General features: G+C 47.7%; 2 protein-coding genes across 4 annotated transcripts; one reads left to right on the top strand and one right to left on the bottom strand.

Moving 5' to 3' along the window:
* Positions 1-5857: 5857 nt before the first annotated feature.
* On the top strand, positions 5858-58808 carry LOC144128147 (phosphatidylinositol 4-phosphate 3-kinase C2 domain-containing subunit alpha-like). 3 transcript variants are annotated; one of them, XM_077661250.1, is made up of 4 exons: positions 5858-6202; positions 10599-10854; positions 52836-53008; positions 53456-58808. In XM_077661250.1, the coding sequence occupies exons 3-4, from the start codon at positions 52877-52879 to the stop codon at positions 56840-56842; spliced, it is 3519 nt and encodes a 1172-aa protein (XP_077517376.1). In that variant the 5' UTR covers positions 5858-6202; positions 10599-10854; positions 52836-52876; the 3' UTR covers positions 56843-58808. The 3 variants fall into 3 exon arrangements, with proteins under 3 accessions (XP_077517376.1, XP_077517375.1, XP_077517374.1); XM_077661249.1 differs by lacking the exon at positions 5858-6202 and having other exon boundaries at positions 9817-10854; XM_077661248.1 differs by lacking the exons at positions 5858-6202; positions 10599-10854 and adding an exon at positions 16360-16567.
* A 15702-nt stretch (positions 58809-74510) lies between these two features.
* On the bottom strand, positions 74511-143018 carry pic (DNA damage-binding protein pic). Its single transcript, XM_077661247.1, has 22 exons — positions 142880-143018; positions 142144-142292; positions 140721-140837; positions 139816-139961; positions 138916-139231; positions 135786-136025; positions 128262-128575; positions 119690-119798; positions 107740-107918; positions 104844-105007; positions 103373-103503; positions 102421-102605; positions 101488-101583; positions 98388-98516; positions 97965-98077; positions 91903-92067; positions 91148-91413; positions 88159-88268; positions 84620-84789; positions 84127-84229; positions 78187-78310; positions 74511-76991 (listed from the first exon to the last, which is right to left on the bottom strand). Exons 1-22 carry the CDS (start codon positions 142938-142940, stop codon positions 76908-76910), a joined length of 3471 nt encoding a protein of 1156 aa, XP_077517373.1. The 5' UTR covers positions 142941-143018; the 3' UTR covers positions 74511-76907.
* Between the last annotated feature and the right edge of the window lie 1161 nt (positions 143019-144179).

Here is a 144179-nt window from a genome sequence, read left to right as displayed (position 1 = left end):
TAGCCCATACTATATTATGGAATATGTGTCATACGTGCCCACATATGCGATACGTGCCCTGATGTCATGCGTGTCATATGCGTATCGTATGTAAGTATATTGGGACAGAGCAACGCTGGGCTGGAATTGAAAATATGGGAACGATAAAATATCTGTCATACTGTTCAGGAAGCTAAAAAGTAACAAAAGTACTGGGCGAAAAAAAACACCATGCGCAACAGGATTCCAACCACCATGCTCCACATCCGCAGCGCACAACGCTAACCACTACTCCCCGACTGCCACAGGAACTGCTGCGTTATTTTTGCATGACAAAACGCACGCTCTCCTTTCCATTTGTTTGGAACTGGATTGTAAGACGTGAAATGAAGTGGCTATTTGCTTGGTTTAAGGAATGGAACTTGATGTCTTGATGTGCACTGCAATAAGCATTGAAACATGTTTTTCACACTGCCCAAGTATTTTTTGCTACACCCCGAGCTCTGCCAAGTAAATACCCCAGTCATTCGTTGAGTAGCTTTACAGTGGCTCAAAAAAGCAGGAAATTCTATATTTACTTGCCAACTAAACTTGTATCCAAGCACATTGAAAACGCCGAACGACAGACAGCTTGGGAAACCTGTGTTCAAAGCAAGATAGAGGGCACAAACAGAGAAACAAGGAGACAATTGTGTGAAACAGGCCAAGAGTTCTTTTTTTGTCTTTTTCATGCTCTGGTTCGCATTTGTTGCTTGCCTTTTGGTCGCTTCATTTCCGCACGTTTCACGAAGCACGCGTGACTGTATACGAGGCACTCACGAACGACAATGTTTCCAGGAGGTAGATATAGGCTGATAACATGCACATCGAAGCTCCTGTCTGCGCACGAGTGCCGCGTACCAGTGTTAAGCTGAGACAGGTTAACCCGAGACATTTGTGTTCACCCTAGATATCCGCAACGCGTATGAACTAGTATTGAGCCTTTATCAGTTGATACGAGGCACATCTCTGACACATATGAACTCGTATGAAACATGTTCGTACGAGGCACGTTTATCAACATATAGCTCGTACACTGCCCACTGAGTTCATGCGAGACACATTTGTGACACAGGTGACCTCGAATAAAGCATGTATATGCTCATACGAGGCACATATGCTGGCAGATATAATTCATATTCTGCCCATATGAGCTCATACGAGGGACATTTGTGGCACGTATAGCTCGTATGTAACACATATGAATTCATACGAGATACATGTGAAATCATACGAGATTTTTCGATAGGGTTAGCGCTTCACCTCCACCGAAACGCGGCCGCTGTGCGGTCGGGTTCGAACCCGGGTACTCTAAATCAGTAGCCGAGCGCCCTAACCCCTGAGCCACCGCGACAGCTGTCTACTTTCCTCAAAAACCTCAAAACCGAAATGTGCTTCGATGCTCGCCAGAGGCAGCCGGCGAGATATGGGAGCCCAGTGGTTGCAGTTCTCGCCAGTCCAGGCAAGGTCCGCCCACCTGCCGAGGATCGGCAAAAGCGAGTGCGTCGCGCCGAGTCCAGGTGCTGCGCTGATTCAGAGGCACGCGAACGACGTCAAAAGATGCACCTCATTTTTTGTTTTTGTAAGATGTATCTGTCTATACCATATGTCAGAGAACAGCTGCCGCTGCCATTCGCATTACACTTTCAATAAGTATGTGAAATTTCTATAGATGCACTCCTTAACGCCAAGCTGCGAAGCTGCATGCGCGCATTTGGCTTCTTTTTTCGTACAGGCCTTTTCTCAGTTTATAAATCAAAGCAGCACGACTGGACGGCTGTACCACTGAAGAGTTCTGGTTTTTTTCTAGGCCAATTGGTAACAAACTCTGTCGCGGCTGGATTTTACCTGTGGCAGATATCCGTTCCGAAAAGAGAAAGTAAACAATTTATTTCCTCGGTTCCTCAAGTAAGCATTCGTTTAAACTTTATGGCATGTGCCTGTAACGCGTAAGTGAAAGCAATCGTTGTGTTGCGTGTAGTTAAGCACTTCTGCAACTGCGATCTGTTACTGAATGCCCGTCCGGAAATTCGCCCTCGTGTTTATCTAATTACGCAAAGTTGAAGCCTGACTCAAGGTCCCTTTTTCGGTTTGGCTGACACGCGAGACCGACCCGCTTACTATTTTTATTTTCATGGCAGCCGTGGGCGTACACACAAACCCAGCCATCAGCTCGGACGCGTCGCAATGCACATCGCATCCCCTTCATTAGCAAGTTGCACTTCGCCACGCCGCCGGCTCCAGGGCATCAGACGGGCCTGGCTCTCCGTAATTAGGCACGCTCAGACGACGGGAGAATCATCTCCCAACACGCGTATGTCGCATGCGCCTTACAAAATGCGCTTGCATTTAGGCGATAAATGTACGGCCTGGTGTCGGCCCTTTTATGTAAGTCGGCTCTTTGATGCAAGTAACCACGGGACAGCGCGTATGTTGTGCTGCGCTTTTTTTTTACTAGTTTCTCCACGGTCTGCGCTTGAGTACTACGAAAACATATTCCGACTCACCGAATCAGATTCAGGGAAACAGGCAGTTAGGTATATGTAAACTGTAGCAACTGGAATGCGCTGAAGTCTTTCTTTCAATCAAACGTCACTCCGTCGCCTGCCAAGGTTAACCGGCTGTGAAAATATTTTATAGCTCAGGGGCTTCAGTATCGATGGCAGATGCCGGGGCAAGCAAAAATCTTTTCCTTCCTTTTTTATTACTATTTTAATAAAACCACTTACTACTACTACAACTACTAGTAGCCGCTTTTCCTTGATTTCACTTCTGACGTGGATTCAACCTCGTAACGCACAGCGTATCAAATCTGATACAGAGCATACAAACGGGAATAATTTTCATTTCTGTTCGTGTCTGTACGTGAACTGCTATACCATATTTGTTGAACAGTCCTCTGCAACTTATCAACGCAGGGCTCCGGAATGACTTCGACCACTTTGCGTTTTTAACGTGCACTGAGATCGCACAATACACGGGCATTATAGAATTTCGCTTCCATCGAAATTTGGCCACCGCGGCCGGGGTCGAACCCGCGTCTTTGGGGTCAGCAGGCGAGCGCCATAATCACTGAGCTACCGCGGCAGCTGCAAATGTGTAAACTGCTATAGATACAAAAGGTCTGGTGAGAGAAAAAATTCGTGCAGAAGCTCACCCTAACGGCAGAACAACTCGAAATTTGTGGTCGTAATGCTGTACTGGCAGGGGACGGAGAATTTTCGAATTTTTCTCCCGATTTACTGTAGCATTTGGGTTGCACGCAGTTTTATTGACCTACGGCTTTCGAAAATGATCAAAATTACCTAATTTTAATTATGCTGTAATCACCCTTCTTTGATTAACCTAAGTTATTCTGCATTGAAGCGACCTTATAGTGATGAAATCTCGAAAATTCTCAACTTTTATCCAAGCTTTTCAATGTCTGGGCGTTACAGGTTTAAAATATGTGAGCGAAAATGTATGCGTGCCAACGTTCCTGCAATAATGACGATGGTAGAAACGTTCACAGCACAAGGCGGGCACTGTGGTCTAATAGGTGAGCTAAGAAAAAAGGTGAGGGGGGGGGGGGGCGCTCCTGCAAATTAATCAGTGTATTTCAACGCTTTAGCGCTCCTGTTTATATATCGCTGTTTTTCTTTTGTTTATACCTTCACCGCATAGGCCCCGAGGGTTAGGCAGTAACACCAGGTACTCTGGCTTATATATCAGCTCGACCAAGCACTATCGTGAAGTCTGGCACAGCACGACATATGCCAAAAATACAGCCGCATGATGTTAATTCTGCAAACCAAGCAGTCTGGTAGGCAAGGACGGGGAAATCACTTTATTGTAAGCATGAATTAAATTCCCCCGTTGATTACGTCCAGGGGGCGGCAGGAAATTAGTTTGGTACATGAGATTTGGAAGTTTGCGGTATTGGCAGCTTCAGCTGGCACATGACAGAGTTGATCAGAGGTCAGTGGCAGCTTCCTTTGTCCTGAAGAGGACGGAGTAGTTTTGATGATATTGCCACGAATCTTTGTTCTGTTTGCCGATTCATGCTCAAAGACGCCGACACGCGGCTTTAATCATTCTGCATGTGACACGAGATGCGACCAGGCTTATCTTGATTGATCGCGGCCACGCGCAAATGCTTCCATATTTTTCGCAGTCAAACTTAAACGCTTGTGCCCTTCCGAGACTATACAACATTAGAAATTTCCTCATACTGCCATGATTGGATACGAATAATGTGAAAGCAGCCGCGCAGCCGCGATCAATCGAGATCGGCCTCGTCGCATCTCGCATCACAAACAGAATGACAAAGCCGAACGGACAAACATATTCGCGGTAATATTTAAGATTATACCGAGGGCCTCACGGATCAAGAACATTTGGTCTTCCGGCGATCTCAGCAAAGTCAGACGATCGGCGGCTGTCTGTAAAACTTGTTAATTTGGAAACGATGCACTGTTGTTACGCACGGCGGTAAGCAGTGCAAAGACCGCTGTAGTCTGTCCAATCATCGCGTACCTTAACTTTTGTGTTTCTGCGCGCACTGCAAGAAATGATGTGTTTATGCGTTTTCTAATATCAAAGCGAACCTTCACAGCTCTTCGAGCATGGGAACATATGCGCCATTTCACCCCTTGTGCAATCATGCGTTGTGTAAATGATCGTATGCGTTGAGGACTGCAGCTAGTATGCCTGAGCGAAAGCGAGGCTTATCACGCTTTCGGTTGGTGTACGTCCGGGCTGAAACACCCGTCGTAGTGCACTAGCGTCAAACCATGCGTTCTCCTTCAAACCTCGTAAACTTGTTTTCAGCGCCGGTCAGGACTCAGGACGATATATGCGTGATAGTTTTGCGTGCCCACATATCCAAGCAGCTTACATCGCAGCGTCACGTAAACTTTCGATCGAAGAGTTCAACATCTAAGCTCTATATTAATTTGTGTAAGCTTATACTTTTCCAATATATTATTTTTAAAAAGTACGCAATAAATGATCTCGTACTGTATATACCTCCGAGACAACTCTTTAGCCTGGACATTTTTTTTTTTTTTTGATTGACGCTCAGAGGATGAATTCTATTTCTTTTTCGAACACATTTAAAGCACCAAAACATGAAAGCAAAGGCTGGGCTATTAAAAGCACCTTTTCCGGGGCAGTGGCAAGCACGTCCACTACATCAAACAATCCTTCTCCTGATCGAGGGCCAGCGTAAGTGGGTGGGGGGGAACAGAATAGAAAATGTTACGCAGGCCATGGCCTCACTATAAACAGAGTGGCAATCGGCGCACGCGTCTTTTATCACGACGCACCCATGCGCAGCCCCGATTTGAAGAACGGGTCATAAAGAAGTCAGAAAGTGCGATCCTGAACGGGCAATAATGCAGAAAGGAAAACGCCCGGCTTGTAGCAGCGGGCCAGCTTCGGACCGACGTAGGCAGAGCTCCCCGCGCCCCACTGGCCGAGCTCGTAAAGCGCGCAAGCAGCTGACGGGGCCCAGACGGGAGGAAATTTTAAAAGCATAAAAGAAAAACGCAAGCGGGCTGCAAAGGGGTCTCCGCTGTAAACATCACACGAGCCACGGCCGCCCGCCACACAACGAGCGGATCCGCTTTCAAACGGCGCCCGCGTCGTGGTGGCAGGCATCCAAACAGCGCACAGAATGGAGCCGGTGGAAATACATCACACGTAGAGGGCGCTGGCGAGGTTGAGGAGAGGAGCTGCCGCTGTCTTGAATGCCTCCGAATGAATGCAATTTCCTGCGTGGCGCAACAAGTCAACCGCGAAGGCGGTGGCCGCCATGCCTCCTCGAGTTTGAAAGAAGGGAGACCGCCGCCGCTGGTTCGGCTTGGCTTGGCTGATTCCGCGAAAGCGTCAGCATGGCCCTTTGCCGGACGCGGTCCGGCACGATGCCTGTCACTTTTGCACGTGCGCGAGCGCGCGCGACAGCGCACGGTGGGCATCGAAGCCTTTGCGCCACGCTGTGGTGGCCCCGTCCCGTGCGTCCGCGCAGTCCGGTGCGCGTACACCGTGAACCGGCGGCGGAAGCACGGTGTCCGCGCAGGGACAACCGCATCGGCGGCCCGAGACGCTGTGCCAGGGAGGGCGGAGATCCGGTGAATGCGGCGTTTGTTGTTGCTCAGCGCTTCGGACGGTGGCCTCCTCACACAAGGCTGTCATGGACCTCGCGGTGAGAAGTACGGCAGGTTGCGAGGTGTCTTGCTCCTTTCGGATGATTCATAAGGAACGAAAGATTAAACGCGCTTCGTTCAGTGGTTGTTGAATCTCCAGTCCCGACGACGCTGAAAGAAGTAACTGGATTAGGAAGACACTTGTTGATGACATCAGCGTATGCGATTCGCTGATAGCACTGCCTTGCTGAGTCACTCGGGAGATGAACTGCAAATCACGATCAATGAGTTAGACAGGCAAAGCAGAACGGTGGTTCTAAAATATAGCATGCAGAAAACCAAAGTAATGTTCAACTGTCTGGCAACGAAACAGCAGTGCACAGTTGGTAGCGAGGTGCCAGAAGGTTTAAGGGAATACATCTACTTAAGGCAGTTACGGCTGATCCGGATCATGAGAGGGAAATAACTAGAAGAATTAGAATGTAGTGGAGCGCATACGGCCGGTTCTCTCAGATCGCGAATGGCACTTTAGCAATATCCCTGAAGAGAAGGGTATATAACAGCACTAACTCATCGGTACTCACTTATGGGGCAGAAACCCTGAGGCCAACGAAAAGGGTTGAGATTAAATTAAGGACAACGCAGCGAGCTATAGAAAGAAAAATGATAGGTGTAATGTTAAGAAACCGGAAGCGGGCAGAGTGGGCGAGGGAACAAACGCGGGTTAATGATATCCTAGTCGAAACCGAAAGGAAGAAATGGGCTGTGGCAGGGCATGTGATGCGAAGGCAAAATAACCGCTTATCCTTAAGGGTAACGGAATGGATTCCAAGAGAAGGCAAGCGTAGCAGGGGGCGTGCAGAAAGTTAGGTGAACGGATGACATTGAGAAGTTTTCAGAGATGCGGTGGCCGCAGCTGGCAAGGGACAGGGTTAATTGGAAAGACATGGGAAAGGCCTTTGCCATACAGTGGGCGTAGGCAGGCTGATGACGATGATGCTGTAACTCCTGTTGGCAGAAATAAATGGGCGTCTCTTGATTTCCATGCAAAATGCAGGATTGGAGGATGACATTCGCTGAAAAAAGTGAAATTCAAACGGTTTGTACCAGTCCAACCTTTTGGTAAGCCGCACTAATCTACCTTACTCGCACGAAATATTCAGGGCTTCATGTTCTGACAGCTGGAGGGTCTGACCGCTTTCGCACGGGCCGGGCCAGCTGGGCACAGATCTGCATTTGCTTCGGCCATATTGAGGATCAAGGACGCTTTAAGTTTCCGCTTATTGTGGAGTGCCAACACCTTTATGCGCTCGAAAATGTTGCTCAGGAGGAACTCAAAGCAATACTGAGCGCCCGGTATAACCTGTAGGCCGTACTGCCTCTATCAGTACAACCGATGCAACTTTGAGTATGCTCACGGATCACCCCGGTGTGTGCCTTTATCCTTCCTGTTACTCATCAGACGGCAAGTGAGCCTTCCTTCAGAATGACTGCTTCAGTTTCGACGACTTCTCATTTGAAGCCTGCAGTGTGTTGCGTGTCCCCCCAGAAACATCCCACCGGATTGGCACTTCCCGTTGATTGCTGCTTTTTTTTTTCTTTGCTGCAATCTCTTTGTCGACAATTTTTTTTTTTGCTCCACAGAAGAGATGCGCTGTATTTATGTCCTTGCTCTGCACTCACTAGGTACTCCATTCTTGGGAGCTGCGTTTCACGGGGTGATGATGAGTTCAGGTTAATTTATACAATTTCTGCAGTGATTTCTCGACCCTCACACTTGATTCCGTGTTGTTTTTTGCTGGTTTTACAATAACGCTTGGACACGGAATTTCTGTAAAACCATTTTTTTACATTATGCGACATACGCAACAGGCACATACCATCTGGAAAGGGGGGACCCCTCGGTTCCTTCCCCCCCCCCCCCCCATCTTCGTAATATGCCAAGTTACTCCACATCCAGCGATGTCTACTCTTAGTGCAGCCACTGTACTGCACATTCTTCATCCCTTTCTCACGTTATACATCGCAGCTTTAATCGCATAAATCCTTTCCGCGACGCAATAAATGCACACTCAGGTGATTCCGAGCCCCCAGGCAGTGCGCCGTGCTTTAAAGCGACTCCGTCGGCTTTGACATGTAAAAACCAACGTTATTAAGAGCTTTCTATTTCTTCTGCATGTAGCAAATGTGTTCCAGACGCTTAACATTTATGTAGTCTCAGAGAGTGGCACCCATTGAGGAAACTAGCATGAGCATTTAGGTACAAAGAAGTATATAGTCTTAGCTAAATAACACGAAATATGTACTGAAATGAAAAAAAAAATGAAGATTGATTTGCGTAGTTAAGCAAAGTGCCAGTTAGGTGCGCCAGCACTCTGTGGTATTGTTTTGCACTGTTTATGATATTACAGCCGTTTTTTTGCATGCATATCACTAACAGCTCTCGTTCGGCAGGCAACACGGTGTCGTCGACGTTGTCCTCGTAGTCATTGGCGATGTTGTGAGCAGCGAAGCAGATGGCCCGCCTGCCACCTAGGTCACGTGGCCTTGTGAGGTCATCACAACCTGTAGAGGTATCTGTATACATCTGAACAGGTGGGCCAGCCGCCAGAAGCACGCCTCAGTCAAAGGTCGGCGAGGTCGGTGAGTGGGGGTCTTAGTGCTGTCGCGCCAAAAATTGCGGACGAGCTAGCATGGTTATGCCAGATGCGAATTAGATGCGCTAACGCTTCGTTTTTCGCTTCGTTTCGATTTCAGCTCAAAGCTAGGTTTTCAAGGTCAAGCAGCTTCAGCAAAGATTGGCGAAATCGGACTTGAGCTCCGCCTTAAGGGTATAAGGAGGTAACGTTAATGGGTTAATGCACATATATGCAGAATTGGCCATTCTCTGTTTTGCGTTCACATATTGCTGAAAGTCCTCATACCGCGCAGCAGTGCTGCAGTTAAGCGATGCGCAACTGCCCTGCGATTGCAGGTGCTGCCACAAGTGGGGCTTATGCGACCATTGAATAATTTAACTGTACCTGCCAACGTGTGCAGCGTGCTCACAACCCGGTGGGTAGGTTCTGATGACGTCACAAGGTCAAGAGACGTAGGTAGCCCCCTAGGTTGCTTCAAGGTCAAGGAGGCTTCAGACAATCATCGGCGAAATCGCTGAGGGCGGGCTTAAGTTCTAACGCACCAAAAATTATCAGCTGCTAGATCTATCGTGCGAAGTGGCGCATGGGCTGTGAGAGATTGCGGCATCGCTCATAGTTCACGTGCAGCTTCGGAGTGATAAACTCCACAATTTACAATTTTTTATTTTTCTTGCAGCATCACCAGGATAGCATTTTATTTTACCGGTGGTACTAGACATCAGAAAAAATGTCAAGGTTGTCCTCACAAATTCTTGATATTTAAAATAACTAAACTTTTAGTGCCAATAACCATGCCGTCCGATAAAAGTGCGGTTAGTTCTCTTAGCGAAAGCGCCAGCCAACCGCGCGCTCGCGAAAGAAGCACCCGCCGGCAACGACGCCACGCCAAGACGTCCTCACCCTCCAAGCGTATCACCTCGCAGTTCTTTCCCTCCTCTCCCACTTCCTCTCACACCACAACCCCCTCAACCTCCGCACCACTGCTTCCGTTTCCGCTTCCTCGGGAGAGAACGTGCGCGCGACTGCGCGAGGCCAGACGCGGATAAGCTCCGGCTGCTGACGCCGCTCGTAACGCGAGCAGAGAAGTTCGTGCGTGTGACCGTTGGTGCTGCGTTGTAGCCCGCGGTTTCAAGTCCGCCTGCACGGGATGTTTACCTTGCCGGCGGCGCGTCCCGCTCTAAAAGAGCGCGCTTGCAGCAGCTGCTCCGCGTTACGCACGATCGAAGCCGTCCGCACGCGGCGTGGTTGCAGCCCGCAGTCCGGTCGTCGCCAGCGTTGGGACCGTTCCTTATACAAGTTCCATGACAAGCGGACCGAGCGGACGCCCGAACCTCTGACTGGGCGGAGGTGTTGAAGTAGGGCCCTGGTTGCTCGCTGCTTTCGGATACCCTGCCGTGCCCAGAGTGTTGATGAGAGCCGCTCCGGACGAAGCACTTCAAGTGAATGTGTTTTCGATGCCTTCACAGCCAATGTGCTGAAAGGAGAAGAAACAGGTTGAAAGCGTCAGCTGTAGAAGCCGCCTTGGCAGGGACAAAGTGCGGAATCGCACGTATCACTGCAGGCTCCATACTTTTTCTTAGTTTCCCTCTACGTTGAAGTTTGCATTCCTCGTTCTCGTCCAAGACTTATTCGGTGTTAATGCTCCCGTGCGCTCGCTCTTTCGATGTGAGCTCGAAGCTGTGCGTTCTAGACATCATTGTGGGCGCGCTGCAAAGAATCTACCAGCCGCGGCAATTGTGAAGTTTTGTTCCTGTTAATTCAAATGTCTGTATTAAACTTTTTCCGAGTTTCCTTAATTTCATTTTTTTTTTGTCAGACGTCTGCCGCAACCTTCAACACCAAGAAGCCAAGTAGCGGTGTGCGGTCTTCCCGCGACTACTGTTCAGCGTGAAAGCGTCGGCGGATACATCATCATATAAATATGTACGCCATGTGCAACTCCTACAAGAACGTTCCCTACTCTGCACGGGACTGCGCAAGCATCAGGATGTGAAGGCAGCGAAGCAGCCTCTCCATTGCAAGAACGTCATGCACTACACCGCAGGAAACGGCAGCAAAACGCCCTGAGCGAGGTAAGCATCTTTTCCTGCTGACAGCGCTGCTCGCGGCCTCTGTGGGAGGTATGTATACGTGCGGCTATCATGTCCGGGATGGCTGCCGTTTAAGAACAAGCAGAGTACACGCGTCCGGCCCCCGAGTGAAATCATAGTATATGAATGCCACCGTTTCGTTTCCCTCTTGCTTGTTGTGCATGCATGTAGTATGTTGACTATGTGAGGGTGAAAATTAATTGCGCAATTATTATTTTACGCACGGAACTATTCCTGTAGTCGTCTGTGATTGAAACTACGGAAGACTCCATCTCAGGTACGCAAAAATATTGGAGGAAGCATTACGCACCGCTTTCTTTTTTTTTCTAAATTTTGTTTTTCTTAACTCAAGCGATAGAGCAGTGGCATGTTCATACATCCAGCGCTTGTTTAGCTTTCAACAATATGACGCGGTAAAACCAACCACGACTCCACACACTAGCAACATGAAGCTTCAAGCGATCCTCCGCGGTACAGCCACGCCCATCAGCTTTCTGGCTCGGTTGTAGCTTGGGTAGACTTCCTCCGGTGCGAGGTTCCAATTATTCAACGGGAAATGATCGAGATGAAATGCAAAAATGAACGCGTAAAAACAGAACACATCCTGCTGGCAGCAGAGCCTGCACGTTTTAATTCATTAGTTACTGATTCACCGCAGTTGCAGTTGAAACAGGATATGTCCGAGAAAGAGAGCGAAAAACCATCCGCCGACACAGTTGACTGCCCAACGGTTTCCTCATTCCTCTGCGCACTTGCGCGTAAGTCCTGAGTGACATGTGGCTCCCCCTCATCAAAATGACACTCATGTTGTAAATACTATCTTGTGTTTTTGTTTTTGTTCTGATTTATCATTCAGCGTCCTGTATCTTGTTTGCTGATTTTGCTGTTTCTGAATTTGTTGATTTGTGTTGTCCACTCCTGCCTAAGGCCTGATAATAAGGCTGGCAGTACCTGTAAAATAAATAAATAAATAAATATGCCATGTGCACACGTGGTCAGAGGAACACAATGAAATCAATGCATCAGCATATATATATAGTAATGCAATACACCTAAATTCAGTGCCCTACTTACTATGCACCAGCAATCTGTTTTGCTTCAGTCCATCTTCACTCAGCGCATCACTACATCCACATAAATACATTTATGTACACTTACACATATGCATGGAAATACACATGCGTATTTTTGTTTGTATATGATTTGTCTGTGTCCTGAAAAAGCGTTCAGGTTGAGGCTTGCAGTATGTTGTAAATAAATGAATAAATAAATAAAAAGCAGTGGGCTCAAATAAAGTGCCCCTAAAGCGAATTCAGGAAAAAAGAAAACTTCCAGCTCAACCCGTGAAAAAGGGCCGCCGCGGTGGCTGAGTGGTTACGGCGCTCGGCTGCCGTCCCGAAAGACGCGGGTTCGATCCTGGCCGTGGCGGTCGAATTTCGACGGAGGCGAAATTCTAGAGGCCCGTGTACTGTGCGATGTCAGTGCAAGTTAAAGAACCCCAGGGGGTCGATATTCCCGGAGTCCTTCACTACGGCGTCTCTCATAGCCTGTGTGGCTTTGGGACGTTAAACCCCCATAAACCAAACCAAACCAACCCGGGAAAAAACTTAGTTATTATAGACAGCAGGTTCCTTTCAGAAGTGGGCCGCGCTTTGTGCTAGAGATGAAGCATAGCACCAAGCGTTCTCGGCAGACGGCCACCAATAGCAAGATGACGTAGAACCGTGACTAAACCGGTGTTTTCCAACTAAACTGCAACTCAACGTGCTTACGAAATAACAAGTGACGCATTCTGTCAACGTAAAAAAGATCCGCGCAGGGTGCAACATTACCGCTGTCTGCTGTTTCGCAGGGCAAGCAAAACGAAAACTGGAGCTCGTGTATATGGGCGTGTGCTTTCTCGGCATCGCTTGCACAGGGCGCTGCGCAAGCGTTTGGGGGGAAGTTGAGGCAGCTTGGATAAACGGGCACGTCTAGTAAATGTACCACAAATGCACAGCCAAACCACACGCTCCTTCCGAGAGGCATTGGTTTGTTATTCCTGTAAAGATATCATTTCCAGACGTGTATAGTGCGTCCACACACAATCAACAGAGGAACCACGAAAACTACCTTGTTATACAAACAAAGAGAAACTATAAATAAGATCTTGTTTCACAGTCTCCAGGCGGTCGGCTGGTTGTGTTTAAAAGACCCGGGAGTTGCTTACAAACTTGGGAGATAGCTTGCCGACGTTTTTATAAACGTTTTGTGTCTATTTACGGGTTCCTTTCTCTGGTTTTATTTTTCGCACGCCTTCTTCCCTGCGCCTGTCTTTCAGTTTGGTGTCAGCGCCCGGGCTACGGCTCAGCGACTGAAGAGTTCTGCCATACTAAACGCGAAGCTGAGGGCGGATCCGATATGCGGCTAAGGCGGCCGCCTTTCACTAGATGCACAGTGCAAATAACTGCCGTGTACAATGATTTCAATCCTGGTTAAATAGCCGAGAGTTCTCGCAATTCCTCTGGAGCCATCCACCACGACGTTTTACAGGTGACGTTTCTGTTGGTTCTGCGTGTGAAGGGTTTGTTATTATTGCCTGTTTTTAAGCATAATACGCATTTAGGTCCCATTCTCAGCAAACACAGGAGAACGTCGTACGGAAATCGCGGTGAACCTGTCGCCGAACATTCCCAAATTTTCCTTCCGGATGACAACATATCAAAAAAGTTTGCCACACCGTAGTCCTGAGAGACATTTAGAACCAGTGCAAGCGCAGACAGATGTTTAAAGAGAAGTGTCGCTGATCTGTCAGTGGCCGCGGTGTGTGTATCTAGGTATGTACGGATTACTCTTGATTCCCGTTTTTATTTTCCTGTTCTCCCCCTACATGTTTTAAGTGGGAGCCTCTTTCGCTATGTTGTTGTTGTCCTCTGTTGGAGTGGCACATGTCATGCCGCAGTGGGAGATTGGCCATGTGTTTTAATGCTGGGCGGCAGCCGTGCTGTCGAGCCGGATGAATGAAGAAATATTGATCTTTGTCTATGTTCGCCAAGTGCAATCCTGTGTGCCCACACAAGGATGTGAGAATGCAGCCAGTGTTGCCTGATACTTTACTAAGACCAAAGGGGAGTGAAAACAGCGATCGACGCTGTACCCGCCGCGGTGGCTCAGTGGCCTCCTGGCCTCCTGATCCGGAGTTCCCAGGTTCGAACCCGACCGCGGCGGCTGCGTTTTTATGGAGGAAAAACGCTAAGGCGCCCGTGTGCTGTGCGATGTCAGTGCACGTTAAAGATCCCCAGGTGGTTGAAATTATTCCGTAGCCCGCCACTACGGCACCTCTTTCTTCCTTTCTTCTTTCACTCCCTCTTTTATCCCTTCCCTTACGGTGCGGTTCAGGTGTTCAACGATATATGAGACAGATACTGCGCCATTTCCTTTACCCCAAAACCAATTATTAAATTATTATTGATCGACGCTGAGCGTTCTTCCCAGAGCGAAGAAAATATGCCTCTGGACGCAGCGGGACGTAAAGCATAAAATGCGGCGAAGAACGCCATGCGCGCTGTTCAACCAAAATAGAAACGGCTGATGGAGGCGGCTCCTCAAACTGCGAAGGCAGCCAGGAAGACCATGCATGCTTCACATGGAGAAGAAGCTTGCGAAGGCGGCGGCACCTTAAGCATCTATAGGGCGTGCCCAATACTAGGCTGCGAATATAGCACCATCTATGAGCCGTCATAGAAAGCAGTACACCTTCTTGCAATGCATTTCATGCTTAGATCAGCTCTCGACGAATATGAGATAGACTACAACTTTTATGATCAAGCCGGGTGGACAGCGCGTGCTTGCAGTCAACGTGCATTTGGACAGGGAATCCGAACCCCACGTGGTTTTACCTTAGTTTAAGAGAGAACTGTTCATTAAACTGCTTGTTTTAAGCGGATTTTGTGGTCTATTTCACAGCGCGCGAGCAAATACGGTCTCACTGTTCTACACTTCGGCGCACTTATTAACTTGTGACGCCAATACTGATCTTCGCGATAGAAGCTAATTTTAAACTAAGCTCACTGTTGGAGCGTTTTGTTTATTTTGTTCTTTTTTCCTGTTCCTCACCGACGTATTGATTGCACAAGAGCGACCCCTCGGGACTGAAAGCTTCACTTAATTGCTTCATGGCGAGACGAAGTCTAATCGCAGCATTCATTCATTGTGTACTCTGTTGCCCCACACTGATTTTTTTTTTTATAATACCTCTTTCTCTCTTTATTTTGTTTGTGGGAAGATAGCATATGAAGGAACTAGAAGAATAAAAGTTCAGTACTTTGACGTAGACGGAATAGTCTGAACCCACACTTTATTGTGCTTGTAATAAGGCACGCACTGTTCTTTGCTAGTTCCTCAAGGTGCAGTTCTATTCCATAGATAAAATATGGAATTAATTGCAGCGCCTTAGTTTCACTTTAAATTATAATTTGTATTCCTGCTGCTGAGGCATTGATTCAGAAAAAAAGCGATGAATGTTTTTAGAAAACTGAATGCTATAGCGATAAGCGATTGCCACGCCCTGAATGACAAACCACTGCCACAGGCCAGATCTTCAAGGTGCCCTCAGTGGTGCGAGAGAGCCGTGTGATATAACATTGCACATTTAATTCCTTTTCTTGTTCTCTCGCATGCAGCGAGTATTCCTTAATAGTAGGTCTCTATATTCAGCGTACGCTCCGCTGCATGTCATACCATAAATTAAGGATGTGTGAAAAATGAGTTTTTCTCGCTTGTTTTCAGGCGTGTTGTGAGTGGAAACGAAGGGCGTATGCGCGACATCATTCGCGCAGAAAATCGCGTTCGCGCAGAAAACGTTTCGTTTCTACAGACTGAACAATACATAAAATAATAAATCAGTTCCTTAATTTAAAACCTAAAGAAAAAATCAGTTTCTCGCTGTTCATGTAGCGTAAAATTTCAGAGTCGGCTATATGCCTAGAAGGCGTGTTTTCACGTAAGCAAAATTCACATATGATCGTGCTCATGCGCCAGCTTCTGTTATTCAGAGCAGTACGTACAGTCTTTGTCAAAACTACACAACCCAAGAGGACTGCTTCTGAGCCTTGCAGCGCGGCTGGACCCTAATCTCACGATGGCGGTACGAACTTAAGTCCTCAGCCCTCCCAAGCTTAGAACTGTCAGATGTGCTTAAGAGCCGCGCTACACCGCATGGAAGCAGACCCCTTGGGCTGTATATTTTTGACAAAGACTGTACGTGCGCACCGCTTGCCGCTAAGCGCGGTGCGCTGGAACACATTCCTGCCGGCGGTAACCGTTACCAGACCCCTTTCCCCTCTCCCTTTCTCTCTCGCCGGCAGGCCGTCCGTCCGTCCGTCGAGAGCCGTGTCCACCGTTTACTACGCGCGGCTTATCTCTAAGAGGCGAGAAAGGCTCGAGCAGGCGCGGATAACGGAGGGCCGTTCTCCCTATCTGCGCACATTGTCCGCATAATACAGTTGCGGCCCCGTCTCCGCCGCTGACGACGACGCTGACGACCGAAGGGGAGGAATCCGCGAGCCGCGAGAGGAGTCGCTCTTCAGTTTGAGGCGCCGATGCACATCTTCGGCGCTCGAAGAGCACCGCAGCGCCCAAGGCGCCCGCCGTGTTTTCTGTGAGAAGTGCCGACAAATGTTCAAGACGGCGACGGGAGGCATGACTCGACGCAACGGTAAATTCTCGCACTCTTCGTCGTTTTCGTTGACGCCATACACACCCGCATTCCTAATATAAGTCCCTTGTGATATATGTTCCGGCAGCACCTTCGGTGAAATAGTGCCGACTTTTATGAGGAATGTACGGAACAACAAGCAGCATTTAACAAGGCAACCCCTGTATTCGCACTCGGCGTGTTTGGCGGCAGCGTTATATGCTGCTCAAACTAGAGAATACTGAAAGGCCACGCATCTTCAGATGTCAATGCCCTTGGCTCCTGTCTACCACTGCATGCCTCTTGACAAGTTGCTTATACTGCTGTCTCAAGGTGCACCGTACACTGAAGTCCTGAACCGACTCGTTGCGAGAGTACTGCCAAAAGAGCGACTGTGTAAAGTTGCAGGACTTAGATAACAACTTCAGCTGCGGTTTGCAATGCTGCTGACCATGCACCTCATTTGGCATTTAAGCGCTGAACAATGTGCGCAGTTATCGGTCGCCGCTTTTGTAGCCTTTAATCGAAGCAGCAAAGAACCGGCTTGTACCCGCTCTCGCAGCACTGACTCTATAGCGTTCTCGTTAAGCTTGGCCTGCTCCTAAATATTTGACTGCTCGTATGTTCGTAGCGTAAAAAAAAACTTTTTGGCGCGAAATGCACTACGTGTTGAACAACAAAACGGTTCACGCACAACCACCTTTTTTAAAAAAAAAGCTGAAAAATCATACATGAATGGGAAGTGAGGATAATGCATACCCATGCAGGAAAAAGCATTTCGTAAAGTACTCTGTAAAAGTGCACCAGTTCGGAGGAAAAAAATATTTCGCTCACGAACGCTAACTATCCCTTCTACAGGGCACCTTTCACGTCTGTCGGGAAAAAGAGGCATGCTTTTACTAAAGTGGCTATTCCATCACGGCAAAATCCCGCGTAAAGTGCAATGCACATCTGTCTTTTCCTGCGTTAAAGAAAATAAAAACGAGCCACTTATGTGGCCTAAATACCAGTGCAAGGTGGAGAGTATTTCTTTTGCTTTACGGGGTCACCTTTTCAAGAATTGCATAGCAATAAAGGTGATTTCTCCTTTCATTCCGTCCTTTATTCCTTCCCTTACGGCGCGGTTCAGGTGTCCAACGAAATATGAGACAAATACTGCGCCATTTCCTTTGCCCCAAAACCAATTATTATTATTATTATTATTATTATTATTAATATTATTATTATTATTATTATTATTATTATTATTATTATTATTATTATTATTATTATTATTATTATTATTATTATTATTATTATTATTATTATTATTATTATTATTATTATTATTATTATTATTATTATTATTATTATCAGCCCGTCAAGTTGGCTGCTTTCTCTAAATCAGGTTCCTTCTCTTAGCGACAGAATAACATTTATGTTCCTCGCAATTTCCATGAGTGTATCTGTAATTTACATTTGGATATGTATATTGATGCATATGTACTGTAGCGAACAGAATAATTTGGAACATACATCCGTATTCAAACTCTTCTGTCACATTCCATAACGTAAATAGGAATGCTTTCTGCCTTGATGTGCAAGGGTAAAAGTAGATACTATGTGCAGAAGCATCAAACACGCACTGCTTTTCTCTAGTTAACGAGCCAGAAGACTTTGATCAACGAGGTGTGGTCTATTTACTTTTGTCCGCGACTGTACATAGCTAAATGTTCCAGATCATAAATTGTTGCACGAAAACCAATGGACCGGTAGCAAACAGCATGGAGAAAGATCACAGTGAAGGAATGGTTGTACCTGCGGTTGCGCAATTTTTTTTGTGCACATTCACTGAAATACCAAGATATGAGAAACGTATTTTGACTGACTCTGGCAAGAACTTTACCTCGGCCGGGTCTGAACACAATATTACAACCACGCTGAAAAGTCTACCTACGTTGTGCAACGAATTCAAAATAAACCGGCAATAATTACGCCAAGCGCATCACAGCTAGATAAAGTGCGTTGTTGTATGTGTGTTTCGTTTCATCAGTACATGTTTCGCCTTATTACTTAAGGTACATTCTAAACGCACGAGACCCAGGCTGATAATAACCTGCGTATGTGATCTCGGCACACACTACAGAGATAGCTGTGTGGGGCACATCGTTTGTCGACCCAATACGTCACACACAAAATCTTCCGGGAAACTTCTGGGCAGCCTCTAAGGAAATTTCCCGAAAAGCTTTCAAGTTCTAGTACGCAAGAAGAATACTGCAAATGGCTGAGTCTGAACCAAAAGGGACACTTCAGTTAGGGATGGGGTGCTCCAGAGATTACAGCAGCCGTTGTGGTCATTCCATTCAAATAGACCGGGAAGGGGTCATACTTAAAGGAGGGAGATGGGTTGTGCGTGTGCTGTAAGGCATCGCTATGATTTAACAGTTGGGAATGGTGAAAGGTATTGGAGTGCTGTCATCGGTCATCTTGCAGATTCATACATATATATTGTTTCCATAAACAAATTCTTCATACGCACACAAACCTCTGCGTGCTACTCCTATAGAAATAAATTCCCACCAACCACGTCGAAGCCCACGCATTCTACCGATACTTCTTAGCAGGGGCGGATTGTTGGGGAACTTTTCTTGAAGGCCGCACTATTTCAAAAAGAGCATTTGTGAAATTTTCCCCGTGCAAAATATTTGTGCTGCATACCCAACCTATCTCGTCGTGTAAAATAGGACGCCGCGGTGGCTCAGTGGTTATGGCACTCGGCTGCTGACCAGAATGACGCGGGTTCGATTCCAGTCACGGCGGTTGAATTTCGATAGAGGTGAAATTCTAGAGGCCCGTGTACTGTGCGATGTCAGTGCACGTTAAAGAATTATTTGCGTTAATAAAAATTTGCCACTTGGAGCAACACTCGCCTAACGTGTTAAGGAAACCAGAAAGAGCAGAATGGTCGTTATGACTTAATTTTTTATATATCACACAATAATCAGCGAAAAGTTTAACTTTGCACCCTATATTATTGGTTATACCGTTAATAAAAATACGAAACAGCCTTGTGGTACTCCAGGTATGGCAGGTACGATATCAGATGGCGTATGACCGATCAAAACAAGCTAGGAGCGGTTTGTTAGAAAATCTGTTATCCAATCGGAAACTTCTCCCTTCCCAATAGCTTGTTCCAGTTTTGCAATGAGCTTGGCGTGACTCGCCCAATCAAAAGCTTTACAAAAATCAACTAAAATCATGTCAATTTGAGAACGATTATCAACACTAAAAGCAAGGTCATGAACTAACTCTGTTAGTTGAGTGATGATTGATAAACCTGATCGAAAACCATGCTGGTGGGGCGAGAGTATTTTTCCTCCTTCTAGAAAGATTGTTATGTGTTTTAAAATGATATGCTCTAGTATTTTGCATGAAGTGCTGGTGAGCGATATAGGTATGAAATTAGCAATATTATTTTTGTCTCCTGTCTTGTGGATCGGTACTATTTTAGCCTTTTTCCAATCACGTGGCAGATTAGTTTTGATGTTTTTGAATTTGTTTATTTGTGTTGTCCACTCCTGCCTAAGGCCTGATAATAAGGCTGGCAGTACCTGTAAAATAAATAAAAGATAAATAAATTAGCATCTGATAGTGACTTACGAAAAATCTGTCCTAGATATTTACTGCACCACTCAGCGTATGTTTTTAGGAATTCACTTGGAATTTCGTCAGGACCGTTTGCTTTTTTGGGGTCAACGTTGAGGAGAAGAATGTGGATTCCGGTGTCTGTTATTTTTAAGGGATCAAGCACCGAGGAACGGGGTGGCGGAAGAGGGGGAAGGGGGAAGTGAACCGTTGTCTTTCGTGAAGACTGACTGGAAGAAATTGTTGTACTGATTAGCCTTCGGTTAATTCTTGTATGGTGTTATGCATACCTAACTCTGCCAGGCGTTCGTTTTTGGAGGTTTTGGGCAAGCATAGCGCTGCCTTAGTAGCTTGTCTGATTATAGAGTTTATTATTTGTGCTTCGGTTACATTGAGGTCGAGGTATGGGGTAGAACACGAGCACAGTACTCTACTCATTATGTAGGCTTGTACCACTCGGGATTACCCGCTTCCCTTAGTCCGTGAGCTTTACCTGTGACTCTACCTATCAGCTGAGTAGTTGCTGCTAGCGTGCTCTTTAACCGTTTGATGATTTCAGTATTTTTCCCATCTTCTTGGAGGTAGCGGCCTAGGATGTGAATGGTTCGCACCTGTGGGACCTCTCTACCGTGCACCCAGATTCTGATGGGAGTGTGGTACGTTCTGCCATGTGGCGGGTTCAAGAGAAGTTCAGATATTTCTGGTGAGCAATTGAAGCCTACCTTCGTGACATCCTCCTGCATTATCGATGCGGCTGTTAGCAGTGTCGTTTCGATTTGGGCGTCTGATGCATATGTAGTCCACAGGCTCATATCATCCGCGTACAAGGTATGGTCAAAATGGAGAATGTGCTGCAGCTTCTGCGCAAGCGTATTAAGTACTGCGTTAAAAAGGAAAGCTGACAGCACGAAGCCTTGCGATGTGCCTATGTTCGCTAGTGTGTAGCGCGTGTTGAAAGGTCGCCTACGCATATGCTTGCCGTTCGGTTCTGCAGGAAAGCCCTTATGTAATTGTAAGTTCGCTGGCCAACTCCTAGGTCGGTTATGGCTTTTAGGATGGCCTTGTGCTTGACATTATCGAAGGCCTCCTTGAGGTCAACTGCCAGTACTGCTTTGGTGTGTAGGTATGAGGGTGTCCAGAATATCCGTGGCAAGCTGAAGCATATAGCAGCTTGCGCGGATAGGCCAGATGAGAACCCAATCATTGAGTGTGGGTATTGACCGCTATCTTCCATGTGGGTGTGCAGTCTAGCCAATATGACGTGCTCAAATAATTAAGAGGGGCCGTAGTGGAGGGCTCCGGAACAATTTCGACCACCTGGGGATCTTTAACGTGCACTGACATCGCACAGCACACGGGCGCCTTCTGCGTTTCGCCTCCATTGAAACGCGGCAGCCACGGTTGGGTTCGAACCCGGGTACTCCGACTCAGTAGCCGAGCGCCCTAACCACTGAGCCAACGCGGCGGGTCCGTCTCGTTCTTGTTTTTAGGCGGAACTGGCGCTGAAGGTTTAACCCCTGCGCCATATAGTACTGCCTCTTATGTTCTCTTTGTGATATGCCTGCCCCCAGAATCCTTTTATGGTAATCCGGTGTCCTCATGTAATTTTTGTTGACCCGCTTCACTTAGCTTAAAGAGAAAAAAAAAGGCCGGTGGCTCGTGAACTTAGCGCACTTCGGGCTTCAAGTATGGCGATGGTTAAGCGTGAAAGAAGAAAGCTTTACCCATACATGCCGAAACTTAAGGAATTTAAAAACTAAATTTTTTATACAAAATGTCAATTTCACTTCATAATTCATTATCATCATTTTATTGATGCTGTAAAGAAGACGCACATCTGTGCTAAAGACGAAGGCTATCCTGCGCTTCATAGGCATTGCCATCGCCTCGTGTGTGTTGTGAGGACACGGTGGGACAGACTTCGCCGTTGCGTATCAAAGTTGGCTAAGGCTTTGGTGTAAGGTCAGCTGGTTCTAAGGGGATAAGCCCGAAATCCAAGCCAAAATTCAATCCTGTGCTCGACCTCGGACTTTTTTCGCCGCTGCTCCTGTCGTCCCAGTTCCTTTAAATAAACCTCCGTCTTACATTTGGTGGACGTGCCGGGTGACAGCCCTGGAAGTCCGCAGCCATGCTCTCGCGACAGCTGCGATGCCTGAGGACGTTCAACATGAAGCCGTACAAGTGGGCCGTGCTGCTGTCGGAGTCGGCTCCCTTCGCCAACGGGACCCGCGCGCCCATCTTCAGCGGGACAGATGAGCATGATTTAGAAGATTGGCTCATATCTTACGAACGGGTGAGACTTTACAACAAATGGGACAATGTGATCAAACCCATTACCATTATCTTATATCATTAAAGTTACTAGCCTGTGGTATCGGAACCACGAGGTGGACATCCGTAGTAGGTTTGCGTTCAAGACGAATTTCTGGGAAGTCTTTGGTCGTCCGGCAGTCACGAAGCTCCGCCCCGCACAACGCTTGCACGAAAGGTCGCAGCAGGTAGGCGAAACCTTTGCAAGGTACATCGAAGAGGTCATCGACTTACGCGAACGTGTAAACCTCCACGTGTCGGAAGCTGACAAGCTAAAACACATCTTGAAAGGCATTGACGACGGCGCCTTTCAAATTCTGTTAGAGCGCGACTTGCGCACCGTTGCTGAAGTCGTCACTCTGTGCCACAACTTTGGGGAGCTGCGCAAGCAGCGGATTTTGACTCGTTAGCACCCAGGCAGGTCGAGTCGCTTGCTGCGCTGATGCCTCCTCGCTGCTGCAAGAGATAAGACTTTGTTCGAGAAGAAGAATCTGTCCCTTCTACCGAGTCCTTCCAAGCCACCACCATTTTTGGCTCCAGCTCTACGACATGCTATGAAGAGCAGGTTGCTGAGGCTCTTCCGCCCGCCCTCCATTGTTTCCCCTCTGTCTTCGACTCTCACTATAGTTCCTTGGGCCGAACAGTTATCCACCACATCGACACTGCTGCCCACGCGCCACAGCGCCAGCGCCCCTATTGTGTGTCTGCGACCGAACGCCAGATTAATGAAGAGCAAGTTAAATGCTTCAGAACGGTGTCATCCAGCCCTCAAGCAGCCCTTGGGCGTCGCCTGTGGTACTTGTGAAATAGAAAGATCGTTCCATACACTTCTGTGCGGATTAGCGCGCGCCTTAAGATTACGAGCAAGGACGTCTATCCCCTCCCGCGCGTAGACGACGCTCTGGAATGTTTGCAAGGGGCCGAACTGTTTTCATCCCTCTATTTACGTTCCGGGTACAGGCAAGTCCCTATGGAAAAAACCGATCGCCCCAAACCAGTGCTTTTGACCCCCAACGGCTTGTATGAATTTACCGTGATGCCGCTCGACTTTTGTAATGCCCCTGCGACTTTCGAAAGCATGATGGATATTATTCTACGTGGACTGAAGTCGAAGATGTGCCTATGCTACCTCGACGACACTGTCGTCTTTTCTCCCGACCATCTCGCCCGCCTGAAGCACGTCTTGACCCGTCTCTCTGATTCCAGATGGCAGCGAACTTAAAAAAAAACTGTCGGTTTGCTGCACTTCAACTGACCATTTTACGCCACGTTGGCTCAAAGGAAGGCGTTTTTCCCGCCCAGCCAATCTTCCCAAACCTACCTCCATCAAAGATTTAGGGAGCTTCCTAGGTCTGCGCTCGTACTTTCGCCGGCTTGTTCGCAACTTTGCTGCCATTGCTGCGCCTTTAACATAGCTTCTATCCGGAAGTTCCGATTTATCGATATGGTATCGAGAGTGCGAAGACGCCTACAACAATCGCACCGCCTCCTCTCCGCTCCGCCCATACTGCGCCGTTTCGACTTGACCGTTCCCACCAAGGTCCACACGGACGCCAGTGGTGTTGGCCTTTGTGCCGTGCTCGCCCAGCGCGTATCTGGCTTCGATGACTACGTCGTTGCCAATGCCAGTCGCACACTCACCAAGTAGAAGTGGTTTATTTAGTCAAAATAATAAAGAAGGAAAAGATTTTTGCTAGCCCCGGCATCTGCTACCGCTACAGAAGCACCTAAGCTGAGGCAGCGGAAATAAAGTATAGCAGACAGAGTGGAGATATGAAATGAAAGGGGTGAGGGGACAGGCAGAAAGGATAGCAGGAGGGATACTATACACAAGTACTCTATTTACAGGATAATATACATACAGGTCGAGCGCGTGTGATGTAACACTCACCAAGGCTGAATCCAATTATTCTAACTGAAAAAGAGTGTTTGGCCATTGTCCGGGCCCTTGCCAAATTCCGCCGTTACCTCTATGGCCGCCCTCTTGCCGTTGTTACGGACCATCGTGCACTTTGTTGACTGTCCTTCTTAAACCTTTGCGGCATGGCGCCCCCATCTGTGCTCGCGACTTGTGAACCTTATTTTCGATTAGTCTTGAGCTGTTTTCACAAAGTTCGTGATGGCAGCCGCATTTGAAATCCCTGTTGGACGCATTTGTAGAGCCATTTCATGCCTAGAAAAAGTATTGCTTTTCAAAAACAAGAAATAAAGATGGACGTCGCAGAGTTCTACGATGCACCTAGGAAATAGTGTCAGGTGCTGTAACTGCCATCGTTTTTGAGGCAACAGCAACAACTTTTTTCTTTTCCCACGCAGGGAATGCTTTACAATTGGGAACTATAGCGGAGTTTTTGTTGCGAAGACAGCTTCGGATGATAAAAAATGTATTTATTTGTACATAAATATGCTTTATTTTTAAGAATAGGTCTGAAATTTCATGAGCGTGCAAGTGTGCACCTTGCGTGAATTCCTGAAGTTTTTCAGCCATTCATGTTATTTTTTGAAAATAAGTGATGCCATTTTACACGAAGAGATTTTCTTGTTTCTCTCGATAGTGGGACATAATGCGTCTCTGCAAGGGTTAAAAGATCCATCCGGCCGTCTTGCCAGGTGGGCTCTTCGTCTGCAGGGGTATGATATCCACGTGGTCTATCGTACCGGCCGTGAGGGTCGAGACGCTAATGTCTTTTCGCGCTGCCTACTTCCCGCCGACTTTGCCAGCCTTTCCGCCTCTGACGCCTCCCCGCCGTCGCTTCACATAAGCGACATGCCCTCAGCGCAACGTGCCGACCCTGGATCGCTTCTCTTCTCGACTTTCCAACCCCACGGCTGCTTCTCCATCCCGTGCTCTCCGCTGACATGCTTCAGACTTCGTGATTCGCGATAATCTCCTCTTTTGCCGGAACTACAGCACCGACGGCCGCAAGTGGTTACTCGGTATACCTAGCCCCTTACGCTCGCAAATATGCGCCTATTTCCACGCTGACGCGCGATGCGGTCACGCGGAAGTTTTGAAGACTTGCACCCCAATCCGGCTGTATACTAGCGCGGCATGTACCACCGTCAGCACGCTTAACAAGAACGCTCGACTGCGCGTCCTGCACTGATATTACAGCCCCTGAGCGCTCCATGGGCGTTGAGTCCGATACCATGCTGCACGGTGTGTTTGCGGCGGTTAGAGACAGCTCGTGGCCTGCTTCCACCCTAATATTGTCTCAAACCCAGCAGCCGACGCCCAGCTGCGCTAATGTCAATGGGAGACACGCGCACGAGCGTTCGTGTCAAGCGTGCTGACGGCGGTACACCTTCGTCCTCAAATACGTCCATCCATGCCTTACCTGTCAGCGTCGCAAGACATCTCCTCATCGTTCTGCTGACGAGTTGCAACCGCGCCCTTGCCCGCATCGGCATTTCGACCGCATCGGCATTCGATCGACTGCGGCCGACAACCGTTGGAATATATCGTTGCGGTTGACCATCTGACGCGGCATGCCGAAACCGCCGCTCTTCCGGCTGTCACAGCGGCAGACGTCGCCTCCTTCCTTCTGCAGCGCTTCGCCCCTCGTCACGGTGCACTTCGTGAACTATTTAGTGACCGTGGCCGCGTATTCTTGTCCGATGTTAATTGTCAAAGCTCTGCTCACCCAATGCAACATCATTCATCTAATTACCTCCGCCTGCCATCCGCAGACCAACATGCTATCTATGTGCATCGCTTCTAACCACTCTAACTGGGATCTCGTTCTTCCTTATGTGACTTAATCATACAATACCGTTACGCAGTGCCACTACCGGCTTCTCTGCTTTATTCATTACGGCCGTCATCCGTCTGCTACCATGATACCATTCTCCCTTACCAACCTGAAATCTCCGAATGTACCCCTGTTTCTAAAACCGCGCCATGCAGAAGCTGTAGCCAAACCGCCCGCTCCCTCACGACTGACACCCAGTATCGCCAGAAATCCCACCACAACAGCTGTCGCCCCGCCCCGCTCTTCTCTACTGGCACACTTGTGTGGTTCTGGATACCCTCAAGTACCCCTGGACTGTCCTCAAAATTTCTTGCCAAACACAACAGCCTTTATCGCGCCTTGCAGCGGAGATCTCCTTTTAACTACGCCGTGGAACTCCTCACGCCGTCTCCCGATCTGTGCCGCCGCGGACACGAGGCAGTTCATATCTAGCGCCTCAAGCCTATACTACGACCCCGGCATTTTGCCGTCACCCTAAGTCGCTACGATGGCTCCTCTTCTCCCCGGGGGCTGATTGTGAAGAAGAAGACGCACATCTGTGGGAAAGACGAAGATGAACCTGCGCTTCAGCGGCATTGCCGTCGCCGCGTGTGTCTGTGGTGCTCGACCAGGCTGACCTCCGACTGTTCTCGCCGCTGCTTCCATCGTCTCTGTTCCTTTAATTAAACCCCCGTCTTACAATGCGAATATTTTTTTCAACGCCGACATTTCAGCCGTCCTAGAATGCAGGACATTAGGAAACAGCGCTACCTATTTCAAGTGGTAAAGCTTCAAACATTTTGCGTCGACTTTAAAATAATATCTTTCAGCACGTGTGGCAGTTTTCTTACGACAATGCGCAAATCGTATTATCTTTTCTTGAGGAATCACAATGTGGTCGATGCGGTCTAATCTACTCTGCTTTCAGAGAAGTCCTGGGGCTATTTCGGTAAGCACACAACGCAACGCTTGCAAGGGAAACGTTTAGAGCCTCTTCAATCTATACTAGTCAACGCAAGTTTTTACGCGATAAACTACTACGCAAAAAAGCGATGACCTACGTGTATAGGCGGAATATATAGAACAGTAAAATCAGCGAATACCAGCGGAGCGACAACGAGCATTTCAGCTAATTCAGGGAGTAAAATAATGGATGAAATTAAACTCAGTCAGCCTTGCCAGACCGGCGGCAGTAGAAACTGCAGGCTTTAAGAAGTTGCTCAATGTGTACATTGAAACGTCGACGACCGTGCGACAGCGTTCAGTCCCCTAAGAGTAAGTGGAGTGATTCTCGTTCAGCTGATTTGGGAACGTGTGCAAACATGGGGCTATCGCGAATACGTAAACAACTGTGAACAGATATGTGTTCTTGGGAACACAGTGCCACAAAAGGTGCAGCTGATTACTTGTGTTCGAGCCAACAAAAGTTTCGGCTCTTGGCAAATGAAAGTAGGCCAGGGCAATCAGTGAAGCGTTCTACATCGCCGACAACGACGATGTTCACATCGGATCACCATTGCTGTCGCACAGCAATCGAGATATCGCGTTCATCGCCGACGATCGCAGGCAAATGAATGCAGCGGATGGACACTTGCCCAACAACTCTGGACAAAGGCATTTCTGAGCGGGAAACCGTTTATGAACGCAATTTTTTCATATAATTCAAAATTTCACTATAGCGATCAGTATATCCGCATATCACCCGACGCCAATCTTGCATCTTTTTGTCTAGTGAGGTTTCTGCTATCGTCGAAGCCGTTCCTTATTCATTTTCTATGGATTGTTAACTGTTCGATTCGATCGATGGAAACACTTTAAACGAAACATTTTGCTACATATCAGAACACTGGAGCATTGCCCTCAGTTTTTTCATGGCAGTATCTGACAATTTCCCAATTTTGAAAATTTTCGTCCGAGAATGTTGGACATGAGCTCGTGAACATGCAGGACATCACCCTTGCGTGGGGCTTTGAGAATGTCTCAAGCAAGTTTGTGCACTCGTCCCGAAAAGCGTCGCTGAACAACTGTTCGCCGCTGATGAAGCAGCCTGCGTGAATCAGGGGCGAGCCCATTTTGGATGCAACGGAAAATACGGAATCGGACGCTGAATCGGGAAGCATTGACAGCTGCGTCGTCAAGAATTAGGCCATCGTAAAGCCTGCCATCACGAGGCGAGGCGCTTGAACACACTGAAAATTTTTCCGACTAGGATAATGCGGTTCGAGTTGCCTAGTTTTCGTCTAATTTGGACTAGACTGGACACCACCATGCGGGGGAAGCAGACTTAAAGCACTCAGTATTTCAATGTATAAATGCGTTTTTTTTTCTTTTCTGCTCCGGAACCAGAGTTTTACTATTAACGAACAACGACTGTACCCTAGATACAAAGCATAACGCGAAACATAGCAGCGGCGGCCGGCTGCTTTGAAGCCTCAGAAAGAGAAGCTGCTGTTTTGATGTAATACAGCGCGGCCCTGTCTCTCAGTGAGACCCGTCTCTGCCGCGCCGTATCACATTGCTACGTCACACCAGGCTGCCCTAAAGCGCCGACTTACTGATTCACACCGCCGTTAGTCTGAGTGCCGCTCGGGGCGTTTTTGATTCGGGTTGAGACTTCGGAAAGTTTCGCATAGTTTCGACTTCAGTTTCGGCGTCCGGTTCATCATGGTTTCGGAACGATGTGCGTCCCAGTTTGTAAAGGCCGATTCCCCGCTTTCCTTTACTACCACGTACTTTGTCCTACGTAGTTCTACTTTTGCCTGCAGGATAATTTTTTTCTTCTTGCTGCCTATGCCGCATTCCTCTGCGATATTTGTCCTAGTGTGGGAAAGAAGAGTTTTGATGGAAGTAGCAGCAGGCCGGAGCGGGGAATTGTATCGACGTTATGAAAAGGGAGTCAAAGGCCAAGAGTAACTACATGCTGTTCGCCTTACTCTTACTTAACAGCTGTCAGGACACCAAAGAATGCGCCAACCAAGGCGTGAACAAAACTCTTTTATCGTTGTCTCCCAGCTCCTCGTATAATGTGCTCCATTCTCCTATTGTTTTAACGGCTTTAGCAGCTTATCCTGGTATTCACAAACAAAAATTGTCATGGCTGTGAGTCTCATGAGAGGCTTTATTAAATTGGTTGTTGGGGAAAGGAAATGGCGCAGTATCTGTCTCAGACCTCGGCGGACACCTGAACCGCGCCGTAAGGGAAGCGATAAACGAGGCACTGAAATGAGAAAGGGAGAAAGAGACGCCGTAGTGGAGGACTCCGGAATAATTTCGACCACCTGGGGATCTTTAACGTGCACTGACATCGCACAGCACACGGGCGCCTTTGTGTTTCAAGTTATTGTTTCGGTTCGCAAAAAAAAATTGTACTGCAATTCCTGGTCTACAGTTCACAGAATGCACTTGTTTAAAAGATCAAGTTTTGCGCTTTGCGGAATATCTGTAGATAACGGCACTTCGTTTGCTTTTTTTTCTTCGCTGAATATGGCTTGAAATTCTCAACGCATATGCTATTACGAGCTTTTGTGATACTTGCGCTCCGCGTTCGCATAGTTTTATTCGCTGGTTGCACACCTTGATCCTGTGAGTTACGTGCCGGGTGCGGACAATGAAGTAAAAAAGATTTTTGTGATCAAAAATTGATCCCTGCGGACATACATTTGAACGCTAAAACGCCCATGTGCTGTACGATGTCAGTGCACGTTAAAGATCCCCAGGTGGTCGAAATTATTCCGGAGCCCTCCACTACGGCACATCTTTCTTCCGTTCTTGTTTCACTCTCTCCTTTATTCCTTCTTTTAGTGCGGTTCAGGTGTCCGCCGATATGTGAGAAAGATACTGCGCCATTTCCTTTCCCTAAAAACAAATTTTGATGTTCATTTTTACATACATCTGCTCACGATTGTATACCGGAGATTACGTATGTGCCATCAATCTGCATTTTATTTCGAATAAATCTTGTTGTCTTGAAATTTTATTTCCCTTCTATTCCCGTTTTGCTTCATTTGAAGCTCATTTCTCGCGGATTCAAGCATTTACCGTTCAGTCTTCACATACCATAGGGCTGCGTCAACACCGCGTCACGTGGTCGCTGATTAGCGCGAGCATTCTTCCCTTATGGTTTCGGACTGCCACAGAAAGAAGTCTACTTCCTCCCATGCGCAGTTTATCCGCTTACATCCATGCATCATATACGTGGTGCCCCGAAGACGTGGGCTCTGAACGACGGCGCGCCGCCAGTTACGATAAGACTGATAAGATAAGCGGTGCTAAAGACACGCCGTAATAATCGCCGCGTCTTGTGACGCGCTGGGCGGGCGTGCGCCGCTTGCGGCCGGCGAGCCTGAGCCCTGTAACATACCAGCTCATCTTTAGAATCAATAGAAGCAATTGAAGTTGGAATCAATATGAAGGCGATCGGTTTAGCTCCGGCTCAGTAAGAACAGCAACTTTTTTGTGGCTTGACGATCACTTTATTCGCAATAAAAGCGACGGTACGGCAAAAACGAACCAAGGGATCAAATGTACAGTGTGTGTTCTTAGTCGTGTTGCAAAAATAGAGCGGTGATGCCAAGAGAAATGAAAACAGCATAACTAATTCATATATTTAATTTTCTTTGGTTGTTTTGATATGTTATGCACACACCGCAGCGGTGGCCTAGTGGTTGAGCAGCCGCCTAGTATGGAGGAGGTTCGGGGTTCGATCCCCATTGCCGCCGGGTGCCCACCGGTGATGCAATGGGCACAAGCTTTCCCCTGGCCTGCTGCTCGGCTTAATCAGGGTGAAATGCTTGGGAAAGGGGTCCTTGACCTCACCTTGAGCAAACGAAAATACCTTGTGCCATGGCGCTGTTTGGCCGCAGATGCCCTTGTACCATAAAAATTCACTATCATCCTCATATGTTATGCACATATTATTCAGTAGGTCAGTAGTGAATTTCGTTTTGTGAGAGCGGGGAATTTTTCAAGGGCAGAACATTGCTAACGACGTCGTTACACAGGCAGTGTTTTCTCGCACAGTGCTGTATACGCAACTTTGAAATGACGTACGAATTGTGCTCTGCAAGCCATGATGAATATATTTCATGTGCATAAGTAAAGATTAGGAAGAGCGCGTCAGGCTTGTTTTCACTGTTGTGAGGAAGTTACTGCTTTCTAGAAGAAATTTCAAGAACTTCACAAGTCTTAAATGTAGCTATTTTTATATATTTTATTCAATAAAATATTTTTGTCGTCTTCATAGAATGTGCGTCATAGTTCGGGTAATGCTAATTTCTTGTTCATAAACATCCGAAGTGTTCTTTTAGAAACTGTCACCTTTTTTTTTTCATTCGTTGCCTCAACGCATGCTTGGCATTGCTTGGTGCCTTAGTATTAACTGAAACCTGGCTGGATGATTCTATTCCAGATTATAAAATTCTTCTAAGTGAATCTTACTTTCTTATCTAGTTGTATTATAAAGAATATAAAAGGAGGTGGTGTGCTTATTGCTACAAAGAAACAAATATCTGCTGTTACAATCGCTGTTGTTACTTTAGTTGAATGGGTTTTGTTACGCTGTAAATTTGGCGCTACTAATTCAGTCATTAATGTTTTCTACCGACCGCCTGATATGACTGACGTATCTTCTGACGAATTTCATAATATCAGAGCGACTAATATGTGCGTTTTCCTAGCTCATTTTTCCTCGTATTTGGCGACTTTTATTTTCCAGATATTTATTGGTCTATACTTTGTGTTAGCTCCACTGATAAGGAAGCGCACGGCTTTTATCATTCCTGCTTAGATTTTTTCTTGTCCAACTTATCACTAATCCTATGCGGCAGTACACCAGCACGGCAAATATCCTTGAACGCGTCCTTGCAAATATCCCAGACGTTTGTTCTAATATACTGCATTTCACTAGCCTATCCGAACACGAAATCATAACCGGGTGCATCACTGAGCCATCCAGCCAAAAAAAAAAAACTACAACGAAGCGAATTAGTTGCTACAGCCGCGCTAATTTTGAAGTTATCAACTCCGAACTACAAACCATTTCTGAGTACTTCCTGACTCATTATTCAGCTCGCTTAGTTGAACTTAAATGGCTGTCGTTAGAACTACCTTGACTAACTTTTGAGAGCCATGTGCCATTCATCAACATATGATATAAAAATGCACATTGGTTCACACGTCGTCGTCGTCGTTTTAATAAAAAGAAAAAGCGCTTGTATCGCCAAGCAGTCAAGACCAGAGTTGCGCAACGGTCCTCATTTTCGCCTTTCATCCCTCATCTTCAAAAATAAATCCTTGGTCCTCTCTCGCCCTCACTCTCACTTCATAGGCACTCCCTCACCCTCTCAATAAGCAGTTTTAACATTCAAATTTTTCTCGATCCGTACCGATGGTACTGAGTCGCAAAAGGCACGAACAGTTGTTCATTGCGTCCGCTTTCGGCTGTGTCTAGCCGCATGGATCCCTGCACTCCGATGTTCTTAGTAGCGAAGAATGGTCCCAAGAAATGGTTTGGTTTAGGGGGGTTTAACGTCCCAAAGCGACTCAGGCTATGAGGGACGCCGTAGTGAAGGGCTCCGGAAATTTCGACTACCTGGGGTTCTTTAACGTGCACTGACATCGCACAGTACACAAGCCTCTAGAATTTCGCCTCCATCAAAATTCTACCGCCGCGGCCGGGATCGAACCCGCGTCTTTCGGGCCAGCAGCCGAGCGCCATAACCACTCAGCCACCGCGGCGGCTGGTCCCAAGAAATAACAGAGACACTGCGCTCATGCTGTAGCCAGTCACTGGCATCAGCCGGGTAAGTTTGATACTTCTCCAGGCTGCGACTAAAACAAACTCTGCCAAAAGAATCGCGGCCATGAAAAGCGCAGAAAACTGCTCACGACGCCCTACGTAGCCAATCACAAGCGAGTGCCAGGAAAATTTCAGCCACGAAATTCCCCCAGTTGCCAGTAGAAGAGAGACTGTCGTAATTAATCGCGCCAACCTGCCCATCGGTGTGCACTTCGTAAGTTTGGAGTGTGCGTAACGGAAAAAAAGGCGGTGACTTAGCTTGGCTGTGCCAGGATATACGTAGCGAGAGGCACGTTTCCCTGGCTGAGCTTGTTGTGGTCACTGTATGTTTAATGATGAGAGACATATAGGCTCCATCTCGGCGGCTATGCGCCGTCTATTACACTTGGCAGTCTGGCATCTCCGTTTGGCAAGTCATTCCTCTCTCTGTTCGGGCGTCTCCGCTGCTGTCTTCGCCTTCTTACCCTCTGTCTCTCTTTGTTGAGTAGCCAAGTGCCAGGCGACAAACTCATTATCTGAAGAGTTAATCTTGTCTTGTCTATGCCGCCGTTTAGCAGCGGCTGGACTCTCATTCTCTGCATTCATGTCAAAGGTTGTGATGCAGCGCCGCCAATTACATCTCCGCCTTTTATACGCAGTGCTGCGCGTGCGACGCGCGGTTCGGGTGATGGAGCGGCGTGCGACAAGGCGGCGATGAAGAGCGCGGCACACCTTTGGGTTCTCTCTGGTTACCATGGTATCGGCGCATGCGTACAACTGCTCATTCGCGTGACGTCACGCGCGGCTCCAACGGTGGAGCGGGCGCGCGGCCGCGGCGAAACGCACGCCGCACCTGCTGCTCCTCTCCAGTTGCCATGGTAACGGCGCATGCGCGCAACTGGCCTCTCCCATGCACCGCGAAATGCTCGACTGGTAGTCAGTGTAGCTCTCGCTAAAAAACTTCACACCGCACGCGCAACAGGGAGATACGGACCGCTGACCAGTGGACTCTGCTGACCAGTGATAGGGGCGACACCTGATCAGCCGCTGACCGAAAGCACAGAGCGCACACAACATGATGGACCGCAGAGAACTTTACTTTCAATCAAGTGGCAACAAAACACTGCCACGCCAAAGCTTAATAAAAACAACGTGATTCCCAAAAGTCAAGGTACTGAAGCGCACATGGCTGACGAATTACCAAGTTACATGACGGAAAGATCTTCGCTCGGTAATAACACAAACACAACCACGTAAAAGACAGGACATGCGCAGACTTTCAACTGATTTTATTACGACATGGATGCATGCATAAAATTACAGACCGATCAGCTTACTGTCCGTTGCCTACACTGCATTTGCCAAGCTAATCGCTAGTAGAGTCAGGAGAAGCTCAGAGTTTAATCAGCCCAATGATTAGGCAGGCTTTTGTAAAGGCCAGTTGACAACAGACCATATTCACCCTCTCAATCATGTAAGAAAGAAATGCGCAGAATATAACCAACCCCTGTATATAGTCTTCATAGATTAGGAGAAAGTATTTAACTGAATGGAAACCTCAGCAGTCATGCAGGCATTACGGAATCGGGGTGTAGATGGACCTTATGTAAAAATACTGGAATATATAACGGGTGCACAGCTACAATTGTCCTTCATAAGGTGAGCAATTAAATTCCAATAAGGAATGTTGTCAGGCAGGGAGACACTATTCACCGCCTGTTTACAGGAGTTGTACCGAGACCTGGAGTGGGAACAGTTGTGAATATGAGTTGATGGAAAATAGCTTCATAATTGGCAATTCGCTGACGATATTGCCTCCCTAAATACCTCAGGCAATAAACTGCAAAGCATAATCAATGTCTGAGACAGGCAGAGAAGAACACCGGATCTAAAAATTAATATGCATATAAACAAACTAATTTTCGACCGTCTCGCAAGCGAGTAGCAGTATAAAATTGGTAGCAGCGTACTAGAACTGGTAAAGGAATACGTCTGCTCATGACAGGCAGCGACCGCGGGATCACGAGAGTGAAATAACCAGCAGAACAAGAATGGCGTGGAGCACTAATGGCAGGTTCTCCCAGATCATGAATGGCACTTTACCAATATCCCTCAAGGGGAAAGTACATAACAAGCGTCTAATCGTTACTCACCTATGGGGCAGAAACGTTCGGGCTAACGAAAAGGGTCCAACTTATCACACAGCGAGCTATGGAAATTAAAATGAAAGATGTAACGGTAGAGACAGGAAGAGGGCAGAGTGAGTCAGGGTGAAAACGCGGGTTAGGGACACCGTAGTCGAAATCAAGGCGAAGAAATGGGCTTGGGCAGGGCATGTAATGCGGAGGCAAGATAACCGATGACCATTAAAGGTAACTGACTGAATACAAAGAGAAGACAAGCGTAGCAGGGGGCGGCAGAAAGATAGGTGGGCAGATGATATTAAGAAGTTTGCGGGGATACAGTGGCCGCAGCTAGCGTAGAACAGGGTTAATTGAAGATATGTAGAAGAGACCTTTGTACGGCAGTGGGCGTACTCAGGCTCGTGATGATTAGGATGACGAACGAGGAATATATACAGAAAGGCCAAAGAGAACCGCATGAACCCCCTCATTGTGTGGGAAGGTTTATGTTGGACATACGGGCCTTTGTATCAATGTCTACGTGATGGTTTGTGTGGGGGTTTAACGTCCCAAAGCGGCTTAGGCTATGAGGGACGCCGTAGTGAAGGGCTCCAGAAATTTCGACCACTTGGTATTCTTCAACGTGCACTGATGTCGGACAGTACACGAGCCCTATAGAATTGCACCTCCATGGATATTCGACCGCCGCGGCCGGGATCGAACCCACGTCTTTCGGGTCAGCAGCCTACCGCCATAACCGCTGAGCCACCGCGGCGGCCTGCGTGAAGGAACGTTTAGGCTCCTTATCTTCCGACCCATATACACATGTAGCGGTACATTGCAGAGTGCAAAGAAAAAATAAAGACAAAAACAAGGGTGCTGTCCGCTGTTTTCACACACTCGCGTACTTTTCGGCCATAATATTCGCCCAACGCGAGGGATGAAGGCGGCTTATTTTATGAAGAAAATAGGTAATACGCGTATCAGCCAGTCTTCTGTTTAACTTGCTGACTGAATTTTGCTGGACAACACGTATAGTTTTATGGCAGCGTCACCACTTTGACTGCTGTTTTTGTAGCTGCCACATATTTGTCCTTTCTGTACACATTCCTCTTGCATGTCGCAATAAAAACGGCAGAAAGTCTGTGCATGTCCCGTCTTTTACATGGTTGTGATTGTCGTTTTAGCGCAGTAAAATTCTTTCAGTCATGAACCATCGCCAACTAGCCCAAGTTTCTGCTTTATTATTACGAAGTTACATAGACAAGACGAAAGATGGGGTATGGTAGAGTAAGAAACGGATAATGTTAGCGTAATTACCGAAAGAATATGGATAAACGTACGTAATGTTACGCGAGTGAACGAAGCAATAGATATTTGAAGTACAACACGAATACACAGATTAACTATACCGGACAAAAAATTGGTGGGGAGACAAGCTGCACCTGATGGGTATGACGCGATAGCTTTAATGGGTTAATGCCCATATATGCAGAATTGGTCATTCTCTACTTAAACGTTCATAGATCCCTGGGAGCACTCGTACCACTCCTGACATAGCAGCGCAGCGGTTAAGTGATGAACCACTGCCCTGCGATGGCAGGTGCTGCCACCGGTGGGGCTTGTGCGACCCAGGTTGCTCTTCGCGAGCGACCAATTACTAATTTAACTACCACCTGCCACGGTGTCCACTTCGCTCACAATACGGTAGGCAGGTTGTGATGACGCCACAAGGTTACACGGCCTATAGGTGGTGCACCTGCCTCTTGTCTTGCTTCTGTGTGTATTTTTCGTAGATTTTTCGCTCACGGCCAGCGACGACGCTGGATTTTCTGCGACACGAGCTCCTTAACTCTAACAGCGTTAACACCAGTTCGAGAGAGCGGCGTGAGGTGGTGGCTTATCTGCGGTATGGCTTGGTTCGGTCGCAACAAGCGTCGCCAGGATAGCCGGGCAGCAGATGCTCAATGTGGGGCTGATGTGGTGCCGCGGATGCAGATGAGCTTCGCCCGCGCATCTTTGTGGCCACCGTTACCGCGCTGTACGTATCAGACCTCGGCCACAGGCTAGCTTTCTGGCCGCATCTCTTGGTGACCTCACACGCGTCGCAGCCGCTCACCTATACTTGCGTAGGCGATCAGTGACGCACTACCGCAATTGTCAGTGTAGGCTTCACCACAGCTCAAGGGAATAGAGGCAACTGCGATAGTTCACGGCAAGAACTGCACTCTGTGGTTCGTATTACATGCGCTTTCCTCTCTGCTAGGCAGGTCTACGATATTGCAAAGACTACAGAGCTTTTTAGGTGCAGAGAACATAACATCCACGTTGGCGCGTTGCCCGATTCTTTCTAGGCGGTGAGAAAAATTGTGGATACAAGGAATGGTGGCGCGCCTTCCGTTTTCTTCTATTTTCTACTTTCTATTTTTTTATTTTCTACTATTTTCTTCTTTATATTTTCTACTGGGTCATTGCGTGGTCCCGCACTACATCAGGTGCGTCATGCCGGGACATGACGTAGGCAGCCCGAGTCACGTTTGCAGCCTGCGTCTGCAAACGTGAGCAGGACCTCCCAATCCTCCCAGCTCGAGATGGCGTGTTGTCCCTACGTGGGAGGATCAGCAGGGCAGCCAAAAAGGATGTGGGAGAGTGTGGCGTGACGGTCACCGCATAGGGAGCATGCAGGGGATGTGCCACAATAGTGGGATAACAGCTGAGGGTATGACGCCTCTGCCTCCCCAGGCGTAGAGCCCGAGGAAAGACGGTGGGGTGGGGCAGAATTTGATTGTATCCAACTGCTGCATCAGATATGCCGGCCTGGGAAGGTTCACGGGCACGATCTAAATGGACAAGGTAGTCATCGACGTACCTAAATGTCTTGACGACTGCTGGGAAGGCTTCTAATAACAGGGAAAGACGTTGTTTTTCAGACGCGAGAAACAGGTTACTCAGAACAGCGGGAATGCAGGATCCATTCACCCAATACACATTCCACGACTCTGAACGAATATGCCTCTTCATAAACGTAGCACATGTAACGAAGATAAAAGTTCAGTAATTCAAGGAACCCACCGATCAAAACATCGACGCTGTGAGAAGGTAGGACACCGTGGGCTTAAAAGGCTTCTTGAATGCCAGAATCAATTCTTCGTGCGGGATAGAGTAAACCAAATTCTTGGCGTCCATCGGAAAGCCTGAGAGGCGCTGGGTCTGATCCTCTAGCAAACATTTCACCTCCAGCGAGCTCTTGATCAAGAAGGATGCGTAGTTTGTTTTAAATATATGCCGTAACGGATTTCTGCCACATTCTCTGTTCAGCCACGGTAACGCGAAGCGGACAATCCGTTTCTTTTTTACATTTAGCTCAGAACATTTTCCTGCCTGAGAATTCACTCTTATTCACAAATTGTGCTAGGCGATCGAGTTTAAGCTCGGTGCATAGCTATTTTGCCCTCTGTTTGAATAACACACAAAAAAGACGGTGAAGAAATGGGAGCCCCATGTCACAAAAGACTCCCTGCATTCTTCTTGGCAAAAGAAAGCAAGAGAAAGCCCCGGCCCTCTTAGGAACAGCGGATCAGCAGGGTGCAGGGAATCGACAACAAGTTCTCAAGCACGCCGATCTTTGAAGGGGTCTCCACCATGCAGCCGCGTGCGTAGCCCCTGTCGACCACGTGTGCAGCAGTACCCGCGGTCAGCCACCCGTGCGGGGGCGGCATGAACAGAAAGAGGGTGGGGTGCGTCGAAGAGACTCTGGTGAATAGAATGGTCCTCCAAAGAAGGCGTTCGCATCCCTGTCGTTAGTCTACAGTTCTTGTTCAGTTGTTTTGATTTAGTCGTCCTCTCTGAGTCGACGCCTGTTCTGCAGTCATATATAGGCACGAGCTTGGTGGCATACCCTCACCCTCAACCCGTGCATCGTTTCCCGCCTCACTACCTCTGCCCTCTCTCACGCTCGCTCTCAAATTTTTGGGCGCTAATCCTCTCTCTAACCTCACCGAGTGAAGCCCCCATGAAGTGAGGGTGAGGACGCCTTCATGATGGCTCGCACTCGTTAGGGTGCCCATGTCTTGTCAAGCTAGGTCTCCTGCCATCATGGAACAAGTACGGACATTGCAATAAAGAATATCAGTCATTACTTAAAACAACTCGTCATTATTAGAGCGGAAGCTCTACTCCTCCCATGAAAAAACTAAAGGTCACGTCGCCCCGAAGAATGAGCTTCAAGCGGCGGAGTGGGGGTTGGCTGTGACGTCATAGCATGTGAGTACTCGCCGCGCCTCGGCGCAGCTGCAGCGTGCGGAGCCGGGGGCGTTCGCTCGCCTTCGCAACTGCGTTGAACAACGTGACTCGCTCCATTCATCTGATAAGTTGGAATGCCTATCACGTCGACGCCACTTCGCTTGCCTAACCTTATTTCATAAACTGTATCATCATTACAAACTCCATAATGACTTCTTTTTGCCACCCCTGCTGTCTTTTCAGTGCCGTGACCATGATAAGAAAGTAGAAAGCTTAAAAAGCCGCTCATCTCTTTGCGCATGATCATTCATTCCTCGCACAATAATAGACTGCCATAACCTCCTATTAAGCCTTACGAAGCTTCAATTTTCAACCAATCTTCAATTTTTACTCTCCCTTGTTCGAATAGGTGTAATAATAATGATTTGTTTCTGGGGAAAGGAAATGGCGCAGCATCTGTCTCATATATCGTTGGACACCTGAACCGCGCCGTAAGAAAAGGTACAAAGGAGGGAGTGGAAGAAGAAAGAGGTGCCGTAGTGGAGGGCTCCGGAATAATTTCGACCACCTGGGGATCTTTAACGTGCACTGACATCGCACAGCACACGGGCCCCTTAGCGTTTTTCCTCCATAAAAACGCAGCCGCCGCGGTCGGGTTCGAACCCGGGAACTCCGGATCAGTAGTCGAGCGCCTTAACCACTGAGCCACCGCGGCGGGGCAAGAACCCGGCGAATAGGTGTAATAATAATAATAATAATATAGGTTTAGCAACAAAATACCTAAATTTTAATTATGTACTCAGGAAGAAATCGGACAGCATATGTCCCGCTAATGTTGTGGGAAGCAAGTCAGAAGCGGGCGGGATGCCAGACCTACCTACAGCACCAATTAAGGCTCGTTTTAAGACTTTTATAGGCAGAGTTATAAGTGCTACATATTTACTTGTCTGAAATTGTGCGGAAGAAATCAGGAACGACCGCAGAACTTCTAGCTTTGAGCGACGCTTTGGGACTGCAATGGCACGGCCGAGAACGCAGGGCAGATAGCAAGGCGTCGCATGCATGCTTCGCACGTGACCTTCCTCCTTTCTCTTGCGGAGCCTTAGCGGCATCTTCTTCTCTTCTGCGTGATGCCAGGGTATCGACCAGTGCCTTGAAGGGAATATTTGTAGGCACTCATCTCACTGCCCGGCTATCCTTGCTTCAGCGCTTGCGGTGAATGGCGATAATGTCCTTGCTCCTGAGCAAAAACTGGAGAGGCGCTTAAGCCCCGCCTCAAGGGTATGACGCGGTAAGTTTAATGGCTTAATGCCCATATGTGCAGAGGTGCTCATTCTCTACTCACGATTCATAGATATCTGGGAACCTTATAAAGCACCTGGCGCAGTGGTAGAACGATTGAGCGATGCGCCACTGCCCTGCGGTGGCAGGTGCTGCCACCGGTGGGGCAAGTGCGAATTAGATTTCTCTTCCCGAGCAACCTCTCGCGACAAATCATTATTTTAAATGTCTCCTGCCACGGTGCGCAGTTGGCTTACAATCCGGTGGACAGGTTGTGATGATGCCACAAGGTTATGCGTGACTTATAGGTGGCCCACCTGCCGCCTAGGTTGCTTCTCTGGAGATTTTTCGCTCACGGCCAACGACGCCGACGACATCACGACGACACCGGATGTTCTTCGACACGAGCTTCTTATGGGGGTTGGGATGGGTTGGGACCCGCAGAATATCTGATACGGGTCCCATTTGAACCCAACATATTGGACTTATTTTTGGAAATGCGGCGGGGTGCTTGAAGGTTGCTTCACTTCCGCCATCGGTTGGCTCGGTATTGCACTGCCTCCAGGATCGGCCTGGGTCATTATACCGCGCGTCTTTTCTATCCTGTCTTCCTATCCCATCTTTTAATTCTTCTTCTATCTGCACGTGGTAGCGATTGTGGCTCGGCTTGAGCCAGTGGGCAGGCCTGTGCACTTTCCTTTTCTTTCTTCCTGGCAACAACAGACAGACACGTGCTTCTTAACGCTGTCGCATTAAAATTTGCTGATAACTTAGCTGCCACTCTCGAAGGATATGAAACTTCAAGTATTAATTTCTTTGCACGAGCTGTACTGGGCGAAAGCGTTGTCGTTTTGTGTAGGGTCTTTCAACTGAGCGAAAACTTGGTACGAAGAGCGGCGCAGTGACTCAGGGCGCTAGAGCACAGCGCCCGCTGGTGTCTACGATGCCTCACATCGCTTCTTAAATCCCTGTTGAGATGTAAATACCGCGTCATCTCCACCATGCTGTGTTCATTAAGCGTACACCAGCCCCCATACCCGCACCTATGGAAACTCGTTCGTGCCTTTCTTTTGGAGGTATGACGTCGGCATGGCGCAGAGACCTGCTTACACGCTCAGTGGTACACAGGGCGCTGGCACATACGCTGCTCACACCACCTGTTCCCTTCCACCGCATGGGTTCGCAATGCAAACGCATCAGCCTTTCGCATTAAACTCCATACGCCTTTGGGCCACCAACAATGTCACAAAAAGCACACAGAATCTGCTGGCTAGGAGTAACGAACCCTTTATTGTCAGTACAATAGTAGCCAACCACACGCTTGAGCTACGACGCACAAAGCCGGATAAGATAAGCGCCAATGAAATAAGTGTGCAATTAAACTTCTTACAAAATAATTCGGTTGTTTCTTCAAATGAGCATCTTGTATGAGTGCTATCTTGCGCAATGCGCCATTTTGTAGAATATGTAATGCATCCTTGGCGAAAACCTAGTACTACCGTCGTACTATACCGTCGATAAACATATTCTGTCCGCAGGTGAACTGATTCCCACGGAATGCCTCCCGTAAAGAGCTCTCGCTATAGAAATTTGGTAACGGCTCTTCTTAGAACATGTGAAATTGAAAACTGAAAATTCGTTTTTGGGGAAAGGAAATGGCGCAGTATCTGTGCCACATATCGGCGGACACCTGAACCGCGCCATAAGGGAAGGGATTAAGGACGGACTAAGAAAAGAAAGGAAGAAAGGGATGCCGTAGTGGAGGGCTCCGGTATAATTTCGATCACCTGGCGATCTTTAACATGCACTGACATCGCACAGCACACGGGCGCCTATGCGTTTCGCCTCCATCGAAACACGGCCGCCGCGGTCGGGTTCGAACCCGGGAACTCCGGATCAGTAGTCGAGCGCCCTAACCACTGAGCCACCGCGTCGGGTAAAAAAACACGTGCTCGCAGTGTCGGTTTTGCGCTCCTGGTGAAAACGGTCAAAACCACGCATAAATGTATCGTAGTCCTGTGCAGCAGCAGGGATGATCAATGGCTTATCGTAATCAGTTACTCCACTGGAGTGACGATTTCTAGTGATGTACACTCTAAAAACAAAGAGGGAAAAATGGAGCAAGCGCCCTCTAACGCACGCCCCTTTGCAAGAGGGTGTGCGCTAGAGGACAGTTTACTACCTTTTTACTCCCATATAGGCGTATTTGTGTTCAGAGTGTAGGTTCCCAGGCACCCTCACCTAAGGCGTCACATCCCGCATTAGGCATAGCAGTGCATGCGCGTCTACGTTCGAGCCGAGTGCACACATACGCTTTGCGTAGTTTTATGGTTTGGTTTATGGTTTATGGGGGTTTAACGACCCAAAGCGACTCAGGCTATGAGGGACGCCGTAGTGAAGGGCTCCGGAAATTTCGACCACCTGGGGTTCTTTTACGTGCACTGACATCGCACAGCACACGGGCCTCTAGAATTTCGCCTCCATCGAAATCATACCGCCGCGGCCGGGATCGAACCCGCGTCTTTCGGGCCAGCAGCCGAGCGCCATAACCACTCAGCCACCGCGGCGGCTCTTTGCGTAGTTTTGTTTGTTTGTTTGGGCGCACGTGGACCGGAGGAGTGCACTCCGGCATCAGCTTGTATCTCCGTATCAATCGGAAGCTACTCGCATTCGTCTTTAAATCATCCTCGCTCTCTGTTTTAACATCAGGGAGACTGAAACACGGCTCAAGGGAATCCTCGGTAGTCAGGTTATTTCGTATTCCTGGTAAAAGGTACAGGCGAAGGATCTCTCAAACGCATTATCAGCAGATGATCCCTCTCAGCAATTGTCAGGCCATACAGTATTCATCTTCCAAGCACAGTGGAATCGGCATTGCCTAAAGCGGGAAACAAATCTGTAACGTTCTTCATAAACGCATTCAGTGAGAGAAAGAAGTAAGATTTCTGCGTACCACACACGATGGCCACTTTCATCGGTGCAGGTTTTAGAAATGTGAGACCAGAAGGGTTTATCAAAGCGAATGGTGATCCGAAATAAACCGAAATAATTCGATTCCAATCTCTCGACCGTTGTCGAAACTTCGACACGTGGCACAATATTGTATAGATCACTAAACGTATAAAACTTAGGCAATTGCGCACCAGCAGCGGCTTAACGCGTTTTAGCTGGAGAGCACCAAGTTGTATACTTCTATGTCCCGGTATCCCACAACGGGTCCTGCAAAGGTTTTTTAATTCTATTTCTACACCGGTGGCTCTTTAAAAGAAGCCGCAGATATTTTTTGTTATCCCTATGATTCCGTTTCGTCAAAATATTTTTTTCCTCTTGCCTTTGCCTGCGGTAAGTCGAAAACTCGCATCAGCAGCGCATATATATTTTCCAGCTCCACAAACGATAAACGTCAGGCTAGCGCCTTCCACGGGTCATTTGACAAATAGGGTCATTTGCGCAGTGTATCTTGGCGGACAGTGAACGTCCATTTCAAGCATCGCCGGAACGCTCGGAATTCTGCATTGTTTCTTGCAGTGATAGCGTTGCATTCCACCGTGATACGACGGCAGCTTGGGGGGTAGATGTCCCGTGCAAACGGCGGCGCTCAGGCGAGCGAAGCGCATTACCGCTTAGTACCTAGCTCGCCTGCTTGTATACGGTCGAGTACAGGATATAAAGAACGAAGGTACGAAGTGGCGGCGTCACTGCTGCGACGCGGCCGCTTGCAGCAACAGTACTTTGTGTTGCCACTGTTTTACTACCGCTTTGGACGTAAAAGGCGTCAGCGGTGTCCGCAAAAAAAAGACGCGAGCGTCGCGAGAAATGGTATCTCACCAACTCTCTCTTCTCTTCCATGCTGGCACGGATTATTCCTTTCGTTTTTTTTTTTCATTCTGGTTCTCCCCTTGAATGGTTTCCGTGCCTGTGGCCAACGCTGCCGCCAGCTGACTGCTGCTCGCTGATTAATAATAATAATAATAATTGGTTTTTGGGGAAAGGAAATGGCGCAGTATCTGTCTCATATATCGTTGGACACCTGAACCGCGCCGTAAGGGAAGGGTAAAGGAGGGAGTGAAAGAATAAAGGAACAGAAGTGCCGTAGTGGAGGGCTCCGGAAAAATTTCCACCACCTTGGGATCTTTAACGTGCACTGACATCGCACAGCTCACGGGTGCCTTAGCGTTTTTCCTCCATAAAAACGCAGCCGCCGCGGTCGGGTTCGAACCCGGGAACTCCGGATCAGTAGTCGAGCGCCCTAACCACTGAGCCACCGCGGCGGGTTTCTCGCTGATTCCGCTCGCAAAACTGCGCCATATTTGAACATCAAGTGTCAGTCATCCATTGTGTAGAGCAAAGAGAGAGGAGAGGTTTTAATCAATACAGAGCGGTGGAAATTCAATGTATGGGCATGGGCGGCCGAGCGGCATTACAGTATACTGTAAAGACAAACCGCATGTTTGGCGAAATTGAGCCCGCAATAATAATAAAGCCACCTGGCGTCCGTCCACAGCTCTAATGTGTACTCGGACGACAGCCTCCAATCGAATTCTGCGGCTTGCGTATACTAGAGACCCTATTTATACAACATCGTCTCACTCTAAATAAAGTTCATTTGGCGGTAAAATTCAGCGCGAACGGACGAAGGACACAAAAATGGGACAAAACAAACGCTGTCTCGCAACTAAGATTTATTAGGAAGGAACGCAAAAATATATACATATACAGAAAAATGACACAGGTGCGATAGGTACGAATTACACAGATAGCGACGAGGACACTATCACCTCCAACGTTCAAAAACCCGAATGCACTGCGCCACGGATCAAACAAAAAAGGTGGTACATCAAGAGGCATCTACAAAACCTATCTCACTATCATATAATGCGACCGAGGGAGTGCTGACAGACATCTTTTTTCTTTTAGATGAAATATGCCTCCATTATCTCTCTAGTGCGCTGGTCGCGATGCCGGTACAACACTGGTTTTTTTTAAATTTGCTGTGCACACCATTTTATTTTTCTTAGTGCACTCTGCACAGTGTTGAGCGATGCTTGAACGAACTGTGTCTGAAGAAAGGTTATCGTGTTTCATGAGCCGAACGTTCAAGCATCGCCCGGTCTGTCCAATATACACTTGTTTGCAAGAAAGCGGTATCTCGTAGACAACACCGCAAACACAACTAAAAATGTGGACCGGTGACGCACTGTGTATACGAACGAGTTGACGTTACGCCACCTATCTGCTCTACTTCTAGTCATGGCGCAAAGGCGCTGCACTTTAAACGGCGCTGTGCACACGACGTCAACTCCACACCTCCTCCCAACATTCCTAAGGCTGTGCGACATGCGATGGACATACGGAATTGCCACGGTCTTCTTCTTTTCTTTTTGTTCTCTCTCCTCACCGTTCTTAGTGTTCCCGGAACGACCAGCCTTTACCGTGGAAAGGAACTTCTCACACGCTCTTGAAATAACCGAGTCCGGAAACCCTGCGGCTGAAAGCCTTTTTACTTGAAAGAACACACCTTCAAGAACGCTATGTACACAAGACTTGTCAAGTGCGGAACGTAAACACGAAAGAGCGATGCCAATCTTAACCAACTTGGAGTGCCCTGAAGAAAAGTTCAGTATCGGCTTCTCGGGCGTAGGTTTGTTCACCCAACACACATGCCCCTCCTTGAACCTGAGCCTGAGGTCGAGAAACTGGAGCTCGTCGTTTACTGGCACTTCTAATGTGAACTTAAGGCCCATGGCATTCTCTTTAAAAACCTTCAAGACGTCTACAGTACGCCTCGCCTGTCCATCCTTCTCAAACAGTACACGGAAATCGTCCACATACCTCCAAATCCGTAATGCCAGACCATTAAGGTTACGAGATGTGGCCTCATCCACTTTTCCAAGGAAGATGTTGCTGAGAACCGGAGCTACACGTTACCCAATGCATACGCCCTGTTTCTGAAGGAAGATTTCATCTCGCCATCCTACAAACGTCGTATTCAGGTAAAAAGAAAGCAGCTCCAGAAAACTCTCAACCGAAATCCCACTTCTACCTATAAACTGCACTTCGTCGTTTTGTTGGGTAATACAGTCTTTTACTGCAACCATGAGTTTGTCATGGGGAAGGGCGTAGTACAAATCCTCTACATCAATACTGAACCCAAAACACGTTCCTGGGTTGCTGTCCAGAAAGTGCTGCACAACTGCTCCCGAGTTCCGGACTCCAAAAGGGTCGGCAACTGTTAGCTGGTCAAGTTGCTTTTGCAAGAATCCAGACACGGCATGTTGCCAGGTGTTACGCTCGGAAATTATGGTGCGAAAAGGGATGTCCGGTTTATGCGTCTTGGCAGCAAAAAACACCTCTAGTAGCGACAGTTTAGCCTTTTTTACACCGGTGACGAGCTTCGCAAGGTTCATCCTGGATAACAGTTCCACTGCACTGCCCTTTACTTTATCGCACTTGGCTGTCACCTGCTTAAAATTCTTATCAAGGGCGCCCGTGCCTTCTCCGAGTACGCATTCTCCGGCATCACCACGAAAAACCCCTCTTTATCGGATACGACTAGACGTAGGCTACTGCTCCCAAGATACTCGGCCGTAGCACGCAGGCTCCTTGAATTCCGCGGCCTACCTACAGTTCTTGTCAACGCGTCGACGCACTCCACAGCACAGCGATGTCGGTCCTCCTCGGCTACGCGGCTAGTGATGCTCTTCACCAGTGCCAGCTTCTCGGGCGGCGATATCGGAGGCTCCAGGCAAAATTTTAGGCCCAATTTCAGCACGTCAATATGCCGCTGTGGAACCTGGGCATCCCCCAGCACCAGAACGTCCGGACTAGATTTCGCCTTCGTCGTCTTCTTGAGTAGATGAGGGCGCACCGACACCCGAATAAACTCGGTAGTCTGGTCCGCTGTGACTGTCCACTCCCGGAAACGTGTGGCTTGATGACGCTTGTCTCCATTCGTGTTGCAGGCGACGCGTAGGCAGTCCTTGAGAAATCGGGCTTGACGCCACAGCTCAGAACGAAGCATGCGGCACGTCCTCCTCGAGTGCCCTGCTGACGGAAGCAAAGGCCCGCACAAAACTTGAAGTTCGGAGGGGCAGGTGGCAGTCTTAATATGCCAAGATGTCATGCGTGCCCTGCATACGCATACCGCGTACAGTGAGGCCAACGTGGCCGGATTAAACAGAAAAGGGTTAGACCAAATAATAGAGCCCGATGAAAAAGAAATCTGTTGCTGAAGAATGGTGAGTTGGGCGAGTTGGATGTAGTTCATTTTGGCGGTAAAATTCAGCGCGAACGGACGAAGGACACAGAAAAGGGGACAAAACAAGCGCTTTCTCGCAACTAAGATTTATTAGGAAGGAACGCAAAAATATATACATATATATTTTTCTTCTGTTTAATCCGGCCACGTTGGCCTCACTGTACGCGGTATGCGTATGCAGGGCACGCATGACATCTTGGCATATTAAGACTGCCACCTGCCCCTCCGAACTTCAAGTTTTGTGCGGGCCTTTGCTTCCGTCAGCAGGGCACTCGAGGAGGACGTGCCGCATGCTTCGTTCTGAGCTGTGGCGTCAAGCCCGATTTCTCAAGGACTGCCTACGCGTCGCCTGCAACACGAATGGAGACAAGCGTCATCAAGCCACACGTTTCCGGGAGTGGACAGTCACAGCGGACCAGACTACCGAGTTTATTCGGGTGTCGGTGCGCCCTCATCTACTCAAGAAGACGACGAAGGCGAAATCTAGTCCGGACGTTCTGGTGCTGGGGGATGCCCAGGTTCCACAGCGGCATATTGACGTGCTGAAATTGGGCCTAAAATTTTGCCTGGAGCCTCCGATATCGCCGCCCGAGAAGCTGGCACTGGTGAAGAGCATCACTAGCCGCGTAGCCGAGGAGGACCGACATCGCTGTGCTGTGGAGTGCGTCGACGCGTTGACAAGAACTGTAGGTAGGCCGCGGAATTCAAGGAGCCTGCGTGCTACGGCCGAGTATCTTGGGAGCAGTAGCCTACGTCTAGTCGTATCCGATAAAGAGGGGTTTTTCGTGGTGATGCCGGAGAATGCGTACTCGGAGAAGGCACGGGCGCCCTTGATAAGAATTTTAAGCAGGTGACAGCCAAGTGCGATAAAGTAAAGGGCAGTGCAGTGGAACTGTTATCCAGGATGAACCTTGCGAAGCTCGCCACCGGTGTAAAAAAGGCTAAACTGTCGCTACTAGAGGTGTTTTTTGCTGCCAAGACGCATAAACCGGACATCCCTTTTCGCACCATAATTTCCGAGCGTAACACCTGGCAACATGCCGTGTCTGGATTCTTGCAAAAGCAACTTGACCAGCTAACAGTTGCCGACCCTTTTGGAGTCCGGAACTCGGGAGCAGTTGTGCAGCACTTTCTGGACAGCAACCCAGGAACGTGTTTTGGGTTCAGTATTGATGTAGAGGATTTGTACTACGCCCTTCCCCATGACAAACTCATGGTTGCAGTAAAGGAGTGTATCACCCAACAAAACGACGAAGTGCAGTTTATAGGTAGAAGTGGGATTTCGGTTGAGTTTTTTGGAGCTGCTTTCGAACCTGAATACGACGTTTGTAGGATGGCGAGATGAAATCTTCCTTCAGAAACAGGGCGTATGCATTGGGTAACGTGTAGCTCCGGTTCTCAGCAGCATCTTCCTTGGAAAAGTGGATGAGGCCACATCTCGTAACCTTAATGGTCTGGAATTACGGATTTGGAGGTATGTGGACGATTTCCGTGTACTGTTTGAGAAGGATGGACAGGCGAGGCGTACTGTAGACGTCTTGAAGGTTTTTAAAGAGAATGCCATGGGCCTTAAGTTCACATTAGAAGTGCCAGTAAACGACGAGCTCCAGTTTCTCGACCTCAGGCTCAGGTTCAAGGAGGGGGCATGTGTGTTGGGTGAACAAACCTAGGTCCGAGAAGCCGATACTGAACTTTTCGTCAGGGCACTCGAAGTTGGTTAAGATTGGCATCGCTCTTTCGTGTTTACGTTCCGCACTTGACAAGTCTTGTGTGCATAGCGTTCCTGAAGATGTGTTCTTTCAAGTACAAAGGCTTGCAGCCGCAGGGTTTCCAGACTCGGTCATTTCAAGAGCGTGTGAGAAGTTCCTTTCCACAGTAAAGGCTGGTCGTTCCGGGAGAGAAAAGAAGAAAACCGTGGCAATTCCGTATGTCCATCTCATGTCGCACAATCTTAGGAATGCAGGGAGGAGGTTTGTAGTTAACGTCGTGTGCACAGCGCCGTTTAAAGTGCATCGCCTTTGCGCCATCACTAAAAGTAGAGCAGATAGGCGGCGTAACGTCAACTCGTTCGTATGCACAGTGCGTCACCGCTCCACGTTTTTAGGTTGTGTTTGCGGTGTTCTCTACTAGATACCGCTTTCTTGCAAACGAGTGTATATTGGACAAACCGGGCGATGCTTGAACGTTCGGCTCATGGAACACGATAACCTTTCTTCAGACGCCGTTCGTTCAAGCATCGCTCAACACTGTGCAGAGTGCACTAAGAAAAATAAAGTGGTGTGCAAACAACATTTTGAAAAAACCACAGTGTTGTACCGGCATCGCGACCAGCGCACTAGAGAGATAATGGAGGCATATTTCATCGAAAATAAAAAAGATGTCTGTGTCAGTACTCACTCGGTCGCGTTATATGATAGTGAGATAGGTTCTTTAGATGCCTCTTGATGTACCACCTGTTTTATTTGATCTGTGACGCAGTGCATTCGGGCTTTTGAACGTTGGAGGTGATAGTGCCCTCGTCGCTATCTGTGTACTTCGTACCCATCGCACCTATGTTATTTTTCTGTATATGTATATATTTTTGCGTTCCTTCCTAATAATTCTTAGTTGCGAGACAGCGCTTGTTTTGTCCCCTTTTCTGTGTCCTTCGTCCGTTCGCGCTGAATTTTACCGCCTAAATGAACTACATCTAACTCGCCCAACTCACCATTCTTCTAAATAAAGTGTTGGTTATCGCGACGGCTCCAGAAGCTCTATATCCAGGAACAACACTGTTCTTGCGGGCTCACACGTGAAGAAGAGCATAGTGCTCAGTGCAGATGGCGCCTCAGCGAGAAAGGAAAGCGTGTGAGCGTCTGCGGTACTTGGGGCTGAGTATATCAGGGGCCAGCCCAAAAGGATGGAGCTAGTTTTTGCGTCTGTTTTCCTCGGTAGAAGAATGTGCGGGCCGGTAGGGAGACGGCTGATTTCACAAGCGCGAGCCCTACTTCCTTTCTAGAGTGTGCAGGGAAGAGCGGAGCGCGCGCGGACCTATGGTTCCAGATGGTTCGAGCCATCTCAAGAAGTCGAGGGGAGGGAGACGCAGCTTCACGTGAGCTGCGGCGCCCAATCTCTGCCTCGGCGCAGCCGCCCGCTTCCAGAAATTTCGGGCTTTATAACCCGCCGCTGTGCCTCAGTGGTTAGGGCGCTCGACTACTGATCCGGAGTTCCCGGGTTTGAACCCGACCGCGGCGGCTGCGTTTCGATGGAGGGGAAACGCTAAGGCGCCCGTGTGCTGTGCGATGTCAGTGCACGTTAAAGATCTCCAGGTGGTCGAAATTATTCCGGATCGCTGCACTACGGCACGTCTTCTTTCAGTCCTTCCTTTATCCCTTGCCTTACGGCGTGGTTCAGGCGTCCGCCGATATGTGAGACAGATACTGCGACATTTCCTTTCCCCAAAAACCAATTTTCAATTTTTAGTTTTTCGACAGCGCTATACGGATCGTACACACGCGTCGACGGTTTGATTAATGTGATGCCGCCATCGGCGTGCGGTGATCGTCTCTCCCCTCTTCTCCCCAATCTGTCAGAATGGATTCCTTATCGAAATTATAATGCTGAAGGGTAGCTCTGCCGGCCATTGCCCATGGAAATTTGGCGCCCCGTTTCGGTTAGCATGTGCGGAATTGTCCTTCTCCTGTTTGCCACCGTTTTTACGAAAAACGGTTGTGTGTGACTTTTTGTGTTAGGTAAATTGCGTAGCGTGAGAGCAATAGTGTGTAATATGGCGTGTTACGTGAGCGGCAACGCGCGCGATTGATGATCAATCCCTCGAAATTTAAGTAATCTAGAGAAGAAGAGGGGAGACGGTGAATAAAGCAAGGAATTGCGCTAGAGAACCTATTCAATTCCAATCAACTGCAATAGCCCCTGGTGAATTTAATCTCAATTCCGAAGAATGACAATAGCCTGAGTTGACATCCTTATTTGCCTCATTGTCACGTGAATATAGGTGTAACCGCATAATGCCATTTGCGAATGTTTCCAGTGTGGATTCCTCGAGGAGATGCTATCAGCTATAAGCTCAGCGGCGGCGGATCGCTGTGCGCGCTGCCGAAGCCTATTAACCCATGTCCGCCTCCGTTCGGCCCTGCGTGTTCCGTCTGCAGTCGCCTATGGTCGAAATAGCGCAGCGGCTGCGCTCAAAAACCGCATTACCGAGAAGCGTAATCGTCGGCCGGTTTTTCGGAAAACTAACTCATAATCCTCCGGTACTGTTCTGAAACAGATCGCAATGTAGTTGTAATGTAGAGTGTAGTTCAAAATGCACAAAGCATACCGCACAAGATCAATACCGGCAACCTCTTCTCACCGCAAGCTTTTCGCATAAAGATATGCATTTCGTACTATCGCTCAGCCCAAGTAGCTTTATTACAACGCTGACGAGGGCTGCCGATGCTACCAAGTTAAGAATTGCTCGTTGTGACTTTACAGCATGCATGTCTTTGACTTAGTTTTCTGGTGTTTACTTCATCCGTCTCTTTCCTATTTTCCTTCTAGATCCCCTTTTCCTATTCTACCAGCGAAGAGTGGCCAACTGAAACAGTCTTCTGGGTGGCTTCCCTGTCTTTTCTTTCTCCCCCATCTCCCTTTAAAAAGTGCAGTTTTCCTGGAAAGTGGCTTGCCCGACCGTAGTAGTCGGGGAAAGCTATAAAGGCGCCTTGTGCTGCTCGAGGAATTCCTAATAGGAACAGCTGGTTACTGACGGGTGTGACTCAGAGAGCGAAAAAAATACGCTATTGTGGTCGCTCCCACTGTAATCTAAGCACAAGGTAAACGGCTTTCTAAAGTTGAACCTCTTGTTCCGCCTAGTCCGTTGTGCCAACCGGCGGTGCAGTAGTAGGCAGGGCACTTTTCTTGTTTATTTTTCTCGCCCTTTCTAATATGTGCCTTTGGTGCGCAGGCTTGCGGCGGTTCAAGCTGGTGCCGAGGGTTCGGGCCATCATGAGCCTTAGCCCGAAGGCACCGACGGCGCCTTCGCACCGGTTCCGGTTCATTCCGGGCCAGCTGATCCGGAAGCGGCCCAACCACCACAGTCGAAAGCTGCTTGAAAAGCTCGAGAAACTCGTATCACAGGTGAGATCTCATTACTGGAGTTCCGTGACCCTTGAGGTGTAAAATCGTCGCAAAGCAGCCATGCGCGGGCGCCGCACCTCACATGTATTATTTGTATATTTTGTATTTGTAAATAGTGTATATTGCCAGCCTATCCCTATTCTTTCATTCCCTCTCCCTGCCATTTTACTCACGCTAGCCGCAACTAAGGTGCTTCATGTTTCGATGGCAGATGCCGCGGCTAGCAAACCCTTTTCCTTTCATCGTTATCTTATTAACATATGCCCACTAATAATAATAAACTCGAGAGCTGTCGGCCGTTTTTTGTCCGGAAAAACGCCAACGTTTTATAATTTTTACCCGCTGCTCATAAAAATGCTGAGGTGGAGAGAACAAGATGAACAGCACTGTCAACAAATCATTATTTTGGGCAAAACTGAATTCCTAACGACGCTTTTCTCTGCACAGGTGGAGCCAGATGACAGCCTGTACGCCGGACTACTCATCAGCCCGACCTTACAGAACAACTCTGACGAGACGTTCGACGTGAAGCTCAAGATATTCGCCGAGGGCTTACATAAGCCTGTGTCATTCTCGTGCCCCGCAGCCACTCGAGTAGGCTACCTGGTGGACAGCCTGAAGCCCTTTTTGGGCGACTCTAAGGGTTCGTACATCTTTAAAGTGACCGGTCTCGATGAGTACCTGTCAAACGAAACCGTCCTCAGTGACTACGAGTATATATGCGCCTGCCGTAGGCTCGGAAAAACGGCATGGCTGACTCTGACCAGTGTGGACTCAGTGCAGCGACCATGGACGCTTATGACTTGTGAAGAGTGTGACTTGGACGTCGCAGCAGGCAGTGGTGACTCGTCTTTTGGAAGCGTCGTCGGCTACGAGGACATCAAGGAACGCGTGATCAACTTCGAGAACGCGGCGGACCTTTTGATCACCAGCGTTGAGAAATCGTCATCGCTTTCAATGGCAAACGGCGGAATGGACATCTTGGCTGCCGCTGACGAGGTCAAGACGGCGGTTGTGGAACTGTGCGCGGCACTGGGAGAGACAGAGACTGCGGATGTGCATCGATCTACTGTGAATGTGACAAACTTCTTGCGCGATATCCTGTTCGACAACAGAGATGGTGTGGGCGCCCCTAAATTGGCCTTCCTTCTCAGCCGCTTCGTCGAGGACATCGAAATGGCGTTAGCGAGGTTCCTGTCCATGCACTCTGAGCGGCGCCTAGTCGAATTCGCGGTAGACTTTCTCGACGACAGACTATGTCCGGGGACTAACGGCCACAAAGTGGACAGCAACGAGCTGTTCCGACCACGAGTCGAGATGTTGACTCAGATCCAAAAGTCGTGGTTCCAGGAGTACGACACCTACACAGTAGACTGTGCGCTCACGTACGGCGAGCGCTTGCTGTGCCATCAGGCGACGCGTAAGGTGTGCGTGACACAAAAGCTATTCCAGTGCGTCAACTTCGACGAGCAGGTGACATTCAAGAGCGCGACCATCCGCTCACTGCCCCGCGAGACGAGGATGTACATGACTCTGATCGGTCACCGAGAAGGTGTGGACCAGGTCCTCGGCTGGACTGCGCTGAACCTTTTCGCAGACAGGGAACACTTCAATAGCGGTGAGTTCCTGCTCGGCCTTTGGTCACCAGAGACGGTGTCGCCGCGCGGACCAGCGTGCGCCAGCGAGAGGGACAAAGGTTACATTCACGTTTCTATACCCTACGTCAGAAATCCGGCGGCGCTGGCGAAGTCCATCTCACGAGAGCCTCAAGAAGCAATAAAAAAACCCTTTCAGCAACTCAGCCCGGACATACAGAGGACTCTACTCGATCTTACAGTGAACGACGTCTCACAGCCGTTGCCACAAAGCGTTCGTGACATGGTGTGGCAGTACAGATATTACCTCTGCGACTTTCCAAGTCTGCTGCCGCACTTGCTACGTCACCCGGCATGTTGGGACTCGGCAAACATCGACGAGACTTACATGCTCGTGCGCGCTTGGTGTCCGCTCAGTCCGGAGGAAGCACTCACGCTGCTCTCCGCGTCCTTCCCCGACAGCTTAGTGCGGAAATACGCCGTGCGCTCTCTCCAAAGCGTCGGCAGTGATGAGCTTTCTTTGTATTTGGCCCAGCTGGTGGAGTCGCTGAGGTTCCAAACCTGGGACGATTCATTCTTGGCCACTTTTCTGCTACAAAGGGCTCGACAGAGCGTCCGGCTGGCGCACCAGTTGTTTTGGTGGCTCACGGGAATGATCAACGAGCCCCTCATGAGGAGTAGGGCTTTGGTCATGCGCAAGGCCCTGTTCTTCATTGCCGGGGAGAAGGTGTCGGCTAGCCTACTGACGCAGGTCATAATTGACGACATGCTTGCGGAGACCGCGCGAAACGTCAAAGAAGCTAATGACTACCAGAGACGGGAAGTCATGCGCCGGGACTTATCCAAACTGAACGATTCTTTGAAGACCCTAAAGCTACGTCTACCTCTCGACCCGGCGATTAGTGTCGAGTCAATCGATATAGACACGTGTTGCATTTTTCCATCAAAGACACTTCCAATCAAGCTCGTCTTCAGGCCATGCGAGGAAGCGGCCGAAAAGATTGAGGCAATCTACAAGGCAGGTGACGACCTGCGTCAGGACATGCTCATGTTGAGTGTGATTCGGCTCATGGACAAGCTGTGGCTGGAGAGCGGCATGGACTTAAAAATGCTTACTTTCAAATGCATCGCGACAGGGGAGAACCGCGGCTTCGTAGAGGCCGTCCGTGACGTCTCCACACTTCGTGTAATCCAAACGGAACACTCCGGAGTCACGGGGGCGTTCAACAACCGCACCATCACTGACTGGTTCTGGAAGCACAACCCGTCTAGAGCGCAGTACCAGGCGGCAGTGGACAACTTCATCAAGTCCTGCGCAGGATGCTGCGTGGCCACGTACGTTCTCGGCGTAGGCGACCGGCACAATGACAACATCCTGCTGTCGACCTCGGGCCACATGCTGCACATCGACTTCTCGAAGGTCATGGGACGTGCCGAGACGTTGGGAGGAATAAAGCGCGACCGAGCTCCAGTGGCCCTCACGCCGGACATGGTATACGTCATACGGCGAAACGCTGGCGAGGCCCACTTTGTCCGCCTCTGTTGCGAGGCCTACAACGTGATTCGCCGCAACTCCAACCTGTTTTTGGCGCTCTTCAGCATAATGAAGTATTCCGGCATGGTCGACGTGGACCGGGACGCGCTCGCCTACCTGCACCGTTCCATGTCGCTCGACGCCAGCGACGAGCAGGCTGCGCGGCACTTCGAGAAACGCATCCGCGAGAGCGTCATGACCCTCGCGACAAGCTTCAACTTCTTCATCCACAACCTCGCCGTCCTCGGGGCACCTGCGAGGGGAGAGTGCGCGCTGAAGTTGTCCTTCAACCCTCGAGACTTCAGCGTCGCCGCCGAGGGCCGCATCGTCCGCCTGCAAGTCGAAGGGATCCGGCTGCGCTACCATCCCGAGCGCTATTACGTCTACGTGGTCGCGGTGACGCGGGAGTTTCCGCCCGCGCAATCGGTGGTGCGCACCTACAAGCAGTTCCTCGAGCTGTACAGCAAGATGAGCAAGAAGTTTCCCGAGTACGACTTTTGTCCGCTGTCAAGAGGCACAGTGTTCAGCTCCGAGAGCGACGAGAGTCTGGCACTCCGGCGCAAGCGCTACATCCAGGACTTCCTAGACTCCGTGATGGCTCTGCCGGACGAAGTGGCTCACTACAGACTCATGTACAGCTTCTTCCACCCGCTTCCCCGAGACCTGGAACTTAGGGACAATGTTCCCATCAGGATAGCCACGTGAATGAGTACGCGTTTGTGCGTGAGCTGTGCGTGCGGTGATGTGAATCGGTGCGGACAGAAGTGGACCGTGTTGATGTTTCCTGTGTTTGACAATGGGGATCAATAAGCAGACTTTAAATTGTGCAAATGCTAGGCTGGTGCATGCATGACGTGTGCATGGTCTTCACTTCTCTTCACCCTGCAGAGCTACGTTAGCCGGTGATGTATTTTGTGCGTCGATAACTACTTCAAGTGCACGGTATGTGACGAGAAGAACCAGTTGTTCTGCACAGTCCAGTTCAAACTTTCATTAGTCGTTCTCTTAAGCCTGAAATTAACTGCAGTAACTGGTAAAACATCGTACACGCATTTTCCTGCTTCTCTCTTATATTTGCCCCTGTACTGTCCATACTCTCACGATTGCTGGCTCCATGGTACAAAATGAACGTTCAGCAGCTTGTGTTCCTGATGCCTAGTGTAAGCTTTAAAACTGGCGGAAATTTTTCAAGCGCCGACCAATCGTTTAAAAAATGACGTCTCGGCCTCGGCCGAAACGTCAGATAAAGCGACGGAGCGTCAGAGAAAGTGGCATATCTGGATACCGTTCGTCGCGACATGATGTCTTCGGCCTATTCCAGTTCCTTCATACGAAAATCCGAGAATCGCCTAGCTCACCCGCCGCCACAGCAACGCCGGCGAGAGAAGAAGAATTCCGATACCCTACGTCCCCGCAGTAAGTGAAAGCTTATCCCGCATTTTCCAATCGTACGAAGTCGGCGTCGCACATGTACCCACGCGGAAGCTGCGACACGCGATGGTTACAGTGAAAGACAAGATAAAGAAAGAAGTTCCCGGGTGTTGTGTATAGGATTCCCTGCGCTGATTGTGAGCATGTATATATTGGTGAAACAGGCGATTTGTGGAAAACATTGCAGCAGCACCACAATGATGCCAGGAACAAGCGCGTGGCAACCACCGCATGCATGCTATCTCCGAATGGCCATGACATCAACTGGGATGGCACGAATTGGAAAAGAGCAAGACGTCAAGGCTTTACCTGGAATCTTTTTATGGTCAGATGGCGGCAAACAGGCTTAATCGCAACGAAGGCAATCTACCCCCGATATACTCCCGCTGCTTACGTCATATCATGAAACCTATATAACCTACCTTCATTCCTTTCTTTCATTGTGAACAAGGCCTCCGTAAGCAGGGGCCGAAACGTCAGTTTTTAAACGGTTGGTCGGCGCTTGAAGAATTTAGTAAGGCTTTCTGACGGGCTAGTTGGTGCATATTCATTTCTGATAGGCGGTTCGCTAAAAAGACGTTCACAGGTAAAAGGGGTAGAAACAACACGAAATAAGCACAACTTTCAACTTTAATATTAAACTTTCAACTTTCTCTACCCATTTTTTTCTGTGAGCGTCTTTTTAACTCACAGCCTGTCAGAATTGAAGAACTTCCGCCATGAACATACCCGACCAGACGGGTTTCCGTCAAACCCTGGATTTCAAGCTTTAAAACTGCACCTGAAAAGGTCTTCCGGCGTTCGTTTTATTGACGAAAACATGCGAGCTTATTCCTTTTTCTCAACCTGCAAGGCAAAAAAAAATTATTTTTTTAGGCAAAAAATAGTCATCTTTGTTAATAGGTTGCTCTAGTCATGATTATAGCCTCACGCGCACTGTATAAAGAGGATGGAAAACGGCCACGGCTGTTTACTGAAATCTCATGCTAGTGAGGCACTTTTGTGTAACACTAAGCTCATGCTTTGTACGTACTGATGCCTTCACTATTAACGTCACTGGGAATGCTTTGTCGCCTCTTGACGCGCGACTTAGAGGTGTGCGGGAAAACGACGACTTGAAACTTACGAAATGTGCAGTGAACCCACACTAGGGAAAATCTTAATGTACCCATCCTGTCCTGTTCAACGCGAAAGTTTTTATAATAAAAAGAACGTTGCAAAAAGGATTGCATGTAAACAACTGAGAGTGCGGTGTTTTCTGTCCAGTCGAGACTCTAATTCGTTGCATGACCGAAAAAAAAATCTGCAGAAACACTAAATACCGCTTACGTGTCAGAATGCGAAAGCACGCGTCTATGACACCACCGGGAACGTTGTACTGCAAACGGTTGCCTCACAGTTTTGACACGAATGCTGGGAAAACTGGCGCCGCATAGAGGTCGGCCAGTGGCGGGTATATATATATATATATAGACGAAAGACATGTTTTGATTATCTGAAGTGGCGGTGCTCGGCTTGCTGTGTGCGTCATACGGCCGCCTGATAACGTCACCCTATTTTTGTTGCCACCGCTGGCATTTTCTGTGCCATCTACAAGTGCACACACACTAGCCGCCCGATTTTCTCGTAATGGTGCTAGCAATCCTTTCGCATTAAAAAGAAAGAAAAAATTACTGGCGGTTTTAGCATTGCTAAGCACGAAATATTGAGCGAAAGCAGTTTGTTGCAGGTGGACACCACCGCCACGTACCTGAAAGCGCGATGAGGTGTCTGTCCACTGCACCTGGGTGCGTTTTTATGGAGGCAAAACGCTAAGGCGCCCGTGTGCTGTGCGATGTCAGTGCACGTTAAAGATCCCCAGGTGGTCGAAATTATAGCCGGAGCCCTCCACTACGGCACCTCTTTCTTCCTTTCTTCTTTCACTCCCTCCTTTATCCCTTCCCTTACGGCGCGGTTCAGGTGTCCAACGATACTACGGCACCTCTTTCTTCCTTTCTTCTTTCACTCCCTCCTTTATCCCTTCCCTTACGGCGCGGTTCAAGTGTCCAACGATATATGAGACAGATACTGCCCCCTTTCCTTTCCCCAAAAACCAATTATTATTATTCACCTGGCGGCCGGGAGCCAGTTATGCGCCTTTCTTTAGAATCAACGGAGTCTACAACGCTGTCAACGCCCACGCCAATGAACTATATAAAACGCCGGCAGATAATTGCTCTAGTGCCGCGTTTCTGGCAAAACGTTATCAACGCAAACGCAAGCAGCGCACATCTCTCTGTCACTACAGCTACGTAGCTCAAAGCAGGAATGAGGTTTCCGCTGAACCTGGGAGCCCCAGTTATGTGCGTTTCCTTTCAAACGCACATAACGACGACAGTGTGCACTGCATAGCGCGTGAGTGTGGCAGTAACACGCGGCGTGATCGACTGCGGCGATAGCGTATATAGTGTGCCCTTGTGCAGTGCATGGCCAGGGAATCTGATGTGGTCGCGCCACTGCGCATTCGAAACCCAGTCGCAGCAATATCTTTTTATTTCCGCAGGCATCTAAGAGCCTTTAGCTGTACAGACATCGGCTTTTTCAGGATTGCTAGTGATGTAGTGCTTTCGCACCGAAATGCCCGGGTCGGTCTCTATATATACGTCTGCGCTGCAGCAACTTCAATAGTGCTGCATTTTTGCCACAAGACAAATGCCCCAGGTGCATTCAAGTGGACAGGTTCAGCTAAACGACTGCACAGAACTTGAAATAATGTGCAATTGATATTTCAACAATCTTGTACGGTATGATTTTAATAATAATAATAATTGGTTTTTTGGGGGAAAGAAAATGGCGCAGTATTTGTCTCATATATCGTTGGACACCTGAACCGCGCCGTAAGGGAAGGGATAAAGGAGGGAGTGAAAGAAGAAAGGAAGAGAGAGGTGCCGTAGTGGAGGGCTCCGGAATAGTTTCGACCACCTGGGGATCTTTAACGTGCACTGACATCGCACAGCACACGGGCGCCTTTTTTGTAGCTTTCGAATTTTCGTTATTTAGAACTGTGCGAAAGACGTCGGTGTGCTCTGCACCAAAAGGCGAACATTAACTAAACATAACTTTCTGGCTTTTGCTTTCAGGCGGCTGCATTCTGCTGTGAAATTGAAGGTCGGATTTGGGCCTTGTTTTAAAATTTTCTTCATTTCATGCTGTTCGAAATATCGAACGTTAAAATCATGTCTTTGAAATCTCAATGAATTTGTTTTTCCGCGTTACGTATATATAGAATGGTGTCGCTCGTATTTATAGTGCAGCAAATACCGATACCGTTTGTGTATTTTATAACGTAGGAGCAGTAAACATGATTTCGGCAATGATGATACGCGCAGTGACACTATTTTGTAAGTGTGCAGCGCGGAAAAGCCAACTCAGCGACCTTTCAACTGCGTATTTTTGACGTTCTATATTTCAAATCACATTGATGATTAATTAAGAAAATTTAGAAACTATGCCTACCTTCGATGTTGATGACCTTCAATAACGCAGTAGAATCTTGCCACATAAACTAAAAATAAAAGCGTTGATCAGTTAGTTTTAGTTAATGGCCCAATTTACTGTACAATCCACATGCACTCACCATACCGGCGTATCTCTCACAGATGTTCAGATAAAAATTGGAGGAGACACTTAAGCTCCACGTTAAGGGTATGGCGCGATAGCGTTACTGGGTTAATGCCCACGTATGCCTGATTGGTCATTCTCTAGTTTACATTCAAAATTTACTGGCAGCCCTCATACCACTCCTTGCGCAGTGGTGCAGCACTTGAGCGATGCACCGCTGCCCTGCGATGGCAGGTGTGAGGTGCCGCCACGTACCGGTGGGGCTTGTGCCTCCAAGGTCGCTCTTCCCTTGCAACCTCTCGCGGCCAATCATTCATTCAACTGCTACCTGGCAAGGTCACGTGACCTAGGTTACTTCCCCGGGGATTTTTCGCTCACAACGCCGACGACGCCAGATTTTCTGGAGAACAAGAGCCTTAGTGCTTTCGCGTTGAAAATTTGTGCACGCGAAGAAATATATCGCTCGGTATGTTTTAAAGGAAGACAGAGCTACAATTTGACGTCTCATGGCTGTGTCGCGTCTGCATCTTCGGCGTGAAACAGCCACCTGCCAGTGCAGTGGCGCACCACCTAATCGACGTGCCACTGCGCTGGTAGTGCTTTGAGGACTCGCCGCCGTCTATGAATGTTAAATAGAGAATGACCAATCCGGCATAAATGGGTGCGACGACCCCACATACTGCGCGGGTCCACACGGGACGGAGAGGCAAAGAGACACGGCTACACTCACTTGGAACAAAAAGATATATTGAATAATTGCATGTTATCGAGTATGCACGATGCAGAGGCTGAGGTGCCCAAGCTTACACGCCTCTGCGTTGGCGCCGCAGTCTTCGTGAGAAGGAACGGAGGGGCTGCGGAGTTGACCTTGTTCGTTGGATGAGGCTCAGCTTCTCCCGACCGCTTGGGGCGCCGGAGGACCGACTGCCAGCGGTGTCGTCTCGGGCGTTGCTCGTCACCCCACCGACTGGCTATCCTCGTTTTTTTTTTCCCGTCCATTCGGGCGATCCCTCTTTCTAGGCTGGAGTGTCTCCCTTGCCCCACTCCAAGCGCCGGCGCCTGCGTCAGTCCCCCTATTCGCCGGACCTCCCGCCGGCTTGGGTCTTTTCCTCTCCTGCCGACGTCCGTGTCACTCTTGCAGGGTGTGCTTGACCTGTTGAATGCTTGTCGGCGTGCGAATAAAGATGACGCTAGGCTGTCGACCTTCGAACCCCTGATTTCCAAATATGTCCAATAAAGGTTCAGTTGCACAAGAATGTTGTCTATTTTTGCCCTGCCCTGTGCTCTTTTCTAGCACTTCGCAATACCTGTAAAACCGCAAAATGAACCATGGCTTTCACATCTCTAGTCCCCTGTAGAGCCGAAGGACATGCCACAGACCTCCGTTGGATACAGAACTCCTGGCCAGAGTGATGTGTAGGGGATATCCCCAAATTATTTCGGGATGTGCCAAGGATACCCGCATGTCCTTTGGTAGACCGCTGTAGATGTCATGACCGTTATAAACCACGTTACACCTGATGGTCCCTATCATTTTAAAGTCATGCCTGCGGGGCTTTGTAATGCCCCTGCCACTTTCAGTTGCGGATGATGGGTCTCGCCTTCAGGCCTTCAAGTGGGCGACTTGTCTGTGTTGCTTCGGTCGACGACACCATGGTCTTTCCACCTCCGTTTCCTGTCCCTCCAACGACTTTGTACTTTATTTTTCCCGGTTTCTATCAACCGCGTCCCAAGCTAAATTTCACCAAGTGTGAATTCGACTGGAGCCCGCTCCCCATTATTGCCTACCTGTGCGATTCAGGCTTTCATTACGTACATTACTATAAGTTTCAATGAATTTTTTTGAATAAATTGGAGATGGTCGAGCACAACGTCTGGGACGTTTGGCGTGGAATGACGCAAGTACAACCGGACCCGGTAAAATCCCCACCGGCAAGGACTTCGCTGCTTCCCAGCTTTGTTGGCCTTTGTTCGCGTTTCCGCTGTTTAGTTACAGTTCGCTGTCATATATGTGGCCCATCCACTATGTTCCTTTCGCTTGGGGCCCTGTCCACGCTAGCTGATCTCTATGCATCAACCCAACTCATGCTCTCACCCACGCCTGCGGAGCGGTGTCGGTGTTGTCCTATATAGCCAAGCAACACCAGGACTTTGAACTCGTCATTACTTATGCCGGCTACGGAGAGAAGTTAATTACTAATTCACCACCGAATGCAAGTGCTTGGCGCTTGCTCTGGCTGTTGCCACTTTTCGCCTTTCCCTGTTCACTCGGCATTTCACAGTCTCGACCAATCACCGTGCTTTTTCTGGCTTTCTTCGCTAAAGAGAACTCTGCATGTCGACTTGGCCGCTGGTCTTTGCATCTGCAAGAGTAACTGCTTTTTGGGGAAAGGAAATGGCGCAGTATCGGTCTCATATATCATTGAACCCCTGAACCGCACCGTAAGGAAAGGGATAAAGGAGGGAGTGAAAGAAGAAAGGAAGAAAGAGGTGCCGTAGTGAAGGGCTCTGGAATAAATTCGACCACCTGGGACAGACAGAGAGACAGAAAAACTTTATTGAGCAAGTGAGTTTTAGACCCAGCTGTGTCCCTCGGCCACTGCGCGGTCCCGCACTGCATCAAGTAGGTCATGCCGGGACATGACGTCGGCAGCCCGAGTCACCGCAGCAAGCTGCGATGTCGGGTCTGCAGACGTAAGCAGGACCTCCCAGTCCTCCCAGCTCGAGATGGCGTGCTGTCCCCGCGGGGGAGGGTCAGCAGGGCAGCCGAAAAGGATATGGGAGAGTGTGGCATGGGGGTCACCGCATAGGAAGCATGCAGGGGATGTGCCGCAATAGTGGGAAAAAGCTGAGGGGATGACAGAGAGCGGGTCTGGAGGCGTCTGAAGAGGATCTGTTGGGAGTGCGTAAGAGAGGGGTGGGGAGGAGGGTAAGTCCGACGGTCCAAAGGGGGTATTTGCCTGAGCTCCGCAAAGGTGTGCGCCCGCTAGCTCCCTCGAGAATCCTGGATCGAGACTGTCCTGAGCCCGGCAAATCAGACCTCGGGCCAATTTATCGGCAGCCTCGTTTCCAGTGTTCCCAGAGTGAGCCGGCACCCACTGAAGCTCTACCCTGCGCGGTAAATTTTGGTTAGGGGTGCTCAACAACTGCCAGGCAGGGGCGTGAATCCTGCCCCTGGCAAAGTTGGACAGAGCCGTTTTGGAGTCGCTGAAGATGTATTGGGCGTCCGAATGTGCAAGGGCTAGGGCGATGGCGGTCTCCTCTGCCTCCTCAGTCGTAGAGCCCTAGGGAAGACGGTGAATTAGGAGGTGAGGTAGGGTTGGATTGTAGGCAACTGCTACAGCTTCATGCGCTGTACATGCGGTGTCTACCCAAACGGCATCGTGGACTTGCCCATAATGCTTATGGCGGGCATTAGCGCGAGCTAAGCGGCGAGGGATGTGATATTGGGGATGGACGTTTCGAGCAAGGGGTTTCACAACCAGAGGTGTATGGATGTGTCAAGGGATTGGGATCTTTAACGTGCACTGACATCGCACAGCACACGGGCGCCTTAGCGTTTTTCCTCCATAAAGACACAGCCGCCGCGGTCGGGTTCGAGCCCGTGAACTCCGGATCAGTAGCCGAGCGCCCTAACCACTGAGCCACCGCGGCGGGTACACGTTACAGCATTACAAGTCTTCAGTGCTTCTCGAGGTTTCGTCGAGGGTTCTCGATCTGCACTGCTCATTTTGATTTGGAAATATAATAGCTTTACAGGAAACTAACACGACACCGTCACTCAGGGGATATACGTGCTACGATAGCGGACGCACGGCAACCTTGGTCAGCAAAAAGTTGGTAGCCATAGCCCATGACCCAATTCCCAACACCAAAATTGAACACTTAGTGACGGAAATTATTCCCAAAAAGAAGCGTAAGGAAAAGAGTGTCTTTCTAGTAAACCTCTATAGCCCGCCTCGCCAGCGGGACGCGAATTTTGATATACTCTTTCTAGGGGCCAGCAAACTTGCGAAAAGCAACTCGTTGCTCATTGTAGGCGACTTCAACGCTCGCGGACAGCAATGGGGATACCCCACTAATAATCACAAAGGTATACAGGTCGAGGACGCGGCGGAAGCGATCCAATGTACCCTCTTAACAGACCAACTTCATCCCACGCGCCTTGGCACTTCGATCTGCCCGGATACGTGTCCGGACTTAACGTTTGTCAGGGGAGTGAAGCACGCAACGTGGGAGAATCTGCTGGAGAATCTAGGCAGTGACCACTATATCCTGAAGACCACGATAGCAGCCACCAACATCAAGCGCAAGCTCGGCACGGCCAAGATCACCAACTGGCCGGCTTTCCGCAAGGCTTGCGCGGACCTGGAAGGGGGGATTACTTCCATAGATGATTGGTGTCAACAACTTAAAGACATCCAGAAGCGGTACACTCAGGAAGTGGATCGCACCGAGCAAACACCTGAGGTGGACCCTCGGCTCATCAGGCTGTGGGAGGCACGTCGAGGACTCACCAAGCGCTGGAAGAAGCAGCGCTTTAACAGGAAGCTCAAGCTCAAGATCGCAGAAGTCACCAAGATAGCGGAGGAGTACGCGACCCAACTGGCCAGGCAGAGCTGGCAGCAATTCAGTAGCTCGCTGGACGGCACCCTCAGCACGGCCAAAACGTGGCGTATACTCAAGACCCTCCTCGACCCTACCCAAACCAGGGCCGAAAGCGGGAAAGCTATCCGCAGACTCGTCCACACCTTCGAGGGTACGGAAGAGGAACTGCTAGATAAGGCCAAAGAGAAATGCTACGGCACGACCTTGCCTGCGGCATACGCGAAACCATACCTGGGGAAACCGAACACCCACTTAGACAGGCCGATCACCAGGGAAGAAGTGTTCGCTACCATAAAGGCATGCACGCGCAACACTGCGGCGGGAGCAGACAAGATCCAGAACGCACTCATACGCAACCTCTGCGACGAGGCGGTCGACCAACTGACCACCTTCCTCAACGGGCACTGGGCCGCAGGAACGGTTCCTGAAGAGTGGAAGCATGCAGAGGTCGTAATGATCCCCAAACCGGGTAAGAAACTCCAGATCGAAAATCTCCGACCTATCTCACTCACCTCCTGCCTAGGCAAGCTCTACGAGCGAGTCGTTACTCGGAGGCTCCAAAGCTACATGGAAGACGAAGACCTGTACCCCCACAGTATGTTCGGCTTCCGAGCCCACCTCTCCACCCAGGACATCCTCTTACAACTCAAAGAGGAAGTCCTCACCAACGTCCCGAGCGTAGGCGAGAACGTGGTTATGACCCTCGACATCAAAGGAGCCTTTGACAACGTTAGCCACACGGCTATAATGGAAGGACTCGACAACCTCCACTGCGGCGAGAACATTCACAGCTACGTGAAGGCCTTTTTCTCCAACCGCACTGCAACGGTTGGGCTCGGAGACCTTCGTAGCGCTAAATTTTCGACCCCAAACAAAGGCACACCTCAAGGGTCCGTCATCTCGCCACTACTTTTCAACGTGGCCATGATCGGCCTCGCAAGACAACTCGAGAAGATCGAAGGCATACAGCACGCAATATACGCTGACGACGCCACGGTCTGGGTTACCACTGGGTCGCTCGGCCAGAAAGAAGAACGACTGCAAGCAGCGGCTACCTGCGTGGAAGAATATGCCAGTGCACGAGGCCTCGCCTGCTCCACCGAAAAATCAGAACTCCTGCGAGTCCACAAAGGGAAACACAAGGAAGGGTCCCTCAATGTCTCCCTCGAAGTACAGCTAATTCCCGAACGAGACAAGATACGCGTCTTGGGAATGTGGCTGCAGAGCAACCAGCGATGCGGCCATACGCTCGGCCTTCTCAAGCAATCGACCACTCAGGTCGCCAGAATGATCACGCGCGTGTCGCAGAAGCGGAGCGGCATGCGAGAGGGGGATACCCTGCGCCTGGTTCAGAGCCTGGTGGTTAGTCGCGTGGGTTACGCCCTCCCGTACTTCAACCTCAACAAAGGAGAAGTGGATAGTGCAGACACCATACTCCGCAAAGCTTACAAGACAGCCCTGCATCTACCAATGAACACCTCCAACGAAAAACTATTGGCTCTTGGAATTCACAACACCTTCGAAGAGATCAAAGAAGCCCAACTGGTCACGCAGTTAGCTAGGCTCCAGCAGACTCCTACGGGGCGCTCGCTCCTTAGCCGACTGGGGCTAGGCGGAACTGCGGAATTCGAGAATCGTACTGCGAGCATACCGGACGCAATCCGCCAGACGCTAAAGGTTCGCTCCCTTCCCCGGAACATGGACCCCAACTTGCATGCGGCCCGTAGAGCAGCCCGGGCGAAATATGTACAACAAAATCTAGCTACAAAATCCACAACGGTATACACGGACGCGGCTCCGTATACAAGAAGCGCACATAACAGCACAGTGGCGGTAGTTATTGATTCGAACTTAAAGGAATTAGCTAGCGCCTCAGTGAGGGATTGCACGGTAACCGAAGGGGAGGAGCTGGCCGTAGCTCTAGCGGCGGTAGCCGGTTATCGAAGCAACATGTCCCTTACCATCCTTACAGATTCGAGAGAAGTGTGCCGTAACTACATGAACGGCCGCATAGGTCGCGCCGCGCTCCGGCTCCTCCAGAGCGCGACCCCACCAAAAGTCATACATAGCATTTACTGGGTGCCAGGACACACCGACATAGCGGGGAACGAACGCGCCGACGAGGTAGCTCGAGGGTATACGAGCCGAGCTTCCTCCCAATCGGACGATCTACCCGACCGAGTCAGTCCTACGTACTCAGACATTCTCAACTACTATAAGGGGGTACGGATCCGCTATCCGCCGCCTCATCCTGATCTAAATCAACTAGAGGCAGTGTATTGGCGAAGATTGCAGACAGGAACATTCCCAAACCTGCATATCCTTAGCAAGATTTACCCGACGCAATATCGGGACACTTGCCCGTGGTGTGGCAGCAAACCATCGTTGTACCACATCACGTGGGAATGCAGTAAAAACGACAGCTTTCGCAAAGACCCGAGTGCGGAACAGTGGGAGAGCCGGCTCTCCAGCGGCGATCTGGGTTGCCAACAAGGTCTGATCCAGCACGCCCAACGAGCAGCGAAGCTCAGCGGAGCCCTGGAATAGGGGCACCGACCCTGTGAGAAGAAGGAAGATGGACCTCTTCTTTCTCGTCTGCTACTAGCACCTTTCTAGAGCATTAAAAGTCTTTCCTACCTACCTACCTTGATTTGGAAAGCAGAATTAGGGTTAAAAATTGGTTTTGGGGGAAAGGAATATAAGGCGCAGTATCTCTCACATATCGGCGGACACCTGAACCGCGCCGCAAGAGATAGTATAAAGGAGGAACTAAGAGAAGAAAGGAAGAAACAGGTGCCGCAGTGGAGGGTTCCGGCACCTCTTTCTTCTCTTGGTCCCTCCTGTAATTAGGGTTGCAAGAGAGCAGAAAGAGGTCACGGAATAATAATAATAATAATAATAATAATAATAATAATAATAATAATAATAATAATAATAATAACTGGTTCTGGGGGAAAGGAAATGGCGCAGTATCTGTCTCATATATCGTTGGACACCTAAACCGCGCCGTAAGGGAAGGGATAAAGGAGGGAGTGAAAGAAGAAAGGAAGAAGAGGTGCCGTAGTGGAGGGCTCCGGAATAATTTCGACCACCTGGGGATCTTTAACGTGCACTGACATCGCACAGCACACGGGCGCCTTAGCGTTTTTCCTCCATAAAAACGCAGCCGCGCGGAAAATCGAAAATTGGTTTTGGGGGAAAGGGCGAAAGAGTGGTACGACTGTGCGGAGAGGCGGCGGCTGCGTTTTTATGGAGGAAAAACGCTAAGGCGCCCGTGTGCTGTGCGATGTCAGTGCACGTTAAAGATCCCCAGGTGGTCGAAATTATTCCGGAGCCCTCCACTACGGCACCTCTCTCTTCCTTTCTTCTTTCACTCCCTCCTTTATCCCTTCCCTTACGGCGCGGTTTAGGTGTCCAACGATATACGAGACAGATACTGCGCCATTTCCTTTCCCCAAAAACCAATTATTATTATTATTATTATTATTATTTGGGGGAAAGGAAATGGCGCAGTATCTGGCCCACGTATCGGCCGACACCTGAACCGCGCCGTAAGGGAAGGGATAAAGGAGGGAGTGAACGAAAAACGGAAGAAAGAGGTACCGTAGTGGAGTGCTCCATAATAATTTCGACCACCTGTGGAGCTGCGGCCGCGTTTCTATGGAGGCGAAAGGCTAAGGCGCCCGTGCGCTGTGCGATGTCAGTGCACGTGAAAGATCCCCAGGTGGCGGCTTTAGCCCCTTTGGACATCGCCAAAGCATATAACGGCGTAGAGCATTCAGCTCTTGAACAAGGTTGACGATATTCGGAAGCCTTTTTACATTCTTGCATGGGTACAGGAATTCCTAAAAGATAGACGTTTCTTCTGTTCCGACGGTTCCTTTACTTCCGAAACCTTTTCTAAGACTAGAGGTGTGCCTCAGGGATCTGTCCTGTCACCTTTACTTTTTAACATACTCATGCGGGACATGCCCATGGTGACATCAATGTTTATGTGTATGCGGATGAGATAGCCTTTTTTGCGTCAGCTAGAGATATATATTCATTCACTGTACCAACTATTGCAAGGCTACCTCAATGCCCTGGAAGTTTGGCTGTGTTAGCTACATTTAACTCTCAACGTGAACAAAACTTCTGTTACTATTTTCCCACCAGCGTCCCCTCTTTATAGCTGTCTATTGTATCGTGGCGCCCAAATCCCACAAGTTGAGTCTTTAAAATACCTAGGTGTTATATACGACCCTCATTTAGACTGGCGACCTCATATCAAAGGTATTGGCCTGAAATGTGAACGGACTCTCAGTCGCCTGACGCGAATCGGCAATAAGAAATTTGGTATCAGAGACACTCTTTTATTTCTCTATAAGGCTTACGTAAGACCATTTTTGAAGGTCGGCTGCCTTCTGTTCTCCGGTTGTCCTACATACAAAATTGGTGCTTTTGGAGAGGTGCGCTCTGTGGCTTTGCCTGGGTTTGCAAATGAGTGGCGGATGTTTCTCTCTTTCTGGAAGCCCACGTACGGGACTTGAACTCTGGCTTCCAGCTTCTCACCGTGCGCACCTTCTTACGAGGACTTGAGCCTATGCCTGCAATAGCTCCACCAATTTTTTTTAGAAACCCAGCTTTGTTTCTAGATATACATTACCCGCAATACAAGCTGCCTCAATTTGTGTTTACAGAATACCTGTTGTCAAGAGCTGCAGTCTCGCTTAAGTCGGTACAATGCGTTAGCAGTGTGCAGGCTGCGCCAGCTTTTTGCTTCGACCATACGCTGCCAAACACGCAAAGAACTTGACTGCCAATGAGTTAATTAAATGGTCTCCTGTAAGAATATCTGTTCCAGTATCCGAGCCACGCAGTTATTTTTACAGATGCCTCACAACATGTCGAAAAAGCAGCAGTAGGTGCTTATTCCCACACACCAGATTGGAGCTATTCTGTACAGGTCTCAGATTATATGCCAATTTTTGCTGCTGCGTTTCTCCCTATTGGTTTGGTCCTTCAAAAAGTTCCCGGCTATATTTCCATGTAAATTCTCTCGGACTGTCCCTCAGTCATAGCGCTTGAAAGCTCGAGCACTCGTATCTTCTACCGATCCCCAATTTGGACTCACTGCCCCTTCATGTGCAAGAAGTGCGTTTTCAGTGGATTCCAGGGCGCTGTGGCATTACTTCAAATTCGATGGCCGATTTCTTAGCGAAATCAGCCAGCCCTCAATGGGCCTGTTGCCCACGTTGTTCCAAACCTTACCTTGCTGACTACGTCCCGTTATGAGCGCTTCCAACTACACCAGATCCTGAGCCATGAGCCCATCCTTGCTACAGTGGACTATATGGACACTTAAATTTTTTTCCATGGAACGCTCGTTCATGTACTCCAAGGCGTTGTAAAGTTTGAAGCTATTGCGCTACAGGATTCCTCGTCTCAATCTGCGTTTATGCCGTTCTGGGTTCACGCCGTCGAATCTATGTGTGTCATGAGGGGCCGTTGAATCCTTAGACCATTTCATCTTCTCCTACCGGCGGCTTGCACGGCAGAGAATTAAGTATTTGCAAATTCCCCTAGCTCAATTAGGGCTGCCGTTTACTCTTTCCGTCCTCCTCTCCTTCGGCGCAACCGTCAAAGTGCATGCCATTAGGCAGGCGTGTGAGCTTCTTCATATGTATGTTATCGAGAACGGGAGACTTTTGTGTTAGCTTTTCGTTCCCTTTAGTTTTCTCTCAAATTTTATTCATGATTATTACTTTTAATTTATTTATTTTAGCCCTCGCCTCTTTGTTTCCTCGATTTTCATTCCAATCTCCTCAAAATTCATTATTCGTTTTGCCAGATTCCTTAATTTTTATGGATGAGCCGCTTGAGATAAGTCTGGATGAATTTCTCCCCTTTTTGGATCTGCACCTAACCTTGGCCAATCCCCACCGTGGGTATATGTGCCATCGCTTAGAGGAAACAGCAAAAGCTAGCTGTTCAGACGTACGCTTGTCTTTTAGACAGCGTTATGGAGAACTCGTGTCGCAGAAAAGCCGACGTCGGTGTTGTAACACAACACGAGAATCTCCTAATAAAAATAAAGGTAAATACGGGGAATCGAACGCAAGCCTTTCAGACTGAAGTAAGACATGATGTTGGGCTATTCGGTTCATAGTGAATGCCAAAAACTGCGATTGCGAGGCGAGCACGTTCCTAGTCCGGGACCCCCGTGGCTTCCGCGGCGGCCCGGGCTCGAGCCACCAGGACTTAATTGTTGGGCCTAGAGGTCGGAGCAACCGAGCAGGGCAGCCTTCCAGTCCTCTCGGGTAGGGCGAGGATGGGGTGGGAAGGATTTGCAGACGTCTGCCTGGGCAGACGAAACCTTTGAATACGTCAGCTAGTCCGAACGCGGAGCCCGGTGATAACACGGCGGTTTCACCCCTGCGGGCGGCAGCGTGGGTGCGACCCTTCGCGACCTCTTCGGGCTTCAGATAGCGGTGACCGGACCTATGTGCGTCACGTTTTGGGAGGGTGTCAACCATTGGGATGTCATGAAACCCGTACCGCCCGCGCCTGTGCTGTACCGGTCAACAAATGCGACGCCAACGGACACGCAAACCTCGGTTGCGGCCTCTTTTTTTCTCTTTCACTACAAACTTCTCTCTTCCCTCACAGCGTGGTTGAGGTGTCCACCGATACGTCAATCAGTGAACTGATGAAGGGTGCTGATTTGGGGCCTGTTAGTTCATCACAGAAGAAATATTCAACGCAAAAAAAAAACGCACGGACGACAGAACAAAGACAAACACTAAGCCTTGTGTCTGTCTATCCTCTGTCGTCCGTGCGTTTTTTTGTTGTTGTTGCGCTGCATATTTCCTCTTCTATGAGACCTTTACTGCGCCTTTCCTTTCCTCTAAAATCCCAATCACAACAGAGATGCATAACGGCCATTTCAGGGAGCAGCCTCACTGCAGCCCGTTCATAACCTCTTCGGGCGGCGGATGGATTGTTCCGAGTCCTCCTAGAGACTCCGAGCGATTTGTCCAACGGGCAAAGCGTCGCGCTGAACTGTCGATGGCGTTCCTTGGAATCCCTGGCAGCGCTGCAACACGCTGTCACGTTCCACTCTTAAAGGCGATCCTCCGATTTTAAAACTCGCCTCTGTAGCTTCTTCCTTCGCCGTGTGCGCTTTTGACCTTGAACCGAGGAAAAACCACGTGACAGCTATGACGTCACTCAGCCGCCGCCTAAACCGAACGCTCCCCTGTTTCTACAGGCCGTCGGCGTTCTTTGTTATTGGCATTGACAACGTTCTAGACTCCGATGATTATGAGGAAAGGAAGGGCACATCTCTCCCTGGGTTAGTGGACGCCTCAATCGCGCTTTGCGGTATGTGGCGGTTGTGAGAGCTGTGGGCTGCATGCATTAGCCCTGACTACGTTATGGCAGACACGCGGCACAGCAGCAATAGGCCGCAGTGTTCATTGGGGGACCAACCTTTCGCGATCAACCATTAAAGGGACTATGCAATTAATTAATTGAGATTACGTAAAGCAGACGAGAGAGAGGCATTTCATCACTCGTCACCCCAACGCATGAATTTTTAAGCTAGCATCAATAACAACGAAGATATAGACGATTAAAAATTACGCTCCTCCTCCTCTCCCAACTGATCTCGTACACGCGGGACACCAAAAATAAACAGCTCTGGGACTGGGCCCCGCCCATGAATACGTCATCCACTGAAGTTCCTTTTGCAACTTCCGGTTGTCGCTCCTAGCACCCCAGCAGCAGCGTCGGTGGCGTGATTGCGGCGCGCGTCGGGCTTCTTTGCTTGCCGTCTGTTGCAGTTAGCAGTAATGGACCCGGACCTCGAGGCGCGACTGCTCGCTCTTACGGCCGCGATGGACATCGAGCCCTATGTGTTCACGCCGTACCGGCTGAACGCCAGCGACGATAGTAGCGACTCGGCGAGCCACTGCGAGTGGCTCCGAAACTCCTGACAGATGGAGGCGGCAGAGGAAACTTGAAACCATATGCGCGAAGGTAATGCCCCGACTCGCGCGGCGGCACGAGCAGACGACTTTCACGGCTACCGGAAGTGTGCCCGTGACGTCGTGGCTCCTGCGAATGACAGCGTGTGGTGGCCTGGCGACGTCATGGGTATAGTGACGTCTTTTTTCACGATTTTAGTTTCAAAATCGGTCAATAGGTGCACACCAATCGGCCCGCTAAATTTAATAAACACGGTTTCTAAAAATTCATAATAAAGTGCCGGCTCAGTTCCGAAGACTCATACTTGGTGAATATGCTTCTTAGCATCATTTCTAAGCATTGAAAACATTTACAAGCGACTTTTCATTGCATAGTCCCTTTAACTGCCACCTGCCAGGGTGTGAGAGTGGACGGGCTGCTTATCAAGTAGAACACACTCAATGTTACAGACGCCAAGCCACATCAACTTGCCTGATACACCACAGCTTTCGTTCTCTAACCAGGTTCAGCAGTAGTTTAACCGCAGCTAATTTTTTGTGAATACACCATGCAAAACCATTTCCACTAAATAGGTCAATTATTCTATAGTTCCGAGTGGCTTCCACAGCCAAGCAGTGTACCAAAATGAGGTAAGGGTGGGGGTCGTGCACTAAGTACAAGGCTACCGCAATGGGTGCCATTCACCTTAGTGATGCCACTTCTTTTACACCGGCCAAATTTACCCTCAGTGCCAATTAAATGCAAAGACCAAGAAAAATTGCCAACCTTTCAACATATAAACCTTTATTTTGTAACTCTCCACAAGTTCAGGCAAGCTCAAGAAAGAAAGAAAATAGCACTAGCACGGGAAAGAAGTCTGGAAACAAAATCTGTACAAATGGTCTTGTTTACAAATTGGGCAATTACAGCCTAGTGTTCACACACACACTTGAACATGGCAGGCGCATATTCATAACTAAATCTTCACAAACAATCCTATTTCAGCAGAATGCTAATGCCTCTCTCAAAGGCAAAAGAAATGACTCCATGCCTCTACAATCATGTGATGCTTATGCTGCATGTCACCAACATGCCATGCAACATCACTGATGTACAATTCCATTATGAAAATGAAGCTAAACAGGTGCCAATTAAATTTTGCATCTTACCCTCATTCAGTGCAGCATGAAATCGGTCATGTGAAAATAGAAACACAAACAAAACAAAACAAGCTGAGGGATAAAAGCATACAAATTTTATTCAAAAATATACCCGATTGCTTCAGCCATGCTGTTACCTTAAAATATATCATGCAATTTGTTCAAGATTATGGCATTCAGAGAATCGGAATCTAGGCATATTGCAGTATCATGAAGTGGGCTTCACAAATAGCAGCATTTACAAGTAAGCCATACAAGCTTCTCACATAAACCAACTCGTTTATTCTTAATACACAAGGCAAGGCTTTTAGGAGGCCTTTTTAAATATGTGAGATCCTTATAACACTCAGAATGCTCCAATTAACCTAATTTAGTGCCTTGGCATGCCACCAAGGCAAGTTTGCATGGAACTTTGAGGCCAGGAGTGAAGTCCAAGTCTCATATAATTAACTGGACAAACAACTTTCCTGAATGCCAAAGCAACTACTGTGTCGCAGGCGCATGTAGAACGTCCTCCAGAAGCATAAAATAACACTCTCTCTCAGAGAGTCTTATTAGGGAAAAATACTTTATGTCAGACCACAGTCAACTATGTTTCCAGTGATAAGTTCAAGAGGTAAATAAACCACTAATCCAAAAGGAAACTTCAGCCAAAAGAAAAGAAAAACATAAATCTCAGCATTACTGGCTGAGAGTTTTCATTTTCTGTTCAGAGTTAAGCCTTCAACAACAACAAACAGGACAACTCTGAAGCGAGGACTGATTCACTTGTTTAGAAGCTCAGTACTGCACACAGCGGCCTCTTTATTCATTTGGCACGAGCTTAGCAGCATGAGCTCATAACCAACACAAGTTCCTACCACCAATGTAGAAGCATTTAAATACCATATCATTTAATTTCAAAGCACGGATTATGAAGATTTTTCCCTGTACACAAACCAAATTCACATATTGAAATGCATCTGCCACGGGGCATATGCTCATATGCACAATTTTACTTGCCATCAATTTTCACTTCCATGCATCTCCATTACATACCAAGTTGGTATAAGAAACTTAAGCTTTTCGGTGTACAAGCCAGTACTTAAAACACAACATGTCAGCCACAAAGAAGCAAATAGCACCATGCTTTTGTGCCAGTCACATGATCAGACAGAAAATACCACGCAGGCAATACAGCAGGCTCAAATTTCTATGGTACAGAGTGAGGCCCAAAAAACCAACAACGCTCAGCACAGAGTCATACCTAAAGAATGCCAATCTGCCAGCTCTGAAGTGAAATGTGTCAAATGAATCCGCCACTCCAAAATTTAACTGTAGGCAGTTCGCGCAGTGCCACTTCTTGCAGGTGGGAAGTCACAGGCGGCCCCGTTCAGATACCCAGCCAAATTTAAGCTCGAAATGTATTCACTACCTTTGGTGCACTGAAAGTGCAGATGAGAGCCAACACTTAACGAAACTAATTCCAGAGGGACAAACACAAGGCTGCAGTAGTCATGGTTTCCACAGCAAAAGTAATGTCGAAACAATGCAGCCATCATGATGCCTTTCTCCATGATCCATGCCACAACCAAGCTTCAACAATGATTTGATGCAATGACACCATATGCTTTCTTCCTCGAAAGGCATGTAGCACAGTGTGGATCCTTGTACAGAAAACACCTTCTGGCACCATCTGTTCAGCTCAGCTGGCCTGCTTTCCAGCTCCATCCCTAATGGTGAACACTTGCAAGCTGGTGCGCACAGCTTTGAGAACAGATTAAATCACAAATTTTTCCCACCCCACATGTCCACTACAGCTATGTACTGAACTGCGCACTGAACTCAATGTCCAAAGTGGATCTCTGAGAGAGCAGGCAAAAACGATGTCAGTGAGGGGAAAGTAAGGAAGGCATAGCCTAATGGTGACAGATGTGTGCTTTGAGAATAATGAGCAGTGATGGCAGAAAAACTACGCTGGCTAGTGACTGTAAATGATGGCAGTTCATGGGAAAACCCAACAAAACAAACACACACAACCACTCTCAATGAATGCGACTCAGTTCTTCGATGATCTTGATGAGGTCGTCCACAGTGGCATCTTTCTTCATGCCGCTACCATCATCCATCTGAGGGGGAAGAAAGAGACAGTTTGTGAATGAAAACAGCATGAACTGCAACATCAAAATACAGTGCTTTAAACACACCACCACACGCATGTGAAGCCTGTCTACATGCCTGGTCAATTTGCCAACACTTCCATAACTAGAACAGGAATGTGAACTTTGCACTCCTTTAATGTCTGGTTCAAACTCCGGTACTCTGTTAAAGATCCCTGGTACTCTGTTAAAGTTTCTTCCTTTCTTCTCTTAGTCCCTCCTTTATCCCTTCCCTTACAGAGCCCTTCAGCCAATATGTGAGACAGACACTGCGCCATTTCCTTTCCACAAAAAAAAAATTCAATTTTTCTCCTTTAATGCCAACTTCCATTCCTTTACTTCCCAAATCACAGACATTCAAATTAAGAAGGCTGTTTACAATCAAACAACGTTCACATTCCCAGAGAACAGCCTCATCAAACTGTGTTTAAGCATGGCTGCATCAATTCCAGACAAACTTGAGCGCAAGGTTAAAACCTCTGCATACCACTCTCATAACTGTGCATATCAGGACGGAATCCTTTCACTAAGGATGGGCTGATTCTGCTTCAACGCTAAGACCAACACAACTAGCCCAACAGCGACTGCACAGTGCTGTTATGCAAAAGCCAGGACAATGCTGCTCTTTAGGGGAATGCCAAAGCCACGAAGTGGCAAGCAGCAAATCTATTGATTTCAATTTGCAATTTGTTATCTGAATCCTGGCCATAGTTTACAGTTAAACGAAGCATTAAAAAAAAACCTTCAAATTAAACCCTCATGCCACACTTTGCGATGCCGCATGCTAGAGAACAAGTAATGTTTAACGTCATAAAAGAGTTCGCCACACACCAAAGAACTGCTTCTACCTTATCTATTTGCATGCTTGAGAACATGAAGAGCTAACGAGACACTCGAGACAAGTGAGCACTTAGTAATCCTTTTAATTCGTTCTGCTGACAGAGGTAAAGTTTTTCAGCAGCAGAGCCATGCACGTTTTCAAGATCTTCTTCTCGAAACTGTCACTATATCTGCTTCCTCCACCCTGTGTATAGGTTGAATAAGACCACTACAAGCACATTATGTTTGGGTAAAGCATGCAAGCGAATGTACAGGTGAAGCCCTGCCTGAGACTGCAAGGGCAATCTTCTCACCATTCCAGTTAAGTGGGAAAGGGCTCACTCACCTGGATCCCCTGAACAACCTCCTGCATCTTGTCCCTGCTGAGGTCGAGGAAGCTCTCAATGAGGTCACCGTCTATAAAGCCTACTGGCTGCTCTGTCTTCCTCTCTGTCGAGAAGGAGCGCCAGGTGCACGAGAAGCAGTCAAGGGTGTCTCCACTGTTCGCACGAGGGCATGCATCTTGTCAACATTCACAAACCTTTCTCAAAGCATGCTCTCTCATCCCAAACACTGCGCTTGCTCCGAGCAACACCACACTCTTCCCCTACTGAGGATTGTGAGTACCTTGGAGAGCCTGCCAAGCTGGTAGCCTCCCGCACTCGAAAACTTGACAAGCAAACCTAAGGCCACTGACGGCACTAATCTCAGGTTTCGGTTCCACTTGACCCGCGTATAATACGAGATTTTTTCCCATAATTAGTCTAAAAAAAATTTTTCCCCCCCAAAAAAACCAATTAAAACCAATTTCCCATAATTAGTGTCCTAAATTTCCGCCTTGTACTCCTTGCGAATCCAAACTAAAATTTTCGAAGTTGCTCGAAGTTTTGGTTTCGTTATTGCAGCGTGGCTACGGCTTGGCTTCATTTGACAAACGACATCACGATGTCGTTTCTTTGTTGTTGATCCGTTGGGCATGCCGGAAGGTCGTGGTGTGCCCTGTGCCTGTTGACAACGCATGTGCTCGCATGCAAGCCACGCTTTGTGAAGTGGATGTTTTTTTGGGAGGAAGATGTCAAGGTTTCGAAAACAGCACTAGGATGCTTTCAAGCGAAAAGTGATTTTAGCTGCAGAGAACATCGGCAACAGTGTGGCCGGGAGGCAGTTTGGTGTCGTCGAGGGAAGCATTCATGGATGGCGACGACAGAAAGAAGCCCTTTTCGTGTGCAAAAGTGGTGGGTGGGTTCATTACACAAGTAAATATACCTCCTGATTTTTTGAGCATGCTTCGAAAGAAGGAGTGCAAGACTTTTGTTTAATCCTCTGCATAAAACAGTTCCTATATCCCCTTCAGGCACTGGGTCCACATATGTGGATGCGACCCAATCCTCCTCATATTTTCGTACGCAAGGCGAATTTCCACCTTTGAATACCGCGCTCTTACCATTTTGACCCTCCTTGTCAAGATTGTGGCGCCATCTCTTGCAGCTAAAGTGAAATGTGTTAATAAAAAAAAAATATATGTGCACCCCACCATTTTTTGGCGGGACGAGTAAATAGCTTTCCTTTTGGCATTCTATCTTTACAAATGATCGATGAAATTTAGGGCTCGGAATAGGTCGATAGGTTAATGTAGAAATGGCACACAAATTTTCATCATCATAGATGAAGAAAAAGTGCTGCAGTAGACATTCAGAGTGGCGCGTCCACAATGTGGACATGGTGCCTGAATGCCGAAATATCAAAATGGCGTTTTCTCCCCAGAATGCGGCATTTTTTTTGTGCACGTATGGTACGAAATGGACTTACTCCATACGGGCGTTGAAAACTATGCTTGTACAAAGAGAACGTTGGACGACTCCAGCGCTGAAGCGTTTTTCATGAAAATAGCAGATGAAGAAGCACTTCCAATGAAGTGCGGCCGATCGAGCAATGAAGACCCGCAGATGGTCACAAAGAACCGCTACTTAGCTGAGCCGCTGCCGGCAAACACAGCACGCTGTGACCAGTGCTTAAAGTCAGGGAGGTCTGGGAGCTATATTAGGCCCCTACCAATATTCAAAAAGGGATCCGAGACCATTTGTGCTAGATTGTAGAATGCATGAATCCGAAGGAAGCAATCATTTTCAGTGACGGTCAGAACATTTTTTCTCTATCGTTTTGAAAATTTTGCTGCGGTTTTTAGCAAGAACAATTACATTATGTATGAAACCCAACACGGAGAAAAATACAAAGTGGCAGCACCGCACAAGGGAGGATGAAAAAGGGGAACCCGTGCCCTCACACCATGGTCAGTTCAGAGATGGCCACTAAGCTACAAGGCTACAAAACAATAATCAGCACATTCGTAAAGTGAGGGGACAGTTTGCCAGGTCTCTGACATAAACTGATCAAACAACGACCTTTAAAAATAATTTCTCAATTTCCCAAAAACCATGTATAAAGCAGGCTGCAAGATGCTCACTCTCTCCCTCTCCACCTGTGCTCAGATCATTCGAGACCCCTTCGGTGCAGCCGGACTTGAAGCATTACTTATGATGGAAGCAACTATTGGCCCCAGTTTCTGAACACGTTAATTACACAACGGTGCCGACGTGAAGGCTGCACATCTAAAAGCCATGTTCGGGGCCCGAAATACCGAATATTCCTCTGCCTGTCGTCACAGAATGACTGCTTTTATCTCTTCTTTAAGGGGGGACACTGGTCTTAAAGCTATTTCCATTATTTCTATGCCAATAATAATGAAATATAACTATATTGCCCAGGTTTTTGTGCTGATTTCAAATATGCCTTTCTTTTTTTTCTAAGCTAGTTATTACCCAAGTTACATCACATTAATTAGTCATTAATTAGAACCTCACTACAATGAAAATGGCTTGGCAAAAATTAATTTTTTAAACATGGCTACATAGCCTAATGAATAGAGAATGCAATGTTCAAGGCAGTTTTTCCATTTTATCCATGTGTGTAATTTAATGAAACTTTGAACATCAACGTTCAAAATGTGCTTGTCAAGCATTCAAAAGTTTGCAAAATCATTAATTTTTGAAGCCTGATAGGGGAATTCTGTCTTGAACATTGCAACCCCTGCACCTTAAGCTTCCTTTAGCAAAAAAAATTACATCTCTATCTGCTCTAGATGCAGAGATATCATTGTCCCAAAACAGCCGGGTGGCAAGAATTTGCAAATTGAGAAAAATGAGAAAAACCCAAATGGGCCACAATTTATTGAATATTCATGATGATATCTGCATATTTATATTTCCTGGGGGCTAATAAGCACCAGGCATGTAGTCTGACTGCTGCTTGTGGGTAGAGTGCCGCTTTTGCAGTGCCCGTTGCACACTTGCAGAAGAGGCCCGTTTGCGCATAGACTCGGTTGTTCGTCGCCTATCCTTCTCAGCCATCCTCTTCCTGTTACTTAGGCCAAGGTTAATGTCCAGCTCGCTGAGTATTTGGGAAGACGCTTGAAGACTGCCTGCATTGAAACGGTCAACAGCCTCTGCAACAGCGGCTTGAACCGCAAATAATGATGCATGGCGCTCCTTTGGTGCCAGTGACCATATTAGCGAGTGCAAACTCTCGTTGCTGTTTTGAGTTTTTCCTCGCTGGCAACGCTCCAGCAGCTTTCGGTCTGCCAAGCGCTGATATATTGGCAATAGTGCCTTGCACACAGGCAATGGCAAGCTATATCTGTGCTTCGGAGTGGGCTCTCCCTTTGCTGCGGCAGCATTTTGGCGGCACCATGAGCTTGGGCCCATTGGGCACAGGCTGTGATTTGACACATTATCATTTGATGTAACGTGGTGATACGTGGCCATCACTGCCTGCTGCATTGCTTCGACATCTCCGGTGTGAGACTTCAGAGCCCAGCTGTAGTATGCAGTCAACTTGTTCACAAGGTCGCCCGTGAGCTTGCCTTTGCCACTGAGGCTCTCTGTTCCCTCGCCTTTGTGCTTAGCAATCACATTGCGCAGGGCCGTGCCCATGCGCTTTTGCACATGGTTTGTGCAGTCCTCTTTCTGCACTTTTATAAAACCATACACATCAGCATCCTGCAGTGCCAGAAATGTGCGGCTATCTCCATCACACAAAACTGTCGTGTATCGAAGGCCATGTTTCTCTAATGACCTTTGAAACATGACAAGTGCAGCCTGCACTTCCATCTCGCCAGATTTTTTTTCCGTGTTTTTCTGACACCTGTGGCTGCTCTTCCATGCCTCATACGATGGGTCACTTTCCGTAGGCCCGCGCTTGCACCCCGCACAGAAGTTGCTGAACACAACATAGTCTAGTACAAGTCCAGTGAACAGCTCAATCACTGCGGCCACACCGATGTGCGATGAATGACCCCGGGTCATCCACGAACCGTCGAACGAGACAGCGATATTTCCAGGGTTGTCCAAGTGCAACTCTGTGTAGAGCTCGCGAACGGAACGGGCGCTGTCCATCATCACTTTTTCGGCTGCGCGTGTTGTCGCGGGCGTCAGCTTGTTTTTCATGTAACCTTGCCAGGTTTTACTGTGAAGCCCTCTATGGGAGATATTCATTACTGCAAAGACATCGTTCAGTGCGGTTTGGCGATTTCCCGTACTTTGCATTGCCCGTGCAGCAAGAATATTAACAGTAAATGGACTTATTTTTTGGCTTCCTTGAGCGCGCGGCGAACTCCACGCAGATGAAATCTCGCCGCAGTTCACGCACAAGAGAGCGAGCCTCACGGCTAAACCGTATTCACGATCACCTTTAGAAACGTCCACGTTTCCGCCACACACCTTGCACTTGACGGCACTCAGCAGTTCGGTGAAAGATTTCAGATTCACAACAGTGAACGCAGTATCGTGTACACTGCCGTTGGCGTCTCGAAGTGGGCGATCGTCGCAGTTGCCGATGAAATCCTGTTTCCTCTGCGTTGCTGAAGTCGAATCGAGAGCTTGTAGCTTTTCTTTAGCTTTCGCTTCAATTTCGAGCAATTCCGAACGCTGTAGCATCCTGGTGTCGCAGCGTATGCGGCCGCTGTGCGTAGCTGTCGCCGAGCTCGTTAGGCTTACTTCGTCGTCCGCTAACGCCGCTTCACCGGCCGCTGGCTCTTGCGCATTATCGGTGCTTTCCGATGATGCAGGACGTGAAGGAAGGTTGTTGACTCGCTTATTTCTTTTCCTCTGACCGAACTTGTGCCGCGAGTGGAATTTAATCGGCGACATCGTTGTGCGTCGGTCTCGCTTCTTTCAACAAAATGGCGCCGGGGACGCGTCTGCCAGCGACCAGCAGCAAGCCTAGCAGACGAAGCATGCGAGAATCCGCCAATGGGAGGGCTCGTTTCAGTCACGTGCTCATATCAGCGAATCGGACCTCGCGCTTTTTTTGTTGTTTGTGCTTGTTTTTCTCCGCGGCCATTCAGGGCATGCAAGCACAAGCGGCGGGAAATTGAAGCGCAGAGAGTCTTCTTTCAAACGAGACCAAGATGGCTGCGATCGGCGCGCTGAGACGAGCGTTCCGCGGAGTAGAAAATGCACCGTTTTTATCGTCTGCTCATGCACAAAATCGGGTGACGCGGTGATTTACATTTCGTAATACGGCAAAAATATTGATTTCTGGGAGACAAAAATTTGTGAAACTGGAGATTAATAGTTGTAGATTCCGAAAATGCCAATTTCGAAAATTCGACTTTTTGGTCATTTTTTGGTCCCAAAGACCCGTGTCCCCCCTTAAGTAATGAACTGCAGAATTATTCCCTGAAGTGTGATTTCTAGAGCTGAACATTTATTCATGTCTAACGATCAGTTAGAAAAGGCAAGCAAACATGGCAGTGTTTATGTTCGTGTATCAGGTTTAAGGCGCTATGTCCACAAATGTGGACGCGAATAAAATATGCTTAAATATGAATATATTTGCGTAATTTTTTGCACATCACTTCTACTTAGTCTACTGCTCGTCATTTATTCAAAAGATTTTTCCTTTCCACAGAATTAATTGGCACCTGAGGGGGATATACGTCTCTTGTGCATAAGATGCACTGTTAAATTAATCTTCGCAACACAAAAGCACTTTTACGAGACCCATTAAACATTTAAAGCTTTTTTTGCCAGCAGCAAGAATGTAGGTTCAACAAATGGGTCAGGACATGCTTCTGCAAAATAGGGTAAAAACAGCATAACATTTTCAGTAGCTTACTTTCTAGTTAAAAGACCAGACCCTGGTAGATGGCTGAACCCAGTTTGCAAGCAATTCCGGCATTTCTGCCTTTTTCTCCCAAATCAGCTTTGAGCACATGACAAAAGGATATAATGCATGGTCGATCTTGCCTACACTCTTGATGACTTTGGTAAGGTTCTCCTGGACTTCGAGGAGGAAGGTGTAGAAGTCTGCCGGCAGCTGTGTCACTAGGCCTGATTGGGACAAAATGGAAAGCAGTCAGAAAGAAGAAAATGTAAGGGGCGAGCAGACATTTAAAGCGAAAATTCTGTGAACACAGCTAAATTGGATGCATATACTTTAAGCTGCCGAGGCTTCACACACACGACAGAATTTTTCTCAAGGCTGAAGGTGGGCAGAGGTGAGCGGTACTTTTGGAGGGTGGAGGTGGGTGGGGGAGGTAGGTCGAGGGTGGCAGCGGGTGGCTGGACAGCCCCTAGCTAGAGGGATGTGGTAGGGAGGGGGCTGGTGGGTGGTGCTTCACTTTCTGAGGCCACAGACACACAACGCCATTTTCAAATTGTGACACTGGTACTGCTTTTGTAGTATAAGGGGAAAAAGGCAAAAAGAGGAAAAGGCCTCACCAATAGCACCGTGGATGGTGCCAAAGAGGACGGAGCCCTGCGTGGGTGAAGAGGTCTCGCCAGGGTGCTGCATCACTAGCGAGCCATGCCGGAAGACATTGATATACTCCCCAAGGTGAAACTGCCCCACCTCTTGCAAGTGCTGCCGCTCTTCATCTGTCGTGGCCGCACTGTTGGTAGGCGAAGAGAAGGAGATGGACATGATCAGGCCAAAAGCGGCAGATGGTGTGTGGGGTTTAAGGTGCCAAAGTTGCATATGGGCTATGAGGGATCTTGTAGAAGGCGGCTGCGAGTTCATTTCAATCAACTGGGGCTTTTTAAACAAGCACTGACATCAGACAGCACACTGGTGTTTTTCATTTCACCTCCATCGAAACGAGAGAGAACCGTGGCCAGGGATTGACCACGTGACCTCAAGCTTAATAGCCAGACGCAAAAGCCAGTGATTTACAACCTTTGCCCTTTACACACCGAAACAGTTGGTGCTAAGATGTAAACCCTATGCATTTGCTAGTAAGTACAGGCCCTAGCAATATCGCAGCACTAGGAGAAAAAAGAATGTTTTCTCATGCATAGGGATGTGCATTTCAGGAGAGTTAGTTCTTGGGATAGTTGGTAGAGAGTTAGTTCTTGGGCTAGTTGGTACTCTTGATTCAAGCTCATAGTTTTTCAGTGCAACTGAACACAGCTTCTTCTCTTCCTTCTTCTTTTCTTTGGCTATGTGCCATGGCACTGAAAAACTATAAAACTATGAGCTTGAATCAAGGATATGCATTTAACTGCTGCCCTGTCTTCAGGTCATGTAAGCACATCTCTTACACAATAGATGGCAAGACTTGGGTACAACGGTTATTTCCGCAACTTGCACACACCAGTGTAGCAAGTGGTTCTATACTCTTACAGCCTCCCAGTCACATGCGCACCACATTACACTCTAGTTTGGTTTGGTTTTACAGGGTTTAACGTCCCAAAGCAACTAAGGCTGCAAGAGACGCCGTAGTGGAAGGCTCCGGATAATTTCGACCACCTGGGTTTCTTTACCGTGCACTAACATCGCACAGTACACGGGCCTCTTGCATTTCGCCTCCATTGAAATGTGACCACCGCGGCCGGGATCGAGTGTCTTTTGGGCCAGCAGCCGAGCGCCGTAACTACGTAGCCACCGCGGTGGCACATTAAATGCTGGGCAAAGCGAACAAAAGCGGCCATGTGGATTCGTTTGTACGGTATTACTCTTTTGAGCAAGCAACACAGAGCATATCGTCCTTTGTGATGACCTCATTTTATGTGCACTTCCTCAAGAGAAAGATGAAGAGAATATATAGAAGCTCATGTCCGAATCTGTCTGAATTGCATACTATGACCAATCTAAGCAGTCAGCCTGGTGCTATTCACCAAAATATAACTCCAGTAGCCTCAAACTTTACAAGGCATGCAATGCAATATAAATATTGCACAACACCTGTCTTTTATAAATTTTGCCAACTGGCGATTTTCACAACTTAGAGGGGTGCCCGAAAGGACTGAACATGACGGCATTATGGAGGACTCCTGAAGTCAGGCTATGCAGAATCGCGGTTATTTCAAAATCTCCCGATAAACTAGCGCTTGTTCACAGATTGTGGCAGCTTCCTGTGAGCCAAACAGTCTTTTTTTCATGAGGTTGGAAAGTAATCAACTAGAGACACGGAGAAATTTGCTGCGGGCTTTGGAGAGAATTTAAAATCAACAACACTGACAAAGAAGACTCTCAAACAACAGGCAAATGACAAAACCAGAAGCACAATTTTCTGCATTTAGCACTAGAGGTAAACAGTGATTGGAATACTGCTTGTGAAGAAAAGAAGCTAGAAAATATTGAATATTGTCACTTGAACTAAGCACTTGTGAATGCTGAGATTTTTAAATGTCAACTGAATAAAAATATAAAGATACAATGAGCCTAAATATAAAATCATACCATATTTATTAAAATCTAGGCCAATAGTTTATTAAAAACATGAAATATAAAACTCTTAGGGCAGCTTAGATTTGAGGATTTTGTCGCTGTATTCATAAAATACAACAACAACGCATACAAATAAAGTAGCATTAAGGTGGCATCCCTCCCCCCCCGAAATGTCAACAACGCCAACAAAGACAGCACTGTAACCATTAGCCATAGCCGATGCCGACAGAAGCATACACGAGCATGGAGTTGCCATTTCGACCTCGTTTTCTCTTCATGTGGTGGCTTGGGCACATTCCACGGCAGTGCAAGTTTTTCGCCACAAGGTTTTTCACTAACATCACGACACCAAACAGATGGTGTCATTATAGTGCAGTCTTAAAGCGAAAAGTGGCACTCGCTGCAGAGCAGTCTTCAAAGCTGCAAGTCGGTCGGGATTTGGGCGTGGACGAAAAGAATGTTCACCATTGGAGGGAGCAACGTGATGAACTTTTTGCTTGCATTGCTACGAGGAGGGCCCTCACGGGCCCAAAGAAAGGCCACCATCCCAAAGTGGAATTGGCACTGGCAGAGTTCAGGAAACCGCGGAAGTCAGCGGCACTTCCAGTGACCACAGATGTGCTACAGGCCAAAGCAAGACAGCTGGAAAGAGAGCTAGGCATTCCACGGGACTAGTGAAATGCACGAGCTAACTCAAACAGGCTGCATCAAGCGCACATCACTAGGAGCTGTAGCTAGCTGGATCACTGCAGCCTGATATAACATGCCGGAAAGCTTGGCTGCTCGCTCATCCCGAAAGTGCAGCATTTCCAATGCACTTGCACCGTACAAAGAGGACAGTGATAAGGAGGTCAGCGATGACGAGGACGAGTGAGCGGGAGCAGGTTCGTGGAAATAAATGCCATTTGCATGCTCCCTCTGCTGTTCTGTTTTTTTCAGCCGGGATTACAATTGAGGAATGGCTTTATTTTATTTGGCCTTCAACTTTTGGGCGTCTGCGTAGAATTGTGGCTGGCCTAGATTCGAGTAAATACGGTTTATGGTGGTTTAACGTCCCAAAGCGGCTCAGGCTATGAGGGACGCCATAGTGAAGGGCTCCAGAAATTTCTACCACCTGGGTTTCTTTAACGCGCACTGACATCGCACAGTACACGGGCCTCTAGCATTTCGCCTCCATTGAAATGCGACCACCGTGGCCAGGATCGAACCGGTGCCTTTTGGGTCAGCAGCCGAGCACTATAACCACTGAGCCACTGCAGCGGCTAATTCAAGTAACTATAGTATATCGAATATCTGCTCATTATGAAAAAAATTTTCAGAAAAAGACAATGGCAAATATTGTTGTCCTTTATAAGCAAGTAATTACTCATCACTCCATATTTGAGCTTGGTGCATGATAGCCTTGGTTGCTTATGCGCCATTAAACCCAACACAACACTTAAACGAAATTACATATTCGATTGATTATTCGATATTCCAAATATTTGCACACTCCAATGATTAAGATATTTGCAAGCTGCTACAGCAACTCCCTCTGCACACGCAAAACAGCAAGCTCGCACAGTGTGCCAAGCCACCAGAGGGATCGTACCTGTCCTTCTGGCAAACAAACAGGTTTGTCGTCGACTCTGCCCCGAGGAAAGTGTCATCGTCCAGGATCTCCACGGAAGTCATCCAGTTGGTCTGGTAGTCTCTTGCAATCTGCCGAGTGACCAAGGCAGCGATTGTGTCCAAATGTCGCCAAGGCAATAGGCAACATCCGCCACTTCACTTTCACAACACAAGGAAGCTTGATGCTCCAGTAAGTGCACTTTTAAAACTGCACGCATACATTGCACGAGGACCATAAGTAAAAATACTACATTTCTTGCTGTGAGTGTGCTCACCAGGCAACATTTACTGCATGTGAATAAGGCAGGAAGGTTCACACAAACTAGCAGGCAAAACCCATAAGCTAGCTGGTATAAGCTGACTTATTACTTTATCTGCAGTACAAAAAAACATACTAGTGCTGAGGAACTGACAAAGGCAAGATATGATAACGTGTAAAAAAATAAAATAACAATAAAATAACATATTTACTCGTGTAATTAGCACCCTTTTTATTTTTCATTAAATGAAGTCTTCAGAAAGGGGGGGTGCACAAATTTGCAAACATTTCCTGAACACATCCTGAAAAATCGCGACCAAGGTCATAACACGCAATATATACGTATGCGACCAAGGTCATAACACGCAATACGTATATACGTATCTGTATATCGCCACCTATACGTAGACCCCCATTTCGAAATTCCTAATTGGCCAAAAAATGAAAAGTTGACTCCAAATGTAAGACGGATATCCCGTCTTGTCCCGCTCCACGTTGTGTAGTTCCCTGCGGGATGGCATGATGACGCGTGCGCAGCTGACAACAATAAACGCGCAATGATATAATCACAAAGCCAGTAGTGGGAGACAAAGGAGATAACGGGCGATAAAACAGCACCTTTGTGTGTGGCCCAGCTGTTGCGTGCATGCAACTGTTTGTCCAGGAAAGCGACCGCCAGCACGAACGAGCTGGGTAAACGGTGCATAATCATGCCCTCGCCACTCGCACCTTTCACAGCTGCACACAGCAACATGCCCAAGGCAATCTTCCCAAGCCAGCCTTGCACGCACCCGCTGGTGCAGCAGAGAGTGCAAAATATGTAATAAAGAGTTTTTTCTTTAAATACGGGTAAAAAGTTGGAGGTGCACAAATTACGCGAGTAAATATGGTAGGTGATACTGGCCTGCATGAGAGACGGTAATACGTTGTCACTTTCAATGAGAGCACCTCATATTGTCAAGTGTCACTGCAGGGGCTGGTCCACAGTAAAAGAATATTGCAGTGGCAACTAGCACCCAAATGTTTATGTGGAGTTTTGAAATACGCGAAAATTATTGCTGTTTTGTAACTAGGTAACAATGCTTTATAAAAGGCCTGTAGAAGTACTCAAGAACTGCAAGTTCTTGAAACTCCTGCTAGTCCACACAAGCAAAAAGCACTTTAAATATCTGCCTGAGCAAAATGGGGAAACCCATCATTGACGGTAAGCGGGCTTATCATGTATTGAACAGCCCCATTTTGGTGATCCAAGATGCTACCTGCTATACTCATCAGAGAGTTCTGTTTCAAGATACTACTCGTTTTCTCATTTCAAACTTTACACTTCAGCTCCGGAATGGAAGCTACAAGTGGAAGACAAAGGTATCCACAAATGTGCTGCTCTTACATACCCATCAGCCAAACACATAGTTCTGGAGTTTTTCCCTTACTTTCACCTTCATGAAATTCTGGTAGCTTGGCATCGTTTTTACGATGTCATCCCTACGATGAATCAGACAAAATGGTGAATCTTTCAACCTATTAGAAAAATAACCGAAAACAAAACCACCTTTCAAGCCAATCAGACTGCCCTCACAATTTATCACCCTTTATCACCAAAGCGTGGAAACGACCGTGAATGTCTGTGCGTTGCATGATGGCTTCACAGAGGCCAACCATGACAACCATCACTCATTTTGCATTCCCATATTTCAACAGCACTCACCAGGCTGCTTCCTATGTCAACGGTACTTTCTGTACCTGTCGAAATGGTGTCACAAGTGAATGCGATGAGCCAACTGTGGCCAGTGAGAATTCATATGACCAGGCACAGTTAACAGAACCCCTGAGGGGCACTGCTACAATCTTTCGCCTTTCCGCAGTCTTCTGGCTTACCAAAACTTTTACCTCAGTAAAAATGACAGATTTGAAATCTTCTGATACCAATCTCTCAACACTGCTAGAACTAGCATTCCCCTATTGCATTCTTCGAATGTACTAAATTTGCGAGCTAAAGGAGTGCTCTGTAATTTCTCAGTCATCAAAAATCGGATAATAATGCTGATTACATGCAAAAACCTCTAAAAACCTTACTGCATTTTACAACTGTTTGTTCAGTGCAGTACAAGCCACATCAGAACTGCCAAGTCAGCATTGCCAGAACATGCAAAAGGCAGCACTGCCTAGGGAAAAAGAGGTGCAACTCTGAACAACCAGTAACAAAAAGAGCAACAAACAATGGTGTCCTCATGCTTGCTTGCCTACCATTCCAAATGGCAAGCCAGGTGACGTGCCAATGCGCAACATTGTGACCCTATTGAAATCCAGTGCAGTGTGTATCAAAAAACCCTCCGATTACTTGGTGGCAAAAGCAACTGCCAGCTAAAATGTTGAAAAAGAGCTACGGCAGTACGTTATAGGTGGTCGAATCAAGTTCATGTATGAATGAATGAGTTGTTCCATGTAAGAAGCTGCATCTTAGCAGGATATGGCAGTTATTTAAGATTATATGAAAGCCTGCATTAATGAGGGATGAATTACCAAGCTTCCATTGCATTGCATGTGGTTTGGCAAGTTGTTTAGGATGCTAAAGAAGTGCTCAAAAAGCACTGCCGAAGCATTCGACCGAAAAATCTTGCTGCAGACATCCCCTTGCCTCAGCCACAGTTCAGCATGCATTTCAAGACGTAGCTCCCGTAGCACTGCACAGTACTTGTCGAGGGGCACATACCTCCTCGAAGCTTCCCTCCAGGGGCTTGTACGCCAGCAGGGACATGGACCGCATGAGGTCTCCGACCAGCACAAAGTCGCCCTTGGCCCTCAGGTAGAGTGCCAGGATGTTGTTGAAGTGGCTGCACTCATTACGCAGCTCCCGTTCGGCGTTCCACTCAAACAGGCGTACCGTGCTGTTGATGGACGCCAGCAGCTTGCCATTGAACTCCAGAAGGGAGTAGGGCGCTCCCTTGATCTCCTGCTCGGCGACTTGCTCCAGTTTGCCTGCAAGAGACCCAGGGTCAAAAAAAAACTCATTGACAGGCACATCCCTGGTAGGAAGCAGTGCAACTACTATCTCAACGTGACTTTAGTCCCTGCCAGCCAGCTAAGTCACTAAAAGGCAAACAACTCTCCTAGAGTGCCGGTTGTCATTAAGTAAACATACAACAAAGCACACGGCTCAGTCAAGATTCTAGGGGGGATGGGAGGCTGTCTCGACTACTGCAAATTTGTCATATAAAAAGCAAGTTCAAAAAGAAATAAACAAAGCACTATTTGACAGGGGCAAAGAACTCAGGGAATCGGCAAGGTTACAGTAATCAATGCTGATGCATAATGCAATCGGATTACCAAGAACAAGCACCAACATGAAGTTAATTAGTACCCAACCATCCCTTTTCACTTAGAACAGGCACATAGCAGAAAAAGATGGCCTTAGTTAACAAATACAGTGCCCAGTGAGCAAGGTCTGGATACACACAAGCAACTCACCGTCCACCCAGTGGAAGACGATTAACCGGCCCTGCTTGGGATCAGACTCCTCGGGCAGCACGTTCGCAGTGCCAACAATATAGTAGGTGTTGGAGTCATTGCCCAGCCGAGTGGACACAATGCTCATTGCATACTCTGTCTGCATGAACTGGTGGGCGTGTAGGACTGCAAGAAAATAAGAGTGCCCAGTCCACTGTCATAGCTCCCACAGCACTGCAGAGTGTTTCATACACCCATCTGACAGCCTTGCACGGTTCCGAGTGTTAGGATATAACAAATTACACTGTATTTACTCGAAGGTAGCACAACCACGACTAATGCAAGGGTCACTTTTGCCACCACGAAATAGCAAAAAAAAGATTCAATTATTTGACAGCACAGTGAGCTCAAACTTGAGCTCGCTTAATTCGATCTTCCATTTATTGTAAATCATGCTTTGGTCCTGCCAACATGAAGCATATTAAAAAGATCCACTTAACTGAAACTCTGCCTACAACAAATTTTTGGTCCTCTTCGAGTTCGAACAAGGAATGACTTTTCGCTCCTATTATATATGAGTAAAAAAAGTTGAATTACATTCCAATAAATACAGTGTCTGCATTCAAGCTGTTGCTGATGATGACATTGGCAATGCTGAACCAACAACGATGATGGTGACGACGATATCCTGCTGGAAACTCAAGCTGTCTTGCAGTTCAGTGCTGCTGACTCATCTTTTTTTCCACTATAGAAACTACATAAAAGCAAACAAACACACCTAAGAAACAAAAATATGTTAAATTTTTTTCCTGCACCTCACAAACTTGACCATACGCCACAATGGGCATTCCTGCTGGTAACTGAGCTTTCTATAGACTTTTCCAATAAGGGCTGCCTGGGCATCGCCATATTGTTCGCTGGGCTGTTATGTGCACCTGACACAAGCACAGTGGAAGTGGAAGCGGAACCGGCTTGCAGCAGCCCAGAGAGGAAACGTTTCCACAACCCCCTCGCCCGATGGAAAGGTTTACATACTGGGAGTATGCAAATTTCAGCTCAAAACAAATTTAATTAAGTTGCGCAAGTGATCGTAAAAAAAAAACCCTCAAACTTTTACTGTTCCTAGAATGCTTAGAATAAAGATTGAAAGAATAGTAACCTAGAGATGCTAATCAAACGCCGCTGGTCAACTTTGACGAGCCACTGGCAAAGTTTAGAAAAGGCTGCTCAGGTCTAAAAACAGAACTTGGGGAAAAGGAGGTCTACATATACGCAGCAATATACAGTCTATATTGTGTGTTACAGTAAAAGCTCGTTAATTCGAACTTATGGTTAATTTGAACTGACGCCCGGGTCCCGGCACAGCCCTGTGTATTTCAACGGGGGAAAACTCGCGATAATTCGAACAAGTCGGCATCCACTACGGTTAATTCGAATGAGTAGCCACTGGCTGACACCGCTCCTCGTAGATAGAAGTTGACCCATAGGAAGTAAAACACGCTCCAAATTTACCAGAGATGTAAAACAATGGAAAAGGAAAAAAAAAGTCGAGTGCACGAGGCTCATGGAGCCTGTGTTCCAGTGCATGCTGTAGCAGGTTTTCGCTGCCAGAGCACTTGCCCGCGCTGCTGACGCTTCGGCGCGAGCCGTTCCAGGTTTTAGTTGTGCCGCGGTCGCTGGGTCACAATCACGTTGTGTAAACAATGCAGTATGGCGGTTCGGACGATGACTGCTTTTGTTGGTGCCGCGAGCACGAGCTATGTGGCCAGCAGCGTGGAGAGGTTGGAGCCCTTGAGTGACGCCGATATAATTGAGGCTGCATGCTCCCAGCAGACTTCCCAGGGCTCACGTGCAGTGAGAAGAGCCGACAGTGATGAGTCCGACGGTGGCAACGAGACTATGCCACCGCCAAGTGCACGTGAAGTAGCGTCGGTGCTCGAAGCTGCAGCACGCCACTTCTCTATCAGTGAGAACTCTGACGTTCCGCAGGAGCTTTGGGCAGAGGGGGAAGAAGAAGTGTGTCCCTGCTAAAGTGGCTGCACATCGCTCTTCATAAAAACCTCGCCATCCACGTAAATACATGCCCTAATTGAAGAGAGCTGCATCCTCGTCTTCTGAAGAAGCTCCGGACGTCCTCCCACCGTCTGAGGCCTCCGGGGAACCATGCATGAGTGCAGCTGAGCTGGGCACTGAAGCTAGGCTTAGTGCCTCTGCTGCCATGCTGGCGGTGGTAGCTCTGCCGGCGTCTCTCGTGGCAGCACCTGACACGCAGTCGACACCTGATCCGCGGCGCCAAGTCCAGCTTTGTGCTCCCAGTTCATAGGCAGATACACCCCTCCTGCCTTCCCGAAATGCCAGACTGCTCGTGAGTAATCTGCCACCAGGGAACATGGCCATCAACTCTACACCACCGGATGAGCCTCAAACCGCACGGCATGATGAACCGAGCATTCCAATGAACTTATCGGCACTTCAACCCGTGCAAAAGTGCCCTCGTGCAACTCACAAGCGTCCCTCAAATGACAGTCAACCGATTCCATCTTCGGCAAGTGATGGCTCCCAAGGTAAGCGCACTTGTCTTACGATCCAGAACTCGGTGGAGCCTACACCCGGATCCTCTTCTTACAAAGTGAGCATTAAATCACTGGCCAACAAAAAGCCTCACGGATATACTGAACAAGACTTTACAAGCTAACTTGGACGCGTGCCTCGGATCGAAAGGTATTGGGGGTTCACAGCCAAGACAAAGTCCAACCCCATTGCAGTGTGGCTTCCGACTCTGACAGCCGTAGAATGGCTGCAAACGCTCACCAGTAATTCACTGACAAGCGAAATCTCAGTGCCCATACAAGTGTATTTAGTTGAAGGCTCCGACTTGCAGCGCTGCGTCGTCTACAACGTAGATATCACTGAGGAACAAACTGCACTCCAGCGCGAGCTGTACTGTCCCACGCACCGTGTCATCCAGGCCCGACGCATGGGAAAGGGGTGCTCTTGCATAGTCACCTTGCAAGGCCCTCTGACACTACCAGCCCGCCTGTACTATTATGGCTGTATTTTACGGCCTTGCCATATAAACTGAGTGCGGTATATTGCTATAACTGCTTCCGTACTGGACATATGCACAAATCCTGCCCCTTCGCTGCTGCCGGTGAAAGTACATCGGAAGGGAAAGTGGCTCCTACGCTGTGCAAGCTGCGGAGAAAATGCTAGCCACACAATTGTCATGGTGGCTAGAGCAGCAGCACGGTTTTTATCACCCAGCATCGGCTTTCATCCATATATATTGGCACAGAGGACGGGTTGGCTGTCTTAGCATCTGCAGTTTTGTCATCTACCCGCAACCGTAATGTGCGTACTGTTTTAGCAATGGACGTTGAAAAGGCATATGACAACATCAGTCATGCAGCCATTCTGAACTCCATTGGCATGCTTCATCTCCTCTGAGAGTGCGTAGTTTTGTCCAATCATTTTTGGAAGGCAGAAAACTTGCAATACGCCTCAACGGCGAAGCGGTCGGATCATTTGTTCCTCTCTGCAGCGTGCCCCAGGCATCAGTATTGTCACCGACGTTATTTATTATTGCTTTCATCCCACTGGCTTGGCGCTTACATGGCATCCGTGACATAAAATTTCTTCAGTACGCTGACGACATCACGGTGTGGAGTACTCACCAAAACCTCCGTACTCAGGAGGCTGCCCTTCAATCTGCCTTGGATGTTACCTGTAATTACGCATCATCCATCGGACTTCTACTATCCATGCATAAAACAACACACATGTCAGTCGCCAACCGCTGGGGACGCCGTAAACTTGCTGCAAGTCCAACCCGTCTTTATCTATCAGGCACCCCACTACAAGAAAGTCCGAGTGTAAAAATCCTTGGCTTAATGATTCAGAAATCAGGGTCAGCGACTGCATGGCTTTCTAAGGCAAAAATGCAAGCTATTCAGACTTTGGGTTTGATTAGGAGAATTGCCCGTAAAACTGGTGGCGCAGGCTCGTTCACTGCACGGCAGTTGGTGAGGGCAGTTCTGCAGCCACGTATTGTTTATCAAGCCCAGTTTCAACATCTTACAAGAGCCCAATGGGATCGCCTTGAAGCCGTGAACCGAGAGGCTATGAGGACGCATTACGGGCCTTCCACGCATCACACCGGTCACAGCTTTACAAGAGAATGCGCAGCTCAATACCATTGGTGAGCTGGTGCAGCAGCGCCGTGAAGCGCGCAGCCTTAAGGTCAGTCTGTCGCACTCCACGCATGCACCGAGTACTTATGCAACGTCACACTCCATTCTTCAGCCGCCAATGCCAGTTCTTCCCCCATGGAAGTTTGTACAGCTCAGCGACAAGCCAACAGATAATCGCCGGCCAACATCTGCGCATTCGGCATCGTTGCTTCACCAGAAATTTGAGGCACAAGATGCTTGCCTGCCTGAAGGATCCATTGTTGTGTGTGTACGTAGACGCAAGCATACAAGACTGCAAAGCAGCAACAGCTATCTACTGCCCGTGCAGACCTGCCCTGAATCAAACCTCTTGGTTTCAGCTTACGGAACCCCCTTCGTCCTTTTGTGCTGAGCTCGTTGCAGTTCAAGAAGCACTCTGCTCCGTGGCCGCCGCAGCTATGCTCCCTGCGGCCCGCGTTGTTATCTGCACTGACACCCTTCAAGTAGTCCGGTGGCTACGACGTGTTAGCCGCTGTCCAACGATATGTCAGGACATCCACCGGCTCGCGGCACACATCCCGCAGCCAGTACGTATTGAGTGGGTCCCACGGGATCTGCTGACCTCTCAAAGCCAGGCATATTTAGCGACCCGCCTCGCGACTACAGGCTCATCATTGCCTCGGCTCCTTCATTTGGGCAACTTCACCCTCCTTTCATCAAGAAAGGAACTCCTCCAGCGCCGCACACTTGCTCTCATCCCTCCGGGTGGGGTAACCCTCCCCCGCGGTCTTACCCGTGCAGAGGAGGTTGCGCTTAGGAGGATCCGGGTCGGGGTTTCCTTCACACCAGCCGTCACTCGGAAGTGGCCTCAGTACCGAGATTTGTTTCCTCAGCCAGGATGTCCAATATGTAAAACTGAGGACATTAAAGCCGACATTCATCACTTACTGTGGGACTGCCCAGCTCTCAAGCCTACAAGGATCCGGCACCTGATGGTAGCAGGTCTTTCACCAAGCAACCCTGCTTCATACACTGCCTGGACGCAGGGACCGTACCATCGTTCTCTACTGGACTTCATCAAATCAGCTAACCTTTTTCCATTCATTTAATCTCTACTACATCATTCATTACACCTTCACCCATCATTGATGGCCTGGGGCAATAAACTTCGCTTTAAAAAAAAAGAAAGAAGCTTTGGGCAAGCTGCAGATGATGCTGATGGAGTCTCAGCAGAAGAAACGCAAGCAAATGCACTTCGCTGATTACTTTCAATTTTGACAACCCTTCCCCAAAAATAAACATGTTTTGGAGCATAAATAGTGTCATATATTCCTGCACTAAAGCTCGCTGCTCACGCGAATGCATTCCAGTACTTGTTTCTGGCGCATAACTTGTCGATAAATTTATTTCATTTACCATTAGGACCGGATGCATTCAATTCTCAGAATATGCCCGCCACAAACGTGTAGTAGTGCCTAGCTCGCATTAACGAGTGTAGATGTGACTGCTTCAGATTTTGCTCACGCAACGGGGAGCTATAACCGCTCATTCTAGTGTCCATTCGATAATTCGAACTTCACTTAATTCAAACAATTTTCCGGTCCCCTCCAAGTTCAAATTAACGAGCTTCTACTGTATCACCTGTAGCGTTTTTTAGTTCACGTTTAGAAAATTTTCGCGCAATTTGCGCACCCACTTTTTAAGCTTTAATTTAAAGAAAAAAAAGTTAGCAAATTATGCGAGCAAATATGGTATCTATTTGGGAATTATTTGATTTGAATTCAAAGCTCACATATTCAATTACAATCAGCCTTCTCAGCCACTGGGCCACTTTCAGCAACTGGGAGTGTTCAAGAGGTTTGTTACCAAGAGGGAAGAGAAACACAAGAGACCTGTAAAGGCTGCCCGTCCTACCTTCAAATGTGTGCTGGTCGATGATGAGGAGATTGTGGACTTCCACCTCTTGGCCAAGCTGGTCGTTACCAGTGCTGACTGCGCCGGGCTTGAACACCGAACTCATGTTGGAGCTGCAGCAACATGTAAAAGGCAATCTAACGATATCCACTCCAATGCATGACAAGGCACCTGCAAACAGCCCCACAGTACAACTCACAATATGGACACCAGCATCTTATCTGATGGTCTTATCTTATCTGATGATATCCAAAGCTCCAAAGTATATACAAACATGAGTTACTGCATAAACCTATGCACCATGGTGCCCAAGAATAGCACGCTTATTGGCCTTCTGCACAATATGAATCTCCTAAATTTCCTCGGAGCAACTTTTGCGATCAACACAAATTTTCAACAGCTGAGAAAAACTGGAGGACAGACCTGTATGTGACGTTCTGTGCCTGGGTGCTTGCACTGGGCCTTACAGGTGTCAGGCCACTGGCGCCTTGGATGTCATTGCGGATGGTGATCACTCCGAAGGTTTGTGTGGCTTCCTGGTAGGCAATTCTCCTGCACAGCATGGCATCAATGTACAGTCCGCATCACACTGGTAACAGGTGCTGCAAACACCAAAACCTGTCATCATTTTTGGGGGAACTGCATTAAAGGACCATAGACACGAAATAAATTTTTCCTTTTGTGTTTTCTTCTTTCAAACGATGCATTAAACATTGGTATACATGGACCACCTCGTGGTATTCACCCATGACCGCTAAATAAATTGTAACTGAATTTCTTCTTGACGCTGTTTCGTTTTTTTATTTTTCGTCAACCAATCGATGTCGGTGACACGTAGTTGGCGTTTAGGTCATGTAAGGCATGAAAAAAATTGCAATATAAGTGCTAATACCGTATAAAGTCGCGTAATGAACCAACTTATTTTCGAGAAAAGTTGGCATCAATTTCATCATGCACCGCCTACCCGTACGTCCGTCTGTCCATCCATCTATCATCAACAAAAGCATACGGTCAGACGTGTTCCTGTCGGTCGTGTTTTGCATCGTTCTTTTCTAAGCTGTTTGCTGTATCACAGCGCGATCTGACGATTTTGCAATAGCCATCGGCACCGGCAAATCGTGGCGAGATAAGTGAACATGCTGAACACCGGCCCTCAAGGTCAGGTGCATGTTGTTTAAGTGAGGTTGAAAAAAACACACAGGACGCTGAGGGTTTAGACATTTTCGCACCCGAATCCGTGCTCACCAAAAGGTCCTGCTTCCTTCACAGCATTTCAGGGTAGAGGATGTTTTATAGGGTTCTGGTTTGAACTGCTGCGCTCCTCTCCAATGCTCAAGCGCTCGCCGGCTTTCTAAGCCTGGTGCTCAGCAGCGCGAGAAAGCCACTGGCGCCAGCGCTTCTGTCAAGGGCGCACAATGTCTTGGCATTCTGCCAAGTTCAGCAAGCACCCCCCCCCCCCCCCCTCACCTTTGATAAGAGCTCTGGCAAACACACTGCCATGTTATCCGCGCACAGCATCTTGGCGTGCTGCCAAGGTCTGCACTGCTGACGCTCCACTACATGCTTGTGACAGCCGTTGTACATAAAACCACACACCATGTGGCTATGACGTGGTATCACATTGTTTTCGACACCCCCGTCGAATGTCATCAGATGGCTTTACATTACCCCATCAGATGTTCTTAAGCTCAAAGGTCAACCCAAAGGTCAGCCAACGTCAAAGGTTAACTAAAGGTCATGGGTCAAGGTCAAGGGTCAGACACCATGACTGTACCACACATGGTCATATACGGCTAACCTTGGTTGGGCTGAAGGTCGTTCAAGGTCGTGCTGCCTGCCCGAAGGCTATTTTACCTAGCGTAGTAAAGCTTTTCGCTTCAAAATTTTCATGGGCAAATGTAAGGGGCGGGATCATTTTGCAAGTGCGTTCATTACACGAGTATATATGGTACATCGTTTATTGTCATCCCAGCTCGACGATTATAGTTTAACTTTTCTCATGACTCACATCACCTAAACACCAACTACATGTCAAAGATATCATTTGGTTGATGAAACCGAAAAAAGCATCAAGAAGAAACTCAATTATAAAATATTCAGTGGTCGCAGGTGAATGCTATATGGTGAACCATGTATTTTAATGGCTAACGCATTATTTGAAAGAAGAAAACATGCAAATAAAATTCGTGTCTGTGGTGCTTTAAGCAGTAAAACACCTAAGCATATGATAATGATACTGGTGAAACAAGAAAAGGCCTTCAGTGCTCTGCATCAGCTAAACAAATTAAATAGAAGGCACTTATTGTTTCTACTTTTTTTTTTCCTTGTCAGTATGGCAAGTTACTGGGTGGTTAAAAGTGAGCTGTCAGCTGGCCTTAGCACCCATTGAAGTTGCTTTTTGAAGTTCAAAGCCATTTATGGCACATCCAGAGGCACTGCAAGGAATCTGTGACGACACAATATGCCGCAATAAAGAAACGCCAAGAACGACACAGCCACAAATCACACAGACGCATGCATATTAGGAAAGCAGCAGATCCAAAAAGTGGCATTTCAACAATGATGTACCCTTTGTGAGCAAACAACCTCTCTTGGTTTCAAGGTGCCTATGGGCACCACAAGCACTTTGTCAGCCAGACTTGTTGTGAACCCGACATTTACAATTTTGTAAACTATAGCCATACACCAGCACAAGTGTAATGTTTACTTCGAGTAGTCTCAGCTTCAGTTATGTTTCAGAGGTAATGACTCACTCCCTCTTAGCAGTGCAAGCAGAGCCTGAAAGTGTTTGGCTAATGTTTGAATTAATCATTAGAGCGTAATCATTCACCAAAATGAAAAGAAAACAAGAGACTAGAAGCCTATGTCACCCCCAAGGTGCAGGTAACCCTGGCCAGTTTTTCAGCTTACTGCTTACCTACTAAGACCAGGTGCCATATTTACTCGCATAATGAACCCACCCCTAACTTTTGTCGAGAATTAACGTTTAACTGTGTGTAAAAACATGCACATAATCATCAGTGCCTGTGTTCAGCATGTTCGTTTTATCTCGTCGGGATTGGCTGGCACTGTCGACTATCATAGAATCGTTGGACCATGCCGTGATACAGCAAACACCTCTTGAAGCAAACAAAGCTAAACACCGGTGACATGAATGTGGGTGATGCTGGGATGCAACTTGTTGACCGTGTGTTTTTGGTGATGAAAAATGGTCAGACAGACAGGTGGGTTGGCGTGTATGCAAAGCATCCAATATGACATTTAGGCTCTTACAAAGAAGATGTGTTTAAACTTTTTTTTGCCCACATTACAAACTCTCCCTTCAAACTGATGTCAAGTTTTCAGGAAAATATGTGGATTAATTATGCACGTCAAAGTGGCAAGTGCCTGAAGAACTAGGCAAGAGCCACACTTTCTTGATTTCAACTACAGCAAAGAAAACAACAATGCAACCAAAAAGGCTCTCCTCCCTTCTCTACAAGAAAATATGATTAAAAAAAACTGCACAAAAAAAAGAACTTGCCTTGGCAGCTCCCCAAGAGGCACGGTGCGAATGTGGAGTTTCTGGATTTCATCAATGGTGCCAATGAGAAGGGTGTTATCATTGGCGAGGGCAAGGCTACAAACAAGAAGAGTCAAACACATCAAGAAATAATTCTGTTTTCTGCACCAAAGAAAAAATAAGTGGTGTCTTCATTACACCAGTACCAAGTTGCACACACAAAAGAAAAAGGACAGGCACCTGTATCTGTGTTACAATAACTCAGGAAGACTAAGTCTAAATCTAGCGACAGCCAATCAGAAGCTCTTATAACTTTGAAATTCCCCCACAGTGCAATGTAAACAGCATAATGAAATTAGTTCCCACATATTGGCATTTCAGATGCCATACTCTGAATGTCATGCTAGACACATTAAAAAGGGTGCCTGTGTCCCTTGCCCAGTGTCAAACGTAGCAAATACAAAAAATCACTTGCACTTATAGCACTTTACGGAGATTAGCATCCCTACAAGGCTGTGAGCAATTCTGGGTGAGCACATCATAGCTAATGACTTATCTGCCACAGGAGAAGGTAGAAAACATCAGACATTTTCTTTCTTTCTTACTGCGGTGAATACAAAATAGTCTGAGAACAGAAGAAGGTGCTTCAAAAAATAGCTTGCACTGACTTTTAAACAGTAAATCACTTCCACCTGATACTGCTGCAGCTAAATGACAGTCCCAACGCAAAAATTAATTTCAAATTCTGCACTGTGTTAAGCAAAAAAATAGATGAGGGAAGCAATACCAAACTGTGCTGACATGTGCAGCAGGGACATTTAATTTAAGCAGATGTCAAAGAAAGCAACCTGGTAACAAATATACCAAAAATGCCAGGCAATTCTTACACGACAATGTGGCATGATACAGTACCAAAACAGAGCAAGAGGGAGAATTCAGATGGCGCAATGTCACCTGTCGGGGTAGCCCTCCGAGTTGAGGGGGCACATGTGGTTGACTTCCTTGAGGTTCACGTTGGAGAACACCAGTTTGTGGTTGCTCGAGTAGATGACTGTCGGCCGGTCTGAACAGGCAAACACATTGCTGGTTGACAGCGACCTGAATGTTTTCAAGACCGTTGGCTGAGTGCCCAAGGTGACCTGTGCAAGGTATACGAGTTGTCCAATGCAGCGAATCAAATCGATTCAAATTCGTCCTTGTTTATATTCACATAATGATGAACACAGTGCAAGAGATAGTAAAAGAAAAAATGTTTTCAGCATTTATTACTCAAGGTCTATGACATGACAGACAAGAAGACTGATTGTAAGCATACTGACTCCGCAGTATGCTTACAATTCTGCTAACCAACGACAACAATAAATGAAATCGAAATTTCAACCTGAGTCCAATATTGCACTTACAATTTCATCTTGTGATCAATGTGCTTAGGTAACGAGAAAGCCTTTAACAATAAACTAATTTGCTTGTTGCAGAGAAAACAAGAGTGGCAGTCATGGATATGAATATATGGATACGGAAATACACTGTTCGTGGTACTCTTAACTGACAGTGAGCAGCTCAAGATGAGCCCATGGCCTAATCTGACCTTGATGTCCTGGTCAGGATTTCTGCACAAATTAATTTTCACATGTGAAAGCAGCAACCAGGGCTTCAATGTACACAGAAGTAAAGGGTTTCATTTTAATGTGCACATGTTTTAATGTGCACCTCAGTAAACATGTTTTTGTAGTTTGCTCGCATCAAAACGCAACCACTGCAGATGATTGCAGATGCTGTGAACACCGATCAGTACAATCAGTGCGAACACTGACTGTACAGAGCATAGCAAACCCTCTTCAGAAACGTCCTCCAAAGAAAGGCACACTCACACCAGTTTCCTGCGCATCCTAATAAGCATGCTCACCTTTTTCCTGTCTGACAGGGCACCAGTTGCGGCCTCAAGCAGGAAGTAGAAAAGTGAGCCATCGCCAAGGGCACACAGGAGGTAGTGGATACCCTCAAATGTTGTAATCAATATCGACCTAGGAATTATCTCTGCAAGAGAACAGATTGAAGAGCAGGCGCGAATTACACCAGCAATGCTGTGCTGACTCCACTCTTATTGATCCTCTTAACCCCTACACAAATGACGCTAAACTCCAAAGCAAACTGATGCACACGCTGCCCAGTCAATGCTTACTAAATACCTGCCCATGCTGCTTTAAACCACCACCACCTGGTAAATACATCGTATCTCTAAAGATTCGATATGAACTGCATCCTACCTTGAACTCACTGTACATTTTCCCTAGGCTACACTGGGAGGGTAAAAAAAAAAGAAAAAGAGCAGCCATCTCTAGGTCCACACTATTACCAAACTCAATCAGAAATACCCTTTCTCTGAGAGGCCCTAACAGCCCACAGAACTCTTTCCAGCGAGTGTCAATGGTAAAGTGCTAGGCAAAAGATTGGCTGTGGTTTAGCTCTGGTTAACCCGAGTTGAATTGCGAAAGCTTCGTTTCCTTGGCACGTCATCTACACAGAATCTCATTCCGACGCTCTCAAGAACTCAAACCGGTCTCTTCCACAGTTGAAGAGTCACTCCGGGACATGGCATGACTTCTTCTAGCCGCATCTTCGTTACGACGCTTCTCGAGTCGTGCAGCGCGTACTGGCGTCTCTTGAGCGCGTTGTCTCTTCCTCGCTTCGTTCTGTCGTTGCTGCGTTTCTTCCGTGCTCTCCATAATGACTACAATACACTGAGGCAAAGCGCATATATATATATATATATATATATATATATATATATATATATATATATATATATATATATATATATATATATATATATATATATACCCCTCGTGAGGCGACACCTCCTCTCCCTCTACCCCAGCAGAGCACATCTGGTGGAGCAAGCGGCAATGGCAGCAGCATTGACGGCGGCGCCCATCTGGTGGAGCGAGCGGCAATGGCAGCAGCATTGACGGCGGCGCCATCTGTTGGAGCATGGCTGCGGCGTTGCTAGGCAACGGCGGCTCAAGGTCGGCCACGGCATACGGCATACGACATACGGTGCGACGAGCCGAAGTGGCTCGCTGGCTGGCGTAGTAAAGCTTTCACTTTAAAAGAGTAAACATGCCCGGAATAGTGCCTGGAGGATCATGGGCAAAAAGAGTCCACAAGCCCAGAGCAGGCCCTGAAGAATTACAGGCAAAAAGGATCTGCATGCCAAGAAAAGGTCCTGAAGGACTATGGGCAAAAAGGGTCTGCATGCCCGGAACAGGTCCTGAAGGACTATGGGCAAGAAGGGTCTGCATGCCCGGAACAGGTCCTGAAGGACTATGGGCAAAAAGGGTCTGCATGCCCCGAACAGGTCCCGAATGATTCCTCACCGCCTCCAATGTTCTCCTTCTGCAGTTGTTTGAGAGAGGGCAGGCTGAGGATACGGATGGAGATATCTGTCCAGAGACCCACAGCACAGAGCGTTGACTTCTCAGACCCCTCCGAGAGGGGCGTGATGTCCAGGCAGGCCACCTCGTTTTCCAGCTCTGCATTACTGCAAGATAAAAAGACAAGATTTTGCACTCTAAATTCATCCCATTCCTTTCTCTGCATGGACTCCAGGCCCACAATGTAACACTCCACAATGCCAGAGACACACCCCTCTGCGTGCAAATCCAATAATTTCACATAACAGCTTCACATATTGAGGGCCGACACCAAATAGTATTGCCTCTTTGGAACCACCTGAATAAAGCAGAACCCCGATGTTATGTTTTTCACAGGAATGTCGGAAAAAAAACGTACTGGCAGCAAAATGTAGTATAGCAGGGAAGCACGTGTGAAAAAAAAATAAATGTGCGCTGTTGCCGGTTGTTTTACTCCTTTTGTTTTACTTGTACTAAGGGGAACATGCTCCTCTTGAAATTGCAAGGCTTTGAGGCTCTCGCGATCATTTGCATATGCAGAAAGTCCTAAACGCCTTACAATGGCTCTCCGTCTGCCTGAGCAGCTGCAAGTGGAAGGGAGACAGCAGTGAAGAGGGCGGGAGCAAGTAGCAGGTGAAGTTTGGGCACGTGAGTGCGCTTCTCCACTGTTTTCACGGTAGCCGCTTTATTCCTATGTAATCTTCGGCTAGCCTAGAAATTGTGTTTTTAAGCTGCAGGTGACAAGGCAAACGAAGATGACAGAAGCATGTCTCAGAGCCAATGTGCACAGCTGCATCACATACAGCGCTCACTGTGCAGAGTTTGCCGTGGTATAGTTTCATTTTCGTGCCTTCAGTCATTTGCGCTCATGCTGCAACAGTGATTACCAACAGCGAGTACCAACAGGCACAACAAGATTCCTGCCGTCCCTGAAGTACCTCAGCATTGGCGTAGATGCAGCACACTGGAGGCCACCAAACACGGCGGTGGTCAAACTGAGTCTTAACTTCCGCATTGGCCCCGTCACCATTCCGCGCACTCTAAACGTAGGCTGTCAAAATGATGGCAGGGGGTGAACCGTTACCGTGAATTGACGTTTTCAATGTAGCACACGGAAAGCTGCCACAGTTGCGAGGTAACAGCAGAGTTTGTATTGCATGGGTTTCAGTGGGAGCTCGGACGGGACTGGCTCACGAAAACATAGCAGCCCGGAAAATACAGCGTCCGGGAACGTAACAGCGGTGTTCTACTGTACTGATGCATGCCAGTCTCTGAAGTGCACACAGAGAATGCAAAAAGTACTGCCGCACAGCCCATGAAAATATTCAGCTGGTGCTACAATTCTATGATCATATTGCAGCATTGGTTCTTTGAACCACAAATAAAATCTCTTTAGAAGTGCATACTCCTGCCATGCCACTACGCAAGGCACCTTGTTCAGGAAGGTTCAGGAAGGCAATCTGCACACATGCCTTGCAAACCTGCTCTTCAACTACCAAATAACGCTTCTGGATGATGGAAGATCTACCTCTCAGTGGCTTCTGGGTTACCATATTTGTTGTCACCTGGACACATGCCTGCCATCACCTGTTTATTTTTCACTACGTTTGCAGGAAGAGGCAAACAGCAAGCTCTGCTGTGGTGATTTTATTTGGGCAAGAAGCTTTGGTGAAGGCAAAAGTGGCTTCCAGGAACCATGAAAGAGACAAAGGGTTCACAGATGGACACAACTGAGAGGCCAGCTGGGGAAATGCAATGACACCGGGATCAGCTTCGTCCACATGAAGCTACAGTGATGCCAGCAACAACACCTGCAGGAAACAGCAGCACCTGACCCGCCACCTGGAGACAAAATTACCGTGTAAAACAATCCTGTGGACACAACTTTGGCGAACGGCCCGTGTCAAGAAACCGGTGCACCGTTATCCACCCTAAGGGGGCAAAGAATGCTGCAGCACAAATTGAGCGCACCGGCTACGATAAAGAAAGTGTGTGGTGTGCGCACCGAGCTGTTATGCGATCCTTCGGGAGTACAGGCCACGACGCATTCTGCTCATACAAAGTGCCCGCTCTGGCGCTAACAGTCACGTTAAGCGCCCCGCATGAATGCATGTGATCATCCTGTACCCGTGTTCCTGTACCCTGGCCGAGAGTAAACTTCCTGCAGTCTTCTGGCAGCTCTCGTTTCCTCTGCTTCTTGCCCAGCCACCTCTGCCCGCCGCTAGTAGGCAGCATATGCAGCGGCAGAGTTCAGGAAACGAAATTATGCAACCAGACTACAACGGGGGTTTTCTGATCGTCATGCTCTACCATTGCCCACGTGTCAGAGGTGTGTAGACAGCAATGCAGTGTATAGTAATTCAGGCTTGAGGAGAAATATCCGTTTATCACTTAGTATACTGGCCACACCTTGAGGTGTAGACAGCAATGCAGTGTATAGTAATTCAGGCTTGAGGAGAAATATCCATTTATCACTTAGCACACTGGTCGCACCTTGAGATGGCCCCCAATTCAGAAGCCTGTGAGGAGCTGGTGTGAGCCAATAGTATCTAAATTAACGAGCGTCCAATGTCATAGACTTACATGGGCGTTAGCTGCAACTGCTGCCACTCCAAATTATCAGCATTTTTTTTAGGGAAAAATCAATGAAGGACAAATCAACAAGGTTTTCTGTGTTGCCACGTAGTAGGGCCCGAAAATTTGGCAGCCCTACTCATTTAAATTCACATCCATGCACTGAAAGAAATGTTATTTCAGGTTCGTCTGTCTGGTATCATACAAATGACATTACGTCAAAGGCGTTGGGTGACACAGCCAGTATCATGGTGGTGCATCAGTGGATGTGAGCCTTGGCGGGTACCTGATCTGGTTGAGCACCCCGTCCCCAATGTCCAGGCAGAAGACCTCCTTGCGGACAGCGCACACCACCTGGCTCTGGTTGCATGTCACAACGCTGATATTGCGGCCCCCAGGCGGCTTCCACTCATGCAGCAACTGCTTCGTCTGGCTGTCGACCAGGCGCACTGCTGCTGCTGTGACCTGCAGGCATTTGGCAGCAAATTTAATGCTTCCACACCAGCCAGCGTGCAAGGGTTGACCAACAAAGGCCAGCCAAAACACCTCAGATGAGTTTTCACTAACAGACAAAGTGCCGCAGGTAGAGTGGAAAAGCTGGGTTGACAAACTATAAGCAACATGTAGAGAAAAGCAAGTCTTTTTATTTAACGGTGCCAAAAAGTAGGTGCCTATGTGCGTTCCTCACGTGTTCTCTGCATGTCGTTTGTTTCTGGCACCTTTACGCAAAAAAAAGTCGAACCAACTCGCCCAAAAGTATGTGCCAAGGGAAGCATGTGTTGACGCGCACCCCTGTCTAGTGCTTGCTTCTCTCCAGCATGAGCCGTGCCATATTACTGGCAGTGGTTGAAGTGCATGGGGAAGCAGCAGAAGCTCAACACACTATGGTGCCACCACAAGCATGCGTTTACCAGTATGGTGTAAAAGAGTCAAACTAGAAACCTTGTTGATAAGTTTGCAGTTCATACTGTCACAAAGTGGTGACTGCAACCCGGGGAGCAGAACGACAGCAAAAATGGTGTCTAAACGAAACTCTTTATATGAGCTGACTTGTGCCCACAATGGACTGAATCACTCGGCGGTGGCGTAGCAACAAGCGTGCTATGCGGCCGTCGAACAGAATGCCCGCTGCTGTTGGCCATGCTCAATTTAAAGCTGATAGCGAACTTTCGAGATAAAGCATGCAAAGTTACTACAACATTCTGAAACAACGTAGGATCAGCTCTGCCTGGATGCGATCAATCGAGATAAATCTGGTCATATCTTGCATCGCAAACAAAGCGATAAAGAGGCGTGCCAGCAGCTTTGAAGGACGAACAAACAAACGCTGCAAAGATTCGTGGCAATACGCTCCAAGCCATGAGCAATAAAAGTGCCCAGCAGAGACAGACTACCGTATTCACTCGCATAATTTGCACCCTTTTGTAACTTGCACATCGATAATTTACTACTCGCGTTTACAAAAACAACTTAAAACTTAAAGCATAAACTTAAGAAACTTAAACTCATATTTTACACTCCCTGCTGTGCCAGACCACAGGGTGCATGTAAGGTAGGCCTGGGAAAATCGGCGCGGCTGCGTTGGTGCGTGAGGCTGCGGAAGGTGTGAGTGGCGAGGGGGCGAATTGCACATAATTTACCTGGCTCGCTCACACTGCCGGTAGCTTTCCCAGACGAAGAGAACCTCCAGCAAGCGTCAGAATCCAAAACTACCTAACTGTTGCCTTTCGGCTTGCCACCAGTCAGCCAGGCTGCACGCAAGGGCGCCATGTTATTGCCTTTTGTTTCCATTTGCCTTTAACTGCTGGCTTTGCAATTGTGGCACTTGGCATTTATTGCCTTTTGTTTCCATTTGCCTTTAACTGCTGGCTTTGCAATTGTGGCACTTGGCATTTATTGCATTGAGCTGCGCATAACGTAGAGTGGGGCAGGTCAAAGGAGCGGGGAGGGGAGGGAGGGGCATGCATAGAACCTTTATATTTGGAGTCAACCTTTTGTTTGGCCAACGAGGTGTATGAGTTGGGGAGGGTGGTGAAGGTTCAACGTATACGTGGTAATTTAGTGCATACTATATATCCTTGTTACACCACTGTGGGGTTTTTTAGGACGTGTTCGTGAAATTTCAGTGTAATTTTTGCATCCTCTTTTTGAAGCCCTAATTTAAAGAAAAAAATTTGGCAGAGACACTTACGACTAGGTGTGGGAATGCGAAAGCATTACTGTCCCTGGATGCATTGACACCCCCCCACCCCTTACACAGTCACACAGTCTCTCTCTCTCTCTCTCTCACACACACACACACACACACACACACACACACACACAGAGAGAGAGAGAGAGAGAGACGGTATATATCTGCAAGACTGCACATATGCAAACATGAATGTGGGCCGAAACTGGCGACACGCAACACGACAAGCTGAAATGCAGAGGCAGTCCCCTGCCCTGATGGCTTCTCTGCAGTGCCCTGATGCAAAGGGGCGAAGCGTTCAAGAAAAAGAACAATACACTTGCCCACGAGCCTGCCATTACTGCGAGGCAGCGACATGAAGAGGAGAAAAGCAGCAATTTTTTCATAGTGCCTAAGGGCAAAGGGGCAAATCATCTGAGAACTACAATGATTTGCTTACATGCAAGTGGCCCACACCTGGGGGTGCGCATCGCAAAAACACTGTGATAGTCAGGTGCCATGGTGGCCTCACAGCAGTGCACTGGTGCAAGTGAGGGTGAAGCATTCAAAAACAACGAAGAAGCTGTCCTGGCTACTTTTCCCACTGCCATCGGCGAATCGGATGTGTTGCAATGTTCCTTGCCTGTCAACGGCAACACAAATATGGGCTGAATTCTATGAGCAGTACCAAAGGAGCTGTTCAGACCTTGTGTCAAGGAATGCTATTCGAGACTTTTATGAAAAAAATCTCATAAATGCATCCGTGCCTCATTCAACACTCCACTGCTCAAAATTAGGTAGGTGGATATAGGTACATTGTTCAAGATAATTTGTTTTTTCTCTATATTTTTAAAAGATATCAAAAAGGTTTCACTGCTTTAAAGGCACCTTAAAGAAAAGGTTAGGGCAAAGCATAACCAGACAAAAAAAGAAAATTCATTCTATAAGAGTGCGGTGGGGGGCTAGTTGGTATGACATTCTATAAACTCAAAAACTGCGCAAAGGACCAGACACAGCAAAGAGAAGAAGCACATGAGACGAGTGCAGCGTCCTTTGTTCATCATAGGGAGCTAAATTGTGCACTGAAACAGCATGAGAAAGAGCGAGAGAAGCTCTTTAATGAAGACCAGAGATTTTAGCTGTGAGAAAAGCACTGACATGCTACTCCATGCTGGGAAGGGGTTTTGGGACAGAATAGCAGTAAGAGAAGAGTGCAGAAAAAAAAAAAGGCAAATAAAAATGATGAAAAATAAATAAATATGCAGTCACTAGACTGGGGCAAGTGCTCATCAATAGGGAATGTAAGAAAGTTTTATAGTCGATGAAAAAAATCTGACGTCTTCCAGATATGCAGACCAAACGTTGAGCACGTGGTAAAAAGCACAAAGCAAAGAGAAGGGGGTACAAGGTTTTAAAGGGACACTGAGGAGAAATTGAAGTTGGCTTGTATCGATAGAATACCAGCTCCTGATCACAAAAATTCCACTCTTACCGAAAACAAAGCTCTTGTAAGGTAGAAAAAAGCAAGAAACAAAATACAGGTATCGCTGCCACAGGCCAATCTCACAAGTACAAGTGTGATGACGTCATAGGACAAGAGATGCCACCTTGGAGGAATTTTCCTTCCTCCAGGGTACCACGAATCTCTGAGGCTGACAAAGGAAGGTTGCACGGTTCAGTATTGAAGTAAATTTTGTTTTGAAACTGATAGTGCACTTTTATCACACAAGGAAGGCAGGCAAAAGACAACCTGAATGTTGGAAGCAAAGAAAACCGATGCTTGGCAGCACCACAGGCGGCCAGGAAAGTTTCGGTTTTGGTATGGCACTTCACGTCTATGAGCTTTACGTGCCCCGTGGTTTTGTTTTTGACGCGCCTTGATTTACAAGCGCCGAACGGCAGAGGAACTCCAAGCACAGCTTCAAATGCTAGTTAACCTTTGAAGGAGGCTGTTAAGGCGTGGTGAGGTGATCGCCACGGTCGATGAAAAACTATGATGGCACGATGGTCGGTGATCGTACAAGGCAGTTAGCAGTATAAAGAGCACTTGTGTCTTCGTACACTCGCCAGGCGAAACATCCCCAGTTGTGTCAGTCAGCTTCGAACTACAAAACGGAAATTGTTTATTAGGGACGGGAGACAAGATACAAGGCAGTTAAGAAAAAAGAGATTTGGAACCTGCAGAAACCGTGACTGCGCTCTCCTCCAACTTGTTTGTTTGCGGCTCCATTCAATAGCTTCGGCAGTTGGGCGGAGCTGTTGTATTCGAGCTCTCGGCTAATTTAATCCATTTACAGTACACATCTGACGGTACATGCAAGTGAGCGAGAGAGCCCTATCCAGTTGACCCCGTACCTCAGGAAAACACGCGGAACTTATTGAAGTGTCGTGCGTCGGCTTTAATTTCAAGCCACCACCTTAAAGGGGGGACGCGGGGATCAAATCGCGAAAATCGCGGAAAAAATTTATTTTTGGAAACCACGCGTTTCAGTATCTGCAACGCCTAATCTACGTTGTATCAAAATGGTTTCACTGAAAACGCACTAAAAGTGCCCGAAAAAACTTAATTTGTCAGTGCGCAGGGCGAGAAAACAGTTATAAATCACCAAATCACCGCAGTTCGCGGAGCCATATCTTGTCTTTCTCGCCACAGAGCACCACCATCTTGGTATCGTTTGAAAGCTCAAAGTTCCACCGTTTTTGTTTCTGAATTTTTCAGTCGTCACCATCTTGTAACAGTCGCACAAACACAAAAGAAGCGCAGGTATGCCAGGGGTGGTCACACGGGCCCTCCGGTTAAAGCAGGCCTCCAGATTGGCTGCCGGTCTGAAAGGCACCTCCCTATTGGTTGCTGCTGTGGCAGCGGGCAAGCTGGCAACCATAGCGGACTTAATAATAATTGGTTTTTTTTGGGGGGAAGCAAATGGCGCAGTATCTGTCTCATATATCCTTGGACACCTGAACGGCGCCGTATGGGAAGGGATAAAGGAGAGAGTGAAAGAAGAAAGAAAGAGGTGCCCGTAGTGGAGGGCTCCGGATTAATTTCACCCACCTGGGGATCTTTAATGTGCACTGACAACGCACAGCACACGGGCGCCTTAGCGTTTTTCCTTCATAAAAACGCAGCCGCCGCGGTTGGGTTCGAACCCGGGAACTCTGGATCAGTAGTCGAGCGCCCTAACCACTGAGCCACCGCGGCGGGTCATAGCGGGCTGCTGTTTTCTGCTTCGCAAACCATGCCGGAGCCTTCATTTGACACACGGTATTCGGATTTCTGAAAGCCTCCAAGTTAGTAATGGGTCGTCGCTCATTTGACAAGAAATTTTCGACCAAGCACGCCTTCGAAAAACTGAAGCGCAAGCCTCCTACGGCGAGAAAAAGATGGCGGCCAGTGGGAGAAGCGGAGCACCCGACTGAACATACAGAAATGTGCCGCGCTATCTTGCAGAAGACGCGCCAGCGGAGTCTCTTGCACCTTTGCGTATGGCCGCGCGAATAGGTAGCCGAGGTCGCAGCGCTGGAGGCGACGCCGGCAGAAATGGTGTGCTCTGTTTCTGGCGCATCGTGCGACACAGACATGCAGCCTGTGAGTGAGCCCCAACCGCCGACGAGCTACAGTGCAATAGCTGAAGATTCACAGGACAAATCATCGCCCGAATGTAGCACCATTCAGGCACGCCTCGAGCCGCGTTTCGTGCCGGCAGTGACAGCAGAAGCACAGACATGCAGCGTTCGCGACTCCCTTCGCGCAGCGTCCGCAACTGAACGGAAGTTTGGTCAGCACTGTCAAAGGACGAGCATGCCTCGTTTTTTGCGATAAAGACGGCAGTAAACGGGGCAGTCATGAGGTACAATTCAGGGAGCCCAGGAGCCTACTCAGCAATGTGTGCCACCTTGGGTGTGCATCATGGTGCCCTTGCCGTCCAGGGAGCTCAAAAAAAGGACCAAGAACACCTGAAGAAGGCGTCCAGAGCCCACCAAACAAAGACACAAAGGTGCAAGAAGATGCCTGACAGCAGTGATGCAAAATACTACAGCTCTGGTGCTTTGTAGTAAATCTGCAGTGCTTGCAAAACTTTAGAGCCAGTTTTCTCAGAAGTGAGCTTTGAGCCGACTGTCCTGCTTGCAGAAAGCATAGAACAACTATCCCTAGTGGGATTCGCATGGAGTTTGTTGCGCTGTGTTTCTTAGTAAATTCTCTATGCAGTGACATTCCTATATTTTTAATAACTATCTCTTTTTTTTTTTACTGTTTAGCTAAATTGGCAGGCTGATAACGACCAAATTTTTCAAATATGCATATAATGTCCTGTGTAAAAAAAGATAAGGGTGATAAAAATATTCACAGAATGTCACTGCATGAACTATTCATTTGGCTCAAATATAAAAGCAACTATGGGCTTCTACCACGTTTTTTTGTCACACCAGGCTTTCTGCAAGTTGGGTGCAAATAAAAATTTGTAATGTCAAAACTACGCAAGATATATCAATAACTGTGCCAAATCTCATTGCTCTACTATAAAAAGTAAGGAATTTCACTCCGATCCCCACCTCCCCCCTTAAACACGAGCGCCCTTGAGCACCCATCAGTTTTTGTGGCCAAAAAAAAAAAAGAAACTGGCTCTTGCAACCGTGAGAAACCTCCCCAACGCCGCCTGCTGCACCGTGCAATGGCGCCGTTCAAGGAATCACAATCCATTGGCCTTAAATCCTCAGACAGCCCTCGACGCGTGCGACGCGCCGACCTTGTCCTCGCCCCTCACGACTCGCCGCACTGGGTTACAGTATTTAATTATCAACGGCTGCGGAAGGGGGAAACGAGCCGCCGGCGCCTAACCTAACTATGCTCCGTCAAAAGCATCGCACGCTCTGTGGGGCTGAGGTCGCTGAAATGCAGGCCAGAGTTTTTGCGAGAACTTTGTTGTTGGGCTCGGGAACGGGATCCATCGTAAAGCTGGCAAGATGCCAGTGCAAACGTAAACGAAGCGACGGTAGCGACCCCTGATAGATGCCTTCAACGTGCAGCGGCGGTAGTTTTCATTTTGGCTGCTGCTAGACCGCACCGCTAACTGCCAGAAATCATGGAGTCTGCATTTACGTCATGTTTCACGCCACTCCGTCCTATGACGTCATAAGAGGGTGCCGAGTTTGAATTGGATCGACGGGAAAAACTTTTTCAACTTCAAATCCAAATTTCTTTGAAATAAATGCATCTTTCATTCCTGGACAAGCGGCAACAAAGCCATGAAATGCCGAACTATCAGATTTTGCTAATAAAAAAAATTGATAGAGTTCTCTTCACTGTCCCTTTAACTCTCTGTACAGTGCCCACTGAGCATGGGCCACAGTTGGCCCACAGATATTACCCACTACCTCAATGCCGGCAATGAACTGTCCAACTTGTAATGCTATCAGTTATGCAGTGCATGAAGTGAACTTTTAGTTTATAAATATTTGTGACTTTGCTACAAAGTGATGAATTTTGGTGGGGGACCAAAAAGCATGGTCCGCAACTTCTCTCAGCATGGAAAACTCCTTCATATCGGATGACCTTACCAATAATCTCGGTTTTATCATTCTTTTTTGGATGTCGCAATATATTTTTTTAGTGCTATTAGTAGCAATGAGCCTTAAGATGATGTCAAACAGTCCGGTATTAGTTTTGGCAATGAATACCACGAGAAGCCAGTCCGAAACATCAAAGGTGTCCACCAGGGAGCATTGTTTGCTATCTGCTGCCGTTGCATTACAGTCAAACCCTGCTACAACGAATGCCGCGGCACCGAAATTTTCGCCACAACGAAGTATTTCCGTAACAAGTAAGTTCACCAGTAAAGTTTTGTCGGAAGTATTTTCGATTCCCCGTCAGCATACCATACTAAGCAATGCAATTATTTTCCCCCACAACGAACAATTTTTGGAGCGAGGTTCCGCTCCAACAAAATTTTTCCGGGTAAGCCGCCGACCTTTTTTTTTTGCGCGTCCACATGTGCCCGTATCTGATTAGGTTTCACCACGAATGGTTGCCAAAGACAGTTTGCACTTTCAACAGTGCAGCTGACATTCCCTAGAGAATCGAAATTATAATGCGCACTCATGTGCGCATAAAGATGTGATGCGGTGCACGACTGCCTGCGATGGTTTTGCCGACAGCCTGGACCCCGCGCTTGCGAACCGCAGTCGTTATTGCACGGCGGCTTTTGGCTTTTTCGCTCGCTTCGCTGAGGAAACTATAACAGAAATGAGTTCTACAGCGTTCATTGCAGTGCGAAGCAATCGCATCAATAGAAACCGGTTGAAATGTTAATCGTTACATGATAACCGGTGGCTAGTTCCAGAGCGCTTTTTCCGAGGCTTCTTTGCGGAACACGTTAGGTGTTAGGCCTAGAGACACAGAGCAAGCAGCGCGCAACGATCTGCTGTTGCCTGGCGCGGCAGAGGGCGGCACGTCGTTGCAGGAAGCCTGACGCCGGCTAGGGTGCACTCTAGTCTCACTTTTGCACCGCAGGCGAGCATCATGATAACCTCTCTTTTTTTTTTTTTTGCCCCGTCTGGTGCACTCCGGCACTGACCGAAGGCAGCCACTGCAAGTGTGGGTGGTTCTTGGTAGATGTCTCAACAGAACAATACTCTGCCGCTTTGTTCATACCGCGCGTCACAAAACGTAAAACGTCTTAGAGGAATCGGAGCAACTACATTTCTGGTACGTCGTCTAAAGGATTAATTTCGAGGTGCAAGAGACCGCAACTCAATGCACAGTGACGTGGACACACGCGTGCATAATCTATGCCGAAATGCGTCCACGGATTCTCGTACGGGTTCTTGAATGATGAAAGCAAGGGCGCTTTTAAAACGGGTGCGGAAAAATTGGTTTTGATAGCAAACGTCGCGGGCTCGTTTATTACGCGATTCCGAGATTTTCGGAGTGCCAAGGAAATCGCCACGACGCACATTTCGAAACGCCGGAAGACCAAAACTGACAAATTTTTGTAAAATAAACGTTCTTTATCAACTTTCCGGTCCAAACTGTCAATGTTCTGGCCCGATTTCACGACAGCAAAGCTTCTGCTTCAACGAAATTTTTCGTGCCACTTGAAATGTAATAGAGATGTTCGCAGTATTATGGCCACAATTTGCTGTCAACATTAGGCGGTCAAGATGATTAAGCATACAGGCAACGAGATGTAACTTTTCGTTCAAAGCGGTACAACCGCCGGGCGCAATTGCAAAAAGGCAAACATATGTAACTTCATGAAGACGGAGCGCCACTCGGTCAACGCGGTCGGATAAACCCAAGTGACGAATGTGCCCGGGTCCAAACCCAACCGCGGCAGCCGCGTTTCAATGGAGGCGAAACGCAGAGGCACTTGTGTGCTGTGCAAAGTCAGTGCACATTAAAGATCCCCAGGTGGTCGAAATTATTCCGGAGCACTCCACTACAGGCCCTCCTTTCTTCTATTAGTCCCTCCATCACCCCTTCCCTTATGGTGCGGGTCCGCCGCTACGTAAGACAGATACTGTGCCATTTCCTTCCCCCAAAAACCAATTTTCATTTTCAAACAGCAAATGGAAAGCTTTCCATATGAGACAAGCGATAACTGCCCACCACAACGTTGGCGGCAAAAGCAACTTGACGGCGATGACAATCCGACTGCCACTTCGAAGTGGCAGAGATCGCAGAGACCTCTACTGGCACAAATGAATTACCGACAGTATGTCAAGGCAATCCAACTGCTGAGTAAATCCACCTCAATCCAAGATGGTGGCTTTTGCGCTGGTGAAAAGCCGATAAGATGGACGATTTTGGCCTGCAGGCGACTGAAATTAGTCCGAAAAATTGAACTTTCAGACTGTTAAAGTCCAAAATATCTGTCGCGAATATGTATGCGCTTCTATGAGGTGTCTGACGGTGCCTCATCGAAGTCCGAAATATCCTACAAGCCCGAATTATTGGAGTACGAATTATCCATCGGCTACTGTATTTCAGAAGTTCTGATTTTGCATTAGATATATTTACAATAACTTTCACTAAAATTTGTACCGTAAAAACCCGCGTATAATACGAACCCGAATATAATACGAGGTGAAATTTTAGAGACGCGAAATAGAAAAAAAAAAATTTATCCGCGTATAATACGAGTGAGGTAAACCAGGTAAGCACGAAGAAAGGCATTTATTGCAATTGGACACCGCACTTCAATCGCTCTCATCCTCAACAGCGCTTTCTTCGGAGATTTCTTTGTCGGACAAATCTTCCCACAGGCACTCATCTTCTGTGCCATCGAGGGCGTTTGATATGCCACACTTTTTGAAAGACCGACGCACAAGGTCCGCAGGAATGCTCGCCCACGCGTCCACAATCCACTTGCACAGCGTGGCTGGCGATGCCCGCTTCAGCCGCCCAGTCGGCGTCACTGCAGGCTCACCTGAGCGCATCCACTCAGCGTAGCACCGCTTGACCGCGTCCTTGAAAGGCTTGTTTACGCAAACGTCAAGTGGCTGCAGCTGGGAAGTCATTCCGCCTGGGATGACGACAAGTTCAGTGCCGCAATCGCGTAACACTCTCTTGACCGAGTCGGCCAAATGGCAGCGAAACGCGTCCAGCACGAGGATCGACGGGAAGGACAATAGTGCACCGGGCCGCCTACACCACACGGACTTCACCCAGTCAAGGACAAGACCCTCGTTCATCCACCCTTTCTCGTGGCACCTCACGATGACATTCCTTGGCAGCTCCTCACCTTTCGGCATTGTTTTGCGTTTGAACACGACATAGGGTGGGAGCTTGTGGCCGTCTGCTGTGCACGATAGCATGACCGTAACCCGAGTCTTCTCGTTGCCGGTAGACCGGACGCAAACTTGTTTGGAACCCTTCTCGTGCACTGTGAGGGGTGATGGCATGTCCAGATAAACTGGCGTTTGGTCAGCGTTGCCTATTTGCCCTAGCTGAAAGTTCTTGGACTTCCGTAAAGAAATAATGTGGCGCTGAAAAGCCACCAGCAGCTCTTCAAACGATTCGGGCAGTTTTTGGGAAATCGACGTTCGCCGCCGTAACGAAAACCCAGCACGGCACATGTACCGGTATATCCAGTGCTTGCTCGCTTTGAAGGCGGTGCTTGGAATACCTTTTCCTCTAGCAAGCTCCCTAGCTTTTACCTGCATGAGCTCCACGCTCACAGGTAGATGTGCGGCTCGCTGTTCTCTTACGAACTCCGTCAGGGCCAGTTCAATTTCTGGGTATGACCCATTCTTCGGGCCGCGAAAGCTTCTTCGCGTTCCGCTGCAGGCGAAAAGTGCTTCCTTTTGTCGCCGCCATCCGCGGATGCTTCCCTCGGTGACGCCGAACTGCCTCCCGGCCGCACTGTTGCCGATGTTCTCGGCAACTAAAATAGCCTTTCTTTTGAAAGCAGCCGAATACTGTTTTCGTGGCCCTGACATCGTGCTCCTCCACGGCAGAAAAAAAGAACCTTCCCTTCGCGAAGCGTGGTCGCGTGGTCTATGCGTCGGCGCGTACGCTGTCAGGAAGGCCACGCTAGCCCTAGCCACGCCGTCACGGGTAACGAAGCCAAGCCGTAGCCACAAATCAATAACAAAGCCAAGCCGTAACCACGCGGCAATAACGAAACCAAAACTTAGAGCAAAACTGAAATTTTTGTTCGGATCCGCAAATAATACGAGGCGGAAATTTGAGGTGCTAATAATAGGAAAAAAACCTCGTACTATACGCGGGTTTTTACGGTATTAGACGAAAAAAAATTTCACATTACTGCCCAATATTTTTACTTGAGATGCATGCTATCAAGTACAAACATTTATTTTTCTTCATTTTGATGTGCTGCAGGCTAATGTAATAAATGACAAACTTTTCGGTCAAAAATAATACAAAACGCCAACAAAAAATGGTCACTTTTTCCACTGATACAGGAAGAGTTCATAAACCGGTTCATTGTTCTGCAGACAGGACACTAAAAAGTGCAGTGCCTGGTGCTGCTGCATGCCCCATGGAGGCATGCACCCGTCATCAAGCATCTGCTTCATGAGAATTCAGGCCCAGAGGAGGACGCACCTGAATGAGTTGCTTGTTGCGGACATTGCCACAGAAGAAAGTCTGCTGAGATGTGTCAAAGCCAGCCAGCTCTGTCTCTTCAACCTCTTCACCACTCAGCATGAGAACCCTGAAAGGGAAAGAAGGGAGAGCGATGGTCTCGGCTGTTCTTTCTTCATTGTGATTTTTTTTTTCTGTAAACAAGGCAACTTGTTTTAACAACAGGATGCATTTGGAGATCCTGCTGCATATTGTGCATTTTATGCAACCAAAGGAAGTGAGGAATGAAAGAATAAAACTGAACAAAGATAGAGAAGTCTTGAAATTGGAACCACCCAACATAAACTGCACTGCTGCAAACTTTTAAGACTACTTTCAAGCACCTCACACGGGCAACGGCAGAAGTGGTAACATGGTCTGTAATAGTTAACTAAGATCAATGAATTTACTGAAAGTATTTACGGTGAAACCTCATTATAGCAAACAAGTCAAAAATTATAAAACAGTTCACTATAGACAAAATTCGTAATATAAAATTTCGTCAAAAACACACAAACAGCAGCGCAATTTAGTCATTGAAGAGACAGCAAATCTGGCGATCCTTACTAGAGAAACAGAGAGACGTTTCCCTAGGTTTCGGCAGCGTTTCGAAGGCGTTGGCGGCTATTCCGAAGACCGCAAAAAACCGAACGCCAGTTAGGTTGGCTTCCCCGCACAGCATCGCAAGCGCAGGCTGAGCACCGGCTATGGTGGCTTCCCCGCATCACAGCCATGCCAAATGGAAAGCGGTGCACCAGAGAGAAAGCTCTATCGCCGTTTTCACCACCTCCGCGATAGCCGACATGAGCGCAGGATTGTTATTACAAGCTTACAACCACCTGCACTGCTGCTTTCAGGGCACTACTGATGGATGCCGGAGGCGTGAACGCGTGCTGAGTGCCGGACTGAATCCCACACGCCGCTGTTGGCAAGAAAAAAGTACGAACCTTGAAGCTAACGCTTGTCACATCACCACTTAGTCACTTGTACAGTGTGGCGAAGCCAGCCGCCTGCATCCAAGTGGGCACAGTTTGGCGCTGGGGATTCGACATATCCGTTTCATGACCAATCGCGATCAATATATAAAGTAGAAATTGCATGCATTTGTCAAAAATATCCAGAAAGAGTTTGATATAACCAATAATTCGTAATATCCATGTTTATTATATCGAGGTTTGACTGTACATCTTTCTGGCTCAGGTTTTTAATGCCTAAAAATGGCTGCACACAGACTACACTGCATTAACAATTTTGTTTGGTTCTGTATAAGAAACAAGCAGCAAGCAACAATTACAGTAGGAGCAATGTGTTTCAGTCACTCCAAGCTAAAAGTGGAAGCAAATGCAGGCTGTACACTAGGCATGTGCAAATAGTGGTTTTTTTTGGGTTGAAGCAAATACTAGTAATTTTCTTCAAATAGTCAAACCCACTTATAACAATACCGCTTTTAACAGTATATCGGACATAGCAATGGACAGCCGCGGCACCGTCACCTTTGCAATGTGTTCTATGGTAATATAAACTGTTTATAACAATGCTATCATACTAGATTGTCGGTTATAACAATTAAATGTAGTCATCTGGAGCCAACCTTCAAAGAAAAAAACTCGCAAACGCAGCTACCACGCCAACCAATCTACGCTTACGGTGCAAAAAACGCGCGCGCGTATGCGGAGCTGCCCGCACAGCAGCCACAGCGGCTGCGAAAAGATCACGTGACGACGCATACGAGGTGAGGCGCATGGGGTGAGCCGGAGAAGCTTGTATGACTTGGAGGAGGAGAAAAGACAGGCACATTCCTCTGGGCAGAGGTGGAGAGGGTAGGGAGGTGCTTCCTTTTGTTGCTTTTGTATCCACGCGGGGAGCAGTCCATTCTGACGGTGCGCCGCCCGTTGAAAACGCGTCACGGCATTTCAGCGTGGGCTGCCCCATCTTTCCCACTTTCTTTGGCTCCTGCTTCACGAGCTGCACAGGTTCCGAGGGCAGCGTACAGCATCAAAGCATGTGCGTTGCCAGCATGGTTTTTATCATCTGCCATCACCGGCCTCGGTCCTGCTGGTTCTGCAAGCCCATCGGATTCCTCCCCAGAGTTCAACAATGGACGATTCTCCTTCAGGAAGCGCAGCCAGCGTGGCTCTACCGGATCAACTGCCGCAGAAGAGAAAGCGAGCGGCAATATCTTTGGAAACGAAGCGGAACATTTGGAGGGAGCACCGAGGTGGTGAAAAAGTGTGCAACTTAGTACGCAAGTACGGCCTGTCACAGCCGACGGTTTCAACCATTATCCACAACGCGCTCAAGATTACTGAAAACGAATGCCATGCTAGTGCTGGCCATGCTACGGAGGACGGCCGGAAGAGGATTCAGCATGGTGCCTACAAAGACGTGGAGGAGGCACTGTATCAGTGGTTCCTTAGCGCACGTGCTATGAACTTGCCAATTAGTGGCCTGATTTTAGCGGAGAAGGCGAAGCACTTTGCGTATCTCCTTCAAAACACCGATTTCCAGCCTGGTGGTGGCTGGATTCAGCGCTTCAAGGAGAGGCATGGAATCGTCTACAAGGCAGTCGTGGGCAAGGCAGGGTCGCTTGATGTCGATGCTAGACGGAAGTGGTTGGAAGAGACACTGCCGTACATCCGCGAAGCATATGCAGACCGGGACTTGTACAATGGTGACGAGACCGGGCTATTCTTCCAAATGCTTCCGTTGAAGACGCATGCACTCAAAGGCGTCCCTGTAAGGCCGGCAAGCAGAGCAAATTGCGGGCGACCGTTTTCCTCTGTGCGAATATGGACGGCAGCGACAAGTGCCCCGCCTTCGTAATTGGAAAATCTAGGAATCCCCGCTGTTTCCGTGGCGCTGCGAGGATTCCAGTTCGTTACCGTCATAATAAGAAAGCGTGGATGACGCGTGAACTTTTCCGCAAGTGGCTGTGAGAGTTCGATCAGCGGATGCAGCATGAAGGCAGGAAGGTGGCGTTGGTCCTTGATAACTGTACTGCACACCAGACTGCCCAGAAGCTGTCGCATGTGAAAATTTTCTTCCTGCCGCCAAACACGACTGCAGGCTTGCAGCCCATGGACACCGGCGTGATTGCGTGCTTCAAGGCATTGCATCGCCGGCGTGTGTTGAGCAGGCTTGCTCTTAACCTGGACATTGCTGTGCGTGAATACCGACCCGTTCCAGACTTTTAAGATTTCACTCCTGATGGCTGTTCAATGCATTTTTGGGGCATGGGCAGAAGTCAGCTCCTCCACCGTCATGAATTGCTTCCGAAAAGCGGGCTTCGACGGGGATATCAGTGATGCGGAGTGTCGCGAAGCTCCTGCCGATGGAGCGATTACAGCACTTTGGTCTACGGTGCGCGGTGATGACGGCGACGCGGAAGGGCTTGAAGAATTCTTGCACGCCAACGATGCAGTCACCACAAATGAAGAATTGACTGATGAGGCGATCGTTGCAGCAGTCACCGGCGCGGAAGACGATGACAGCAGCGATGACGAAGATAAACCGGAGCCTGTACAAGTTGTCTCTCATCAGGAGGCCTCAAGAATGATCGAGTCCCTGCGGGACTTCATTTTTGCATAAAAACCTTTCACTCGGACATGTCCAACATTTGGATGCCCTCCAGAACGATGTCAGCAGTCGAAACTCACCGATTACGGGTTTGTTTCAGCAAAGAAGTGAGAAGAGCAAGTTATTGTGCCCTATTTAAATGCTTTCAAGTTTTCATGTTTTCTTTGTTCTTTTTTTCGAGCACTAAGGGATTTTTCAAGCTGAGAGGCAGCCGCAGCAACCTTCTCGTATTTTTTACAATGCCCCTTTCGGTGCCACCAGAACGATGCCTCGGCGGAGCTCGCATGTCACTTGCCGTCCGTGACCCCTCTTTGCAGTTGTTAGGCTTTTTTTCGTGCAACCCGTTTATAACAATTATTAGTTATAACAATGGAATTTTCGTGGCACTTGAACATTGTTATAAGTGGACTCGACTAATTTTGAAACAAATATTTCGAATACCTCTGGCACACAGAAAAGGTTGAACGACACAACAGGCATTTTCAAAATTATGTGTTTTTCTGACCAGCAGGGCCAATACAAGAAAAAAAGAAAGATTGCATTGAAGCTTTCTCAAGCTCATTGAAGCTGTGCCTACGTTCTGCAAAAATTACCATCGGAAATAGAAAGAGTCGGCCTACATGTGGACCCGATTTCTGTCCAGGTGTGTCCACATGTGAATACATGTGGATGTATTTTCGAAGCCTCCAAATGCTGGTGTTAAGTGCGATTGCGTTGTTGCGCAGCTGTTGCTTATAAGTGCCGACTCAGTATACAGCTGCTAGGCGTACGCACAGCCCACCTGCATGACCAGCGCTACTCCTCGTCAGACGCCAGAAAGGAGCACCTGATTAGCGAATTTAAGGGGGGACGAGGGTCTTAAAACTAACTTTTTTTTTTATTTATGGCTAGAATCTCATAACATTTTGAGCCCAGATGCGTTTTTCTCCTCTGATTCCAAAAATGTAATCATAACTGAGCTGATCGTCTTAGATCAAAAGTTATCCTACAAAGTCTAGAGTGTAATTAGGTAATTTCTTATGCAGTTTTAATGAACTTTCTCATCGAGTTTTGTTGCTTTTAATTCCATGAATTGACAGCCGGAGAGTCGCCATACCCGATGACATTCTTCGTTTTTCTCTAAAGGCATGTCATCCTCATGTATTATGTCGAGAGTAAAAGGTTGCAGTATTTGAACTGCAACTCGTTAAGCTAATTGCAGATTGCTATTTATGCGTGGCCTAAGCAAAAAAAGTAAGAATGTCATCGGGTACCTTATTTCTCTCCGAAGAAAATGGTCCCAAGGTTACTCTTGTGACACGAAACGAAGTTATCAAAATCCTGCGTAAGGCTGAGGGGATCGACCAAAAATATGAAACTGAGAAAAATGCATTTGAAGTTTGACCATATGTTATAAGATGAATGGTCGGTAGCCTCACTCTGGTATTTCCCAGCAAAAATGACATGTTCTTCCCATTTCCAAAACTATCTTCGGATTCTAAATATGTCAACTAAACCTGAGGATATCACAGACAATCCAAGGTCAAGATGGCATTTGTCATTAGGAATTCAGCAAAATTTGTGAACTTGAAAGCTAGCCAAGACGGTGGCAATACTTTATCAGTGCCTTGCCAGTTATTTGCATGAGGGCTATAAAAGCTTAGTAACTAAACAGTTCTCGTCCATGATGATGGTGATTTGCACCTGTCCCAGTCCGGAGTGTTTCATGTTGGTGATCTACACCTGTCCGGGGCTGCAGTCTGGGGACCTGTCTCCACAGTACCTCCTAGGGAGACTTTTTTTTTTTTTTGTCTGCATTATTGCTCAAAAAGGCTGTTGTTTTCTTCGTCAGCCTTCTCTGGTCCTTTTCAAGGCTGCGACGAAGGATGTTGCAGTCTGCATTGTAGCTAAGGCTGCGCTGCCTACTTTGCACCCATGCCGGGCTTGATCATGTCTGCGTGTTCCGTGCGTGCGGTGATCTCCTCCGCTGTGTAAAACTCCATGTCGAATCGACAAAATGTGCTGGGACCGGGCCTGGATTCCAGAGCAAATTGGTCAGGCGTTGCGGGGGGGGGGGGGGGGGGGGGGCCAACGCTAGCCGAGACTCTGAACAATCCTCATAAAGTTGAATGGCGCAAGGGAACGAATACAGGAAGACACAGACAGAAAGAGCACCTGTGTCTACCTGTGTTTGTTCCCTTGCACTATTCAACTTTATGATGAACCAACTAGCCCAACAGCAAGTACTTCTGAACATTCTTCATCCGGCACGGTCGAACATCGCACAGGTGACGAAGCAGGCGATGCTCGCTGTAACTTCGAACAATCCTCATCCTGCATGGTCAAAAATCGCACAGGTGACGAAGCAGGCAACGCTCGCTGTAACTTCGAACAATCCTCATCCGGCACGGTCGAACATCGCACAGGTGACGAAGCAAGCGACGCTCGCTGTAGCTTCGAACAATCCTCATCCTACACGCTCGAATGTAGGGCATACGATGAGGCAGGCGACGCTCGCTGTAACTGCGAACAATCGCCCGGCACGGTCGAATGTCCTGACGTCGAACCGTGCTTCGCGTTGGGCGGGCGACGCTTTCTCCCGTACGTACTATGCGTCGTCGTCTTCAAACGTACATACATACGTCTCCCCGGCATCAGTTACTTTGTACTGACAAAGTATGCGACGTAGGAAAAAAGAAACCACAAAAAGATCTCGAGAAACTTAGCTAAGCGAGCTCTACGCAAAAAGAGACGCGGTCAAACGTGCGAAGCGGGAACCATGATGGCGCAAAAAAAAAGAGAAAGAAAACACATGAAACCACATGAAGAAGGCGTTCCAGAAGCGTTTTTCGCTTGACTTCTGTTATTTCGAATACCAAACATTAGCATAGCATCGAATATCAAATACTTTATCATTCGATCAAATAGTCGAAATTATTGAATATTCGTACCAGCCTACTGTACACTAAATCACCTAACACACAAAAGCCTACAGACAAAGGCAGATGTTATACGACACTGATCAGAACTTCCCTTGAATTTGCAAAAATAAAAAGAGACCAAGAAAGTGAAGAAGATATCTATGCTTAAAAGCATGGACTGTGTGATGGACATATTTTTCATTGACTTTGACTGCCCACTACAGTAAAAGCTCGTTAATTGGAACTTCACGGGACCGGGGAAAAAAGTTCGAAATATCCGATGTTCAAATTATCGAATGGCCTCGAAAAAACTGACACCATTTGCATTACGGTATATGTACCGTATTTAGGGCGACCCACATGGAGCGAACTTGCGCTGCGGAACGCCGAAAACTGGCGGCTGCCGCCAGGATTTAGAAATGGCGTGATTGCATATGCTTAGTAACATACTGAAAAGAACAGCTGTGCATTTACAATTAAGCTATTATTTATTCAATGACAACAAAGAGGACGAATTATTCTTTGTGACCCTTTTCTGAACCAAAATGGTTAACCTGTTTGAACCTCTCGCGCTCACGACGTCAACCGCTGCGTAGTGGCCAAGCCTAGCAGCTTTAAAAATCCAGAAGCATTCTGAAAATCTGGCTCGTTTCATAGCTAAAATTTTATGCTGCGGGCATCTTCAGACAAAACGAGAGCTTTGTGCGACTTTTGTTTGCAGTAAACATGAGGCACAGTGTAGCGGCAACGACGAGTTCGTGGTGAAGCGAGAGGCCACTTCGGCAGGCGCGGCCATGTTGTAGAAGCGGGCGAAAGTCAGACACTGTCGCGCCCTGACTGGTCGCGCTGACAGCTCACGTTGGCCGCTTCCAGCCAGCGGCTGACCGCCGGACTACAGTATTCTAGAAGGCGATGCTAAAAGCCGGCATCATGATTGCGGCTGACCGCGTGCTTCCGTTGGCGACTGTTGGTTGGAAGGATGGACGACACTTGCAAAGAAAAAGAAAAGAAAAAGTTTTTCGCACGTAATTTGCAGTGACCGTCCGAAGTCATAGCCTTTCATGGGTGTTGGCTGGGACCGCGCCGACAGTACTTAACCGTATTTCTGAATTAATGGAGCTCGAATCAACGAGTATTTAGTTGCGAGTTTCGGACGCTGCGCAGAAAATAGGGTACGCAGCCACCACCACGGTTGCCAACCTGTACCCTCCGGCGCCGCCGGCCGCCGCGCCGGTGATGGCGCCATTTAGGCTTTACCCACTCTTCCACAGTTTTATCTGGTTCCATCTTCTGTCCCCGTTTAGGACGTGTGCAGCCTCTAACTATGCGGAGGTGCTTTTTTTTTCGGCCACGTGCTGTGTGCCAAGCCGCTCAAACGTGGCAGCGCGTAGTTCAAATTATCCTTAGCGGAACAGACTCGCTATCGAATTAACAGGATTTTTTATACACAGATCTCTATGGAGCTTGGAGCTTGGCCGGACCAAGTAGTGTAGTTCGAATAACCCGAAAATTCGAATTATCGAGGTTCGAATTAACGAGATTTCACTGTAGTAACACATAAAAATCAAGCAGACATGACACATACAAGAGGGAGCACAAACTAACAATTGATCAATACACACCCTTCAGGCCTTTTGTAAATGCTGTCGTAATGAACAGTGATCCCATTCACTTGCATGTTTTGCTCGCACATGTTGAAAGTGAAACGCAGCAAAATCCTGTTTTCAAGCATGCTTCCGGTCAACATGAGTTGTATTAAAGAGGCCCCCTTAAATAGAACTCTGCATGATTTGAACAAATTCTCGGTTCCCTCTCTGATTGAATTTTCAAGAGTGGACTTCATGAAGTTCAAGCATCAAAGCAGGTTCAATCCCGGCCGCGGCAGTTGGAGTTCAATAGAGGCAAAATGCTGGAGGCTCATGTACTGTGCGATGTCAGTGCATGCTAAAGAACCCCAGGTGGTCGAAATTATCCGAAGCTCTCCACTACAATGCCCCTCATAGCTTTGGGATGTTAAACACCATAAACCAAACCGTCTAAACCAACTACCCAACTCATTGCTCCTCTGATGTACACACCTTGTCTGGCGCACAAAGGACAGCACGAGAGTGTTGTCCCTTTCGGCGCTCTCCCCGACGTTCTTGCCATCCCCTAAGTGGGCAGCTACGGCCGACCCCACCCGGAGGGGCCACATGCCCTTGATGCCCGGCAGGTCGATGCTGGCGTGCTCGTGGATGCCAATGCCATTGCGGATGATCCGCAGCGACCCCTCCTTGAAGGCCCCCGAACAAGTCACCAGTTGGCCCTGGCCCTGCCTCTCCAGGTCCACAACGCACATGTCCACAATGGGGCCAAGATTGGTGAATACCTCCATTATCTCCACGTACGAACCCTGCAAGGTGGCACACACACAGTGGTGGAACACACTGAGATGAGTCCGTGCTTTTCAAAATTTCTAGAAGTTTAGATCCACGGTGTGAGACCAACAGAGATGCAAGAAATTGTGTTTCTATTGTGTTCAGTTATGATACATAAGAAACCAACGTTACTGTGGGCTAAAGGCAAGGTTAAAAAAAATTTTATAGTTTTAGCACACCAACCAAAGAAAATGCAGAACTCCTTTCTCATTTCTGCTTTTAGAGAATATAGACGAGGAATCTCCGCTAACATGAGCTAAGGGGCTTAAGAAAATCCTGCGACTCGTGGAAACGATATACACAAGCACTACAGTAGAACCTCGTCTATTATAAGTATTTAAGACTGTGTAAAATGTTTGAATTAAGCGTGTTTTCTAGCTATCCAAAATAAAAATAAAAAGGGGACATGCAAAATGTTCAACTGCATGCATCATTTAAGGGGGGACACGGGTCTTTCGGGCCGAAAAATCTCGAAAAAATCAGTTTTTAGAAAATGTTATTTTCGAAATCAGCAATCATTTATCTACCTCTCTGTTAAATTTCTCGCCTCTAAGGTCAATATTTTACTCACAATACCAATTTATATAATCCATGTCGCCCGAATTTGAGCTGAAATCGGCGCCGAAACAGCAGTATTTCGCAAAGCGTAGCTCCCGTTTCATGCGCGGCACCGCAGCCATCTTGGTCTCATTTGAAAAAGCCGCCTTTCGCCTTCAATTTCCCGCCACTACGACTTCTGTTCGCCCATTGGTTGCCGAGAAAATAGCAAAAAAGAAAAGGTAGTATTCAAAATTCTATTGGCTGCCGCGGATCACGTGACAGCAGGTCGTCATCCGATTGGTGGAGCGGGCTGGCAGCGTCTGCTTGACGCGCCCGAGCCGCGGGGAGACGCGACTCTTTGTGCCGGACCGTGCAGTGCAAGAAACGCGCAGCGATGCCTGGTTCAGCGCGCAAGGTGCACTCAAGGCATAAATTCGGCAAGAAAAGGAAGAAGTCGCTGGTCGATAACCTCAAGAGACGCCCTGCTGTGCGCCCCGACAATGATGAAACTCCTGCGCTGAACGATCGTGTCGGCGAGGCCGCGCAGGTAGGCCTAACGCGCTCCGCAGCACGGGAAGCTGTAAGCGGCAGCGCCCGCATCCGCCGTGATACAGTGATGCTGGAGCCCTCAGATGTGCTCCAAAATAAGATGAAGACTGAACAAAAATGCGAGAACTCGCCTCAACTCCAGCAACGGAGCGGAAGTCTCGTTGTTTACGTGACGGCAGCACGTCGGACTGTCTGCTCGACGAGGCAAGCTTCACGATCGTTTGTTTGGAATCGCTCAACAGTTTGTTGAAACTTGTGAGGTGTAAAATGTGTGGCGGCAATGACTTGAGCTTCGTAAAAGATGAGCGAGAATACGGCCTTGCCGTTAAACTTTCTCTTCAATGTGCGAGCTGTGGAGACGCATCGTCTACATGGAGTTCGCCGCGGGTACGTGGCGATCAGAAGATCAACCCTTTTGTGGTGAATGTGCTCGGTGCTCGTGCAATGCAGAGCACTGGCAACCAGCAGACAGCTCTAAATGACATTTTTTCATCGCTGAACGTTTCGCACCGCGGTCTCCACAATAAAACGTGGCAAGACTATGTGAAAAAAAAGTTGACACCTGCAGCAGCTCGTGCAGCCGAAGAAGTTGCACAAGAGTGTGCGCGGTCGGTTCGAGAACTTTATAATGAATTGGACCTTGGGAACCCCGGCAATATTGCAGTATCATACGACGGCACTTGGATGACACGTGGCCACACATCCCACATTGGTGTGGGAACCGTCATCGAACTGTTTACCGGGCTTGTGCTGGACTATGTTGTATTGTGCAACTTCTGTGCCGGCTGCGAGCGAGGCCCAAAAGGTGACCCATCATACCAGTCCTGGAGAGCTGGGCACCTATGCCAAAAAAACTCAGAAAAAAAGGCTGGAGAGATGGAAGTTGAGGCAGCCCTTATTCTTTTTGAAAGGTCGTTGAAGAAGTGTGGCCTTCGCTATACCACAATGCTTTCGGACGGTGATAGTCGGGCTTTTCTAGCTGTGCAAGAGGCAGATGTGTATGGATACATCAAAGTAAAAAAAGAAGACTGCATAAACCACGTGCAGAAACGTATGGGAACAGCATTGCGGACTTTGTTGTTCAAACACAAAGGTGCCGAAAACCTTGGAGGAAAAGGCAAACTGACAGGCAGCCTCATAACAAAGTTAAGCTCCTATTATGCCTGGGCTTTAAAATCCCATAATGGGGATGTAGAGGCTACGCAGAAGGCTGTGATGGCCACCTACCACCACATTACCTCTACTGATGAGGCATCAAACCATCGGGACTGGATGGACTCTTGGTGCCAGCAAAATGCGGCAGCAGCCCGAGGCGAATCTGCTCCAAAGCATCGGTACAACATTCCACCCCATGTTGCTAAAGCATTGCTCCCTGTCTATGAGCGACTGTCGGATAGGAAGCTCTTAGAGCAGTAATGAAAGCCTACACTCTTTGATATGGGCCTTGGCACCCAAAGAGCGCCACGCATCATTGTTTACTGTTGAGGCTGATGTGGCTGAGGCAGTAATGCGGTTCAACGCAGGCAGCAAAAGAAATTCTGCAGCAATATTACAGGAACTGGGCCTCAATACGAATTCTATGAGCGCAAAAAGAATGCGAGAGAAGGATGAGCGCCGAAAGCAAAAGTGCGCTCGAAAGCATTCCATTGCGGAAAATATTCAAGGAGTGCTCAAGAAGCGGCACCTGGATACTACTGGCAATCAAAAGGACTACATTCCTGGTGGCTACTAGCCATTTCCTATTGTAAATATATTACTGCACTTGTAAATATTTATTAAACTGTCCCCTGCTTGTTTTTGGGGCTTTTCTCAAAATGCATATGGTTGACTGCTAGCAGTCTTGAGGCCTTGATATCTCAGCAACCAAGTCACATAGAGCTGAAATTTTGGTTGCAATGGAAAGCCTAATGTATGCTGTGTGAAATGTTGGGAGCAGATTTTTTCATTTTACCTTAAAAAAATAATTATTTTCGTTAATTTACCATTACTTGGTACACACATTTTTTATACTGAAATTCAGAAGGTTGTAAAATGAGTAATAATTGACATATCAAAAATTGCTCTCAACATTTCATAATTCACTATTCTGGCTATCTAACCATGCCTTAAAATTAATTTTAGATGAAATCATTATTTTGCTATTTGGGCCTCAAACAATGGGCATTAATTGTTAATTATCTTGAAAACTAATTGGCCTACACCTAAAATAAATGCATATTTGAAATCAGCATAAAAATTTGAATAAGTCTATGCATTTTTATTAAGATTGGTCAAAAAACAACAAAAATAGCTTTAAGACCAGTGTCCCCCCTTAAGAGCCGATATTCTCGCATTCAACAAAGCTGTGGTTGTTTCCCAGTAAACAGCTTTAATCCTTCACAATATTTGTCTATTAAAATCTAAAAACTGCATGTCTTTGGCCACACAGAACAAAAAGAAAGCTTGTGAGAGAAACATAAATCTCGAAAACAGCACATGCTACCACACAGTGTAAAGCACAGCCCCCACAAAGGGAGAAACCTGTCCATCCAAGTGTGTGATAAGTGCGGTTTCATTTTCGTGCCTTCAACTGCGATAGTGATCAGGCCCATCAATGGGCTTGCAGTCTCGCAAAACCGTCACGTGAAGGTCAAGTGAGGCAGGTGTCATTGTAAACTCTGCATATGAAGCAGCATTACACTGCTGGCGCTATGCATTTAGGCGCACGAGAAAGAGTGAAAGAGACGGTCTCACTCCCATTAGAGCTGAACTCGTTTCAGTTGTTTCCATTTCACAAGCTGACTATTTGCGTTTTGCCAGCATTCATCAGTGCCTTGCCCTTCCCAATACACGGCCACTGACATCACTCCTCCAGTAAAGAGGTGCCTGGCCACCTTACAGTGCTTCATAGCAATGTCCAGTAAGCTCCTACGTCATCTAAGCGTTAAATCAAATTCTCATACTCGACTGTTCACCGAACACAATTATGTTGTTGAAAGAATTGTAAGCAACATATTAGCTAGCCTGCAAGAAGTTTGCAACTGTTACTTCTACAATACCCTCTCCCATAATTAGTGCCTGGTAGGCAATACGGGTACACGAAATTATGCTCACAAAACGTGAAAACAAAATCTGCAATAAATACATCTTTACTTTTTCATAGCTGCACTTTATGTAAAAGCGTACATTTCTAGTTTAAACTACTGGTACTGATATTTGAAACTATTCAAAAATAACCTTTATTAATATTCGAAACTACAGTATATACTCGCGTAATGAACCCACTCGCATAATGAACCCGCCCCCCACTTTTGTCGGCCAGAATTTACTTTTTTTTTTTTCAGCCTTTAGCTTTTTGTAGCGGATTTGCCGTCCACAGCGCAGACCTTGGCAGTGCACCAAGATGCTGCCCGCCACCGATAACATCCACACTTGTTTGTTTATCTTTTGAGGAGAGCTCCTGCCAGAGGGGTGGGGGGGGGGGGGGCGTGGCGTGCTTGGCGAACTTGGCAGAGCGCCAAGACGTTGTGTGCTGTAAGCTAGGGCTCAAACATTCACTTTACACACTGTCACCATCCTGTGTTTTTTAACTTCGCATAAAAAACGCGCGTCTGATTTTCAGGGCCAGTGTTCAGCATGTTCGCGTTATCTCGCCATGATTGGCCGGCGCCGCCGCCTACCGCAAAACTGCCGGATCGCGTGAAAGTGAACAATGCTAAACACCAGCAGCATGAATGCCTCTGACCACGTGCGTTTGTTGATGGCGGAAGGATGGACGGCGATATGATATGAAATCTCGACCCTTCCAAAAAATCTCTTAAAACTTCCTTTCCTGCGTAATGAACCCTCCCCTCAAACTGATGTCAACTTTTCTGGAAAAAAGTGGGTTCATTACGCAAGTACATATGGTATTTAAAAATATTCTATTCAATTTGCAACCAAAAATTTGATATTCTCACACCTCTGAAAAAGAATATTCCAAATAAAGTTACCATTAGTGGCTTCTTCTAACAGTGCACAAGATTTTAGTGCGAAAAATCCGTGAAGTACAAAAAAACACTTTATTGAGATGAAATCAGCTTAAAAATGTCAGTGATTTTACCTTGCGGAAAATTTCTCTTGCTGGCGACGATTTGCGCCAAGGTTGTGCTTTCACTGTACACACTAGACAGCAAGGTCACCGCATTTAGTTGGAATACTTCCCGCACTTCTTTGACAGACCCGGCGGGGCCATGTTGTCCACAACCCGAGTGTGCACCACACCGCTCGTTAAACACACGCAAAGATAAGGCCCTTTTCTTTCAAAGCGGCGGAACCGCCAGACGCAATCACAAAAAGGTGAACAGATGTAACTTTGTGAAGACTGAGCGCCACTCGGTCAACGCGGTCAGAGAAACCCAAGTGACGAAACGGCGAATGGCAAACCTATGAGACCCGCCGCGGTGGCTCAGTGGTTAGAGCGTTCGGCTACTGATCCGGAGTACACGGGTTGGAACCCGACCGCGGTGGCCGCGTTTCGATGGAGGCGAAACGCAAAGGCGCCCGTGTGCTGTGCGATGTCAGTGCACGTTAAAGATCCCCAGGTGATCGAAATCATTCCGGAGCCCTCCATTACGGCACCTCTTTCTTCTTTTCTTCTCTCAGACCCTCCTTTATCATTTCCCGCTGAGATGTGAGATAGCTCCGAGATAGCTCCGGCACAATTTCCTTCCCCCCAACAACCGATTTTCAACGTATGGGACAAGCGATAACTGCCCGCGACAACGTCGGCGACAAAAGCAAGTTGGCGGCGATGACAATCCGGCTGCCACCTTGAAGTGTCAGAGACCGCAGGGACCTCTACTGGCAACAATGAGGTACCGAATGTGTGTCAAGCCAAGCCAAATGCAGCATAAATCCGCCTCAATCCAACATGGCGCCTTTTGCGCTGGCGAAAAAGCCGATAAGATGGCCGATTTTGGCCCGCAGGCGACTGAAATTAGTCAGAAAAATCGAACTTTCGGACTTTTGAAGTCCGAAATGTCCGCCACGAATATGTATGCGCTTCTATGGGGCGACTGACGGTGCCTCATCGAGGTCCGAAATATCCTACAAGTCCGAATTATTGGAGTCCGAATTACCCGTCGGCTACTGTATTCTTAAGAGTTTTAAAAACTGCCAATTGCCACAGTAGAAAAGCGATGAAACAAATCTCACAGGGTCCTTAAAAAATTGGTATCACATGAAATTCTGTATCATCCAAAGGAAACAAAATTCGTGTGTAGAAGTGCAGGCAATGCGTTCGCGTAGATCTGTTTATGGCTGACAAGATTTATTTATGACCGCATGGCTACAGCTCCCTACTCGAGGTGCACACAATGCAACTGGCGATCATGACGTTGGCGATGTGTGGGCTGCATGCCACCGCTGACTGCTCACGGTACGGACTGCATGAATAACGATCGCAACATCGGCAATGTACAAATAGTGCTTAGTGCTCAAGGGTGCAGTCACGCCTCGCGCATTTGTATCATCCGTAGTGCGCAGAAGAGTGTACAGAGCATCCGAAATTCTGCTCATTAAACAATGCACTGCGGATGAGGAACTTACCAATTACCATCATCCCAAAATTCGTACCAACCATGTTTGTTTTATCAAGATTCCACTGCATCACCAACAAAAGAATGAAGTAAGAACTCAGCCACTTGCTGCAAGTGACCACTAACAACACCATTCCAGTTTTATCCTCCTGACCCGTAGCAACGTTTCTCAGGCCCTAGCTGGGAAATTTTCAACAAGTACACTGAAGTATAATGACATTGTCATCACTCAACAATATACCCACCCCAGAGAAAATTAAGTCTGAGAAACAATAATGAGCAAGTGATGAGTCATTTGCTTGGGCTCCCAAGAATTTTTGGAATTCAAGCTCAGTAAAAATTATGAATGCTGTGACTGCTAGGCCACGGCATAAACTGCTCACACTAGTGACACTTTCTGAATGTCCCAGTCAGTCCATACACTTGTTTACATGGTCACAAGAACACAAGTCGCACAGTGCAGGGCATTGCATGAGCTGTATGTGCCAGCGCAAGCAAGCTGTTGCAGCAGTGCTGAAGAATCAAGCTGGTAACATACCTGATCATTGCGTTCCGAGTTGAGCTTGATGAGCTGCGAGTCGCCGAGCCGGGATCCGACGTACACAACACCGTTGTCCAGGTAAGTGATGCACTCGGCGATGGTGATCTCGCCCAGGAATTCCAACTTGAGGTCCTTGACAGCCGTGGTGCCGTCCATCTTGTCCTCCCGCTCGAGCAGCAGCATGAACAGCCGCCCCGCCATGTCGCCCAGCAGGTACCGGGAACCGTTGGCGTCCACCTTGTCAAGTTCAGAAAAAAATGGAAAGGCACCATATAATCTGGTGCAAGGGCTGCAACCCCTGTTTTGGACTAGATAATTGAGAGAAAAATAGTTATACATTCTTTTTAATTTGTGTATGAGCTGCACCTTCAAAATTCACACCCGAGAAGTGCAGCCATTAGAGGAGTTTATACTGCAAGTCAAAAACAACATTCAAACGATTCGTTACACCTACAGATCGTCAGCATCTACGGGGAGGCAATTATGAAGCCTTTTCTTCAACAGTCTTGAAGAACACCTTTTACTGGTAATTTTCATAAGCAGCAGTATGCATTAAACTAGCAAAAGTTTCAGTTTTGAAGGAGTAGAGACACCAATTTCAATTGTGGGTTCTTTCCTCATAATATTGGGCAAGAAAGTAGTAGTAAACATGAAGTTTCATGTGGAATTCTTCTATGCCGAGTAAATAATTGGTCACCAATTTTTTTTCCCATGCAGTTCCGATTCTACTTCCAACAGATAAATGGAGGCTATACAAGATATTACTCTCATTTGTCATGAATTATACAAATTTTATTTACAATTATAATTCAGATAGCTTTGAAAACTTCTGAGTTCAAACTGCTCACAACCGATTTCAATATAGGCTGCAAAAATATCAGCATAATCGGATGCATAGTTTATAAAAAGTGTATGAAGGTGTAAAAAATTTTTAACTGTCACTTTGAGAAAAATACATTTCTATAGCTCCACATTTACTACAATGCTACAAAAAGCACCAGGAGAATGCACACCCTTTCTTGCTTTCTTGGCATCTTCCCCAAAGCTTTTCTTTGGGTTTCTTTTCTCTGCGTCATTCTTAACTTCCTGAGCAGAATTCTGCCTTCTCGACACTCCTTATCAAGCCAGTTGAGAACGATTTCGCAGAATATGTACACATGGTACGATGCCAAGTGTCTTCAAATTACAATTCCGCCCTTTTTCCGATTGTTGTAGTGAGTCGCAGCATCACAAATGGCAATCTTCACACTGTCAACCCTAAGAAATGTTTTGGGGCATCGGCACCAGCGCAGCTAGCTCAGTGGCGCATTGGTGTCTGGCGTCCTGCCATGGAGGTACTTGCTCAGAAGCTCTGGCAATGACAAAGCCTGATGCACTGCCCTAACTGCTTTTAGAAGAGCAGTTAGGAGGCTGTTTTTGTGGAAATACACCTCAGGATTGCCTTCAGTGAGGCTGTGGTTTTTACCCGCACCATGATGATGCTCCCTTAGGGCATATGCATCTTCCTGCACAAATTAGTTCCCAAAACTTTCTCTTAGCATCTTCCATTTCGCAGCTGGTCTTGCCAAGATGAAGCACAATAGCATGGAGGAATAAATTTCAAAAGCGACAACATGCCAACAAAATGACCCGAACAGCAAAGCAACAATGACTAGACTTAAATATGCTACAAAGGTGCCCCTACTGAGAAAAATCTGCACCTGCAACTAATAAAAATGTCAGGAATTGAGTATATTTTACATGCCTAACCTATTTATCATCAAAAAATGCATACATGCAAAAAAAAGGAAACCTACAAATAAACAAACAAACATACCTGTCATTTTTTAAATACCAAGAGCTTGGCTTTTGGTGCCATGTTCAATAGCTTGCAGTGCACCTCAGCGCTCACCATGTCATGGTTTTGCTCCTAACACTGTACATTATTTTTGGTAATAAAATAAAATGAAATAAAATAAAAAAGGCCACCACCGTCTGGAAGACGAAGTAACGAGCGTTAGCTGTTTGGTTTACCAGATGAAGAAAGCGAAGAAGAACGTGCCTCTCGTGTCAGGAAATGTAATTAATACCCTTTGAAACGGGGTGGATTGCCACCATGCTCGGCGACGCGTTCACGCACGCCGCCTAGCGCCATCTATCAAATAAATTACGATGCATGTCTACCCATTGTCTAGTTGCACCCCCTCAAGATACATCCCAAACAGTATTTGCTTCATCTAGGGGGTTAAGGTGGGCCTAGAACTTGGATTGCGGTGTGATATGGAAACGCTTCAATTAGTAATTGCATGTATACAATGTTTACCTATTATTTAATTGTGGTTTTATCTCTATACCACAACCCATAGGGTTTTATTTGCCTCCCAAATTCAGTATACAACTGTCCCCGGATTGGTGCCCATTGTTGTCGGAGTATAAATGGCGGAACAAATGTATACATGTATAGCAGTCCCGTAACAGGACAGTTTTCCTGCCCGTTTTAGGATATTTTTTGGTGGGGGGGGGGGGGGGGGGGGGGAAGGGATGAGAAGGCACAACCAATTTTAATGGCCGCCATCTTGGATTCGAGAAACCGAAATTATGCCGCCATTTCGTCCCCTGACGTCATACTCACATAGTTCCACCTCTATCCACCATATTGGACCGTGTTGTCATCACTGGCATGCAGCAGGTGGTTGTTTCTACAATGCTATTGTAGATGGCACTACAAGTCTCAATGAGAGATGCGCTGTTTTCTAGTAGCAGCCACAGATGGCGCTTTGATCTCAGGGTAATAGGAGACCTCACGAAATCTCGAAACGTGATGAGTAGTTGCTGGCACAGATGGCGCTGTGATCAAGGGTGGTAGCACACCCCACAAAACCTCGAAACATGATGAGTAAGAGCTAACGCTTAAAATTTTGGGGAGTTGATTCAGTCTACCATGCCCACTTGAGACTTTCGCCTTTACCTGCTACCCCTGAGCAAAAAAGGCTCAAAATGCAGCTGAAGAAGTCAAACAAAGTTTTGCAGTCACAACCATCATGTTTGTCAAATGAGCCCTCTCTTCATTGAAAGGTGTTGCTCCTGCCAGCCAGTGTGCAGTCCAACTGAGCAGCCAGCCTCCTGCGCACAGAAAGACTAGCCGTACCTTCCCATAGCAGACGATGGTGCTCTGCCGGATCAGGTGTGGTGTGATGACAACATACTGGTCCCCATTGTGGTAAGTGATGGACTCCTGGCCAATGACGAGTGCCCCGCAGAAGGGCTCTGGCACGGCCACCACCAGGGTGGCCTCGCTCTCCACATGGTCCTGCTTCCAGGGGCCCCGCACAAACTCCTTGTCCTTGAGGGACACCTCGTACGTCTTCATATGGCGCGCCTGGCTGTCCTGATGCAGCAGCACAATGGTGGGGACCTTGCAGCCATGCAGGAACTCCATGTCCTGCACCGTCAGCTCTTCCATTCTGCGTAATAGAAGAAACGACATCCGGGGAAGTTGGCGGGTTCTGGGTCTACCCTACTACTCCAACGTGGCGCCCAGCCCTATTTATACCAATGGTAACACGCTCTCCCAATATACCTTACAAAGCCTACTTGCTTGTATAATAGAATTTAATAAACCAACAGCAGAGGTCAGAATGAAAAGCTCAGTGAGTCTGGATGCATTCATGCTTTTGGAAGCACGAAAAGAATGGACTAGAGAGACACACTTGCACACAGGGCAAGGTGCACAAGAATAGGTCAATTCTTCAGGACAAAAAAAAAGTACTTGAAAATGTGGCCCAGACATGCTCCAGGACAAAAGAGAGAGACAGTTACCATCCGGAAACAATGATATTTAGCTAGGAAGCTTGTAACTATGAGTGTCAACTGCCGGAAGCATCCGTTTTAAGTGCTCAAAGGGTGTTTTTGAACACTTTTCAAGCAACACTCTAGAAGGAGTAATCATGCAGTCATGGTTAATATGGAAAAAGAGAACACAGAGGGAGAGGGCTGCCGAGAATACAAGCTTTCATCATACCCGAAACACAAGTCAACGGCTGCATACCTGATGTTGAAGGCCTTCAGTTCTCTATTTTCCCTATCCAAGGGAATGACCTTAAACAGGCCGTCATAAAGTCGCAGGCCAATCACCCGGCACTCAGGGTCAATGATGCAAATGTTCCCTGTCTCAGAGGGCCTCGAAAATGTGTCCTGAATGGAAAGACATTACCACCTTCACTAGTGGTACAGCACAACCAAAAACATAAGAAGCTGGCACAGCCACTCATGAACCAACTTATAACACACAACACAGTATGTCATGGTAATATCTTCATCGCTTTTTGACAGCAGAAAGAGCTGCTATTGATGCCTGCAAAAAACTCACCCAAGACAAATTCCTACTGCAGTTAAAAAAAAATAAAGCATTGAATTCTTATCAAATGACCACACAGTACTGGTAAACCTCTGATCAGCGTCTGTTGCTAGTGCTGTCAAAAGCAAGACATATGGCCTGGTAAGAAAAATAAAATGATGATAATCTTTTAGCTTAATATGAGAAAAATCCAACACATTAAAGTACCGCAGCCAAACAAAGATACACACATACCCATGTGATGCGGCTCTTTTAGTAGACTAACCAGAAATTAATGTTCAATATCACCTAGAATCTGACTATAAATTCAAGCTTTTAGCACACACCATATGAGACACTTTATTTTCATCTGAATAAATTCGCCAGGTATCCCATGTGGCTCCAAAAAAAAACAGCTCCAGAATTTTAAACCTACAAATCATATGACCTCACTTTCAATAATGACATGATCAAGCAACACTAGCAACAGTAACTAGAAACAAATGATGGAACAGATGACACTGTCGAGCCCTTGAGCCAACCGCGAAGACTTAAAAGTTTGCGCAGACTTCAAGCCTCTTCATGCATGCTGCCACACGCATAAAAAAGAAACTCACGGCAATGTTGCCATGTGCTCTGGTGATAATCTCAATGCTGTCACCATACTGGACACACTCCAGGATAGCTGCGTTGTACTTCGCAGTCAGAAAAAACATCAGATCTTTTTTCTCCCCCTGTAAAGCAACAAAAAATTTCTTGAGGTTGGCACGTCACAAGTGATGGCGCTGTGTCGACTCCATATCAGGGCAAGTATATACAAACAAAAGCGCATAGTTGTGTTCTAAACAAAAGCATTCTTACAATGCAAAAGGGAACGAAACATTAAAAACAACAACAGTGATGACACAAAACCTCTCAACTTAGCCAATCCATCTTTTACAAAATAAACAAAAGAAGAAAGAGAGATGGCTTCAACAAAATTAAGCCACTGAAATAAGAATATCAAACCGACTGAAACAGTGCGAAAACTGGCATACACAATGGAATGACTAATCAAGATGCCACTGAACTTAAAACTAATGTTTATTCAGAGTGCACGCTATATAATCCTCCGCACTAACCACAACAAGTGTAAAATTGTGGCAGTTTTCGCAACTTATCTCACCTGTGCCACCAACCCACCCGAGCCTCAGTCCTAGCAAAAATGGCAAGGAAACACTTTGATACAGAAAATAGCTAAATGCAGGAAGGGTCCAAAGCTATGTTTTCCCTTTTAGCTCAAGAAAAGCACACACACTTATGTACAAGCTTCATCTCAGTTCTTCCATGAAATTAGCCCTATCTGTTCCCTTCTCTTAGCATTATCCTATGATAAAAAAGTGGCTCTTATCTTTCACGGCTTTCTTGCACAATTCTTGCACCTTCAAATGAGGTGTACGTCACAAAACACGCAAATCTCGGTGATATTTTGACAAACGCACCATTTAAAGACGAACAAATTTGCCGGCATGCCAGTGCCGTCGCAGCATAACTCCAGTGCTGTGAGAATAGTGCTGCAACAATCACTACAGCAAAATTAGTAAGTGATGCTGTACGTATAAATTCCAATATTACACACAGGCCAAGCACAGGTAACAGCAGTTTTTAAGCTCTACAATTTTGCGTTTGCCGCATTGTGGCCTTACCTGTCGCTGTGTTACAAATCCTCACTTACTACGACTTCTGCTACACCTTCGAGACGAAGGACAGAGCTGTTCCATTACACTCTGCTCAGCATCAAGAAAGCTAGCTCTTGGCATCTGTAAGCACAACATTCTTGCCTCTTTTTTTAACACTTTCTCTACGGCTTTAAACAACAGCGACGATTAAAGTTTCTGCACGAGTACATTGGATGCCACAGATACTCTACTTGGGTACTGTGAGCAAAGCCCTTTGACAACCCATTAGATATGTTCGCCTGACGGGTTACAAATCATGCTCAGGCCATTCAAACTGAAGCTCACAGCAGTGGCGGTTTCGGAGAGATGCTCGAAAGCTTACCGGAGGTCTAAAGAGCTTCATGATGCTTATCCTCCCATAAATGCCGATCTCTTTGACGGGCCTGAGGCCCTCTGGAGACACCACATAAATCTCGAGGCGAGTGTTTTTGGCGAGAATGAGGTTGATGTCATCCGGAGACGTGAAGTTACCTGAAACAAAACGTTTAAGCTCGTCATGGCCGCGGCAAAAACGCTGAGCTAGTCGTTCGAAAGCAGTAACGGAAACCAAAGATTGCAATGAACTAAAAATAACAACACTCGCTCAAGCGTGCACTGTCAACAAATAAGTCGACATAGCCGACAGTTGTTTCAAGCGGCGTCCGATGTGACAGCATTCTTACCGCTGGGAGTTTACCACAGCATTGGAACAGGAAACACAGGGAAGACATTTCTTTATTAATCACTCGGCGATAACCATGCAGGAGTGAGGTTAGAGAGCAAGAATGCCTAGCATTCGAAAGACCGGCACGCTGTAAACATCGCTGCGAACCGATGGCGCCAACACTGCTTTCAGATTCAAGATCGCGCAGTACAGGCTCATTACCATCAACGCAAGTTCACGTAGTAACTAGCCCTTTGGAAGTGATTATCGCAGAAATCGCGTTCAATATCGACGTGAGGCAGCTAAGCGGCGCCAAGGTGCGAGGCATGTGCTCGCTTGAAGCGAGGTGACTACGATGAACAGCGCTGGGAGCCGTTTAAAGTGTCGCGAGAATCTAAAGAACACTTTGACCGACCTGTAGCGCACGCAGATACTCCGGTCGGCTTGTGGGCCGTCACGACGTAATTATATGACATTTTGGACCATATAAGCTGCCGGACTTTGAAACGAAGGGCCTGTGAACACTTTTAGAAGAACGACCCCCCTGCCCTCTGGCAACCGCTTAATGAACCAAACCCAGCGTGGCCGAGTTGCTGAAAAGTTGCGTGAAAAACCGCTAAAGTGTGCAACAATAACTTTTTCGCGAAGTACCGTGATATATCAGTAGTAACTTCAAACAGTAAAAGAAGCAGTTTTGCGCGCTAAATCATTTGTCCTACGCTGCCAGCCTTTTTTCAGTTCGATCAGAAAGTGGTGTTTGTCGGCGCTCTGTTTGAAAGCTGATTTCGCCCGCTTGGGCCGAAAGAACCCTTGGTAAGAAAATAAATAGTTATGGTTCCACTCAGTTTGAAAAGTGAATGGATACTTTGCAAAAATATTTAAAAAAACAAGAATTTTGGTACAGCTTCGTTGGGCTGGCTTTGGCGGCTTTGGTGTCTGGCGGACGCCTCCCATTGACAAGAGAACTATCCGCTCCGCTGAACGAATCAAATAATGCGTGTTGAAAATTATTCGAAACAAATCGAATAAGTTGTCCAGTTATGAAATAGTTTTCGAACAATCGGTACGCTGTAGTTTTGCTAAACGGGTTTTAAAAAACAGGGCCCACACCGAGACCGCAAAAGCATGCTCTAGTGGTCGGTTTGCACGCGATGGAGCGGTCAGCATGGTGAGTGTGACTTGGTCCATTTCTACGGCGGCGTTCACACATGGCCTCCAAGGTTGGGCGACGGGGCATGGTACAGGCATCTTTAAATCTTGCCTTCATGCCCGATGTCTGCATATGATGCCCTTCCAGTACGGCGCGCCTAATCAAATGGAGCTGCTCGGTGGGCCATATGGCCTCAGAGACGATTGGGTGTACTTGTAGTGGGTTGGAGAGTGGGATGTGTCTATAGTGAAGCTCCACCCACATTCAGGCCCACCGAACAATTTCCTCCGTGATAAAAAGTAAACCACTGCCAAACGCCTTTCTCGTTACCTAAACAAGAAGCTGCAATCACGAGACGAAATTATAAGCCCAAAAATTTAGATGCCTCTGATTGTTGGATACAGTCAAAGATTAAAAAGCTGATATTGTTCACTTCGTGATTGGTCAGCGGAGTAATACATGACGCCGCGGACCATGGCCCATCGTTATCAAACGCTGTTTTTGCTTTAAGTTACAACTCAAGAACGAAGCAACAGATGCCCCTCAAAGGAGGTCCTCCAGCCAA

The sequence above is a fragment of the Amblyomma americanum genome, chromosome 4 (assembly GCF_052857255.1).
Source record: "Amblyomma americanum isolate KBUSLIRL-KWMA chromosome 4, ASM5285725v1, whole genome shotgun sequence".
NCBI classification, from domain to species: domain Eukaryota; kingdom Metazoa; phylum Arthropoda; class Arachnida; order Ixodida; family Ixodidae; genus Amblyomma; species Amblyomma americanum.
Note: the sequence above shows the minus strand (reverse complement) of the source record. Positions and strands in the feature narration are given on the sequence as shown.

Excerpts from the sequence above, each read along its gene's own strand:
- LOC144128147 (XM_077661248.1), top strand. The coding sequence starts at position 16,528 with ATGTTCAAGACGGCGACGGGAGGCATGACTCGACGCAACG. Across the intron at positions 16,568-52,835 it reads AGGCATGACTCGACGCAACG|GCTTGCGGCGGTTCAAGCTG; the intron begins GTAAATTCTCGC and ends TTTGGTGCGCAG. Across the intron at positions 53,009-53,455 it reads TCGAGAAACTCGTATCACAG|GTGGAGCCAGATGACAGCCT; the intron begins GTGAGATCTCAT and ends TTCTCTGCACAG.
- pic (XM_077661247.1), bottom strand. The coding sequence starts at position 142,940 with ATGTCATATAATTACGTCGTGACGGCCCACAAGCCGACCGGAGTATCT. Across the intron at positions 107,919-119,689 it reads GCAACAAGCAACTCATTCAG|GTCACAGCAGCAGCAGTGCG; the intron begins GTGCGTCCTCCT and ends AAATGCCTGCAG. Across the intron at positions 105,008-107,739 it reads GGGGTGCTCAACCAGATCAG|TAATGCAGAGCTGGAAAACG; the intron begins GTACCCGCCAAG and ends TTTATCTTGCAG.